General features: G+C 40.8%; 8 protein-coding genes, 2 long non-coding RNA genes and 2 pseudogenes across 15 annotated transcripts in view; 5 read left to right on the top strand and 7 right to left on the bottom strand.

Annotated features, from left to right (window-relative positions):
• Positions 1–3,841: 3,841 nt before the first annotated feature.
• Positions 3,842–5,106, top strand: CDSP32 (chloroplastic drought-induced stress protein of 32 kD). The gene has a single exon (XM_077390613.1). The coding sequence runs from the start codon at positions 3,976–3,978 to the stop codon at positions 4,867–4,869; it is 894 nt and encodes a 297-aa protein (XP_077246728.1). The 5' UTR covers positions 3,842–3,975; the 3' UTR covers positions 4,870–5,106.
• Positions 5,107–12,084: 6,978 nt separating this feature from the next.
• Positions 12,085–25,598, bottom strand: LOC143885976 (rop guanine nucleotide exchange factor 1-like). Its single transcript, XM_077389997.1, has 3 exons — positions 25,416–25,598; positions 13,001–13,307; positions 12,085–12,536 (listed from the first exon to the last, which is right to left on the bottom strand). Exons 1-3 carry the CDS (start codon positions 25,596–25,598, stop codon positions 12,085–12,087), a joined length of 942 nt encoding a protein of 313 aa, XP_077246112.1.
• Positions 25,599–34,463: 8,865 nt separating this feature from the next.
• Positions 34,464–42,530, top strand: LOC143885974 (uncharacterized; annotated as a pseudogene). The gene is made up of 7 exons (XR_013253667.1): positions 34,464–34,655; positions 37,126–37,196; positions 37,306–37,468; positions 38,666–39,262; positions 41,239–41,615; positions 41,799–41,874; positions 41,973–42,530. The product of XR_013253667.1 is annotated as an uncharacterized LOC143885974 (transcript).
• Positions 42,531–42,583: 53 nt separating this feature from the next.
• Positions 42,584–43,354, top strand: LOC143886212 (uncharacterized). Its single transcript, XR_013253705.1, has 3 exons — positions 42,584–42,713; positions 42,800–42,916; positions 43,010–43,354. It is a non-coding gene; the product is annotated as an uncharacterized LOC143886212 (long non-coding RNA).
• A 7,046-nt stretch (positions 43,355–50,400) lies between these two features.
• Positions 50,401–51,259, bottom strand: LOC143886211 (uncharacterized protein At1g76070-like). Its single transcript, XM_077390160.1, has one exon. The coding sequence runs from the start codon at positions 51,217–51,219 to the stop codon at positions 50,533–50,535; it is 687 nt and encodes a 228-aa protein (XP_077246275.1). The 5' UTR covers positions 51,220–51,259; the 3' UTR covers positions 50,401–50,532.
• A 4,853-nt stretch (positions 51,260–56,112) lies between these two features.
• LOC143886210 (methionine-S-oxide reductase) lies at positions 56,113–56,918 on the top strand. Its single transcript, XM_077390159.1, has one exon. The coding sequence runs from the start codon at positions 56,159–56,161 to the stop codon at positions 56,582–56,584; it is 426 nt and encodes a 141-aa protein (XP_077246274.1). The 5' UTR covers positions 56,113–56,158; the 3' UTR covers positions 56,585–56,918.
• An 8,329-nt stretch (positions 56,919–65,247) lies between these two features.
• On the top strand, positions 65,248–67,828 carry LOC143886567 (Big1). Its single transcript, XM_077390611.1, has 3 exons — positions 65,248–65,510; positions 66,552–66,676; positions 67,548–67,828. The coding sequence occupies exons 1-3, from the start codon at positions 65,289–65,291 to the stop codon at positions 67,687–67,689; spliced, it is 489 nt and encodes a 162-aa protein (XP_077246726.1). The 5' UTR covers positions 65,248–65,288; the 3' UTR covers positions 67,690–67,828.
• Positions 67,829–69,487: 1,659 nt separating this feature from the next.
• LOC143886565 (uncharacterized) lies at positions 69,488–83,676 on the bottom strand. Of its 3 annotated transcripts, none has more exons than XR_013253870.1 (4): positions 82,904–83,675; positions 74,594–74,785; positions 70,058–70,190; positions 69,488–69,944 (listed from the first exon to the last, which is right to left on the bottom strand). XR_013253870.1 is itself a non-coding variant. In XM_077390610.1 (4 exons), exons 1-4 carry the CDS (start codon positions 83,558–83,560, stop codon positions 70,170–70,172), a joined length of 822 nt encoding a protein of 273 aa, XP_077246725.1. In that variant the 5' UTR covers positions 83,561–83,676; the 3' UTR covers positions 69,488–70,169. The 3 variants fall into 3 exon arrangements, 2 of the variants coding, with proteins under 2 accessions (XP_077246725.1, XP_077246724.1); XM_077390610.1 differs by having other exon boundaries at positions 69,488–70,190; positions 82,904–83,014; positions 83,063–83,676; XM_077390609.1 differs by having other exon boundaries at positions 69,488–70,190.
• LOC143886566 (uncharacterized) lies at positions 76,107–82,890 on the bottom strand. The gene is made up of 3 exons (XR_013253871.1): positions 78,709–82,890; positions 78,261–78,623; positions 76,107–78,170 (listed from the first exon to the last, which is right to left on the bottom strand). It is a non-coding gene; the product is annotated as an uncharacterized LOC143886566 (long non-coding RNA).
• A 2,685-nt stretch (positions 83,677–86,361) lies between the features above and the next one.
• On the bottom strand, positions 86,362–87,967 carry LOC143885973 (endochitinase-like; annotated as a pseudogene).
• A 1,887-nt stretch (positions 87,968–89,854) lies between these two features.
• Positions 89,855–108,734, bottom strand: LOC143886563 (PKS-NRPS hybrid synthetase cheA-like). 2 transcript variants are annotated; one of them, XM_077390607.1, is made up of 5 exons: positions 107,992–108,732; positions 97,286–97,477; positions 91,224–93,251; positions 90,305–90,391; positions 89,855–90,182 (listed from the first exon to the last, which is right to left on the bottom strand). In XM_077390607.1, the coding sequence occupies exons 1-3, from the start codon at positions 108,640–108,642 to the stop codon at positions 91,299–91,301; spliced, it is 2,796 nt and encodes a 931-aa protein (XP_077246722.1). In that variant the 5' UTR covers positions 108,643–108,732; the 3' UTR covers positions 89,855–90,182; positions 90,305–90,391; positions 91,224–91,298. The 2 variants fall into 2 exon arrangements, with proteins under 2 accessions (XP_077246722.1, XP_077246723.1); XM_077390608.1 differs by lacking the exon at positions 97,286–97,477 and having other exon boundaries at positions 107,992–108,734.
• Positions 108,735–111,258: 2,524 nt separating this feature from the next.
• LOC143886562 (uncharacterized) overlaps positions 111,259–117,154 on the bottom strand; it is a 13,142-nt gene continuing 7,246 nt past the window's right edge. For both annotated transcript variants that reach the window (XM_077390605.1, XM_077390606.1), the window contains exons 3-4: positions 113,756–115,860; positions 111,259–111,638 (exon numbers count right to left, since the gene is read on the bottom strand). In XM_077390605.1, the coding sequence (XP_077246720.1) occupies positions 113,800–115,860 (2,061 nt within the window). In that variant the 3' untranslated portion in view covers positions 111,259–111,638; positions 113,756–113,799. The remainder of the gene's footprint in view (positions 111,639–113,755; positions 115,861–117,154) is intronic.

The raw sequence follows: 117,154 nt of genomic DNA, 5'->3' as shown, positions 1-117,154 counted from the left end.
TTATTAAGAAAAATTCTTCCTAATCTTGGGGGGCAAACGATAACAAATGACCATGCATTGCTAGTGTCAGGCCCAAAGAGTTGTACCAGATCATATCTTAATAATGATAATTTGGGTGGTGAAGATTTGATTCGTATCAGGATCAAATCTTCACAACCCAAATTGTGATTATGGACAGTTCCTTTCTTGGCTTCCATTTATCATAGTTGGCATGAAAGAAATGCAATACGTTTTGATGGCAATTCAAGGCATTGAAGGACCGTTATGCACTTGTTCTTTCTAACTTATAGGAAAGGATTCGCCATCTAAATCCAAACGTGGCCAGGCAAAAGGGATGTTAGATTGCTATCACTCTTGGTTGCCCACTCATCCCTCCACGCAAGGGAGAAAGATACTGCACAGGGGAGAAACCGGATGTAGGCTGCTTCAAACTTAACATAGACACATCTCAAATGGAGGTGCAGCTATAGGGTGGCATAATTATAGACTCAGATGGTCAGATCAAATGTATGTTCTTTCGAATGTGCCTATTGAGGAGATTTATGCATTAGAAGTTCGCTCCATCCACTGGGGAGTATCATTGGCAATGGCTCAATAGATTGAGAAACTATGGATAGTCATATTCACAAGTCGCCACTTAATGTCACCGATGAAGTCTGCAACTATCCGTGGGGACTAAGACCCATGGTAGCAATGATTATAAAGTACGGTGTCCTCTCTTTTAAATCTTGGAAGTTGTCACCCATATGGAGAGAAGCAAATGCAGTGGCGAATTAGCTCTCCAAGTTAGATTGTCCTTGTAAAAGAGCAGACATTTCCCTTCCCCTAATCCCCCCTCCTCTCTTTAGATTGTATCTTTGGATAGTCATGAGATTCTATATAACCGTTTGTAATTCTATTCTTTCATTAATGAATTGGTAGGGGTCCCCAGCTTGCCTACGAAAAAAAAGAGAGAGAACATTTGATCCAATGTTAGTAAGATGTAATGATTTTATAATTTATTGAAATTGTACTACATAGGTCTCCAACGTGAAAATTGCCCATAAAACTCCTCCTACATAGGTCTCCAATGGGTGGAAAGGTGAAAATTGCATAGATTGGATGATCCTAACCGTTTGATCATGGTATCACGGAAAGATAAAACATCAAATGTTCTTAGTTCTTTCTTACCAAAGAGATGCGCATTCTTTGGAAAGAATGAAATGCAAGAGTATTCAAGGGATTTGCTAAAGGAGCCCAATACTTTTTCAATAAGGTCATTGCTTTAACAATATCATGGGTAAAAACTTTAGAAAGCTTCATATTTGTATCGGCTTTCGACTTATGGCATGGTTGGAAGGTGATATGTGGCACCTCTAGTATTGAACCCAAAATTACCCAAGTTCGGTCTACACTGACCCACGGGTTATTAAAACTAAATTTTGATGGCTCTAATCTTGGCAATCTAGGGCCTTTCAGAATTGGTGCTTTGTTGAGGGATGAAGTAGGAGGAGTTTTATGGGCATTTAGTGGCCTAATTGGGGTAGAAGATGCTGACAAGGCAGAAATCCGTGCCATTCATTAAGGAATTAAATTGCTTCTCAATGTAGACTTGAATAAGGTTGTAATTGAATGGGAATTCACTTAACGTCATAAGGTGGTAAAGACGTTCACATGTGCCTCCTTGGAGATTCTCCGTCTTATTTGATGAGATTTTTGATAGCTTGGGTTCGACCTCGATCTCTTTCTATCATGTTAAACGGCCGGCTAATGAGGAGGTGGATAGATTGGCAAGACAAGGAGTTTCAAGGAGACTTTAGAGCGTTTTGATTTCCTTCCTCCCTAACTTTCGATTTTCTTTGTTCTATGTTTTTCTTTTTTCGTTAGCCTTCCTTTGTTGTATTTTTGGGTCCTCCTCGGTCAAGTTCTCGGTAATGAAATCTTTTCACCATTTAAAAAAAACAAAAACAAAGATGCACACATGATATTAATTGCTCATCTAGTGAGTTGTCATAGATCGGCCAAGACAACAAAAAAAATCACATCAATCGGGTGATCCTAACCATCCACGAGGAAATTTAGAGGAATATCATCATAAATTGGATATTTTTCCGTGTGTAATCAAACAATGGAATGACAAGAAACTCTGGAAAAGTTTTTCCTTTCAGAAAACTGATATTTGCACCCTCAATTGTGTGAAGAAGTTTGGAAAGAAAATCATGTGGAGCAACATAATATCCAGAAGCAATCCTCCAGCTTTTTCTCAGTCCTTTTTCTCCCCATTTCTTTTAGAAAACTGATATTTGGATCCTTAATTTTGTATTGCAGCCCCTCCTTATTTCAAACAATTCTGAAAGATCCCTATTTGGCCTCATCTTCTTTCTTGAGTGGAAAAGAAGGAAGATATTTTCCCAAGTCTTTTTCAACAAAAAAGGCTCACTTTCTTTTACTTAGAATTCTATATCTAAATAAGAGAATATAAAATCTGTTTTATACGTAGGAGAGAGATCTTTTTCTCTAGGATTTAGATTTTCTTGAGCTATCAAATAGTAGGAAGTAGTATGCACACACCACCGAATTATATTGGTCCTAATTTTACCTGAATTAATTAACACGAATAAAGCATACGTGTACAACTTGTCTAATCAATTTTGGAGATAACATTGATCTACTTCCAAGTTCCAACACAAGAATCAACTCACTATTGGTAAACACTAGTGTGACCTTTCAATCAATTTTATATCGATATACTAAGGTTGCTCCATTGTGACTTGGTGGTCACAGAATCAGCCTCTCTCCAAAGCAGAGGTAAGGCTGCGTACATCTAGCCCTTCCCAGACCCTGCAATGGTTGGAGCCTCGTGCACTGGGCCGCCCTTATATTGAATACGAATTATTTATGCTCCTTACGCCCTGGGCCACAGAAGTGCTACAATGACGGGGACAAATGGTCAAGAGAAGAAGCAACTGAGATTTTAGGCTGCAACCAAGTGAAAAATGTGAGACCCGTAGAAACGCCTTTCAGAAAGAATACAGTCCTGGTCAAATGGGCAGGGAAAAGCATTTCTGCGTACATCTAGCCCTCCCAAGGCCTTGTTTGGATTGCAAGAAAAGCATTTCTGACTGAAAATTGGGAATTTTTTTTTCTTTCGATAATTTAGAGGGAAATGATATGATTTTGGTTAATTTAGAGGATTCCCTTTCTTCATGGGACCAATACCATTTGTGGGTCACCTCAAGATGTTCTACAAGATCAACGGTCTCAAAGCACATCCATACGAGGCGTGTAGGGACCCAAATTTGCATTAGCATTGATCTCACTGTTGAGTGTCCCCCTAGTCCTCGTCCTGTTCTAATTATCAGCTAAATAATGTTAGTTAGAAGAGAACTAGGCAGATAGTAGCCTCAAGATCAATGGAGATGATCAATTCCAGGGTCCCACTTCGGAAAATGTACGTCCAATCATGACCGTTGATCTTGTAAACAAAAAATCAACTTTAGGTTTAGTTTTTGGTGACGAAACCCTAAAAACACTGAAAAAAATCAATGGGTTATCATCCCATGAAGGTGTTCTCAGGGCCATTTGGTCAGACTTATGGTCTCCACTCAAACCAACGGTTTCAATCACATAGGCGTGGCATAAGCGACACCATCCTTTTAGCATTTTCCTTACCAAAAAATCTATCAAGAGCCAATCCAAAAGATTGTAAACAAAAATGAGGGTGCCTTTATCAAAACAAGAGACAACACAAATCATTTCTCCAAGGAATATCCACAAAAGCTCCCCACATGTGATATGTAAACCACACATCAAACGAGTGGATATGCTCATTTGAGACTGCTCTAGATTACTTCAATAATAGTCCATTCCTCCCCATTCCATCTATCATCTCCTCACCCTCATCTCCAAAACACAAAACCCTATACTTTTTTTCACTTGTTCTCTCAACTCTCCTTCACAATTCCTCAACTCACAACAGAACCCAACTCAATTCTCATGGCTACAATAGCAAACTTCTTGTCTAGACCCCCTTCTTCCCTTTCAAACTTTCCCAAATTTGACCCATCTCTCCCTCCTTACTCCTCCACTCTCACTCTCTTCACCAAGCCTAGAACTCCCCCAACAAAATTCAAAACAAGCCGGCGAAACCTCGCTCCGATTGCCGCTGCGGCCGCCAGTGGAACCCGAAAGATCGAAAGTGACGAACGGGTCCAACAAGTCCATAGCATAGAGGAATTCGAAGACGCATTAAAATCAGCCAAAAACAAGTTAGTTGTCGTGGAATATGCCGCGAGCCATAGCCAAGCAAGTAGAAAGATATACCCCTTCATGGTGGACCTCAGTCGAACGTGCAACGATGTCGAATTCCTCCTAGTCATGGGGGATGAATCGGAGAAGACTAAAGAACTTTGCAAGAGGGAGAATGTGGAGAAGGTCCCGCATTTTAGCTTCTATAAGAGCATGGAGAAGATCCATGAGGAGGAAGGGATCGGGCCCGATATGTTAATGGGGGACGTCTTGTACTACGGTGACAACCATTCATCGGTGATGCAATTACATTGCCGAGAGGACGTTGAGGGATTGATTCGAGATCATAAGGTTGATCACAAGTTGATCGTGCTCGATGTGGGGTTGATGCATTGTGGGCCATGTGTTAAGGTTTATCCGACGGTGATCAAGCTCTCTAGGCAGATGGATAATGTGGTCTTTGCTAGGATGAATGGGGATGAGAATGAGAGTTGCATGAAGTTCTTGAAGGACATGGATGTGATAGAAGTGCCAACATTTTTGTTTATTAGAGATGGGGTGATATGTGGAAGGTATGTAGGTTCTGGTAAAGGGGAGCTTATTGGGGAGATTCTTAGATACCAAGGAGTGAGAGTTACTTAAACGCTTGTACAACTTGGTTTTTTATGTGATGCAATAAAACACTAGGGTGTCGTTATAAGAAGGGGGAAGGGGTGATTTATTCAACATGTTTATGTGAGACATGTGACTTCAGTGAAAGTCATAATTTTACTTATGAAGCTAATGAAAGTGTTTACAGGTTGTTAAAATCTGTTTGAAGATTGTATTCATATGCTTTCTTTGATCTAAATCTGATTAGTTAAAATCCGTTTGGAAATAGTGTCCATATGGTGTCTTTGATCTAAGCCTGATGAGTGATTATAGAAACCCAAATGTTTTGGGAGGCATTTGGGTCAAGATATGTTGGACCCTGGCCAATACCTAGATTTTCTTATTGATTTTCTGGGAAGAAATCATGAGCTGATAATTCTGAATATCAGCCCATAAACATTCCCGCCGGTCATATTCGTCAACCCTGGTAATTAATCACTCGTAACGAGTTTTGTAAATTTGAAGTTTTATCGGCGGATTAACCAACAAATCCTAGATATATTTGTAAATGTAGATCAATTAATCTAACCGAATACAAACATGAATAAAAAAAAAATGAATGAAAAAACCCCCTGGACAAATGGTTACAACCCAGGTAGAGAGACCTGCACCTAGGAAACCGTTTCTAAAGACCAAAATGACTCTTTTGGGAACCCAGTACACAACCCAGCACAAGAACCTCTGTTATCTAGCCTAAATCCCATAGGAAATTGGGGATGAAAGCACCCTGGAATCTCAGTTATATTACATTGAGGAAGTCCCTTTGGAAACTGAAGAAGATTTGATAAAATTGAAAGAAGATGATCTTATGGAAGCAAAAGGGAAATGGTTAAACTGTCTAGTGGGATATCTAATGGGAAAAAGACCTTATTTCTTTCTTTATTGATAATTCCTTCAAAAAAGATGGAGATTGAAAGGGGAATTCCAGATGTTTGCTGTGGCAAATGGATTTTTCCCGATCAAATTTTCGAATGCTGAAGATTGTTCATATGCTCTTGAGTCAACCATCATCTCCTATGGTGGAAGAGCTCTCATGCTGCAGAATTGGGTTCCTGGTTGTCCCCTGGAAAGGCTTAAACTCAAAACGATCCCCATTTGGGTAAGATTCTCATGCCTCCATTTGCAATTCTGGACAAGAAGAGGGCTCAACAAGATCTCTAGCTCCATAGGTAAACCTCTATATATGGATATACAAACGACGGAAGCTTCCAGGCTTAGCTATGCTAGAGTCTGCATTGAGGTTAGTGTTGAGAAAGATCTCCCGAATGTCCTCAACATCCAAACTCCAAATGGTAGATGGACGCAGGTCGTGGAATATGATTGGAAACCTCTTGCATGTAAACAGTGTAAGGATTTCAGCCACTCATCTGACCGATGTCCTCTCCAACAAATGACCCAAGATAAAATCAGTATTAAGGTTAAAAAACAAGAGTGGGTTCCAAAAAATGAAGGAGACTAAGCAATCCAATTCCAGTGTGCAAGAATTTCCAACAAAGATCTCCACAAAAGATAGGATTATTGGAATTGAAAATGAAAATGAAAAACAAGGCAAAGAAAATGCAGAGACTACTACAACAAATGCATTCGGTATCCTTGTCAATGTTGACCAAGATGAAAATGAAGTTGGAGAAAATTCCAATCAAATTTGTCACAAATCTATTGACCAAGATAGACCAGAAATGCAGAAAACATGGGAAACTTTTGATAATCAGGACTCAGATGCAAAGGCAGATGATGAAGAGAGTGAAGAGGACACTGGATCAGAGGACTACTCCGACCCAGACGAGATTTCCTCATTTGAATCCTCCTCGGAAAAGGATGATGATCAAACAAACACAAAAGGTCCTAAAGAATCTCCAAAAAAGAATGTATCTTGGGCGGATGAACATTATCATATCCACCTCATTCAAGTCGAGAATGAGGATAGTTGTGAAGAAGAGACTCCAGAACTTGAGGAATCAAAGGAAGCATGGCTGGAAGTTCACAAGAATATTTGGCCAAAACGCTCACAAAGAGCCCAATATACCCCTTCCAAATTAGCTGATTATGTAATTCACAAGTATTGAGCATTTTGATCTCTTAGGCTTAGTGTTTGTCGCTGAAATACAGATGTGACAATTCAAGAGGGGGGGTGAATTGGTCAATTAGAAATTTTAGGCTTAATTAAGGGAGATTAATAATTAATCCATTTAATTAAGCACTAATTAGTCCAACCCTTGTTCAAATATGTATATCAATGGAAGCTAGGATTTAGACTTTCTAATCATGCACATTTAGCTAACCCTTGTTCAAATGGATATTATAATACTTAGGGTTTAAACAATTTAGTCAAGTGCATTTACTAACCCTTGTTCGATTAAAAGCACAAAAACAAGTTAAGTTAGAGATTACTAATCACCACACGTGCAAGAGAGAAGGAAAAGAGACATCCACAAGGAACACAAGATTTATAGTGGTTTGGTCACAACTTGACCTACTCCACTCTTCCAAGTTTACCTCCTTGAGATCTCCACTAAAATGATGAAGCCGTACACCCGAGTTCTTTATCGCCAAAGGGAACAAACCCTTGCTTTTCCATTCTCAAGGGCCAAAACGAAGCCCCTCGCACGAAGCCTTGACAAGGGAATCAAACCCTTACACATGATTCACCTTTCTTCACGGGCCGAATCGGAGACCATTTTCTTCACCTTTCTTTAAGGGCCGAAGATGCGACCCTCACATGAAGAAGAAATAAAAATAAAAACTCCCTTACCTCTTATTAGGCGGATTACAACATTGATAGCTCACATTCACTCCAAGAATATACAAATGTAAAGCCCTATGGAGTGCCTCTTGATAACATGTAGAAATGAAAGATCGAAGAGGTTTTTTTAGCTTTTGAAATAAAACTTGAAGCTTAAAAAGAAATGAGATTTGATCTTTCTCAAATGTTCAAAAGCTTATAGAGATATGTTTTAATCATGTATGTATAGAGTATTTGAAAATATGACCGTTTGGGGTAAAACTGTAAATATTTGGCTTGAAAAAGTCAAGCAGAAAACGCCCCAACGGCTAGTTTGCTCGACCGCGGCGGTCGACCAGGCTACAGCGGTCGCCCGCCCCTATCGGGCGCCCTATTCTATTTTCAAATTTCTTACCGTCGCGGTCGCCCGGCAAGGGCTTACTGTTTGCTCAAAAAATTTGGCTCAAAAACCTATCCCGGTCGACCAACCCTCGGCGGTCGTCGGCCCTAAACCAAATTGGATTGTTCTGTTTGAAACAGAAGTGCATCCGCGGTCGCCCGGCTTGACCCGGTCAACCGGCCCGATAAATTCAAGATGGCATGGATTTTCAGGTTCCATCCCACGGTCGTCCGGCCTACCCCGGTCGACCAGGCTTGAGTGAAATTCCATTTTAACTTTAAAATCCAGGGGCTTTTGGGCTATGGTCTTTGGACTTAAGTCCAAGGTTTTCAAACACATTTTTGGGTGTATTGATGGTTTTCAAAGATGTAAAATGTTAGATATAAAAACCATTTTGAAAACCTTTTGAAAGTGCATTTTACATAAAATCATGATGACTCCAAATACATTCTAAAAATAAAAACCTTGAGTCTTCTTGGATCCTTTGCACTTTCTTGAACTTCTTCAGCTTGGGTGAACATCTTGACCTTGCCTTGGCTCTTGTGACATCCTCCAATCTTTATTGCATGTAGTGAGGTGCATGAGGTGTCACCAATAGCATGTTCATTTCCAAGCTCCTTCTTGACACTTACTTAGGAACTTGTGGGATCTTCATGATGAGCTTCTTTACTTGAGCATTTTCAAATGAGGATGACTCCAATGTAGGTGCATGCTCTTGGTTCCTTTGATCCTTGATCCACAAGTTTTGTGTCGTGTAATGGCGATTATGATATGAAATTCCTGTATACAACACAACACCTCAACGCAACACATCAGTCCATAAATGCTAATCAATTTGGTTTGCTAGCTTCAAAACAAGAAGGTATGATGAATGATTAACCCATGGGAACCCTTGGGCTTACAGTCGCTCATTTGGGACTAAACTTTAGAGCAAAAGAAAAAACTATTTGAGATCTTCCAAGTGAGGTGGCATGTGGGCTAGACAACCTGCACAATATAGCCCAAAATTTTGATTCAAAATAAAGCAAGTCAAACTATATTTCAAACCTTATGAAATCAATAAAGCTTATGAAATAGTATTTCAAAGCTTATATAAGGCAATAAAGTTGATTCCAGAAGAAACATACTTATCCAACCAGACAATTTGGAGCTTTTTAAGGTATTAAAGCTAAGAGGGAAAAGGGCAAATCATCATTGTCTCAAACATAAAATGAAGCTGATCGAAATTGGAAAAAAACTTAAACTTACAAAAATAAAAAATTACAGAGGCAAGCAGCTCTAACCCCAACAGAAAATACATGGAAAAGACAATGACCCTGGAATCTCAGTTATATTACATTGAGGAAGTCCCTTTGGAGACCTAGTTATATCTATTTTTCCAAAATTTCTGCATAAACGTCGATTCTTCTAAAGAAGAGACCGATAAATTAGCAAAAGAAGGTGCAGAAAGAGGAGATGGTCATTTTCCAGGCTGATCTAGCAATGGTGATGGGGGAGAATTAAGGGGTAGTTGAAGAGTTACTTCCTTAGTTCTGGCTGTCCATCTGGGATAGGGTAAAACTATCACCTTAGGACTCTTGGGATGGGATGAATATGTATTCAAGAGATGATGTAGTTGCTCTTACACTAGTGAGACACCTTGTCCCCATGATGTAACACGATTATAGTTTCCATAAAATTGTTACCTTTCAAAATAAAAACAGTCGAGGGGATCTTGTGAGTAGTAAGAGCTGAGAGAGAGAGAGAGAGAGAGAGAGAGAGAGAGAGAGAGAGAGAGAGAGGGCCACAACAAGATCAATGGGAGGGGCAGAGGAAGGATTAACAAGTATCGTCGGAACCAGATTTGTAGCGGGAGGTGTTGCATGCACCCGATTAACAATTAGAGGTGAGGGGGACCTAGGTAGCAGAGCGACGTCTTGAGGAGTGTAGCCTTTTGATGGATCTGGATAGAGATTGAGAAGGGCCTACAAAAAAGATTAGTGTTCATCAAAAATAACATTTTGAAAATTGTATAGGAGGCCTATAAGGAAATGGAGACATTTATATCCTTTGTGATTACTGCTGTGGCCTAGGAAGATACTCCACTGAGAGCGAAATTGCAGTTTGTTCGAGTAGTAAGGTCGGAGATGAGTAAAGCATAGACACCTATAGTTTGTATTGGATAGTTGTTGTTTGCTCCCCTTGAAGATTGTAGGCCTAGACCGTAGTGAGTTTTCTTGATGTATGTATGATGATGTATCCAAAAAATTTGAATAATTTTAATGTGTAAAAATTATAAATTTTTGAGTTGAGTCTTTCTGCAAATTGTAATTTGAATGTGTGTGTTTCAGTTAGTAATAACGGTCCCTTTTTTTTTTAAATGAAACGATTTATATTGAGAAGCAGGGCAAATCCCCAAGACCAACAAGGTCAAGAATACGAAGGGCAAGAGAGAAGTACAAAGAAGAAAACAAAATGTGTCATGGCAGAAGAAAATAAAAAAAACTCCAAAGGCGTCCGGCTCAACTCGTCTCTAGCTAACTGGTCCGCCTCACTATTAGCCAAGCAATGGATGTGCTGAAACCAGAATAAAATTCCTTGTTTCCCTCTTAATTTTTTTTCTTTTGTTAATACAATAGTAGAGATCATCACGGGCTGAAGGAGTGCAAATTTCAACCCCTTCTCTAGGTTAAACTAGGAGCTCTGATTATTAACAATTCACACAAGAGACACTGGGGGCACCTCCCTTTTTAGACAATTTTACAATGTCCTCTGTGCCATTAAGGTTGTGTTCTTCAACTACACTAGGGGCGCCTCCCTTTTTATTCAATTTTACAATGTCCTTTGGGCCATTAAGGTTGTGTTCTTCAACGCTTCTCATTCTGATCTGTTTCTTTCGACAGAAAAGCAGACGTAAAATTTGTTTTAGGTTCATTTTTTACAACATAAAACAAATTTTACATCGAAAGAAATTCCAGAGCCGGTAAAACCCGTGAAACAGAATCGTATGGAGCAACTCCACTTTGTTATGAGAAACCAATGGTTTTAACCATTGAGATTTAGCCCCTGTTCGTTTAAGATTATGACAACCGATTGTAAGTGCCAAACCAATTATTGGACTCAAAATTATGTTTAAATTTGAGTCCAGTAATCAGTTTGGCACACACAATCGGTTTTCATAATCTTAAGTGAACAGTGTCTTAGAGATTTGGAGAAATGGGCAGAACAGGCCAGGTTTGGCTAATGACATTCTCTGGTATGTTTTAATTATTTTGTTCTCCTCAATAAAAAACAAAGGCGCAGAAGAACAAATCTAAACTTCCAAGGTGATCAGTATTGGGTGGACGGTCAAGATTGATCACTGGTGGCAGTGACAAGAATGGCAATGTGCCTCGAAATAAGAACACTGGGGCGGGCCTACACTTGCATTGCATGCACAAGCCCCACCACTGATTGATATTCACCAACTTGGGCCCACCCTGGATCTCCAAAAGCCCAATAACACACTGATCAAATGGAACTAACCATGAGATCAAGATCCTATAAATGGGTCATCAAAGAAAGAACATAATACAATCTACAATGGATTAAAAATAAATTTAGTTACTCAAGATTGTTTGAACAAATGTGATATTGGGGCCATGAGAGATCAGAGGGTGCATTTTGATGCAATACAAGAGAGATGAGATGGAGGTTTATTCCAAGAATGATCTAAACATAACTCAAAGCATTGATTTGAAGATTTTGGGGCTTTGGTCTATCTATGCTGGATGATCCTATAAACGACAGCTTAGATCATTCGACAAGGTTCTCCCGTCACTTTCTATGGACTTGTTTCAAAAATGGAGTGCACACAATCATCTGAAAGAAAAAGAGAGTACATATAATTTATCTAAAGGTAACTAAGATCCAGGAATATGGAGTAATAAAGTTAGTATAAAAAATTTAGAGATCAAAGCTTGATCCCCTCCCAGAAACTGAAGTGAAACCAAGACCAAAACTTGAACTGCATTGATTCACTTTCTATACAAGAATGAAAAAGAACAACCAAACCTTAACAACTGCTAGGGCCACCACGATTATAGATCCTTGAAAAAACCAGCTCTTAAAAGTGCATTTGGTTGCATAACTTCAAACAGTCGCGTTCAGGGGCAACACCTGAATCTTTTCTAGCACTCAGGTTCCCAGCATATGACCACGGCCTGTCAGAAATTAGCTTTTCCAATTTGTCATCTCTGTGCCCCCAAAGCCTACCCTTGTTAAGTTGAGATTGCAACCTTGCAGGGCTTCCACCCACTGGTGTAGAAGAACAAAAGGTTGGTGTCCCAAATGGTGACGCATAAGGGGAGTTTTGGATTGAAAAGGGGATGGGTGACATCCTCTTCTGCACAGGAAGACCCCCAAATCCTCCTCTCCCAAAGAGAGAAACCAGCTCTGCGGATTCACATCGCTTGGTTGCATCATCCACATAAATCAGATCATCAATCCTTGCATTATGTTGAATGTCAAACTCTACATAACCCTTGAGTAGCTCTCTAGGATTGACTGGCCTACATCCTGCAATGAAACTGGTTTTACTTTTTCTTTTGTAAAACAGAGAATTTTTTTGCTCGAAGACAAAAAAAAATAGAGGGAAAAGTGTTTCCGGTCGATCGACCAGATAACTTATCTGGTCGGTCGACCAGAAACAGAGTGGGGCCCACGTTGTTTGGGTGATCCAAACCATTCATTTAATGGTTTGGAATTTGGATCATAGATAGGGTGTGCCCAAAAAATCATCTCCCTAGGATCATCCTAATCCTTATATTTGTGGAGGTTTATTTTTTGGGCACACCCTATCTCTGTCAGGGCCCATCAAATGAATGCCCCACTCTGTTTCTGGTCGATCGACCAGAAACAATTTTCCATAAAATAAATATGGATTGAAGAAAGAACAGCACATTTTCTTGGATAGAAATAGGGTGTGAGTGGCACCTTATTGTATTGAATTTTGTTCATGTCCAAAACAGTCTGTGAGAGACCAGGGTACCGAAGCCTTAAGCTCTGCAAGAGGCTCTCAGCCCGATGTGCTAGAAGTTGGCTTTTGTCAGTGTCCATAACAAGACCTTTGACTTTTTCACTCCATGATGGCCTTCGCATCTTTGTCTGGGGTGAACGTTTTTTCTGTTGTTTCTGGTTCCAAACATGTATGGCAGTCTCAATCCTGTTTGCTATTTCCAGTGTTTGGTGCTCAGATGACAGGTCCAAGCAATCGAGGAGACAGTCAGGTGAAAACTGGTGAGCCTTTATATAACGGTAGATGATATCTCCCAAACAAGATTTTCCAGTCTGCAAAAATCGCAAAACCATACCAATAGAATCAAGAATAATGAACACTTAAAAGATTAATTTAAGAACCTTTAAGAAACTAAAAGTTAATTAATCTGAGCTGCATCATTTCCTTTTTAAAAAAGTGAGTTGCAAGTTGTTCACAGAGTTTACATCCATTTGAGAGAGGTTTTGTAGTGGAACTAAGTAAAAGTGGAAATATACAATGCAACTTAATTATATGGAAAGGTTTTTATGCCAAGTAGGTATGTTTTATGCATCCAATATTCTGACACACAAAATTACTCCGACTATTTTAGTGTGTCAGTAGGCATGCAGTACAACTGAAATTGAACAAGACGAAACAAGAACTTAATCTGGAACATATAGAATAAATTTTTTTTTTTGGGAAAGATAACGGAATTCATTGCATAGATCAGAGAAACCATACAATGAGGGACAAGTAGTCCCACAACAGAAACTATACAAGCCCATAACATAGGCCAAGAGAGAGGAAATGGAGAAATAAACTCCATAGATGACAAATGCACAAATAAATTGTGAATGGACTATCTTCCAAATAATTGTCTGGAATCTGGATTACTAGTAAGATTTCTTATAATCTGAAAGGTGATACAACTGCAAGACTATTGTATAACCAAATATGCAAAGAGGAGCAATCCAAATGAGAAAAAACAATTGAACTAACTTGTAATTATCATATGTCTTTTGGGTAATTAGATAAACTATTGTTTAAAAACTCCCTGAGTCTATCATCGACTCGCCCGAGTCGACTCTGTTTTAGCTTGGCTACGTTCTTGTCCAAGTCTGAGTTTTGCCCTACCAAGTCAATCAAGAACTCCTTTTTTTTTTTGAAAGTTATTCAAACACTCATTTTAATCACCCTAGTTAATAAAAAAAATGACCGCATCCATCATTGACTCCCCCAAGTAGAGTTCTATTTACCTTAACTGACTTCTCCTCTAAGTCCAAGTTTAAAAACAGTGAGGTAAACTATATTAATAAATAAGTACACCAAACACTAGATGATTGAATATAACATACTGAAAACTGGACTTGACCAAACAAATGCATACAAGATTGAGAGCAAGAACAAATAGGAGCCTTGGGAGCCTTGGGAGCCTTGTGAAGGAAAGACAAACCACAGTCACTAGAGATGCACCTAATGGACTTTCCAAATGAAAAAAAATGAACAAAAAAGTAAACCAACTCCTCATAGATGATGTGTGTCATATAATTACTCTATCGATGAAGGAATCTGACAGGTTCCCTCAGTAAAAAATCTGGAACATCTACACGTTTTCCTTCTGAAAACACCATGGGTCCATAGTTTTAAATTTCCACCGAAACTGAAATGTTTCGTTTCCAACCCCACCGAAACCGAAACTGAAATGAAATGACCAAATGTTTCGTTTCCAACCCCACCGAAACCGAAACGGAAATGACCAAAATGCATAATCCAAAATCATAAGTGTAACAGCCGTATACTAAACTAGTATGTATTATATACTTATATTTATACGAAGTGAATGCAAAATGTGGTGCATGAATTATTTATAAATATTTATATGAATTACATGTGAAATTTGGCAGGTACTAATCTGTTTGACATGCGCGACAATGCATGTCATTAGGTGTTTGACATTTTTAAACTACAATGGATGGTTTTCTTCCTCATATGATGATGTCAAAGTGTGTATTTGTGCTTATTCTAGCCTTTCTTGAAGTTTCATCTTTAAATTCTATCATTTGCATATGTTTTCATACGTTTCCTTGATTTTACAGGATTTACACCGAAATTTCCAACCGAAACTGAAATGTTTCCGTTTTGTGGCATCCGAAATTGAAACCAAAACCGAAATATAAAACCTAGCATGAGTCCTGATAGGCTTTAGAAGAAAGAAAAAAAAGATGGATCGGAAGTAAAGAGGAAGAAAGATAAAACAAAATGAGCCAGGATATATGTCCGGTAGCATACACTAAACTCTTTGAAATCCTTCCCGATGCCAAGTGTAAAAAAGGGACTGAAATGCCAACAGACCAGACCTTAATTTTCTCAAAAAAACAAAGCAAAAGGGAATACAGTATTGTAAGGTTCATTTGATTCAAAAAAAAAAAAAAGGGACCATTTGAATGGCCATTGGCATTTGTCCTAGCCTGGTAGGGATGGAGGGGCTCAGCTTAGATTCGCTTGACTATTTTTGGGAAACGATTGGTTCACTTCTTGAATTTTCACTATAATGGGATTTTTGTAAAGAGAAAAAACTTTGGGCGACCCAGTGCACGAGGCTCCCGTTATTGCGGGGTATGGGGAGGGCTGTACGCGTCCTTACCACTGCTTTACAGAGAGGCTGTTTCCGTGACTCGAACCCATAATCACCATGTCACAATGGAGCAACCTTACTGTTCCGCCAAGGCTCACCCCTCTAAAGAGAAAAAAAATTATAAAAAAAAAACACAAAAGAAAAGAAAAAGAAAAACAAACTACACCCCGATTGAGATCATCTCTTACAACCAAAGAGCCTCCAGAAACACCATTACCAACAAATCCGCGTCTGAATTGGCCCGACTGGAAGGTGTGAGGGAAAAAACACATTCCCCTCTATAATCCAACACATCCTCCAAGGCGTCTATAAACGTCCATGTAGGTCTTTCCATCTTTTACCCGCCAAGGCATCTATAAACCGCATCCCCCTCTATAATCCAACACATCCTTCAAGACATCTATAAACCTCCAAGTAGTCCTTTCCCTCTTTCATCCAATGAATAACAATCGGGTCAACCTGACCCAACCCAACCCGAATTGGAAATCGGGTTGGGTCAGGTTGAGGCCAACCCGACCCAACCCGACCCGAACTACACCCGTAGCCAACGATGTTTAAAAACTCGAACTCGGATGAGAACTTGGACAATGTAAAACCTAGTCGACTTGGAAAAATCATCGACTAAGTTAAAGGAGTTTAGGGTTGACACGGCAGCGCAAAGCTTAAACTCGAATGAGAACTCAGCCAAGGAAAAACCTAGTCAACTCGGGCAAGTTGACGATCGACTCAGGCATTTTTTTTATAATGAAGCCAACATTTCTGCTTCATTTGAATCCTGCACCTCGATCAACCCAACAACACCCGTATGATTTCCCTATCATATACTCCTTTAACATTCCCCAAATGCCAATAGGGCCAGGATTTCCTAAACTAGAGCCATCAAAGCTTAGCTTAAAAGAACCAAGACGGATCACATCCCACAACAATCGCAAATAAGACAAAGAGCATCCATCAACTCTTTTGTAACAAGTAGAGGGTATTTAGAGGAATATTATCCCTACGGATACCCCACTATTCCCTCCCAGGATATGACATATGTAGAGCGGGACTATACTATTCCCTACGGATGCACCCCAAACCCACAGGGTTTTGTTTGGGAGTTCTAATAAAAAATCTCCCAAACCGACTTAACTTACTCTACCCAAACCAACCACTCTTGCATCTTAAAAAGTGGGCTGCTGTTGGATCAAATATCAAGAGCGGTGCCTTTTTGACGCTACTTGACGGAAGGGCATCATATAAAAACTCAAGCAGCGGGAAAGAACTCCCAAACCAATTCAAACCAAACCAAACCAAACCCTCTCTAATAGAACTCCTCTCTCTCCAATACCTAGAACGCCTCTCTCGTTCTTTTTGCAAAAAAATGGCCTCTCTTTCAACCCTAGAACACCTCTCTCCCCAATACCCATTTACTCGTAGGGACGATTCTGTGGTTGATGATTCTGTAACTGATCCCTATCGCCGATACAAATCTCTGGATCTTAGTTTGTGATGGGGTGTAAAAACTGCAGCCTCTCACAGGCCGCCACCTATCCCAGAGTAGGTGAGCTGCAGCCTCTCAAAGGCTGCCACCTGTCCCAGAGTAGGTGAGCTGTAGCCTCTCACAGGCCGCCACCTGTCCCAGAGTAGGTGAGCTGCAGCCTCTCACAGGCCGCCACCTGTCCCAGAGTAGGTGAGCTGCAGCCTCTCACAGGCCGCCACCTGTCCTGGACACCTGTCCAGGACACCTCACCAGATTTTCCCTATAAATAGGGGATCAAAGCTCAGACCAATGGGTAATGCGAAAAATCCCTTCTCTCCCTAAAAACTCTTAGACATCTCCCCTTCACTCCTGCTCATACTGACTTGAGTGTCGAAGGGCCTGTCCGGAGTAAAACCCGGTCTGGTCTTCTGACCTCGCTTGCCTTGTGCAGGACTCAGCCCTCATAGCAGGACTCTTTCTCGACCACCTCACTCCTCGTTCACTCCGGTCCCTCAGGACTCAGCTCCCCTAGTCATCCAGCTCAGCTCTTACATCACTGCTGTACCTGTTACCGATTTTAGGTCTAACAGATTGGCGCCATCCGTGGGACCCCAGAACTAAAAGCTGTCCTTACACATCCCACTCACAAAAATGGCAAGACGCAAGAGTACGCGGATGCCTACTGCGCGGGCGCGGACTACCCAAACCGCACTACCCCGCAGGACCCGGAGCGAGCGAATTGCATCACTAGTAGTAGTAGCTTCTGCTACAGCAGAGCAGAGCCCGGCTCGCTCAGAACATCTGAATCCCTTGCCCACCCCGGAGCAAGTTCAAGCTCTATTTCAGCAGATGACAGCCCTCGTTGGGCAGTACCAGCAACTACTTTAAGTGCCCCCTCAACCTCCCCCAGAGGCTCCGCGATCTGTCCAAGGAAGGCCAGACGTCCACAGGAGAGAGTCATCACACCATGGTGAGGGCCGAACTCATCATTCCACCAGACAAGTCCCTCACCCCACGACGAGGCATGCCCAAACAGAGCCTCATCACCGTGACAGGTCGCGTTCTCCCTCCGCACAGAGGCGCCGAGCTCATGAAGATCGTGCGCCGCCAGCGAAACGCCGACCTCGTCGTATGAGTCGGGAGAGCCAATCCGGCTCCGCGGCGAGCCAGTCTGTGGAAAGGATCAGGTCCTTGGACCACAGGACGGATCCGCTGCTACAGAGAATGGAGGAGATGGATCATCGGATAGAGGAACTGGCGAAGGACCAGAGCCGGCCCGTCTCCAGGGCGTTCTCAAGCAGGACGCCATTCGCTGATGATGTTCTGGGTGCCCCAGCACCCAGAGGGTTCAAAATGCCCGCCGTCCCTCAGTATGACGGCACTACAGACCCCGTGGACCACTTGGAGACGTTCAGAACAATTATGCTCCTCCACGGAGCTTCCGACGGCTTTCTTTGCAGAGCGTTTCCAACGACGCTAACTGGCGCGGCAAGAGACTGGTATTCCAGGATCAAACCGAACTCCATCAACAATTTTGATGATTTTGGAGAGGATCTTGTCCGCCACTTCATGAGCAGCCGCAGGCCAAGGAAAACAACAGCTTCCCTGATGGCCTTGCGACAGGACGACAGCGAGCCTCTGAAGGTGTTCGTCCGCCGATTCAACAGGGAGGCACTTCAAGTGCCAAATCTAGATATCCCTCAGCAGCAATGAATGCGCTCCTCGCAGGCGCCAGGTCTAATGAATTCCGTCGAGCGGTGGCTCGACAAAATCCGCACTCACTAGCGGATCTTATGGCCGGGGCAGAAGAGTACATAACGGTGGAAGAAACACTGGCAGCTCTTAATTCAAATCGGAGGATAACCTCTGAAGAGAAGAATCTCCCTAAGCAGCGCAGGGAGGATAAACCTCCCAGGAGAGAGAAGTCTCCGCCTCCTCAGAGAAGAGAAGAAAACTTCACGCCTCTCAACACCTCCAGAAAGCACATACTGGCGGCGATCAGCGAAGAAGAGTTCGTGAAGTGGCCTGCTAGAATGATGTCCAAGGGAAACAGGAGAGATCCTTCAAAGTACTGTCGGTTCCACAAGGACCACGGCCACGACACAGATGATTGTTGGCAACTCAAGCAGGAAATTGAGCAACTCATCAACCGGGGCTATTTGAAAAAGTATATCCGAACTGACAGCCGCAACCAAGAGCGCAGAGGAAAGAGCCCCCAGGGCCGCAGCCCCCGAAGATCACAGCAGCCCCCTGCTCGGGACAAAACCCCTCAGCTGGCCAATGCGCAGCCTGAGGCACCCCAATCTCAGCCAAGGGGGGTCATCGGTACAATTATGGGTGGGCCTGCGGCTGGGGGCACCTCCTCTACCGCTCGCAAAGCATATGCACGGCGAGTTAACGCCGTGCACACAACCAGCAAAAAGACGAGAACGGAGAATGAGATCTCCTTCTCAGATGCAGATCTGGATAATCTTATCCTGTCCCACGACGATGCACTGGTTTTAACCATGCTCGTTGCCAACTGGGAGGTGAAGAAAATCCTCGTAGACAATGGGAGTTCGGCGGACATTCTATACTACCACGCCTTTGAGGAAATGATGATAGGCGACGACCGTCTGAAGCCGGCGAACTCAGATTTATTTGGCTTCTCCGGAGAGGTCGTGAAAGTGGTGGGGCAGATCGAGCTCCCTGTTCTTGTCGGAGATCCACCTTGTCAAGCTTTCGCCATGGTCAACTTTCTAGTAGTAAGGGCCACTTCGGTCTATAATGCTATCTTGGGACGGCCTGGCCAGAACCTCATCCGTGCAGTAGCCTCGGCATACCACCAAAAAATGAAGTTCATAACCCCCAATGGTGTGGGGGAAGTTCGAGGAGATCAGCCTCAATCCAGAGAGTGCTACGCAATGGCACTCAAAGGCAAAAATGCAGTGGAATCACTGCCAATTGAACTGCTCGATGTAAGGGACGAGCTCAGAGGGACTCAACCTGCTGAAGACCTCCTCTCCATCCCACTGTGCCCAGAGGACAGTGAGAAAGTCGCTCTGATCGGTTCCTCCCTCAGCAGCAGCATTCAGCACCAGCTCACCAATTTTCTCCAGGACAATGCAGATGTCTTTGCATGGGTTCCTGCCGATATGCCCGGCATTGATCCAGAGATCAGCACACACAAGCTCGGTGTTGATTCAACCTGTAGACCGGTGAAGCAGAAGAGACGACATTTCGCCTTCGAAAGGCGGCAGGCAATAAAAGAAGAGGTGGAGAGGCTTCTGAAGGCTGACTTCATTCGCGAGATTCGATACCCGGACTGGTTGGCAAACGTAGTCCTAGTCAAGAAGACTAATGGGAAATGGAGGACCTGCGTCGACTTCACCGATCTGAATAAGGCTTGTCCTAAGGACAGCTATCCACTCCCGAAGATCGACCAACTCATCGACGCCACAGCGGGTCATGAACTGTTGAGCTTCATGGACGCCTTCTCCGGATATAATCAGATCAGGATGTACGAGTCGGATATACCAAAGACCTCCTTCGTCACAGATCAAGGGACTTACTGCTACCGAGTTATGCCCTTCGGCCTCAAAAATGCCGGAGCTACTTACCAAAGGCTTGTGAACAGACTTTTTCAGAACCAGATCGGCCGTAACATGGAAGTCTATGTAGACAATATGCTGGTCAAAAGTCGAAGTGCGCAGGATCATGCGTCTGATCTCAGAGAAACATTCCAGGTCCTGAAGAAGCACAACATGAAACTTAACCCCACCAAGTGCACATTCGGTGTCAGCTCGGGGAAGTTCTTAGGATTCATGGTGAGCCAGCGAGGGATAGAAGCAAACCCAGAAAAGATCAGAGCCGTGATGGAGCTTACTGCTCCAAAAACCATCAGGGAAGTCCAGCGGCTCACGGGAATGATAGCGGCGTTGGGTCGCTTTATCTCCAAATCAGCGGAAAGGTGCCTCCCCTTTTTCAGCGCGGTCAAGGGACTCAAGACTGCGCCCTGGACGGAAGAATGCCAGATCGCATTCGAAGAGCTGAAAAGATATTTGTCCTCTCCGCCATTATTAACAAAGCCGGAGCCGGGCGAGGAGCTATTTTTGTATCTCTCCATCAGCTCCACGGCTCTGGCAGCTGTCCTCGTCCGTGAAGAGCACCGCCAGCAAAAACCTATTTATTATGTCAGCAAGGTTCTTCACGACGCAGAAACAAGGTACCAGCGGGTCGAGAAATTGGCTTACGCGCTGGTAATGGCCGCCAGGAAGTTAAGGCCGTACTTCCAAGCTCACACTGTAAAGGTCTTGACTGATCAGCCACTTCGACAAGTTCTCCATCGACCAGATATCTCCGGGTGACTTGTGAAATGGGCTGTAGAGCTAAGCGAGTTCGATATTCAGTACGCACCCAGGCCAGCTATCAAGGCTCAAGTACTGGCAGATTTTGTAGCCGAGTGCACTATCCCCCAGCAGGTCGCCGACCCTGAAGCATTGCAGCTCCCAGTTATAGAGAAAGTAGTCCCTGAAGAGCGTATGACAGAGGAGATTCGGACGGAAATCAGGCCACCGTCAGCCGGACAGGACTCCGTAACCAGCACACCGACTTGGGTTATCTGCGCGATGCTAGACTCCCGGAGGATAAGAAGGAAGCTCGTAAGGTGATACAGAGAGCTGCCCGATTCTCCCTCAGTGGTGACAATCTATACAAAAGGTCATATACTCTCCCATATCTGAAGTGTCTGAGGCCGAGCGACGCCGCGTATGCACTACAAGAGACTCATGAAGGAATTTGCGGAGAACATCTGGGGGGCAAAGCTCTGGCGATAAAGGTGCTGCTCAGAGGACTGTATTGGCCTACTATCAGGCAGGATGCCCTGGATCTGGTTAAAAGGTGTGAGAGGTGTCAGAAGTTCTCTCCTACCATCCACCAGCCCGCCGTAGCAATGGATCCAATTATTAGTCCGCTTCCCTTCGCAGTATGGGGGATGGACATCCTGGGCCCTTTCCCACCGGCCTCTGGAAAGCGCATGTTCGTGGTAGTGGCGATCGACTATTTCACTAAGTGGGTGGAGGTAGAACCTCTGGCCCAGATCACTGAGCAGAATGTGCAGAACTTCTTCTGGAAGGCAGTAGTCTGTAGATTTGGGATTCCCCGTATCTTGATCACAGACAACGGCAAACAGTTCGACTGCCGGAACTTTCGAAAGTTCTGCGCGGACCTAAAGATTGAACAGAGATTCACTTCGGTTGCTCACCCCCAGACCAATGGGCAAACGGAAGTAACTAATAGAATCCTGCTTCAGGGGATAAAGAAGAGGCTGGATGAAAAAGCTGGCCGATGGGCAGATGAGCTCTATCACGTTCTGTGGGCTTACCGCACTACTCCTCGCACGACGACTGGTGAATCGCCATTCAACCTCTCCTTTGGTACTGAGGCTGTGATACCAGTCGATATAGGCGCTCCGTCTCCCAGAATCACCAGCTTCAACGAGCAGCTTAACGGCGACGGGCTCCGTGCCGACCTCGACTTACTAGAAGAAATCCGGGAAGAATCATAAGCAGAGGGTATCAAATTATCACAACTCCAAGATCCGCCCCAGAGAATTCAGGACAGGAGATTTGGTCCTGAGAAAGGCAGCCGTCTCCCAACCGACGAAAGTCGGGAAACTCTCCGCGACTTGGGAAGGGCCATATCGAGTGAAAGAAGTTATCCGGCCAGGAAGCTATAAGCTGGAGACACTGGAGGAGCACTTATTACCTCACGCATGGAACTCCAAAAATCTCAGGAGATATTATCAATAGACAAAATGTACGGCGTAAAAAGGTGACTTTGTAAATTTGTAAATTTGTTGTTATAAATAAATAATCTTTTTTGCAGACTTTGTTTCACTCTTACTCTCTGGAAACCCAGTTCGCAAAACTGGGGTACTCATTGGAAACCCAGTTCACAAAACTTGGGTACTCATTGGAAACCCAATTCACAAAACTTGGGTACTCATTGGAAACCCAGTTCACAAAACTCGGGTACTCATTGGAAACCCAGTTCACAAAACTTGGGTACTCATTGGAAACCCAGTTCACAAAACTCGGGTACTCATTGGAAACCCAGTTTACAAAACTCGGGTACTCCTTGGAAACCCAGTTCTTAAACTTGGGTACTCACTGGAAACCCAGTTCGCAAAACTTGGGTACTCATTGGAAACCCAGTTCACAAAACTTGGGTACTCACTGGAAACCCAGTTCTTAAACTTGGGTACTTGTTGTTCCTAAACTTGGGTACTTGTTTGAAGACCAGCTCGTCACAATTCGACTATCAACAGCCTCAGTCACAGGTTATTAAAATCAAAAAGACAAGTCGAGCAAATCACTTAGTTGAGAAATATCAGAGACAGAAAGACAAATGTGATTTCATTGATCAGAATATGTGGGGCCTCGAGGGCCATTACAAACAAAATTCATTTTAAAGAGGCTGCTAAGAGCTGTAGGATCTCAAGGACCATTACAAAATGAGGTCAAAATAAACAATATATATATATATATATATATATATATATATATATATATACTAAGCATCTGGAAGAGAGGTGATGTCAGCAGGAGCATCAGTAGGAGCATCTGGCTCCTCATCAGTAATCTTCGGCCTGGCAGGGAGTCATATTCTGCATCACTAAGTTTGGATTGTAGGCCTGGAGCTCCTGGAGGCAGTCGTAGTATCCAAGACTATAAGCCTCGCTCGACAGGCTGAAAAGTTCAGCCTCCTTCGCCTCTGTGGCCTCCTTCACTGCCGTCTCCTGCCTCTCTTTGGCTCTTTCTCTTTGAGCCTCCATGGCTTCAGCAGCCTTGACCAGTTTCTTCTTCTCTGAGGCCAGATCCTCCATCAACAACCTCTTCTCCTCCTGTACTCGCCCGATGCTCGTTTGAAGCTCCTGCACCTCAGTGGCCAACTTTCCGTTCACCTCTTCAGATGCAGTAATGGCTTGGGAGAACTTCTTACTCTTATCCTTGAGATCTTGTAGTAGAGCAAGATCTGCAGAAAGAAACAGGCATCAGTACGGTCAAAGGAAGAAATGGGCAGAAAGTTAGCAAACGGATCACCTCTTCCTTACCTGGTAAGCTGAGGATAACACAGCCTCCTTTCCTGTAGCTGGCGGCTCGTGAAGGACCTGTTGCTTGTCCTTCCGCAGCAGACACTTGCTCATAATCTCTGCTGCTACTCGGCTCTCGCCTAGGGCAGTGTCATCCTTCAGAACGGCCCAATTGGGTCGAAAGACGTGCTAACTAAGCCCTGTAGGAGGACGAGCTCCAGAACCGGTTCCAGTAGAAGCACCACCGGACTTAGAAGAGCCACCGCCCTGGGCAAAGGGGCCTATTAGCTTCACCGTAGTCTTGGCCCTCTGAGATGGGGGTGGAGGAGTGCCCTGTGATGGGGCCGGACTCGCCAGTACAGTCGCCTTTCTCTTCTGGCGCTCCTGTTGTGCCTGTGCAGCACCCTCCTGTGCCCGTGGCTGGGCTCCCTGTCTTATCTTCTCGACAGTCGATTGTTTCTTCATTTCTGCCAGACAAGCGAGCAGTCAGAAGCAAGCATATAAAAGTAAACATATTCTAAAGACAAGTCTAGCTACATACGTTCTGGAGTCGCGGCACTCACGCCCAGTCCAACTAGCACCTCCTCTCCTGAGAACTCTGCACAGCGGATAAGGCCTGATTGCTCAATCTCCTTCCGCATCAAGGCGAAAGTCTCTCTGTTCTCACTCTCGAGGAGCGGCTTTCGACTTAATTTGGAAGTGTCCGGAGTGTCCCACACTAGAGGGACAGGCCAGGGCTCACTGACCTCCTTATCCTCGACGTAGAAGAACCTATTCTTCCATGAATGTATTGACGAGGGGATGCCGGTAATAATTTTTAGTTCAGGGCGCTGGCTGATGTAGATCCAGCCCCCTTCCTTATGCCTCTTCAGATGTGCACAAGCACGGAATAGCGACAAGCTCACGCTCCTCTCTAACCGGCCGTGGACAAGATACAAGAACCCAGTCAGTAGTCTCCATGAGTTCGGAGCTACTTGAGCAGGGGCCAGTCCGTAGTATCGAAGCACCGCTGTGAAGAATGGGTGCAAAAGAAATCGGAGTCCCGCCCTCATCGACTCCTCATAGATACAGAGATCTCGACTCTAGTTACAGGCTCTGTCTCCCTCTATAGCTGCCTTCAGTTCAAATTTTGGAGGCACACAGTACTTATCCCTAATGTCGCCTAGCATGGACCTGGTGAGGTAGTTCTCTTCGACTAGAGCTCGCAGGTTGTATTTTGGGTTGGCATCCATCCGCGCTCTAGCGACTACCTCCACCGCCTGACCAGGAAGGAATGTTGTAGACGCTTCAGCAACGTCACTTTCAACACTCCCTTCTGCTCGGGAGAGACTACCAGTGGGGAGTGGAGAGGCGTTCAAGTCTAAAAACACCTCGTCCCTGTCCCCACCGTCGTCGCTATCTACAAGATCTATCCTAGCGGACGTCCTAGCCATTACAGGCTCCTGCGGCGGCCTAAATTCTGAACTACTGCTAGTGGAGGACTCCGTACCGGACTCGGAACTCGAATTACTATCAGACATGTAGTAAAGAGAAGGGCTGAGAGGAATACCGGTGGGTGGAGCTCGTCAAGTCCTTGCGTAACTCGAACTGCGAACTGCGAACTGAGAACTGAGAAGTCGGAGTTCTCAGAGCGAGAAAAAGAAGAAAAGATGAAAAGTAAAAAGTAAAAAATGAAAAGGGGTAAACCTCCTTTTATAGCTTTTCAGAGGCGGTGGGGCATTAAATGCGACGCACGCATCTCGAGGACACTCGAATGGCGCCACGTGTCCCATATTTATGACGGACACATTCTCCCACTCAAAAATACGATCAAGCACGCGCGTGTTCCCACATGCATGAAAATTCACTACTCCATGCTCCGTACTCCATGCTTCGTACTCCATGCTCCGCACTCCGTACTGGATCTTTAAAGCCGAACTGGATATAACGCGTTTCAACAGAACGACAAAAATTAGTCCGGTCCGAACCGGACTGGCCGCAAGACGACAAAAATCAGTCCGGTAAAATCCGAACTGGATATAACGCGTTTCAACAAAACGACAAAAATCAGTCCGGTCCGAACCGGACTGGCCGCGAGACGACAAAAATCAGTCCGGTAAAAGCTGAACTGGATATAACGCGTTTCAACAAAACGACAAAAATCAGTCCGGTCCGAACCGGACTGGCCGTAAGACGACAAAAATCAGTCCGGTAAAATCCGAACTGGATATAACGCGTTTCAACAAAACGACAAAAATCAGTCCGGTCCGAACCGGACTCAACTTCCAGCCGGACTCCGGACTGGATCTCCGGACTCAACATCCAGCCGGACTCCGGACTGGACCTCCGGACTCAACTTCCAGCCGGACTCCGGACTGGAGCTCCGGACTCAACTTCCAGCCGGACTCCGGACTCAACTTCCAGCCGGACTCCGGACTGGATCTCCGGACTCAACATCCAGCCGGACTCCGGACTGGATCTCCGGACTCAACTTCCAGCCGGACTCCGGACTGGATCTCCGGACTCAACATCCAGCCTGACTCCGGACTGGACCTCCGGACTCAACTTCCAGCCGGACTCCGGACTGGATTCCGAACGCAACTTCCAGCCGGACTCCGGACTGGATTTCCGAACTTAATTCTCCGACTCACTCCCAGACAATGCCTACCCATTCAGAGAAACGATTGAGTACACTTTCCCAAGTCCCTCAATGACTTGGAAAACTGGGGGGCAACTGATGGGGTGTAAAAACTGCAGCCTCTCACAGGCCGCCACCTGTCCCAGAGTAGGTGAGCTGCAGCCTCTCACAGGCCGCCACCTGTCTCAGAGTAGGTGAGCTGCAGCCTCTCACAGGCCGCCACCTGTCCTGGACACCTGTCCAGGACACCTCACCAGATTTTCCCTATAAATAGGGGATCAAAGCTCAGACCAATGGGTAATGCAAAAAATCCCTTCTCTCCCTAAAAATTCTTAGACATCTCCCCTTCACTCCTGCTCATACTGACTTGAGTGTCGAAGGGCCTGTCCGGAGTAAAACCCGGTCTGGTCTTCTGACCTCGCTTGCCTTGTGCAGGACTCAGCCCTCATAGCAGGACTCTTTCTCGACCACCTCACTCCTCGTTCACTCCGGTCCCTCAGGACTCAGCTCCCCTAGTCATCCAGCTCAGCTCTTACATCACTGCTGTACCTGTTACCGATTTTAGGTCTAACAGATTGGCGCCATCCGTGGGACCCCAGAACTAAAAGCTGTCCTTACACATCCCACTCACAAAAATGGCAAGACGCAAGAGTACGCGGATGCCTACTGCGCGGGCGCGGACTACCCAAACCGCACTACCCCGCAGGACCCGGAGCGAGCGAATTGCATCACTAGTAGTAGCAGCTTCTGCTACAGCAGAGCAGAGCCCGGCTCGCTCAGAACATCTGAATCCCTTGCCCACCCCGGAGCAAGTTCAAGCTCTATTTCAGCAGATGACAGCCCTCGTTGGGCAGTACCAGCAACTACTTTAAGTGCCCCCTCAACCTCCCCCAGAGGCTCCGCGATCTGTCCAAGGAAGGCCAGACGTCCACAGGAGAGAGTCATCACACCATGGTGAGGGCCGAACTCATCATTCCACCAGACAAGTCCCTCACCCCACGACGAGGCATGCCCAAACAGAGCCTCATCACCGTGACAGGTCGCGTTCTCCCTCCGCACAGAGGCGCCGAGCTCATGAAGATCGTGCGCCGCCAGCGAAACGCCGACCTCGTCGTATGAGTCGGGAGAGCCAATCCGGCTCCGCGGCGAGCCAGTCTGTGGAAAGGATCAGGTCCTTGGACCACAGGACGGATCCGCTGCTACAGAGAATGGAGGAGATGGATCATCGGATAGAGGAACTGGCGAAGGACCAGAGCCGGCCCGTCTCCAGGGCGTTCTCAAGCAGGACGCCATTCGCTGATGATGTTCTGGGTGCCCCAGCACCCAGAGGGTTCAAAATGCCCGCCGTCCCTCAGTATGACGGCACTACAGACCCCGTGGACCACTTGGAGACGTTCAGAACAATTATGCTCCTCCACGGAGCTTCCGACGGCTTTCTTTGCAGAGCGTTTCCAACGACGCTAACTGGCGCGGCAAGAGACTGGTATTCCAGGATCAAACCGAACTCCATCAACAATTTTGATGATTTTGGAGAGGATCTTGTCCGCCACTTCATGAGCAGCCGCAGGCCAAGGAAAACAACAGCTTCCCTGATGGCCTTGCGTCAGGACGACAGCGAGCCTCTGAAGGTGTTCGTCCGCCGATTCAACAGGGAGGCACTTCAAGTGCCAAATCTAGATATCCCTCAGCAGCAATGAATGCGCTCCTCGCAGGCGCCAGGTCTAATGAATTCCGTCGAGCGGTGGCTCGACAAAATCCGCACTCACTAGCGGATCTTATGGCCGGGGCAGAAGAGTACATAACGGTGGAAGAAACACTGGCAGCTCTTAATTCAAATCGGAGGATAACTTCTGAAGAGAAGAATCTCCCTAAGCAGCGCAGGGAGGATAAACCTCCCAGGAGAGAGAAGTCTCCGCCTCCTCAGAGAAGAGAAGAAAACTTCACGCCTCTCAACACCTCCAGAAAGCACATACTGGCGGCGATCAGCGAAGAAGAGTTCGTGAAGTGGCCTGCTAGAATGATGTCCAAGGGAAACAGGAGAGATCCTTCAAAGTACTGTCGGTTCCACAAGGACCACGGCCACGACACAGATGATTGTTGGCAACTCAAGCAGGAAATTGAGCAACTCATCAGCCGGGGCTATTTGAAAAAGTATATCCGAACTGACAGCCGCAACCAAGAGCGCAGAGGAAAGAGCCCCCAGGGCCGCAGCCCCCGAAGATCACAGCAGCCCCCTGCTCGGGACAAAACCCCTCAGCTGGCCAATGCGCAGCCTGAGGCACCCCAATCTCAGCCAAGGGGGGTCATCGGTACAATTATGGGTGGGCCTGCGGCTGGGGGCACCTCCTCTACCGCTCGCAAAGCATATGCACGGCGAGTTAACGCCGTGCACACAACCAGCAAAAAGACGAGAACGGAGAATGAGATCTCCTTCTCAGATGCAGATCTGGATAATCTTATCCTGTCCCACGACGATGCACTGGTTTTAACCATGCTCGTTGCCAACTGGGAGGTGAAGAAAATCCTCGTAGACAATGGGAGTTCGGCGGACATTCTATACTACCACGCCTTTGAGGAAATGATGATAGGCGACGACCGTCTGAAGCCGGCGAACTCAGATTTATTTGGCTTCTCCGGAGAGGTCGTGAAAGTGGTGGGGCAGATCGAGCTCCCTGTTCTTGTCGGAGATCCACCTTGTCAAGCTTTCGCCATGGTCAACTTTCTAGTAGTAAGGGCCACTTCGGTCTATAATGCTATCTTGGGACGGCCTGGCCAGAACCTCATCCGTGCAGTAGCCTCGGCATACCACCAAAAAATGAAGTTCATAACCCCCAATGGTGTGGGGGAAGTTCGAGGAGATCAGCCTCAATCCAGAGAGTGCTACGCAATGGCACTCAAAGGCAAAAATGCAGTGGAATCACTGCCAATTGAACTGCTCGATGTAAGGGACGAGCTCAGAGGGACTCAACCTGCTGAAGACCTCCTCTCCATCCCACTGTGCCCAGAGGACAGTGAGAAAGTCGCTCTGATCGGTTCCTCCCTCAGCAGCAGCATTCAGCACCAGCTCACCAATTTTCTCCAGGACAATGCAGATGTCTTTGCATGGGTTCCTGCCGATATGCCCGGCATTGATCCAGAGATCAGCACACACAAGCTCGGTGTTGATTCAACCTGTAGACCGGTGAAGCAGAAGAGACGACATTTCGCCTTCGAAAGGCGGCAGGCAATAAAAGAAGAGGTGGAGAGGCTTCTGAAGGCTGACTTCATTCGCGAGATTCGATACCCGGACTGGTTGGCAAACGTAGTCCTAGTCAAGAAGACTAATGGGAAATGGAGGACCTGCGTCGACTTCACCGATCTGAATAAGGCTTGTCCTAAGGACAGCTATCCACTCCCGAAGATCGACCAACTCATCGACGCCACAGCGGGTCATGAACTGTTGAGCTTCATGGACGCCTTCTCCGGATATAATCAGATCAGGATGTACGAGTCGGATATACCAAAGACCTCCTTCGTCACAGATCAAGGGACTTACTGCTACCGAGTTATGCCCTTCGGCCTCAAAAATGCCGGAGCTACTTACCAAAGGCTTGTGAACAGACTTTTTCAGAACCAGATCGGCCGTAACATGGAAGTCTATGTAGACAATATGCTGGTCAAAAGTCGGAGTGCGCAGGATCATGCGTCTGATCTCAGAGAAACATTCCAGGTCCTGAAGAAGCACAACATGAAACTTAACCCCACCAAGTGCACATTCGGTGTCAGCTCGGGGAAGTTCTTAGGATTCATGGTGAGCCAGCGAGGGATAGAAGCAAACCCAGAAAAGATCAGAGCCGTGATGGAGCTTACTGCTCCAAAAACCATCAGGGAAGTCCAGCGGCTCACGGGAATGATAGCGGCGTTGGGTCGCTTTATCTCCAAATCAGCGGAAAGGTGCCTCCCCTTTTTCAGCGCGGTCAAGGGACTCAAGACTGCGCCCTGGACGGAAGAATGCCAGATCGCATTCGAAGAGCTGAAAAGATATTTGTCCTCTCCGCCATTATTAACAAAGCCGGAGCCGGGCGAGGAGCTATTTTTGTATCTCTCCATCAGCTCCACGGCTCTGGCAGCTGTCCTCGTCCGTGAAGAGCACCGCCAGCAAAAACCTATTTATTATGTCAGCAAGGTTCTTCACGACGCAGAAACAAGGTACCAGCGGGTCGAGAAATTGGCTTACGCGCTGGTAATGGCCGCCAGGAAGTTAAGGCCGTACTTCCAAGCTCACACTGTAAAGGTCTTGACTGATCAGCCACTTCGACAAGTTCTCCATCGACCAGATATCTCCGGGCGACTTGTGAAATGGGCTGTAGAGCTAAGCGAGTTCGATATTCAGTACGCACCCAGGCCAGCTATCAAGGCCCAAGTACTGGCAGATTTTGTAGCCGAGTGCACTATCCCCCAGCAGGTCGCCGACCCTGAAGCATTGCAGCTCCCAGTTATAGAGAAAGTAGTCCCTGAAGAGCGTATGACAGAGGAGATTCGGACGGAAATCAGGCCACCGTCAGCCGGACAGGACTCCGTAACCAGCACACCGACTTGGGAAGTATATGTCGACGGATCTTCAAATAAAAACGGTTGTGGAGCTGGCCTCATCCTCACTGGGCCTGATGAGTTCACTGCGGATTACGCCCTGAGATTCGGGTTCCGCGCATCAAATAATGAGGCGGAATATGAGGCCCTCCTTGCCGGAATGAGCCTAGCAATTCAGACCGGCGCCCAAAAATTGAAAGCATACTGCGACTCGCAGCTGGTAGCAAACCAGATCCAAGGGGTCTACGAAGCCCGGGACGAGCGTATGATTAAATACCTCACCAAGGTTCGCCAACTTTCCAGCCGGTTTGCAAGTTTCGAGGTCATCAGAGTACCAAGAACAGAAAATGCCAAAGCTGACGTGCTGTCAAAACTGGCTGCCTCTGGATATACCACTCTCGGAAGCATACACATGGAGTTTCTACAGAGGTCCAGCATCGACAGTAAAGCCATGGAAGTCATGCAGGTGGAAGATGAGCCGTGCTGGATGGATGAGATCATGGGTTATCTGCGCGATGCTAGACTCCCGGAGGATAAGAAGGAAGCTCGTAAGGTGATACAGAGAGCTGCCCGATTCTCCCTCAGTGGTGACAATCTATACAAAAGGTCATATACTCTCCCATATCTGAAGTGTCTGAGGCCGAGCGACGCCGCGTATGCACTACAAGAGACTCATGAAGGAATTTGCGGAGAACATCTGGGGGGCAAAGCTCTGGCGATAAAGGTGCTGCTCAGAGGACTGTATTGGCCTACTATCAGGCAGGATGCCCTGGATCTGGTTAAAAGGTGTGAGAGGTGTCAGAAGTTCTCTCCTACCATCCACCAGCCCGCCGTAGCAATGGCTCCAATTATTAGTCCGCTTCCCTTCGCAGTATGGGGGATGGACATCCTGGGCCCTTTCCCACCGGCCTCTGGAAAGCGCATGTTCGTGGTAGTGGCGATCGACTATTTCACTAAGTGGGTGGAGGTAGAACCTCTGGCCCAGATCACTGAGCAGAATGTGCAGAACTTCTTCTGGAAGGCAGTAGTCTGTAGATTTGGGATTCCCCGTATCTTGATCACAGACAACGGCAAACAGTTCGATTGCCGGAACTTTCGAAAGTTCTGCGCGGACCTAAAGATTGAACAGAGATTCACTTCGGTTGCTCACCCCCAGACCAATGGGCAAACGGAAGTAACTAATAGAATCCTGCTTCAGGGGATAAAGAAGAGGCTGGATGAAAAAGCTGGCCGATGGGCAGATGAGCTCTATCACGTTCTGTGGGCTTACCGCACTACTCCTCGCACGACGACTGGTGAATCGCCATTCAACCTCTCCTTTGGTACTGAGGCTGTGATACCAGTCGATATAGGCGCTCCGTCTCCCAGAATCACCAGCTTCAACGAGCAGCTTAACGGCGACGGGCTCCGTGCCGATCTCGACTTACTAGAAGAAATTCGGGAAGAATCTCGAATCCGGGTCGCCGCTTATAAGCAGAGGGTATCAAATTATCACAACTCCAAGATTCGCCCCAGAGAATTCAGGACAGGAGATTTGGTCCTGAGAAATGCAGCCGTCTCCCAACCGACGAAAGTCGGGAAACTTCCCCGACTTGGGAAGGGCCATATCGAGTGAAAGAAGTTATCCGGCCAGGAAGCTATAAGCTGGAGACACTGGAGGAGCACTTATTACCTCACGCATGGAACTCCAAAAATCTCAGGAGATATTATCAATAGACAAAATGTACGGCGTAAAAAGGTGACTTTGTAAATTTGTAAATTTGTTGTTATAAATAAATAATCTTTTTTGCAGACTTTGTCTTACTCTTACTCTCTGGAAACCCAGTTCACAAAACTCGGGTACTCATTGGAAACCCAGTTCACAAAACTTGGGTACTCATTGGAAACCCAGTTCACAAAACTTGGGTACTCATTGGAAACTCAGTTCACAAAAGTTGGGTACTCATTGGAAACCCAGTTCTTAAACTTGGGTACTTGTTGTTCCTAAACTTGGGTACTTGTTAGAAGACTAGCTCGTCACAATTCGACTATCAACAGCCTCAGTCCCAGGTTATCAAAATTAAAAAGACAAGTCGAGCAAATCACTCAGTTGAGAAATATCAGAGACAGAAAGACAAATGTGATTTCATTGATCAGAATATGTGGGGCCTCGAGGGCCATTACAAACAAAATTCATTTTAAAGAGGCTGCTAAGAGCTGTAGGGTCTCAAGGACCATTACAAAATGAGGTCAAAATAAACAAAAAAAATAAATAAATATATATATATATATATATATATATATACTAAGCATCTGGAAGAGAGGTGATGTCAGCAGGAGCATCAGTAGGAGCATCTGGCTCCTCATCAGTAATCTTCGGCCTGGCAGGGAGAGTCATATTCTGCATCACTAAGTTTGGATTGCAGGCCTGGAGCTCCTGGAGGCAGTCGTAGTATCCAAGACTATAAGCCTCGCTCGACAGGCTGAAAAGTTCAGCCTCTGTGGCCTCCTTCACTGCCGTCTCCTGCCTCTCTTTGGCTCTTCCTCTTTGGGCCTCCATGGCTTCGGCAGCCTTGACCAGTTTCTTCTTCTCTGAGGCCAGATCCTCCATCAACAACCTCTTATCCTCCTGTACTCGCCCGATGCTCGTTTGAAGCTCCTGCACCTCAGTGGCCAACTTTCCGTTCACCTCTTCAGATGCAGTAATGGCTTTGGAGAACTTCTTACTCTTCTCCTTGAGGTCATTGTAGTAGAGCAAGATCTGCAGAAAGAAACAGGCATCAGTATGGTCAAAGGAAGAAATGGGCAGAAAGTTAGCAAACGGATCACCTCTTCCTTACCTGGTAAGCTGGGGATAACACAGCCTCCTCTCCTGTAGCTGGCGGCTCGTGAAGGACCTGTTGCTTGTCCTTCCGCAGCAGACACTTGCTCATGATCTCTGCTGCTACTCGGCTCTCGCCTAGGGCAGTGTCATCCTTCAGAACGGCCCAATTGGGTCGAAAGACGTGCTCACTAAGCCCCGTAGGAGGACGAGCTCCAGAACCGGTTCCAGTAGAAGCACCACCGGACTTAGAAGAGCCACCGCCCTGAGCAAAGGGGCCTATTAGCTTTACCGTAGTCTTGGCCCTCTGAGATGGGGGTGGAGGAGTGCCCTGTGATGGGGCCGGACTCGCCAGTACGGTCGCCTTTCCCTTCTGGCGCTTCTGTTGTGCCTGTGCAGCACCCTCCTGTGCCCGTGGCTGGGCTCCCTGTCTTATCTTCTCGACCGTCGATTGTTTCTTCATTTCTGCCAGACAAGCGAGCAGTCAGAAGTAAGCATATAAAAGTAAACATATTCTAAAGACAAGTCTAGCTACATACGTTCTGGAGTCGCGGCACTCACGCCCAGTCCAACTAGCACCTCCTCTCCTGAGAACTCTGCACAGCGGATAAGGCCTGATTGCTCAATCTCCTTCCGCATCAAGGCGAAAGTCTCTCTGTCCTCACTCTCGAGGAGCGGCTTTCGACTTAATTTGGAAGTATCCGGAGTGTCCCACACTAGAGGGATAGGCCAGGGCTCACTGACCTTATCCTCGACGTAGAAGAACCTATTCTTCCATGAATGTATTGACGAGGAGATGCCGGTAATGATTTTTAGTTCAGGGCGCTGGCTGATGTAGATCCAGCCCCCTTCCTTATGCCTCTTCAGATGTGCACAAGCACGGAATAGCGACAAGCTCACGCTCCTCTCTAACCGGCCGTGGATAAGATACAAGAACCCAGTCAGTAGTCTCCATGAGTTCGGAGCTACTTGAGCTGGGGCCAGTCCGTAGTATCGAAGCACCGCTGCGAAGAATGGGTGCAAAGGAAATCGGAGTCCCGCCCTCATCGACTCCTCATAGATACAGAGATCTCGACTCTCGTTACAGGCTCTGTCTCCCTCTATAGCTGCCTTCAGTTCAAATCTTGGAGGCACACAGTACTTATCCCTAATGTCGCCTAGCATGGATCTGGTGAGGTAGTTCTCTTCGACTAGAGCTCGCAGGTTGTATTTCGGGTTGGCATCCATCCGCGCTCTAGCGACTACCTCCACCGCCTGACCAGGAAGGAATGTTGTAGACGCTTCAGCAACGTCAGTTTCAACACTCCCTTCTGCTCGGGAGAGACTACCAGTGGGGAGTGGAGTGGCGTTCAAGTCTAAAAACACCTCGTCCCTGTCCCCTCCGTCGTCGCTATCTACAAGATCTATCCTAGCGGACGTCCTAGCCATTACAGGCTCCTGCGGCGGCCTAAATTCTGAACTACTGCTAGTGGAGGACTCCGTACCGGACTCGGAACTCGAATTACTATCAGACATGTAGTAAAGAGAAGGGCTGAGAGGAATACCGGTGAATGGAGCTCGTCAAGTCCTTGCGTAACTCGAACTGCGAACTGCGAACTGCGAACTGAGAACTGAGAAGTCGGAGCTCCCAGAGAAAGAAAAAGAAGAAAAGATGAAATGTAAAAAGTAAAAAATGAAATGGGGTAAACCTCCTTTTATAGCTTTTCAGAGGCGGTGGGGTATTAAATGCGACGCACGCATCTCGAGGACACTCGAATGGCGCCACGTGTCCCATATTTATGACGGACACATTCTCCCACTCAAAAAAAACGATCAAGCACGCGCGTGTTCCTACGTGCATGAAAATTCACATCTCCGCTCCGCACTCCATGCACCGCACTCCATGCTCCGCACTCCGTACTGGATCTTTAAAGCCGAACTGGATATAACGTGTTTCAACAAAACGACAAAAATCAGTCCGGTCCGAACCGGACTGGCCGCAAGACGACAAAAATCAGTCCGGCAAAAGCCGAACTGGATATAACGCGTTTCAACAAAACGACAAAAATCAGTCCGGTCCGAACCGGACTGGCCGCAAGACGACAAAAATCAGTCCGGCAAAAGCCGAACTGGATATAACGCGTTTCAACAAAACGACAAAAATCAGTCCGGTCCGAACCGGACTCAACTTCCAGCCGGACTGGATCTCCGAACTCCACTTCCAGCCGGACTCCGGACTGGATCTCCAGACTCCACTTCCAGCCGGACTCCGGACTGGATCTCCGAACTCAACTTCCAGCCGGACTCCGGACTGGATCTCCGGACTCAACTTCCAGCCGGACTCCGGACTGGATCTCCGAACTCCACTTCCAGCCGGACTCCGGACTGGATCTCCGGACTCAACTTCCAGCCGGACTCCGGGCTGGATCTCTGAACTTAGTTTTCTTACTCACTCCCAGACAATGCCTACCCGTTAAGAGAATCGATTGATCACACTTTCCCAAGTCTCTCAATGACTTGGGAAACTGGGGGGCCACTGATGGGGTGTGAAAACACCAGCCTCTCACAGGCCGCCACCTGTCCCAGAGTAGGTGAGCTGCAGCCTCTCACAGGCCGCCACCTGTCCTGGACACCTGTCCAGGACACCTCACCAGATTTTCCTATAAATAGAGGATCAAAGCTCAGACCAATGGGTAATGAAAAATCCCTTCTCTCCCTAAAAACTCTTAGACATCTCCCCTTCACTCCTGCTCATACTGACTTGAGTGTCGAAGGGCCTGTCCGGAGTAAAACCCGGTCTGGTCTTCTGACCTCGCTTGCCTTGTGCAGGACTCAGCCCTCATAGCAGGACTCGTTCTCGACCACCTCTCTCCTCGTTCACTCCCGGTCCCTCAGGACTCAGCTCCCCTAGTCATCCAGCTTAGCTCTCACACCACTGCTGTACCTGTTACTGATTTTAGGTCTAACATACGTCTATTTATTTACTTTGTTATAGGTTAAGTTTTCATCTATTAACTGGACTCATGACAGCAGAGGATTTTTCTATTGTCGCTATCTGGCACCCAAGTAAGTTAAACTTTTGCAAGAACTCCTGCTAAATGACTCATGTCGATATCTTTTAATTTTAGTTTGTTATTACATTTATGATAGTTGGTATTGCTGCAACTTTCCACAGGGAAGGCGGAGAATTGGATGCTGGGACCGAAACAAATGCTAACCTTAATCATGAGCTTTATTACCATTTCTTGGGTACGGATCAATCACAAGATATTTTGTGCTGGAGAGATCCTGAGCATCCAAAATGGATGTTTGGAGCTGAAGTCACTGAAGACGGGAAGGTAAGCTCTTATATTCTTTTTTGAAAATGACTCCTTATATTCTATTTCTAGTAAAAACATTAAATGTATTATATTTAGACTTTAAACATCACATGATAACTCTAAGTCTCTAACATTGTACTTTGCCATCTGGTCTTTCTTAGGTGCCTCCCATTTTCTTCTTCTTCCAACCATTGATTACTTGTCCTGTTTCCTCTTTTGGATATGTGTTGATATTTTCAAGGGGTGCAACTCGGGTCGGGTTCAACCCGGAAAAAAGTCGGGTCGGGTTGAGTTCGGGCTGGGTTCGGGTTGAGGGTTTGGGAGTTCAACCCGACATTTTTGAGCTGCACCCCCAATATTTTTCTAATGCTTGCTAGAATTCATCCGCTTTATTCCCTTTCCATTCCCCTCTCTTACCCAGATATCTCTTTTATTTTAATCGAATATTCTCTAATTTTTCTTAAGCTTCTCTTCCTCTGTCTGCATTTCATCTCACACCAAAGTTCTTTATTAATATTGGGCATATTCTTGTTTTTTTGGATGATGATATTGGGAATATGCAATTTTCTTTTTGTTGGAAACCACGTTTACACAAGTAATGCTGCGACATTATATTCTCAACATATTCTTGCCCTAGTTACAAAGTAAAACAAAGCAATAAGGCAAACAAATTCATTATAAGCATCACGAAAGAAAAGGGGGACTGTGTTTAACTTGAGAACATAAAAAATCCCATCAACCTTCCTGAACTGAACTCCTTGCACCAATCAATAATGAATTCATGCTCCTATTAAACAACGAATGCAGAGCTATGTCACAAATCTCGTTCTCGGGAATTTCTCGGCAAGGGAAAATCTCGGGATATATTAAATTTTTTAATTTTTATCGGCTTTATATCGGGAAAAACCGGTAAAACTAAAATTATTTTTAAATTTTATTCTCTCTCTCTCTCTCTCTCTCTCTCTCTCTCTCTCTCTCTCTCTCTCTCTCTCTCTCCTTACATTTAAGTTACTTAAGTGATTTAAATCCATTACAAATAAAAATCTCTCTCCTTCACAATATACATGCATAATGGCCCCATTACCATTCTACATGCATTTCATTAAAGCTACCTGTTCAAAATTCTCTAATAAGTCTTAATGAATTTATTGGAGTAGATGTTGCAAAAGCTGTATTATGTTTTTTTTCTGACCCATTTGTTGGGGGAATATGCAGTTTGTTCTTCTATATATTGTCGAGGGTTGTGATCCAGTCAACAAACTTTATTACTGCGACTTGTCTGCTCTTCCTCACGGGCTTGAAGGTTTTAGGGAGGGAAATAACATGCTCCCCTTTATTAAGCTTGTTGACAATTTTGAAGCATGTTATCAACTTGTTTCAAATGATGAAAGCCAGTTTACCTTTCTGACAAATAAAGATGCTCCGAGGAATAAGTTAGTCAGGGTAGACCTCAAAGAACCAAGTATATGGACCGATGTGCTCCAAGAAGATGAAAAATACGTGCTTGAGTCAGCTGATTGTGTTAATGGTAACCAAATTTTAGTGAGTTACTTGAGTGATTTCAAGTATATTCTTCAGATAAGGAGCTTGAAAACAGGCCGTCTGCTGCGACATAGTTTGCCTATAGACATTGGTTCCGTTTATGGGATTTCGGGACGGCGCAAAGATAGTGAGGTTTTTATTGGCTTCAATAGCTTCCTTACTCCTGGTATTATTTATCGGTGCAATTTAGAAACTGAGGCTCCTACAATGAAGATATACCGAAAGAATGTTTTCTCTCCATTTGATCGCTCGTTATTCCATGTTGATGAGGTAATCTTATTTATTGCATGTAATCTCTTTCTATGACTTGTTGAATGTAAAAATTGTATCAATGAGCTATATGAAACCATTTAAAAGTTCTTGCTTATATCTCGTAAAAACTAGATCTATTTGAGAACTAAATCTTCTTATTCTACTGACAAGTTCTGTCCATGGGGGTTTATGTCAATGAGAGAATTGTTATTTGATTTATTTAGGCAATTGATATCAGCACAACCAAGTTTTGATCATAGGCACGAAATCAAGTTGTCCCATGGTTTTAAATTTCCCCGAAATGACCAAAATATTTCCACTTCCATCCCCACCGAAATAAAATCTTTACGATTTCCTTTCATGTCATTATTTCCCCGAAATTCGACTGCAATTTCCAAAATTCAACCAAAATGGTCGGAACAAAAAAAATGGAGAAATTTTATTTTTTGCATTTCATTTCATTAATTTACATAATGATATTTGGTAGAATTTTAGTGAGTTACTTGAGTGATGTCAAGTATATTCTTCAGATGACGGGCTTGGAAAGAGTGCCACTTAATTTGCCTAGAGGCTTTAGTTCTCTTCAGATTTCAGGACGGCGCGAAGATAGCTACAATTTTCTTGGCGTCTGTAACATCTTTACTCCTGGTAATATTTATCAGTTGAATTTTGAAAATGTGGATCCTACAATGAAGATATTGCGAGAGATTGTTGTCTTTGGATTTGATCGCTCAGAATTCCAGGTTAATAAGGTAATCTTATTTATTGCATGTAATCTCTTTCTGGTTGAACTTAAAAGGGTTACTTACTAATGTTGCTAATGCCATTGTTTTGTTCTGACTTGCTGAATGTAAAAATTGTATCAATGAGTTATATGAACCCATTGAAAAGTTCTTGTTTATATCTTGTAAAAACTAGATCTATTTGAGAACTAAATCTTCTTATTCTATTGACAACTTCTGTCCATGGGGGTCTATGTCAATGAGAGAATTGTTATTTGATTTATTTAGGCCATTGATATCAGCACAACCAAGTTTTCATAATAGGCATGAAATCAAGTTGTCTCATGGTTTTAAATTTCCCCGAAATGACCAAAATATTTTCACTTCCATCCCCATCGAAATAAAATCTTTACGATTTCCTTTCATGTCATTATTTCCCGAAATTCGACTTCAATTTCCAAAATTCAACCAAAATGGTCGGAACAATAAAAAAAAAAAATAATGGAAAGATTTTATTTTTTGCATTTCATTTAATTAATTTAGATAATGATATTTCGTAGACAACATCACAGAACTGCACAACAAAGTAACCGTATCGTATCCCTAGGATGTTAGATTGGGATGGGACCAATAGAACCCTCGCAATTCTATATGGAATTGACACAGAGTTGGGTTCCTTGGAGAGAGGGGTGAGTGGTCATTGTAGTCTCTTATACTTCATTACATTGTACTTTTTTATTGATTATACTGTTTTAGCCATATGTTGTCACTAGGTGTTCGATGCGATTAAGCCATTATGGATGTCTTTCTTGCTTATATGATGGTTTTTAAGTATGTATTTGCGCTTATTCTAGTATTTACCAAAGTTTCATCTTAAAATTTCATCATTTGAATGTGTTTTTAAAAAGATTTAAAAGTTTCATCATTTGCATGTTTCCATACGTTCTGTGATTTTACAAGATTTCCGCCAAAGTTTCCACCGATACCGAAATGTTTCCGTTTCCGTGCTAGTCGAAACCATTGTCCTATATGCTTCAACTAACTGTCAAAGGCTACCGACAGCTCTTTGGGAATTGTAAGTTACTTAAAGCATATATAGGACAAGTTGAGTTAGTGCATGTTATCAAAACATGGCTGTGCTGAAATCATTTCCCTTTATTTTATTTTATTTTTCAACTTTTTCATTTCTTTGTGCTACTTTGTAAACGCTATTTTGTGCCACATCTTGATGATCAGTACCTTATCTTTCTGTCACTTGGATCTAGTTCTCAGGTTTTTGTATCTAGGAAGGATGGTACGAAGATACCAATGAACATTGTTTCAAAGAACAATATAATTTTGGATGGATCCCATCCCACTTTATTATATGGATATGGGGAATTCAACAATAGCCTTACACATTCAGTGTAAGCCATATTGTTCTTACAAGGCATTTAGGTGTTGTCTATTGCGTTGCAAATATTCGTGGCGGAGGGGAGTATGGAGAGGAATGGCATAAAGAAGGATCGCTTTCAAAAAAACAGAATTGTTTTGATGATTTCATTTCTGCCGCCGAATTTCTTGTATCTGCTGGCTATACCCAGCCCAAAAAGCTTTGTATTGAAGGTGGAAGCAATTGTGGGCTACTAGTTGCTGCTTGCTTAAATCAGGTAGAGACATTGGGGCTATTGTCAAATTATTGGGTCTGGTTCCCTATGTTTTTCTTAAATAATTTGAACAAATTCTACTGTAAGAACTTCAAGTCTAACAATGGGTAGTGTCATCTCTGTGTTGTCCCATTATCAATAGTATAATTTTTCAAGTAATAAAAACCGAATATTTTGTGGTGGCAGCGACCTGATCTTTTTGGTTGTGCTCTGGCTCATGTCAGTGTTATGGGCATGTTACGGTTCCACAAGCTCACCATAGGTTTGCTTCATTCATTTGGCACAACCAGCTATCTTATTTCTTAACCTTAAGTGTCTCTTAGCTTTCTTTTCTGATGCATTGATTTGATCTATTTCTAGGTCATGCACGGACTTCTGATTTTGGTTGTTCAGAAAAGGAAGAATTCCAGTGTCTTATCAAGTAAGGAAAGTTGTAGCATCTATGTTTTTATTTTTATGTATATATTTATATATGTTACACTTGTATATTTTTCTGGTTTTAGTAGTTTTTAAAATCGTACTCTACAAGAGCTAGCCCAAGTCAACTGAATTGAGCTCTACAGGAGCTTGCCGATGTTAAAACTGAATCGACTTGTGCAAGTCATTGATTGACACCACAAGATTTTTCTTGACTTTGGAGTCAAAAGATTGGCTCTGGAATTTTTTAAACAGTGATTTGAGGTCTAATTCCCTAGAATTCCTTTAATAATGCCATTTCTGCCTTTGTAGCTTGGCATTCTAGAGCTCATTTAATAATATAGTATAGAGCTCATTCAGTACTATTTTTACATTCCCATTAGGTTTCTTGTCTGTCGTTCTTATCATGATTTGCAGTATCAACAACTTGCATGCATTTTGTTACTTATGTCTCAGGGAATAGGTTACTATTTATCTTCATCTTTCATTCCGTGCAACAAATAGATGTGCTTAGTTTGTTTTTGAAATTGTATGTTTGTTTCTTTACAAATTGAAATTTTCAACTGTAATAGTACATTTATCTAAGTTTAACTTGGTTTGTCTCAGATACCCACCGCTTCATAATGTGTGAGAAGGCCATGGGAAGAGGTTGGCAATCTAAAAGGGTTTTTTTTAATGGCAAAGGTTGTAAACCAGTTAAAATGAATCCTCAGCTTTTTCTGTTTAATCTTCCTCTATTTATGTTGAACTTAATACTTCTTCAATTTCAGACCATGCAACATTTCCTCTCCACAAGCATAGAGAACAGCCCGCAAACCAACCCAATTATTGCCCGCATTGACCGCAAGGCCGCTGGACATGGAGCCGGACGTCCTACCCAGAAATTGGTATTTTCTTGCCTCTTTTTCATTCCAAATAGTTTTGGTACTCTGTAGCTAGTGATTATCTAACAAGTGGTCCTCATTCTGTTTTTATTCTAGATTGATGAAGCTGCTGATCGTTACGCATTCATGGCTAAAATGTTGGGGGTCTCCTGGAAGAATTAAGCTCTCTCCTCTATAGGATTTATACAAAGCAATATTTAGACTCGGAACAAAAGTAAGACTAGGATAAAAAGCATTTGGTATACTTTGTTCTGATATGGTATAGTTTGAGAGCCCATGCCTCCAGCTGAGATTCATGGAATTACATTCCGTGTAGATTATGTTGTTGAAAATGAGTTTGTTTCAGACCATTCTAAATTCGTTTGTTTTTACTATAAAGCCTGTTCTGGTCTCTCTTTCTGCAGGTGCATCAATTTCAAACCCATTTTTCTTCTTTTTCTTCTGTGCCTTTTATTTTTCTGTAAACTCCTTAAAGCTTTGAAAGGATGCATAAATGTCTTTGTTCAAGGCTTGTTATTTTGTTCAAGGCTTCTTATTTTTGGAACGAATGAGATGAGAGAAAGTTTTCTTTCGAAAAAATGGTCTTAAGCCATCTCTCTTTCTCTCTGAAAGAAAAAAGGAATTGGAAAAGTCTAATGGGGGTTGGATTAGAAGATTAGAAGATTTCATAACATCATCCCTATATGACAAGGCTACGACGAGGCACAATCTTGAGCGTAGAAACGAAGAGACTATCACAGTAGTGGGCACACCACTGTATTACAGCATGGTCAAGTTTCAGCACATATTCTTCTTAAAAATGAAACCCTGAGTCTTAAATAAATCATAAACACTTCTACCTATCACTTCTCCATCCTAAATAAGTATATTATTTTCAAGAAAAAAAATCTTTAAACATACCTAAACCAAGTGGTTATTAGTATCATTAATCTTGTGAAAACCCAATACCAACTTCATTAATCTACGCTCCAGTGTTTTGATAAACATGCGCTCCACTTGTTTGTCGTGTACTATTTGAAGGGATGTCGGAGGATATTACGGTTCTCAAAAAGCTCTTAAAACACTTTAATACTACACAACAAACAAGCGAGCGCATGTTTATCAAAACATTGGAGCGCAGGAATCATTTCCCGATAAATAATGGTGTATGAATTAAATAAGACAAGGGATTTGCTAGGCAACTTCATGGAAAGCCATTTCACAGCTCACTTTTGCAGGAGAGAACAACAACCACCTCAGATGAATTAATGAATTAGACAAAAGCTGCTGAACAGGAAGCATATATGGCTGTTTGCCTAGCAAATCCCATTAGACAAATGCTACTGTGACGTGGCTCTTCTCCGGTGAAAAATAGGGGCCTCAAAATGGCTTACATCCAAATAAGAAGAAAACAATAGCAAAGCCCACTTTTCCATTTATCCTAACCTTGTAATCAATCTACCTAAACATCACAAAAATCCTCCCATATCCCTATGAAAGAAACATCAACCCAAAAGAAGATAGAGAAAAAGAATCCTTGGGAAATGATATTTACCCTACTTTTGATCAGCAGGGACACCCATTGACAGTGTACGTTGTAGGCCCCTTTTTGTCATTGATACACCGACACTGGGTGTCCCTGGTGATCAAAAGGGACGTAAATATCACTTCCCTTTTTAAGAACACACAAAAGAAAAAAGAGGGCAATCAAAATCATCACCATGACACCACTCCCAACATAAAACAGCAATCCTAGGCCCACTCCTTTTATCGAATAATCAAATTTAGTGCAGTTTGCATGTTGGAGGTCGAGTTTCTTCGAATCAACTCATTGGAGGCCCGAGTTTCCTCGAATTAACTCATTATTTCCCTTTTCCTATCATCTTCTTCCCTATTTTCTTTTCTGATAGAACGGTGTTCTATCAGTAACCGACCGACTTATAGTCCACAACTAAGGCACCATTTGTGAATTGATGGTATTACTGGAGTAGGCTTGGACATGTAGTGCTTGTAGTGTTAATGCAAATATTTGTTGGGAGAGTTTTAAACCATTCATCATGGGAATAGAATAACATATTTCAGATCAATGGCTCTGATCAACACATGCATGTAACATATATTATATTCATTTTTTTGGTGGTTATCCATCAGCCCAACGGCTGTGATCAATACATGCATGTAACATATACGGTAAAGCTTTTTTGGATAAAAAATCTTTGTTCTTGATTTGTTCATCAGACTTTTTTGACTTCTATTTTTTGCAGAAAATGTTAAGGCCTAAACATGATCATATGATATTCAGCATAAGGATGTTACGCCACACACAAAGTAGATGTAGTTGAGCGTAAAAGCCTACCACAGGGTCGGAACTGATTTTCATTACAAGAGAAAATAGATTATAATTTTCCTTATAAGAGGAGAATCCCTTTTCCACAGGAAAATAAGGATTACCAAGAGATCCATATCAACCCAATTTATTTGTCATTCCAAGGGTATCTCAAGGTTTTGTAAGATAGGGTTCTCTAGCTAAGTTTCCCCTAAAACCCTAAACCTAAGAAATCTAAATTAGTCTAGTTAGTAACACATCAAACATATTTCTGATGGGCCAGTCTAGTTTGTAAGATAGTAACACATCAAACATGTCTCTTCCAAAGGAGATCTTAGTTTGTAGAATTGTTCTACAGGCTTCATTGTATCTTGGAGGCATTTCACGGATCCCCTTTGCACTCAACTGGTGGAGGCGAATATTGTCTTAAGGAAAGCGATTACGCGCCTTGAAGTTTCTCTTTTTCTTTCTTATATTCTTGACTGAAGGAAATTCCACCAACATTCTTAAGACAATATTCTAAAGATCTTCATGGCGCAATCAATGAAGCAAATGACACAGGATTTTGTGAAGTTGGAATGTTTAAACAAAGGCAACTTCAAAAGATGGCAAAAGAATGTTCATTTTATGCTCACTACTCTAAAAGTGATGTATGTGCTTACTACACCAAAACCGGAGGTTGTTGAAGATGAGACGACAGCTCAAGCCTGTAAAAGAAGGAAGTGGGATCAAGATGACTACTTGTGCAAGGGTCACATCCTTAATGCCATGACCGATGAACTATTTGACATCTACAATAACATGGAATCAGCCGGAGCACTTTGGACGGCTTTAGAAACGAAGTATCTATCAGAAAATGCAGGAGCCAAAAAGTTTGTAGTAAGTTATTTTTTAAATTTTAAGATGACTGATGATAAGTTGGTAGTGGATCAAATCCATGAGATCCAACATATCATTAGTCAAGTTCATCAACAAGGGGTGAATCTTGATGATACCGTCATCATACCCTCTATTATTGACAAATCACCACAGTCTTGGAAAGAGTTTAGAAAAAGTCTTAAACATAAAAAGGAGATGTTTCTTGAAGATTTGATTCAAACCCTCCAAGTTGAGGAAGAATCAAGGCTTCGAGATAAAAGAGAAGATATTGAACCATTATCTTTTAAAGTTCATGTGGTGGAAAATGTCAATATGATTGATACAAAACCACCTAATCAACCTTGGAAATGTAATCAGAAGAGGAAGCATCAAAATGGCAAGGGTTCTAATAAGAACAAGAAGCGCAAAGACGTTTGTTTCCAATGTGGCAAAATGAGCCACCACAAGAGGGAGTATTGATCTAAAAAGTCAAACACTCAAGGAAACAATAAAAAATTTGTTGCCATGATATCCGAGGTAAATTACCTTGAAGGAGAAGATGCTTGGTGGATTGATTCGGGCGCTACAAAACATGTTTGCAAAGATAGGAGCGCATTTTTTACTTATGCACCAGTAGAAGATGGAAATGTTCTCTATATGGGAAACTCTTCAACAGCACAAGTCAAAGAAAAAGGCAAAGTGGAACTTGAATTCACTTCTAAAAAGATCCTTACTCTTACTGAGGTATACTATGTACCGGAAGTTAGAAGAAATCTTATTTCTGGTAGCCTTCTTAATAAGAATGGCTTTAAACTTGTATTTGAATCTAACAAGTTTGTACTGTCCAAGAGTGGGACATTTGTAGGGAAACATTTTATATTTCAGTGCTTCTGTCTTTCTCTAGATTTGTGTTTTCTTTTGTACAAGTGACAATCAATTCTAATCATGTGAGATCAGACTTTTACTTGTTATTTCTTTTCTGTGTTTGCATCTTTTCATTGCTTTGCCTGCATTCAGATCAGATTTAGCCTGTGGTTTTTCTCCAATATGACAATACAAAACTAGGCAATATGGCCACTAGCACTACAAAATGGTGAAAAGTCCATCAAAAGATGGAGCAATAAAACTATGATGGTGATTCCTCTCTGTATTTACATCAGCATCATTTTTTTTTTCTACATTTATTACTTCCACCCTATATATGTTAGAGTAATTAGGTCAAGCAAGAGGTTGCTTGAAGCATTACACCCAAGGTATCTAATTTGGAATACCAAGTTTGTTGCCTCCAGCCCCTATATATATTAGATACACTAGGGTTTTAATAGGTTAGTGGGCTCTAGCCCAAATAGGCCCACTACACCGGTCCATTATCTTATTGAGCTTATATTAGAACATACATGGGTTATATTATATACCCAACAATATATTTATCCACTGATCGAGGATGTCGCACAATCTTCTATTGGATCCTAATTCGAATTTTTTGCTATAAGCAAAGACACCCACAAGGGCCAGTTCGTCCTATTCAGATATTCACGACCAAGAATTACCGGATTCTCTTTTGGATAGGCCCTGAAAGGAGAAGGGGGTTGTTTTTATTTTATTGAGGGATTCTAATTGACTCCCCCACCCCCACATCGTATTTCTCGAGAGATGAAAGAAAATATCTCAATTTCCGTTGAAGTGCTGATGCCCAATTTTAAGCATAAATACTATATATTTCCCTTTCTTTTCAGCCACAGTCAACAACAATTAAGTATCCCCGGATTGTGAGGAAGAGCCTAAAAAAGAGTTGTATACTTGTGGGTAGAAGAATCATTTACCTTTTGTTCTCCATTTAGATTCCTTGGAAACACACTAGACCCATTGATGGACGAATTCTTAGACCCCAACTTTTGTGAAACAAGTCAAGTCGGCAGAGTTGTTTTATAATAAGCAGACCCTTCTTAAATCCTAACTTTTGTGAACTAAGTCAAATAAGTAGAGCTGTTATATAAAAAATGGACACTTAAGCAATACATTAACAAGAGAAAGAACAAGTAGGAGGCTACTTGTTCAATGATCCATACAATTCACCAGTTGGGTCATGAGAAAACACGCACATTAAAAAAACAAAAAATTGTACTCTCTAACTTGGATTACAGAATAAAATAGCAACTATCCATATTCATCAAGAAACTCTAAGGCCCTGTTCGTTTGAGGTTGTGACAAAAGATTGTGAGCCCAAAACCTATTATTGGACACAAATTTACATTTAAATTTTAGTCCGATAATAGGTATGGGGCTCACAATCGGTTGTCATAATCTCAAACAAAGAAGGCCTAACTGATCCATACTCTGATGAGAGGGTTCTTGGGAGCAACTTGGGTCGGGTCAGGAGCGGCTATGAAGACACCCGCGTGTTAGGGAGCCTCCTAACAGCCCTCCTAACAACCCACACAACTGACACTGACTATCTTTTGGATATACAAAAAATAGGGAAGTGATATATTCGCCCCCTTTTCTTCCCCAGGCCGCCCTGCTTAATTTAGTGTTATTTATGACTACTCCTTTTACAATTTACACTACAAGCAGGCGGCCTGGGCAAAAAAAGGGAGCCAATATGTGATTTCCCATAAAATATTCTCATCAAAAGGGGCGGATATATCACTTCCCTTTTATAAAATGACCATTATATCTCTACTTTAGTAGACTTGGCTATTTTAGGAGAGATATGAGGAACAGCCCTCACACGGCCTGTCTTCATATCGTTCCCATATGAAAGATGGTGACATTAAACCAGGGTGCAACTTGGGTCTGGTCGGGTTGAGTTTTTGCTAGGAGATTAATTGGATTCGACCCGAACCCGATCTTGTTTCAGGCTCAAAGCTCAACCCGAATTTCAAAAAATTAATCCTAACTGCACCCCTAATCAAACCTATGTGGATGCTATATATGACATGCTTTGTCATTAAGGCAATGTATGGCCGCTAGGAATTTTTTTTTATGATAAATCGGTGTCTCCAAGCAGTGAGAGAGGTATAGGGCAGTGAGAGAAGAAGATTTGAGAGGGCACAATTGAGAAAAAAACTTGGCTGCGCAATCCCTTGTTTGATATTTCCACACCCCTGTTTCCTCTTGATTTTAGGGCGTTGCGCAGGAGGTTCCTGCGCAATGTTGCGCAGCCAAGTTTTGTTCATTGAGATGAGCATGAGATGCCGCTAAAATTCAGGAAAAAGTTGATTATATATTTTGCGTAGAGTTTTTTGTTTGGTGATTTTTAGCCACTTCTATGACTTGGAGACACTAGTTTCATGATTTTTGTTTCATCGTTTTTAGCCATTTCACCCTCATCTCCACTTGGAGAGACACTAGTTTCATGATTTTTGTTTCGTCGTTTTTCGCCATTTCACCCTCATCTCCACTTGGAGACACCGATTTATCATAAATAAAAAAATCATGGTAGCCAAACGCGCCCTAAATGTCGCTCTTTTCTAATATAAACTAAAAACTGACATTTCTAAGTCAACTAACTCTGATCTAATCAAATTTCCAACCGAAACACAGACCTCAGAAAATGTCAGGTTCAGGGGAAAATAAACAAAAGTGGGTAGAAATATTTCCATCATTAAAAAATGTGTATTAATCTAATCTTAAAGATTCATCTCAAAGCAAACTCCCAAAACGTGTAGAAACGAAAGAAATATTTGGCTTCGAAACCAATGTAATTTGATCTTGCACTCATCGTTTTCTCCAAAGCTTTTGAAAGCATTCACCCCCCCTTGCCGTCATTACCCTTTATACAGAAACACTCTTTGAGATTGTCTCACAATTCTCCCCTTTCGTAAAAGAAAAACATACCCATCTCCATTTTTCTTATAGGTACTAACAATGACCAAAACAACATAAGTTTCAACAATAAAGAACCCCAAATTGGGCATGAGGGTGTCACAGAACTTTATCAGATCTTTGGATTTTTGGTGCCTCCATGACTACAAAAATCAAGTGAATCTATTTCAATTTCTAGGTTACCCATGTAAGAATATGTGAGATCTCATCGTTGGATTAGGTTGATGTCTCATCGTTGGATCATCTTGGTGGTAGATTAGGCAAGTTGGTTAAATAAGGAAACCTAGCTAGATTAGGCAACTGGATTAGATTAGGATATTCTTCTTTGATTGTTATCTTTATCTTTCCTTGTTTATGTAAGTGCAATGTATAAGCACCATCAGAGTTCATTGCAAATTATCAAGATTAGTGAAATTTCTATAATTTATCAATCCCCAAAGCAAAGACATACAGAAAAGAAAACCCATGAACATATGAACAGAAGTATTAGCATATGTACTATCACCCATGTTGAAAAAATTAACATATGAATTACAAAATTTCAACACAGGCCTTTCAAGTTTCACAACCATTCCAATATCCAAGAATCTAAATAACAAAAGAAAACCCACCTATTGGTATTTGTTTTTTATTCCAACTTCCCCAATTGAAGAGGCCTAGGTGGAGCCATGGTTCTTCTCTTCCATATGTTGATCTCTTTCCTTGGCTCCAAAGCCACTCCACCACCCACTCCCAATGGGGCCGAGTGAGGTATAACAAACTCCTCTTCTTCTTCATCCTCCTCTTCTCTGTCCTTGTCCGAATAATAATTCCGGCCACCCCCACCCTTCCATTCGAAATCCGCGAGCGCATTTCGTGCGCTCGAAAACTGCTTCATCTGACTAAGAGTCGGCGCTCGGTCTGGAAGATCAACCTTCTCGGGCGTAGCGTCCGATTTCCGGCCAATGCGGAAGATTTTGATCAACGACGACGGCGACTTAGGACTTGACTTTGAATTCTTCTTCTTATCCTTGTCTTCTTTCTGAGTCGATGGAAGCTTAGCTTTGTTAATTCTCTTCTTGTGCTTGATTTGCCCAATGCAAGAGACTTTGGGGGAGGTGGGTTCGCGTGTATCGAAGCTCCCGTTCTTTGTTTTTCGTCGTGCCTCCGCCGGAATTATCGAAATGGGACCGGAGAATCCTTTTCCGGTATTGGGCTTGAACTTTGTGGAATTATCCTGCCGGACAGGACTGGGAGGAGGGTTAGCAAATGAGATGGTTGCTGTTTTGGGTAGAAATGATAAGATCTTACTCTTTGTTCTCTTTGTTTTTTCCATTTGAATGATGGAAGGAGTAGCTCTCTTGTTTCTCTACCCTTTAAACTTGTTTATATATGTACAGCTACACAATGACGAGGAGATACATTTATGAGAGAGAGAGAGAGAGAGAGAGAGAGAGAGAGAGAGAGGGTTTGGTCAAAGAATATGACTGAGCAAAGCCCCACTAAATTAAAATATTTGGCCGTTTGCTTCTTCGCCGATGCTCAAATAAAAATTCAAACAATTGATGTGACAAAGGGAATATTTATCTTTAATAAAAGGACATCCTTGGATACTTGCCTTTTATAATTCAGGATTGTATAGTCTTCGATTGAGATTTTATATGTGTAAGCCCTTATAGTCCCTTAGTTTTCAAAAAGTACTGTACAGACCACACCATAGGATGATCCAAACCGTCCATATGATGGGCCATAACATAAATAGGTTGTGGCCAAAAAATCATTTCTATAGGATGATCCCAACCCTCTTTTAACGTGATTTGACGTCAAAAAGCGTTAAAGTCTGCCCGCAATTCACGTTAATAGAGGGGCGCACAATCCTACAAAGGGGAAGGGATAGATCCGCCCCTTTTGTTTATGTGGGACACTGAGTAGTAGTGTATCAATGAGTGCAGAGGGGCTGATGTACTTCACGTCAGAAGGATCAATGGGTCTGATTGCCACATACACTGGCCCTGGGTGTCCCAAGTAATTAAAGTCTACCCGCAATTCACGTTAAGTATTTTGTTAGTTATTTGGTGGATGTTTAAGAAAGACGCCAACTGGGCCGACCGAGTATGTCTACTAATAGTTTTGTTGCCTAGTAAAGATGAGCTTTCTAGAGCTGTTTGGATGGAAGGAAACAATTTAGAATTTTTTTTTCATGGAAACTGAATTTTCATGTATTTGGTAAACTCATTTTTCTTGAAAGAAATTCGAATATCGAAAATTGTCCTTTTTTTTAAAGGAAAACTACAAATCTACTAGACTTTGAAATTTTATTTTCTATTGAATATTTTTCTAGGAGAAATATTATTTTCATAATTTTCTTTTTCCCTAGATTCAAATACCCCTTTTGGTAGGGCTGCAACTCGGGTCGGGCGGGTCGGGTTTTGGAGAACCCAACCCTACCCGAGAAATATCTCGGGTCGGGTCGGGTTTTTTTTCGGAAAACCCACGATTCCCAAACCCGGCCCTACCCATGATAAATCTCGGATCGGGTCGGGTTTTTTCACGTTGACACAATTTTTTAAGGAAAATTCTTGTTTGGCAAGGCAACTCAACTCATAGAAGTAGAAATTACACTCACATTACACTTGAATCAAACAATGATGTAATTACACTCACATTACACTTGAATCAAACAATGCCGTAATCAAACAATGTTGTAATTACAATCAAATAATGCTGAATCAAACGCTTGAATAAACTCAACTCATAGAAGCAGAAATTACACTCACATACAATGACAGTGGGTGCGTGGGTTTTCACTTTTAACTTGTAACTAACAATAGAAAAAAATGTACATACTATAACTTATGTAACTAGGGTCGGGTCGGGTCGGGCCCCTTCAAACCCGGCTCGACCCAAGATTCATGCGGGCTTTTGAATGCTCAACCCGGCTCGACCCGAAACCCATGAAACCTGAACCCGACCCAGGTTATTTTCGGGTCGGGTCGATGCGGGTCGGGTAAAACCCGGCTCGAGTTGCAGCCCTACCTTTTGGAGCCAAACGAAGGTTGAACACATGCAAAAATATTAAGGGCCAATGCGGACTTCTGTGAAATGGATGTCTTCTTAAGCCCTGTTTTTTTGGATTTTGAGAACCGATTGTGAGTCCAAAACTGATTATTGGACTCAAATTTACATTGACTTTGAGCACAATAATCAGTTTTGGACTCGAAAATCAGTTCTCATGATCGAAAACTAACATAGCTTTAGAATATATATTATAAACCATGTGAACGGGAGACTTTTTGCTTGATGAATGAGGGCGATTAGTGGTATATTAATGTCAATTAGTAAGCCATGATTAGGAGCTGGTTAGAGTAGCCTAATTAATACAGTTTTTGAACCATGGTTCATCCTTGTTGGACCCCCACTAATATTGATCACTAAAAATTTGCATAAATATATGAACGGCTTCGATCGCAACACATATCATCTACCATCTCAAACGAATTTATCATGGAATTTCATTTTTCCCTTTTGTTAGCTTTATAGGAAAGGAAGGTACAACTGCCTATGTAACCTTTATCTAACTATTATGGCTTTATTTTCTTGATATGATGAAGTGGGTGTCCCACCGACCACCATTGTAACATTGTCACAACCACTCTGATTGTGTCCAGAGTAAGACCTAAGATGTCCCATGGTCTAATTCAAAATGGATTGTGTTTAGACTCAGAAATAGGATTGAACATGTTTAGATCCATAACGGATCCCAACCGTGACCAGGATAGGTGAATTCCATCCGAAATGGATCCATTGCAATCTCCACCTCTATGCGACTCTTGGGTCATAAGAGATCCTAAGGAAGGCATATAAAATGGATGGCTCGGATGAATCAAACATGGTACCCCCAATGCCATAAGAGGTCACAATCTTCTTCTTTTTTCGGTTATAGGGTATCCCGACCCCAATTTTTAGGACAGGACTATTCCCTACTGATGCGTGCAATCACCTATAAACCACAAGCATCGGGTAAGCCCGTGGTATTCAAACTCGCTTCTATGGTGAGCATACCCATGACTTTAAGCCAAATAGCCAAACCCACAGTGCAATGGTTTTGTTTTAAGTCAATCTTGATAGATATTAACAATTAGCAAGTATAAATTGATTGATAAGAAAGTTCAGTCAGACCAAACCTTGTTACAACTTACAACATGATATGAAATGACTAAAAAGAACTCCAGTTGGATGATCTTGGGCTGTGACCTGCATCTGAACGGTCAAAAGCTTAATAAAAAAAATCAATAGTCAGGATTCGACGGCTGATATTCAATTGATTTGGCGATTAAGCATTTGTTTTGGTAGGCAAGTGAGGGGTTAGGGGGACCCTACACGATTAAGCATGTCCAGATCAATTGTGGAGCCCACCTAGACTGATAGTAGGACCCATGTAGTGATCCATACGTTAGAGATTGTGTGAGCATCATGGGAAGGAAAAGGACACGAGAGAAAAACGTGTATCTTCATGTATCTGGAAGGAGCTCATTTTTAGCGAGGCAAGCTGGATTGAGATGGATCTAGTTCACATGACATCAGATTGATCATCTAGACCGTTGATTTTGTGGGTCCATTTACGATCGAGTCACAATCTGAAAATCACACTGATCAAATGATCTGGGTGTCCAATTAGGAAGTCTTTATTTAGGATAATTTATATGATGGGTGGCCGTGAAAACACGTGAAGTCTAAAAAAGTAGGTACGGCCCACTTTTTTTTATGATCTAAACCGTTCATCTGTTTGGGCACAACGTAAATAGGGTATGTCCCAATTATCATTTCCATAGGATGATCCTAACCCTCCGATCTGAACTGATCTGAAAATGGAGATTTCCAAAAATCATTTATGGAATCTTCTACAGATCGGAGGGTTAGGATCATCCTATGGAAATGATTTTTGGGGCACAACCGATTTACGTTGTGCCCAAACAGATTAACAGTTTGGATCATCGAAAAAAGTGGGCCGTACCTACTTTTTTCAGACTTCACGTGTTTTCACGGCCACCCATCATATAAATTCTCCTTTATTTAGAGTGTATAAGAGGAGAATTCGACTGTCCACATTCAACAATAAAAAAAATCCAGCAGTTGAATGGTTATATCTAATCTGAGTATATGGACCCCACATTGATCTAATGATCTTCATGTCCAATTAAAAGCCTTTATATAAGAGATGATTTCAACGTTACACAGTCATGCCGTATAGTCCATTATTTTTCAAAAAAGTACTGTATGGCCCACTCCATAGGGCAATCCAAACCATTCATTTGTTGGGCCACAACGTAAATAGGTTGTGCCCAAAAATCATTTTCATAGGGTGATCCTAACCCTCAGATCTCAAGAGGTTTCCATAATGTGCAGTCCCTCTATAGATCGGAGGGTTAGGATCATCCTATGGAAATGATCTTTGGGACATGGCCCAACGACTAACTAGTTTGGATCATCATATGAACTGGGCTTTAGTACTTTTTTGAAAAAATACTGGACTATACGGCCACACGCCATATAAAAAATTAGGTCGTATGGCCGTACAAACCTGTATTTTTAAAAAAGTATGGTACGGCCCACACCACAGGATGATCCAAACATTCCATTTGATGGGCCACTGTGTAAATAGATTGTGCCCCAAAGATCATTTCTATATAAGTTTCCATGCATTCTCTCTCTATAGATGGGAGGGTTAGAATCATCCTATGGAATTGTTCTTTGGGGCATAGACTATTTTCATTGTGGCCCATCAAAATGGACGGTTTGGATCATCCAGTGGTGTAGGGCCTACTGTACTTTTTGAAATGGATCATTAGATCGGAGGGTTAGGATAATCCTATGGAAGTGTTTTTTGGGCCACCATCTATTTTCAATGTGGCCCATCAAATGGACAGTTTGGATCATCCTATGTGCTGGGCCGTACCGTACATTTTGAAAATATGGGTTCCTAGTGCCACACATCTTATAATTTCAATGGTTGAGATAATCTGATCTGGGTCATCTAATATGGGCCCCACAAGATGCCTACACCGTATTTCCGTGTATGCCCACGTGAATTGGCATGGAATTGTAATCGTAAAATAGAAGTTTCCACATCAACGCAACGTTGCCGGCAAGACATGATCAAACTTCAAAACCCTGACTTAGAAATTCTCGCCTCCTTTGTCTTTTCTTTGTTGGGCTACCTCGAAACTTCCTTATTCAAACGCGTATACACTGTATCTGTGTATATATATATCTCCATGCCTCTACACCTTCATTCCTCATCATACCTCTCTCTCTCTCTCATGGCTTCCATATACTGTTGTTTGGAATGTGGGGTGGACTTGAATCTGAACACTGTTCATCTCTTCCCATGGGATTTTTATTTCGAGGCAGGAAACAAAGGGACCCTCTCTTTTTCACACATAGATGAATCAAAATTCACATTTGAAAAGGAAAACAAGATGAGGCCATTTTTTGAAACTGTGAATTATTGGGGAATTGAAAGGAAGAGGACCAAAATCAAGTGCAAAAGTTGTGGTCATCTTGTTGGGTATATTTATGATGATGGTCCTCCAACGACAGATAGTACTGGACAATTTCATATGGGTCCTAGTCAGGTTATTCCAAGGTGTCCCAGGTATAGATTCAAGAACAAGGCACTCAGGATTACATCAGAGACTTAGATTTTCCTTGCTGGGTTTTAATTATTTTACATGTTTTTTTTGAAGATGTGGTGTAGTTTCTTGACTTGGGTTTTTGTTTCTTGACTTGGGTTTGTATATATTTTTTGTTTATGAAGTGTTTGGTAGATTGTGAGAATGGAACCCATGAATGGTTTGTGGTGCAGATTCAGTTTTAGTGGTTTATGTGGGTGAATGGGTTCATGACTTGTGTTTTATGTTGTATATTGAATGTGGGTTATTGTAATTGACATTTATATTAAGATCTTTATGTTGATTTTGTATTGAATAAAAATTTTGTATTGATTTCTTTCTTATATAGATTCTTTTCCCATGAGCTTGCTGTGGAAGTTGGGTTTGGTAGGTGATAGAGTGGTTTTTTCTTTGTGCATATGCTTTTTTTGGGCGTTTTGGGCTGTATGATATGCAGTTTGTTAGCTTATTCATTTTGTTATATATGAGCTTTGGGTTTTTGTTAGGTATTGTTTCAAACATATTTTTGATTTTCCATTCTGCAGCTGATCAGATAATAAAATGTTTGTGCTGTATTTTATGGTTATAAGGGGTGTGAAATTTGTGAGGGGTTCTTTTGTTTTTTTTAGTGATAATTATTATTAGTTTCCCTTGTCGAAAATTGCAAGCATTGGAGTTTTTAATTTGTTAGGGATTCTTTTGTTCTTTTAGTGATAATTATTATTAACTTCCCTTGTCTAAAATTGCAAGCATTGGAATTAATAAGAATTGGTGAGGGGATCCAAAACAAACACAGAATCGATAACATTAAAATCTCTACGGAAATATGAATATATAGAATTGCAGTGATGGAGAATTCCTACATAAAGATCCGCGAAGACAATGGATCTGCCATCTTAGAAGAGCTATTATTAGGAGAAAGAACAGAGAATAATTCATGTCCGTTATATATGCTGAAATCTCCGTAGAGAAAAGAAAGGCATCTAACCTAGGATTTAATGATTAAATTGATTAATAAGTGGTGCTTGGATTGCAGAGAGAAGATTGGATGCTTGAACTTGAGCTCAACTCAACGGCATGGAATAGCTTAAGCACCGCAAACTAGACAGGATGAATAAAGGCAGTTCATCTGGGAAAAAAAAAAGAACAATTCAGTCAATGGTTGACGTAAATGTTTCTTCTATTGGATGCTAAGGTAGACTTCAGAAGGCTTTAGCAATTCAACAAAACCAGATTATGATAAAAATCATACTAATGTGGGATCAGGAGTTGGGACTGTGATTATGACATGGGTGACAAGGTTAATCAGTAAAGCAAGCTGCTAAACAGTATTGCAACTGAGAAGAGAGTTAGATCATTTGAATTGAAAGATCTATTGGGGGAAATTAATAGAAGAGATAAACATGCAATTGGCATGGATTACATTTTGGGCTTGTCCCTAGTTGCCGAATTACAAATGGACATACAAACTTAACAGCAAGGTAGTGGGGGATTCAATGAAAAAAAATTGCATTCTCGTTGACATTTGCTTTGTTATTACTTTATACATTTGAGATAGCATTATGAATAGACATAATGTCCCTGCCTCATTTGAGATAGCATTGGAAGTGACATTTGTTTTGACATTTGTTATGTTCTTGGGCACAGGGATGGTGATTGATAATGATTATCAAGGTTTTTTTGTATTTGAAAGAGCATATGAAATCCCATTGTTGCCTTGATTTCCTTTTCCTAATATATCTGAATATCATTACATGATAGTGATTGTCACCTCCTAATTAGGGGCATGGCTAGGTAGTTAGAATGAAGTCCCTTCTGTATTTGAAAGGGCATAAGCAGTCACTTTGGTGCCTTGGTTTTCTTTTCCAAACATATCGCAATATGTTAGAGGATAAGTAATTGAGAGTGTATTCATTAAAAGCGATAAATTGTGGAGTAATGTTTGGTTTTGCCTTAACTGTGAATAGCACGATTCTAGTTGAGGGCTATGTGCCTGTATTAGCTTGGATATGTAAGTATAAGGCCTAGTTCTGTCCTTTGTGAAGAGGAAAAGCATCCCAAGTAACATTTTCTCTTATCACGCTGGGTCTTAAAGAGTTCAGAATCCAAACAAGAGGACGCTTTACATCACTAATGTTGCTTATGACCAAAGCACGCAATTTGGAGATTCTCAAGAAGATATTTTTATATTGTCTTCCACGCCAGACGGGTTGATGATGTCTGTCAATCTTTTCCTCTTTAGGTTGATTCTGTTGGTTACCAGTATCCTAAGTATAGTTTCAAATTGCAGAAGAGGACTTTGACATGGTACCTGATTATTAGCCTCTTTATATCAATAGAGGTCTAGAAATCCATAGAAAATGCTTTTGTAAATCCTATAGTATTGTGTCTAGGAAACCATCAGACGAAATGCTCCTAAGATAACCAATTACATAGTTTCTGAAATTTAGACTAGAAGATTATCATTCAAAACTCCCAGAAGCAGAATTGGAACCCAGTTGATGTAACTTTCAACATTGTGAGCTTAATGGTAACCAAAGCTTGAGGGCATTAGGCATTTTAGTTTGGCAACTGGCATTGAATCAATTATCTATCGGGTCCTTGCTAACGACTGCAGAAAATGATTAGAAAACTCATTTCTTATCCTTAGGGGTGGCTTCAGGAAGCGAAGGCATGTTCTAAATAGATTTGTAGTAGCTCATGGATGACCAACACACAAAAACCAAATTAGGTTTTAGAGAGATCTTTCTTAAACTTGATCTAGAGAAGGCATATGACTGAGGTCAAACAACATTGCCCTCAATGGGTGTTGGGAAGGATGAGCATTGGTAATCGGACTTGGTCTACTGTTGGCTTGTGTTTCAGTTCTGTTCCACTGCACTGCATTACCTGATGCAAGCTATCAATATTTTCTGGGGCTTCATTTATGGGGTGATTGTGTGATTAAGCTCTTCTGATATTTCACAAATCCGCCACATTTACCAAGGTTCTGGTGGAGAAGGAACATCAGTTGAGGTTTGTGATCAAATCCATTGAACTTTCATGGGGGCAACGAGTTAACTGTCATAAAAGTATTCTTCCTAGGATGAAAATTTGGGAAAACATGGAACGATAGGTTGTTGTTTGAACTCTGAGGTGGACTCATGATCTTGGATGCTAAAAAGCAAGATCCCACCAATAACATTCATCCCCCATACGACTCGCAATCATGAACCCATTGAAAACTTAACTTGTACTCTGCTCTAATCTTGCTCCCTGCCCCGTTCCCGCCTCTGTTCCTGGCTGTAAGTTCTAAAGCACTTGGTATTCTTCTTAAATATGATGTATAGAGGCACTTTAAGTGACATACCATTGTAATCTCTGTTTAATACCTTCCTATATATTGTATCCTGATTTAGTAGAGGTTGAAGAATTCGGATTTTTTTTTAATGCGGAAATTGGGTTGGTAGGGGTCCATTTGGTTGCTTGAAGAATTTTTGTGAGACTAAGAGAGTTTGATGCACGAGGTTAGTGTGATTCGATCCCTTAGCATTGCTCTATTAAGGAAATGGTGGTAGACCGGTGGTAGATCATATGCATGTCATGGGTATCTGTCCTTAAGGCCAACTATTAGAAGGTTGGATACAATTTTACGTAATATGGATCAAGGTTCAAAATATCCATGTTGGTAGGTGCACCAAGAGTTTCTGTTTAATTTATTTTTACTGATATTAGGCAATTTTTTTGAACAATACACTGACGTGCGCGGTAAGATGAGACTCAGGTACACATACAAAATAGAAAGTATAGAAACAACAAAAAAATATTAAGAAAAAAATGTGAAGGGATAGAAAATAATAAAAATAAAAATTAAACAAGCATGAATATACAAACATATATTTAAGTCAAAAAAATGTCATTAAAAATAGAAGAAGATATAAATGAAAAAAAAAAATCATGAATAAATGTAAAAGAAAGTACGACGGATATTATTATAGAGGGTGATGTTTCTGGTCACTATCTAGGTTACTTGGAAGGTTGAAGGAGAGGAATGCCCACATTTTCAGAAATTCTTCCAAAGGAAAGTACTACATCTACACAAAGGTCATATTGCTCACTATCATGTGGGTAAAGACTTTGCCTTGTTTTAAGTTTATCTCTAGTAATTATCTGTGGCAGTGCTGGAGGGAGATTTATTATAGCGAGGGAGGGTTGAGATGCTTTACCCAGTTGGTCCCCTCTGGACCCGGGCATGGTGATGCTAAATTTCAACTGTTAGAGCATTGGCCACGCTGGACCTGCTGGAGTGGGGGGAGTCCTCAGATATGAGACTTATTTTTACTAGGTGTACCTTCTCTAGCCCCATTGGAGTCAAGAATTCCAATGAGGCGGAGGTGAGGACGGTTTTGCGAGACATCAGATCACTGAGAGCAGAGACTTGGGACAGCTCATCATGGAAGGAGACTTCCTCAATTCTATTAGGTGGATAGATAAGAGAAATCCTCATCCTTGGACGTTAGTTGACGTTATAGAAGAGATCCAGGCACAAGCTAAGGGGTTCTTGGTTCAATTTCTGCATATAAAGATATCAACCAATGGTGATGAAAATAGGTTGGCTCGATTAGGAGTTGGCAGGACTCATTTGGAGATCTTCGATTGTGTCCCTCCGTGATGTTTATTCTTTGTACTACGTAGAATGCATCTTTTTACTTTTCGCTTGTCCTGACCACCTCAGTCATGGGGTGTCCCCCATGTTTTCTACTAATAAAAATCTTTCTCATTCAAAAAAAATATTGAGACATAACAGACAGTGGAAACATTGATTCATAGACATGTAGATCTAGCTAAAAGATATCTAACCTAGTTCAGCGATAGTTAAACATCAACGTATTATAAAAATGCAAAATCAGCTAAATTTTATGAATAAATAAAAAGAAGAAGAAAATAAGTGAACATGTGCATGGATTATGGGTCTAGCCCTCGAGAACATGTAAAAGCATGAAGTAATTAAGAACAAAAAACATGCATTATTAAATGGGGCAAAATAGAACAAAAATAAAAACACGAAAATTGTTCAAAATACCTGTAAATAATCACCAAGACTTATCAAGTGTTACAGAAACATGCATATTCAATGAATTGTGCTTGTTCTTGATGAATTACGAGTAATACTAAAGAAAAAAGGGAATCTTTTTTTATCGTTTATCTCAAATGGAGAAAATTCCCCTATCCATCAAAGCTAATTTTGATCTGTATATTCGTGATTGGATTTGTGTCTAGAGAAAACTGTAAACAAAAAAAAAGTGAAAATGAAAAGAAAAGGGTATAGGTTGCATTTTTAGGTGCCCAGGAAATTCATGTGGCTTGACAGTGATATGGTATTGTATCAGGCCAATACGCCTGATGTAAGACTGATATACCTGCAATTTCTCACAGGTGCTGATAAATGAGGTTTTAATCCTGTTGGACCCTTCAAAATTTGATACATATCATTCATATGATACGTATAAAGTGGTATTTTAACCTTGATGGGCATGGAAGAGAGTGGGTTCGAGCTTATTAGGTGTAAGTTGTTTGTTGGTTTGATCTTTCTGATAAATTGATCATATTCTTGGTTGATGATGAAAGGTACATTCTGTTCTTGCTTGTTCGGTGTAGGCAATAGGGACTATCTTTTGCCTTTAGATTTCTGTATCAACGGCTGATTAGTTGCAAAGATCATCCATATTCCCTTTCAATTTTGAGTGTTCCTTCTTATGTTTGTTACCCATGTTACTTTGATTTTGTTCAAAGTCGGGTGGTGGTTTTCCTAAGTAATTGGCCTTTGAGGTTGATGGGGACTTCTGGCAACAGTAAGATATAGACTGGCTGGGTAATGAAACCAAACTTTGTATTTGTCCTCAACTTTGCTAGCAAATCCTTTGTCTATTAGAGGAGTTGAGGCTCTCCTTTGTATTTGTCCCACCTTTGGAATTGAATCCAAGCTTCTGTACTTGATCCTTTTTCCCATTACACTTAAATTTCTTAATCATAAAACAAATGCTACACCATCGAAACTCCACACATTGCTCCATCTGCCAATTAAATCAGACAATGTAAACTGTCTGTAATGCCACTGGGAGCAGCTTGAGTTTTTTGCATATGTAGCGTCAAGAGATGTCTATGAGAAATTGCCCACTAATAATCTATAACCAGAGAAGCTTATGCTAGTTTTTGAAGGCTTATTTATTCCATGTGTGACAAATGCATATGTTGCCTTGAAGGCTTTTAGGACTGAGGACAAGGAAAGAAGGTTATGGCTCTAACAATGAGGAACTCATTCATGTAATTTTATTGTATGATTTCCCCAGTGTTAGTTTAGGTGATTTCTCATGTACCTTCTTCTATTTATTGTTTGGAAAAATTCATATTGTATAATGTGTACCAAAGCATATGCGAGAAACACAGATTGATTTGTGGTCAAGCAGACAGTTTTGGTTTTCATTTGAATTTAACTTATTACCAGTTAGTTTTCATGTTAGCTTAGTGGATGGAGCTCTCAACCCATAAAAACCCAGGTCCAAGGCCATGTTACACCTATTCTTCTTAATGGGCAGAGTACTTGTCGTGGACACGTGTCGGATTCTTATACTTTAGGATTCTTTGTGGCACTTTTGGATCTCTTTTATCTTCTTCTTTTTTCCCGTAATACTACTACCACAACTTTATAATTACTGCATGTTTTTGAGTTTTATCCATCTCAATAGTAAGTTTTTATATGGAAATAAAACATTATATTTACATAACCTATTATATTACTTCTTTTAATATTTTAGCGAATCTGGAAATCTTTCTTTTTGAGGTTTGCCAAATCAAACACTCGTGAATCCAACACTCGATATCTGTATCGGATTCCAACACTCGCACCCATATTGATGAAACATAGGATTTATTAGAGAAGGTATGAGAGGAAGACCTTTGAATTGTCATCACTCTCCCACCCAACAGTCAACATTTACTCCCAACTAAGATTTTTGTGTTGCAAATATGGTCAATTGTCACTCCATCTCAACTATCAGTCTATCACACTTTGTATGGGTAGTTGTCTGTCATTTTTTCAATGCATTCAACCAGTCATCCACTAAGTTACTGCGATGATGTTGGATTCTGAAAATTGATGTTGAGTGTAATACCCACCTTTAAAACTGACTGGTTTTGTCGTGATTTTTGGTGGCCCTCAAAATCCTCAACAATCCTTTAATGGAAAGTCAGCTCAAATCCCATAATTTAGAATGCCATCATCACCCAGGAGCATCCAAGAGCTTGAACACCCTTACATTTCCTTCTGATAGAAGACTTAGAACTAGTACTATGAGCTATATAGAATGAGAAATGAACATTTTGTATATGTAAAATCCATCAAAAGGCTGAGGATTTGATGCAGCTATTTCCATCTGGGTTTGTAGGGTGGTGTGCTTTAAACTCTCACAGGCCAAAAGGGGCTCAATCAGCTTGGCTGTCAGCTGAATTGTAACACTTTTTTATACTTCCTTGGAATTATTTCTACCCTTTCTTAATTGTTCTTGTTTCTTCATTCAATGAGATTTATAATGAAGGGTAATATGATGAGGTACTCTGATATAAGATGCTCTTCTATAAGTGTTCTTATGTGATGCAATGATGGGCCCACGCACCCCACCCACATGACATCAGCTTGATCTTGACAACTCATCCTGTAGGGGACCCATCATGTACGGCATCGACCCACTTACAAGTCAGGCTTATCACCTTTGATCCCACTCTCATCGGGTGATTCGAGGCCATTGATCATGGACGAACAAAAATAGACGTCCTAAAGATGCCTTTCAGCCGTTGATTTTTTACACGCCTCAATCTTGTGACCCAGATCTCTGTTCCATGTCAGGCATGGACGCACAGGGCCGTCCTGTGAAGGCTCGTAAGATCAACAGCCCCGATCACCAAGCACCATTGCCATGTGTGCACTAGATCATGGTCGTTTTTCCTTTCGCTAAGGCCCTGTTTGGACCATAAGAAATACATTTCTAACGGAAAAAAAATATATGATTATGGTTAATTTAGAGGGATATAGGGTTTAGGGTTTAGGGTTTACTGGTTCAAGTTATCATTTTTGTGTGTAAAAAAAGTAGATAATTTTAGAAATATTTTTCCTTTCCAAACTTTTCCCGAAAATTCTTGCAATCCAAACAGGGCCTAAACGAACACATAATCAAGACGATTTTCTCACAAATAAATAAAATTTTCATTTGCAAGCTACTAATCAGACACATGAGTATGGCTTATCAAATGGATGGTTTGTTCCAGTAATATGACCTGATAGATCTCCCAAATTTGTGGGGACCACCCCATTCATACAGTGATTGATCTGATTGGGTCCCACCATAGACAGGCCATGGGCCAAAAATAAGCTAATCCATAGCCAACAACCATACAAGTGTTCAATAAAGTGGGGTTCCCCACTATCAAAACAAGGGAGTGCAGATATCAATACGGTTTGGAATTTTGTGATTGTGATATATGAATCTATATCTATATATGGTAGGAGGAACATGGATGAAACGATCTAGCAGTCAAGTTGAACGTTAGGTTGGATTGGAGGGTGGTCGGATTATTAGTGTATAGTTTGAATGTATTAGACTAATTCTAACAAAATAAAGTAGAAGTAGAAGTAGAAGAAGAAGAAGAAGAAGAAGAAGAAGAAGAAGAAGAAGAGAGAGAACTACTGAAGAAGAAGAAAATGGAATTAGAAATGAAGGGTAGTAAAGAGAAAAAACAGACTCCGCCTCCACCACCGCCACCGCCATTGCCGAGAATATGGACTACAAGGCCGGCGAAGGTCTGTAGAAGTGTGACGAGAGATGAGATCGCGAGGTTTTGGAGACAAAAGAAGATGGAAGAGGAAGATCATCTTCTCGCAGCTCTCAAGGCCGCTGCTAGGATCAGAGCTCGGAATCTCACAGTAAGAAACCTTTAATTCAAGTGTCTTTAAGCATTTTACCGCTTAATTTTCCTTCATTTTAACTCAATTTAATGTAAATTTTCGTGGATATGAATCAGTTTACCAAGAAAGAAGTCCATTGATTGGATGGTTAGGATCATTCCAACGGACACCCATTTGAAAATTGATCCGTCCATCGGATGCTGAGGATTGTTTTGGTGCACCAACTTGCAATGTCAGAATGATTAACACATAGTGTCAATCTATATAGTTTATACATGTGCTTTGCTTAACTCGGCCTAGGTAAAACCAAGTCGACTCGAGCAAGTCAATGGCTGACATGGTTAATTTTTCATTAACTCAGTGAATCAAAGGAGTTTTTTAGTGACATCTAGGGCAAAACTCGGGCTCAAAGGAGAACTCAGCCGAGGTAAAATTGAGTTGACTCTAGCGAGTTGAAGATCCAGTGTTTAAAAATTCGGATTCAGACAACTTGGCCAAAACATCAGACCTAAGTGAGTCAATAATTGATGTGGTCAATTTTCTATTAACTCGGGTGAATCAAAGGAGTTTTCGAATAGGTTAAAACTCAGAACCAAATGAGAACTCGGCCAAGGTAAAATCGAGTTGACTCAAACGAGCTGATGGTCGACTAGAGGAGTTTTTGTACTCACTGGAGTCAAAAGCCAAAAAATGGCAGCTGGGAGAATTCATTTTTCAATCTTTTGGCAGTAGATAACCTATGTTTTTCGGGATTTGCTAGGCAATTGCGCGGAAAACCATTTCGCGGTTCAATTTTGCAGGAGGGAAGAGCCACCTCAGATGAATAGGTGATTAAGACAAAATCTGCTAAAATGTGAGCATGTGTGGTTGTTCTCTCCTGTAAAATTGAGCCGCAACATGGCGTTCCTCAAAATTGCCTAGCAAAGCAAATCCCATGTTTTTCAATCCTAGGGACTCAATCTAAGATTGGACTTTTTTCATTAAAGCCAGTGAGCTATGATTGAGCCACATGTTCTCTAGGGTCCTAACTTGGTTTAATGCTTGTGTGGTGATCTGTAGGAAGAAGATTACAGTCGATTTAAAGAGTCCTTGAACGACAACATCGACGAGAAGAACAATGTCAAGGAAGAAAAGAGGGAGGATGACTACAACAAGAAAGAAATACGCGTGGGAATAAAGGACTGGTAGGTTTCAACTACTATTCAATTTAATTAGCGGCGCAACTTGGGTTGGTCATACCACTATTAAATATAATTAGGGGTGCAACTTGGGTAGGTCATAACCCGAACCCGACAGATTCAACCCTATGTCAACCCGACCGGAAGCCATAGTTAGCAAAACTCCGTTTTAAACAGCTTTTTTTTTTTTTTTGAACAAAAACATGTTTAGTTGGTGTGCCGTTTAAAACTTCTACAACGAATCAAACTCCGTTTTTTTGAGGCAAACATTTTAAACACATTTTAAACACGTATTTTTGGCCAACTTTCCAATTCTACACCCACAATATATTGTAAATTACAAAATGTTTCCATTTTTACTACCTCTTTTTTAACCAATGCCGTATTGAACTCGAATTTTTGCCGTCCCGTTGTTTTGCCGAATCACGGCCCTTTAACTGTACTAGAGGGGTGGTCCAGAGAAGAAAAGGGGGTGAAATTATCACTTCCCTTTTTTGTTATTATTTTATTTTGCCCTCACCGAACTCGACGCAGTTTGGAAAATCAAGTTAGACGGGTTATTTTAGGGTTGAGAGACTTAAAGGCAGGTTGGCTTCGGGGTTTGACCCCCCTCAACCCGAGGCTAGGTTTGGATCGGGTTCGAGTTGAGGTTTTTGGTCCTCCGGTTGGGCTAAGATAGGCCTCAACCCGACCCGAGTTGCACCTCTAATTCAAATGGCCTTTTCTCTTTCTTTTTTACCAATAAATCTCTGACCAACTCCCTTTTATTGATAATGGCACTCCCTCCTCACTTTATTAAACACTCCTGCATACAACACACACCATAAATTGAACAATAGTAGAAGAAAGTTAACTGAAATGTGTACTATTTATGCAGGTGGACTAAAAGCAAGTATGCATATCTGAATCAGCCTGCCATTCAATCCATGGATAAGCCCAAAAGGACCTCCAATTACACTCCCTACATTTGTTATTACAAGCCCTCTCCACCACAAGCTTATTCCCTTGGGGTTTTCTAGATGATTTTAGTTGCTTTGTATGAAATTATCATAAGGCTTTGATTAAATTACTTGGTTGCTAAGTGAACTAAAAGTAATTTCCAGGACTGCTTTTGTTATAGAGTGGAATTTGTTCTGTAATAAAGATCTATTCTGTCAATGTTTATATGAGCAACCTGCACTTCTTTGCTGCATAAACATATGTATGCTACAATTGAAGTTCTGCTGTTTTTCTCAGCCTTTTTTTTTTTGTTAATAAAGGGATCTCTGTTACAACCATAGTTAGAAGCATGGTTTTAGATTTCGGTGGAGACCGACACCGAAATCAATCAAACCCGAAATGGTCATTTATTTCGGCCGAAATTTTGGAATTTCGGTTTTTCCGAAATTTGACCCAAAAAATCTTTTTTTTTTTATATTAATTTAATATTTCACCGAAATTTAATATTGAATAAAATATTAAATTTGGGTTTTGTACTAGATTTCGACCGAAATTTCGAAATTTGAGGGTCCGAAACCGGTACCGAAACTGAAATTTTAAACCCTGGTTAGAAGTTTGGGTTGAGAAAAAATTCAGCAAGGAAAATGTTTGAAATTTTCATGAAATGTTTGGGAAGAGTTCCAGAAAATTTGAGAAAATTATGGATTTTTTTAATCTATTTATACCACCCTTACTTGCATTACTCTACAACTCATTAATTATCAACCTTCTGACCCCTTCGATTTGCTCTTGGTGTCCGACTGTACAGAAAATCCTCCTTGATTAACCCTCTTGAAGCACTCTACCGTTGAGTTTGACATTGATTTTAGATTTTATGTTCTTGTTATTACGCTTTTGGTATATTCTTTATACCTTACCTCATGGCTCGTGTATACAAATATCAGTATTCCTATTGTAATGTGATTCATTGAGATTTCTCCCACGTGTACAAATTGATGTTTTCATAAGGAAGCCATCGAAGGCCTTCCAAATAAGTCACAACAAAAAAAATGAAAGGATGGTTAAGTGCACGTGTTTGCTACATTGGGATACTGAGTATAGGTTTCACTACCATTTATTTTTCAATAATTTTGAATCTCTCACAAGATTTAAAATTTATATATGAGAAATTGATGAATTATTTGTCAAACTAGTGTTAAATTCAGATCATTTTCAAATAATATATGAGAAATGGACGAACTTACAAATAATACACTAGTAGGGGTGCAAGTTTGGCCCTGTCAACCCTGACCCGCCCTGAGCCCGAACAGGGTCAGGGCTGGATTTTCCAACCCTGAGGGCAGGTTAGGTCAGGTTCTGGGTTAATGCCTCGGATCACCCTGACCCGGCCCGATCCGACCTCGGCCCGATCCGACCTTGAGTTTTCTATTATAGAATTGAACCATCCGTGCATGTTTCTTTTGCTAATGTTTTCTATTATCTTGGATTAATGTTTCTTTAGATTATTATTATTAATTGTCTCTGTTGCCGGTCATGTTGTTGAATTCATATTGTCTTATTTTGTTCCCTTTCTCTGTTTATTGATCATTTTGTTCTATATGATATGTGGCTGCTTTATTTTTGGCACTCTTAACAGGTATTTGCACTAAGGTCAATCAGGGCCGGCCCGGCCCTGCCCAGCCGCACTGAGCCCTGTAGGGCGGGCAATGGGTTGAGGATTTTCGGCCTTGACTCAGGGTCAGAGCGGGTCAAGGCCGAGATAATGGGATCCAAGGTTGGGCTAGGGTTTTGAAAAACCGACCCTGTTGCAGCCCTGTAATACAGAGCTCACCATGGAATGCAAGCACGAGCATTCCTCTTTCAACATAGCTACATATAGAACACAACAAGATTGTGATGGATTGTAATCTCATATGTAAGTTCTTAGAAACTTCATTGCAAAGAACACATTCACAATGGGTATATAATAAATATACAGTATTAAAACTCACAATCAACAAAGAGTACCATTCAACCATCTGTCTGTTAGACTCTTCCTTAACAGGATGAAGAAATCTGCCCTGTTTTTTTGGTTTAATAAATAGTTGCCATTAAAAAAAAGGACTTTCTTGTTCCTCCATTCCAAACTCTTGGCATTGATTCCTTCTGCCGAGAAGCCCCAAGTTTCCCTACCCTTCAACCATCTGTGTTAAGAATCTTCATTAACAGGATGAAAAATCTGCCCTGTTTTTTGCTTTAATAAATCATTGCCATTACAAAAAAGACTTTCTTGTTCCCCATTCCACATTCTTGGGGTTGATTCCATCTGCCAAGACGGCCCGGATATTCCAATAACCTTATCTCACAGAAGCAAAAACAAGAAAAGAGAAGCTGCCAATAAGCTCTGCTATAATTATGACGTGAAGGGCCAGTGGAAACAGATGATGAATGCCATTACGCTATACCTACCTTTACATACGAATTAGGATACAAATTGCTATGAACCATGTCTAGCATTCCAGAGCCAGCATCACCACCATGTACACCGTCTCAGAGCCACCTTCCTTGACACTTTCGAATGCTATTTTTGCTTTGCTGCAGCCTGTTGAAAAATATGATTTTCTCATTAGTTCCAATGTCCAAAAAAGGCATGATATTTATAAAGCAACATGTCAATACTAAAAGGTAGGAACAATTAATGGATCTAACGATCAACGATATTAACCTCAAAGAATTTTGCTTACCCATTAATCAGATAATCATATCTTTAGTTTATGGCCTTCATTATAGAAAAGAGGCAATATTTTCCAGGAAATGTAACCCATTAATCAGATATAATCATATTGTTAAGATGTATGGCGTTCATTGGAGAAAAGAGGCAATATTTTCCAGGAAATGTATTCTGATATGTTTTTCTTTTCATCAATAACCCGCTTTATAGAATAAGGAAACACACATTACATTATAGACAACCTTCAGGAAATGTATCCTGCTCATTGAGGGAATTTAAGTTCGGCATCATGAAGTGTACAAAACTTATCCCACAACCTCCAGGAAACATATACTGCACGTTGAGGGATTTGTGGCTCGACATCATGAAGTATACTAGGTCCAAATGCAGTGACCAATCTTTTACGTTACACCCCATCATCTGTGATAGCAGGGATCATCTGGTTATATCGAATGAATGGGTGTTTCCCTCTGCAAACAGTGTGTCTAGATTCCTTAATTTATGACTGTCTTTGTCAACGTTGACAAATAAGGACCCTTAACTCTGATCACATTAACAAACCTTGCTTCTAATTTTACATCAGTGCTCAGATTCTTCCATTCGTCTCGTTTATCACATGTTGTAGCATCTGAACAGGAATTTTCCTACTTGGATTGATAATATAGAAGTTAGGCTCAGTCATGTCCCTAGAAAGAGAGCGATAGTTCTTCATTTCCCCTAGAAGTTGAGCGATAGTTCCTCATTTTCCCTAAGAGAGCGATAGTTCCTCTTTTTTCATTGTTTCCACTATGAATAATGCAATCATAACTTTTCTGATTACCATCTTAACTGAAGTGTTCTTTCAACAACTCAAACTAGCAGATCCATGACCATTACCCGCTAATTAAGCTGGACATTACAATTTCCTTTTCATGATTAAAATCTTTATCTTTATGTTAAAGTATTAAAGACCGTATGGAGGATATAATTGGAAAGACAGAAGTTTCCACAGGAGTCTGTATCCTCGATTCAAAGAATGATGATGCAAGTAGATGTCATGAACAAACCCATTATCTACAAAGTCGAATCCAGAGGGGAAGAGGGCCAACTGGGATTCAAAAGTAAGCCTGAAGGCAACCAGAATATAAAGGTAATTTCAATAGTGGGCCCTAAAGAGATCCACTCATCAAAAAAACTAGCAGACCGAGTCATTATGTTTTATGGAGATTTTTGGTTCCTTTTATTGAATTTTTACACAAAGTTTAAGTAGGTTTTCGACTTTTAGTGGGTCAATGTAAAAACGTAAATAGTGTTTCTAGGATAGAAACATCTAAGACACCTATTTTATTTTGGGCTGCTCCAAAATAGAAACTAGGATGTATTTAAGTGTTTTTTAAGAGATAACAAGGACACCTATTTTATTTTGGGCCCTAAATAGCGTTTCAGCATATTACAGTCATGCAAGTGGTTTACTGTCTCGATTCTATCTAGAAAGGCGGTCCAACCAAATCCACATACTCTAGGCGGCACACCTGGAATGTCCACACTCTGGCTACTTGTGAAGGCACAAGGCTAGGCATAGGTGATGATAGAATGATTTAACAGTGAACTCCGAGGAAGAATTCCAGATCCAACCCTTTTTTATCTTCGCCCGACCTCTTGATGTAGCACCCTTCTAACTCAATAACACCGGCAGCCCTAGGAAGCTCTCTATCAAAGAAATTTCTTCTGAAATTCATCTTGATATCGCCTGACCAAATGTGCATATCCTATGCTACTGTTTTTCTTTTTAATATCTATTTCACAATTTTTTAGGGTGTTTTTGGCAAAACAAATTTCGCAAGTTTCGCACATGTTTTACATAAATTTTCCACACATTTCTCGTACGTCTCATGTGATTCACTCATGTTTCACATAAGTTTCCCACATGTTTCCCATACATTTTCCATGCATTTCGGGAACGTTTCCCCAATTTTTTTTATCACGTTTCGGAAATATGTCTAAAACACATATCAGGGTCATCTGCCCAAGGAGTTTCCGGATAGTATGGTTAAAATCATAGTTCTAAAACTCCCCCACGTCATCTTGGACTCTATGAGTATACGCCCTCTTACCCTGGTTGCGTCCTTGTTCGAGTCTGCGTTTTGCCCTACAAAGTCAATCAAAACTCCTTTGACTCTCCCAAGCTATGTCCGCATCAACTGGGTACTCTCGTCCGCATCAACTGGGTACTCTCAGCCGCATCAACCGAGTACGTGACTGCATCATGCCAAGTCGACTACGATTTTCTTTGGCCACGTTTTGACCCACATTTGCATTTTGAAACAATGGTTAAATGTATCGACAAGCATGGTATGTTTGGGACACCCCAATATTCAACAAGAAACTGTACTGTGTCAATCAATACATGCTGTCACAAGTGAGACCAACTATTTTCTTTTGGGTGATAGTGTACATATCAGCAATATAGACAATTTTCAATACATATTGCCCAACTAAAAATCAGAGGCGTGCCGAAGAAAAACATTTTTCACCTGACAATACGATAAACATGGAAAAAAAAGCTCAACTTTTCTTCTTCTTTTCTGTTATAGTAGTCATTAGTTGTTGCATAGGAACCACAAATGATCAATGTAAAGAAAAATAACATCCCCCCGCCCCCCAAAACCAAAAAAAAAACCCCACCCACACAAAAAAAAAAGAAAAAGAAAAGACAAAAAAAAAAGGAAACTTACCTAGACTTCCACCATACAAAGGCCCACTGAAAAAGTGCATTTGGCAAGCCCAAATGTAAATGTAAAACAACAAAACACAACATCTATAGGACAATTCCGTAGTCCCCGTACAGATCATAACATAAGTAGCCATTAATCGTAAAACCAATGAAAATGATTCATATGGATTTTTGGTCAGGTAAACATTTATTGAGAACCATGTTGGCAGCTTGCAGGGCCTCCCAATACTGTGTTCACCCCAATCTAGTGATAAAAACTGGTTAGGACATTTCCCCATTGTGGATAAGCCAAAAAATTTGTACGAATAAGGTGCTCATAATTGCCTTGCCGGAATATGAAGAAATAAACTGATCAAGTGCTTAAGATCATCCAACTGTTGTAATTTTTGGCTTCTAGAACATCCACAGTTAATTCCACATCTTGAGCAATTTCGGACACTATGCACAGTTTATAATGGAGATCAAGGTGAACCATTATTTGAGGAGGTCCTGTGAGTCACCTGCCCCTTTCCCCATTTACGTTTTTGCAGGAAGAACTCCAAAGCTTCTTTATTGTTCTTGAGGAAGTTTTACTGAAATTAGTATAAATGATTTTGAAACAGAGGAATTGAATTTCTATAATCCATTCTTCAATGATAAGGTTGGATGATGACTCCTCTTATTCTGCTGATTTCTACAAAAGGGTTCTCAAGGAAATCGAACTTTTTAAGTGGAAATTTTACTGAAATTAGTATCAACGATTTTCAAAAAGAAGAATTGAATTTTCATAACCCATTCTTCCATGCTTAGGTTAGATGATCACTCCGCTTATTCTGCTGATTTCAAAGTTCAACACGTTGAGACCTGAGACTATTGAAGAAAACAAAGAAGAATTTGTGGAACTTGGTCTTGAGAAAATAAGCAACTAAATACAAGGCAAGTTTTGGTTATATTTCTTGAACAAGGATGGGATGTTTACCTGAAAAAAGGGGAAGAGAGAGACACACACAGAGAGAGAGAGAGAGAGAGAGAGAGGGAAGGAGGGAGAGCACTTTACCCTACTCACCTTAAAAAAGAGAAAAAACAAATCATACCTATATACTTAAACACCCTATTTAATTCATTATAAAAACTTCCTCCAATTTATTATTTCAAAAAAAAAAAAAAAAACCTCCATAGAAATGGTAACGGTTGTGGCAACAACTACTGGCCCAATATGTAATGGCTATTAGATGGCAACCAGAGGAAGTGTGGCTACGAGGATTGCACATATCACTTCCGAATGAAAATGTCATCCAACATAGTACTTTGGCTTTTGTCACTATAAATTATGAGCTTAAAATATGAAGCTCACCAATTACTTCCCAGTCCGCTGAAAAGAAATTCCACACATAAAAACAGAGGAATTCAATATTTTTTTGAACGATAAAGAAATTCAATATCTATAAAGAAGTCCATTTTCTTAGTGTGGTATATAGCAATGAATCCAAATACTAATACGAGATATGGCAAAAAGAACATTGGATTACGGCAAAAGCGGATGAAAAAGATCAATCATGGTGAAAAAAAACAAAGTTCAAACCTTTTGGAGCTTCTTCAAAACAGAATCTTCATAAGCCTGATAGCCGGCGCCAACAAGATTGCTTAGATTTGGAGGATTGGGTTCCTCATGTTTCCCGGCAGAGGCGCTTGATAAATCAGCAGCAGTAGAATGAAAAGGAACAACAAGCAGAGGATTTGATAGATCCCCGAACAGAATTTGTGTAGCAGCGACCTGAAAAAGAATTGATAAAAATTAATGTCAAATTAAATGTTTACTAACAGACCGTTCATGTTGAATACGATAGCTGATAAGTGATAAAACTATCCAAAATATATAATAAAAAAAAACACAAAATACAAGATCTGATGACAATAATGTTGCATAGTGCATCTATACATTGTGCTGGGATAACTGCATAACAAGGACACTCAATTTTTAAGAACTTCTAATCGCCAATAGGTGTCAAAATGGCACTCACAACAATTGCCTTTTACTAGCTTCCGGGTACTATATATAAAGTTTGCATGCATTGTCAAAACAATATTTAAAATTTAAAGGTGATCTTTATATATTTATACATGCAAACCTAATGTTTTAAAATAAAAATTAAACTATACAATTGTATGGGCATGCCGACCCCAACTAGTTTGGGACAAAGGCTTAGTTGAGTTGAGTTGAGTAAAATTGTATGGGCATGTTCTTAGCATGGTTTAAATTTCCATCAAAACCCGCACAAAACAACCAAAATGTTTCCATTTCCATCCCCACTAAAACACATTGAAACCGAAACACATACTGAAACCAAAACTGTAAGTGTATTAGTGCTATAACATGTGTTGCATAATTATAGTTATATGAATTCATGTGAAATGTGGTGTTCGGTATTATTAAATCATTATGCATTTTTTTTACTTATGTGATGGTTTTTGTGTGCCTTTGTGCTTATTCTAGCACTTCCTAAAGTTTCATCTTAAAAGTCCATCACTTGCATGTATTTCCATATGTTTTCGTGATTTTACAAGGTTTCCACCAAAATTTCCATCCAAAACCAACATGTTTCCATTACAGACATGACTGAAACACATGCCGAAACCGAAATATGAAACATTGGTTCTTAGCAATGTACACATGCATTACTAGTACAATCATAGTTTTAAAACTCCCCCGCGTCTGCGTCGACTCCGAGGGTCGACTCCCTTTTACCTTGGCTGCATTCCGCGTTGTGCCGCAACTGCATTCTGCATTTTTCCCTACAGAGTCAATAAAAACTCCTTTGACGGTTTCGAATTTTGACCGCGTTAACCGAGTACTCACCCACGTCAACCGAGTACTCGACTGCGTCGTGCCAAGTTGACCAAGATTTTCTTCGGCTGCGTTCCATGCCACATCCGCGTTTTTAAACACCAACATAATCGTGGTGGCATGACACCAAGCCAGATTCTAAAGGATACCGCATGTATGACAGTTACACTGAAAAACATATGTGTACTATTATAAAATACAATTTTAAACGGAGTAATGCTAGTGAAACAGAGAGTGTAACCATGGAACCGGACAAATACTTGGTTGCCACGTGGAAAACAGACACCGGTTATATGGTCACCCGGTTCTTAGGTTTTAGTTATCTTTTTGTTAAAACAAAAAAAAATGACAAAAAATAGGAAATAAATTCAGTAGGAGAAAATCATGCCTCCCTCCCTCCCTATATGTGATTAAAAAGAAGGATTTTTGAGATTTGTAAAGTCAATTTTGTGAATCCAATGAACGGTAAAAATTGAACATGTTGTATGGGGGTTTTATAGGATTTGGTGTCTATTAGGATTTTAGAGTTGTTATATCGGAGGCTGAGATTAATATGAGTTTAAAATAAGATTTTAATAACATATTAACACTTCTTTGATGGAGTTCTATGCAGTTTTGAATTTTGTAAGATGGAATTACAGTTTCCTCAGTTGAGTGTGATGCCAAGGTTTATGGAGTACGATGCCTAACTAATCTAAGTGGAATTATGCTACTTTTTTCATGTGTTCTACACTTTGAATTTTGCAAAGTTGACCCACTACTAGTTGAGTAATGTACAATTTTTTTGGGACTAGTTTGTGATGCAAATTGTAGGCCAAATAAGAAGCATATTTTCCCATTAGGATTTATTTCAATGTTATTTAGTTTCTAGGATTTTATTTCCTTGTTTTTAGTTTTAGGGCTTTTATTTTCCATGGATTTTTATTTCAATCACCTATATATAGGCCACATGTATTAGGGATTTTAAGTTTCGATGATTATTGATTGATTGAGATTCTCCCCTCTAGATTTCTCTTCTCCTCTAATTTCTTCTCTTTTTCTCCCCCAGATTTCTTCTTCTTCCCCTATTCTTCTTCTATTCTTCTTCTCTTCTTCTCTTCTTCTTCCCTTCCTCACCTTCTTCTATTTTCTCCTCTTTCTTCTATTTCTCTTCCCGGTCCTACACCAAATTTGGCATCATAGTGAGAGATCCAAGCGTCCTTCTCGATTGAAGACACCGTCAAGTGGTCAGATTCAAAATTATAGACCTCCAAGGTCTGTTCGCGGAATTGTTACCTCGCAAGCAACAGCCACACACATGGAATGTGCTTCAAGAGCCCTATCGTGGGATTTTCACCTAAACATTGCTGCTTATTGCAACCTGCTCACCACACGCATTTGTTAAGCTTCCTTGTCACCCCTGTATGTTTGAACCAACCCATTCCACATCAAAAATTTGAGCTAACACTGGTCAAAAAATCAAGAACACCTAGTTTACCCATACAAAAAAAAGGAGAGAAGACGAGGGGAGAAAAAATACACAAAAAACAATCTACGACTTGCGAATTTTTTTATTAATAATCCAAAAGGTAACACATAAAGCGACTCCCTGGCCAAAATAACAAAAAGGAAAAAAGGCAACCCAAAGGACCATCGGCTCCTAAGCATTACCCGGCATCCCGGCCTCACCAACCTGCTCGACCACCTGAACAATGGACGCCTCAATCAGAAGCTTCGGAGGCATCTCCAATGAACTGACGTCGACCCCGAACTGCCTTTTAACATCGTCCTTACAGCCTCAAGGGAGGCCAACCCGGCAAAAGCGTCTTCATACTCCTCGGATGCCTTGAATTTTCCACAGCTGCTTCCTCGGCCTTCTTCAATTTCTCTTTCAAATCAGCGACTTCCTTCTCCTGAGCACATAGAGTTCTTTGTAGTCCCGAGGTTAATGCCATGGTTTTAAATTTCGGCCGAAATATTTCGGTTTCGTTGGAAAACGAAACGAAATCCACATTGAGTCGGAAAAGTACAAAACTTCGCTGAAATGTTTCGGAAATTTTGGCCGAAACGAAACGTTTCGGTGAAATTTAAGTGAAACGTTTCCGAAATTTCGGTGAAATTTTTACAAGATTTCGTCCGAAATTTCATACCGAAACCAAAACCGAGATTTAAAACCTTGGTTAACGCATGCAGAACGGCCAGCCGCCTCAACCTACTCCTCCTTCTATAAACTCTCGACCTTATGCCCAGCCCGGCTAAGATGCTTCTACATGTAGTTGATTCGGGCGAGGCACTCAGAGAGGCAATCCTTCAAGCCATAAGTAAAATTTGAGACCTGAAAAGCAACACAGGCACGCCATTAAGAAACTCTGCGAGAAGAGAAGAGAACTAAAAAAATGAGATGATGAGCCAATGTGGAGCTTACATAAGCAATAGCTTTAATAACTGACTACATCATCACTTCGTCCGTCAGTTGTTAGACGTGATCTAGATCGGCAGGGAGCCGACCTTTCTTCACCAGCTCTGCCGCCACCATCGAGTCTCCCAAAGCAATATCAAGGGTCCAGATTGCCCAATCAGGGCAAAAAGGGGCATCTAGCTGCTTCCCCTTACCGTGTTGCATCAGGGTGATCACAACGCCATTTGCCTTCTTTAGTGGATCCTTACGCACTGCACTAGGCTGTGTCTCCTCCCCCCTCCAGAGGGACCACTTGGACTTGAGAAGCCTCGTGCCGAAGTCTCTTCTCCGGGTCAGCCTGGGTGCCCTTGGCGACATTGACCTGTATGTCTATAAAAGAATAATCCAAATCAGTACAAATAGCAAAGCTTTAAAAGATATCTAAGTTATAGGTCTAAAGACAAGCAAAACCAACCCTCTAGCCGGACCAAGATGACCCCACACTCGATCAGAACCTCCTCCAACTTAGCTCCTTCAACATGATAGCTGGGATGGTTTCCATCAAGTCAAAAGTGAATTGATTGACATCGGTAAGGGCTGGCGTGATGTTCGCACCGTCAAGAGCCAGCTCATTCCAGTTCGTGTTAAATCCCCATCCATCCTTGTTTTTGACAAAACCAAATTTATTCTACCGACCATGAACCGACGTGGGCTTGCCGGCCAAATCCTCGATCCCAGGCCGACGGCTAATATAGACCTAGCCGTCCTCAATTGGATGCTTCTTTACAAAGAATCACTTGACAAAGAGGACCAGAGAAAGCAGCTGCTCTAACCTGTGAAGGAGAACTACGAAAGCGATCACACACCACCATGAATTCGGAAGAATCTGAGTTGGGAGAAGCTTATAGTATCGCAGCACTAGAATAATAAACTCATGAATTGGGAACCTCAACCCGGCCTTCACCGTGCGCTCACACATACACACCTCAGATGTCCTGGAGCAAGCCCTCACACCGGGCTTAGGCAATCTGATCTCCATGCTGGATGGGATGAGGTATGTGAACCTAATACGCTCCAAATCACTCTCAACAAATGAACGAGACTCCCCCAAACCTCCTACACGTAGGGCCAGATCGGCATTCATCCTCATGCCTGCAATCTGCTCTACAAGGTCGCTTCTCCCAGGCCGAAGTACATCTTGCAAGTTGGCCCCACTTACCTCATCTACCCTCTCCACCGCATCACCTTGGACGACTTGTAGATCGGCCTCATCCATGGCAAAGGGTGTGACCTCCAAAGGAGAAGCCAACCCGGACTCGGTGAGATTAGTCGACCTAGAGTCCGGAGGGACCCCATCACCTAAGCACGGCTCCAACTTATCATCTAACCCAGACTCAAATCTACTACTTATGCTAGGCATAATGGCATAATGGAATGTAACAGAGAGAGCTTAAGGGACTTACTCAAAGATGAGGTGAAAATGCTAATAATCGAGCTCACTTTGACGAGGTGAGAAGGCCAAAAACCAAACTCCTTGGAGGTGGAAGCACTTGGGTAGGAAAGAATGAAGAACACAAGCCCCTTTTATGGATGTGGCCACCCAATCAACGGACGAGATGAGGAAAAATGTCGCTCATCACTTCAAAACTAAAAATGATTTCCCTCCTAAGACACAGGGCGAACACGTCATCTCGGCCACCACGATCTTCACCGCGGCTCCACCTCATCTTAACAAGCAAAGTCTTCACCTACGGTCCTTGGTTGAGGTCCCCTAACCCCAATCGGATAGCCAAGAAGCTGAAAAGACCCCTATTTCGGCCTCAGATCCTAGTTATGATGGACGAAACCATGTCGCATGATGCCAACTATCCTCGACAGTCAGGATGAAACGTGCATGTTTGAAATGGATTGTAAAGGCTGCTCAACATGGTCTATTCCATTTGCAGATCCGTCCATGATAGTCTCCAAAAAGAACAGGACTCTAAGAAGGCACTTGGACTGACATTTCAAATTTAAGTTGATCAAAATGAAATACTGTTTTAATTTTCAAAAGAAAAAACGAAATTCTGTTTTGCATCCGGGCCCAGCTACCGCTCCGCACATTTCCAAGGGAACATGTGAAGACCGTTGGATAAGATCTAACAGCCCATTAACACATCCAGTCTTATACCTCCTCTCCACAACGGCCGCAACTCGGCTAACTCCCACCTCGGCCGGCATCACCTTCACCTCGACCCATCTTCCACCTCGGCTTCCCCTCTCACCTCGGCCGACCACCTCAACCCGGCTTCCCATCTCCTACCTAACCAGAATCACACCTCAATTCCACCCGTTCCGCCCAGCAAGAATCCTCAGCCGAGGTGGATCAACTGAGGCGACCCACCCGGACTATCTTCCACCTCGCCTTCCCCTCTCACCTCGGCCGACCACACCTTTTCACTTTGCGCAACCCTCTAGGACCACCTGCCCTTCTCAAATATCAGTTACAGAAACGAGGGCAGCAAAGGCCGAAAAAGTCCAATGTGCAAGATTTGGTGGTCAGAGGCATCCCCAAATGGTGATGAATAACAGTCCCAGCAACACAAAGAAACAGAGCATGAGCTGCAATTGAGTTTATCCATGGAAACCACTGGATGACTGGATGACTAAAGAATCGATACCCAAGACGCAAGCAACCATCAGAGCAAAGCTCGAGCAACCATATACCACGGCGACAAAAGTGCCCACCTGACCTCCTAATGCATTTATTGCATGACCTGTGACTCACCTCATCAATTAAATCTAATTCCATTGTTGCAAAACTGAGTTCTGCAACAAGAAGAATGGAACCACATAGAGTCAGGAAAGGATGATGGTAATGGTAAATGGAAGGGGGCCTGATCTGATGATTGCAGAGGGCAGACCCAACATTCCAGGCCCAACAGCAATGCCAAATTGAAGGCATCCAGTTTTGGAGAAGTGGTATCAATCGCCTCTGCAAGCACCCATTCTCGCTTAATCTCCGTGCACTCCTCATCACAAAAGAGCTTTCTTTGTCCAAGGGCTGTCGTTTTGCCACTTGCTCCCTCCACAGGCTGAAGTGGAGCTAGCAACTTCTGAATAACAGAGACTTCAAATAGTGCATCAACACGAAACCCACAAGCGCAGCCTCCACCATCACAAGGGACACTAGCAATTATCCGACCACAGGAAAAAGTTCTCACACAGGCATGCAGACCGCATTGTCGAGTCTTCACACAGAGCTGATTACATTTGATATATATATCCTCTGACCCATAAGTCTCTCAAATGGCAGCAGTGTGTAGATGAATGGCCACAAGCTTGAGGAGCTAAGCATTGGTGCTGACAAGAAAGAGGTGGTGTCCTGCAAGGTAGTGGAGGAGGAGTCACTGTCTTCCCGCTAGTGCAGCTCAAAACAGAGAAAATGGTTTCAAGGCAGGGGGCAGGCAACTGTGACAAAGGAGACCTGGATAGTTCGTGCGAGGTAAAACCTGGGACCGCTCCCGCATATCATCCAGGAGCACTGGTTTATTCCTAGTCGACCAAGAGTAGACCACACTAGGACTCTACTTCCTCGACCCGATCAAGACCGAGAAAGTGGGGGGCATGTGTTGGGGGAAAATTCGCCACCAATCGAGAGTGGACACGTGGCACCAATCGGAGACGGACACATGGCGGACACCCAACCAATAGCAAGTAAGGACTCTAATCTTTCCTACAAATAGAGGTACAATCTCCAAGGTATGGGACTTGTCACCATTTTTTGCATTCAGTCAATTCTAGAGTTATCATCAGAGAGCTCATATTATAGTTGCCAGTTCTGACTTATGCATCGAAGAGCCTCCCCGGAGCCCAACGGGTGGCTTTCTGACCATTTATTCGTGAGTGCAGGTGATCTCCTCAAGTGCGCTACCAGCTGGGACCCATTCAACCTTAGGTCAGATTTCAGCGCCAACAGATTTTGAGTCCAAAACTGATTACTGAACTGAAAAGCATTTCGTCCAATCATTCCTTTTTAGTCAGGGCGGCAATTTCAAGAATTTTTTAACGCATTCTAACTGCTTCAGCTATATGGTGTATTTAGAAAGAAATGGAAGTTTTTTTTTTCAAATAAGTTAACCAATCTTGTTGACAATATTAAATGAACTGTCGTTAATGTCCTGAAAAGATCTTAATGGAAGATGTTTTGAGCCTTTTGACAAAGTTGCATCACCTTCCAAAACGCATTCATGTATGACGTTTTCATCGATCACAGCAAAGCTTAGGAGTATCACAATTACATTACATATTCTTCAAAGACCTAGTTCCTTTTGTTATCCGTAATAAATTGCATCAAATATGAACCAAAAGAAGCTAAATATTATAAGATCTACAATAAACCCTAATCACATCATCATCATCATCCAGAATTAAATCATAACTAAAGAACTTAGGAACCAATTCATGTATGAGGTTTTCGTTGATCACACCAAAGCTTAGGAGCATCATAATTTCATATTCTTCACAGACCTAGATCCTTTCATTATTCCTAACAAATTGCATCAAATAAATCATTCCAAAAGAAAATTTTGCATCAAATATGAACCAAAAAAGAAAACAATTATAATTGTAACCAGAATCATCAATAACCAGAATTCAATCATAAAAAAATATAATAATAAAGAACTCACAGCCGCTGCTGCAGCATCCTTAGAAACCATAACAACAAGAGCATTCTGCCGATTCTTCAACCTCTTCCGAATCACAACATCTTCAACCCCACCAAATCTCCCAAACAACTCCTTCAACCTCTCTGCACTATACCCCTCCCCATCCTTCTCCCAAGAAACCTTCAAAATCTTCTCCTTATCCAAATCCAACCCATTCCTCACACTCTCACTAACAACTCTCCCCCTCACAGTCTCCTCCATTTTCTTCGCCCTCATTGCTCGAATTCTCTCCACTTCTTCTCTAAACTTCTTCGCGGCCAATTCCTCTTCTTCTCTATCTTTATCTTCTTTATCAGCTTCGAATTCTCTTCTTTCAAGATCAGACATCATTTTACGCCGTTTGGTATCGAATAGGGTTTCGCGGCGGATCCGATCAAGCTTTGCGCGGATGAGATCATCGAAGGCTTTTCGTGCGGTCTCGTTTTTGAGGATTTCGTAGGAGGATTGGAGCTTTTGGAAGGTGGATTTAGCGTGAGGATCGTTAGGGTTTTTGTCTGGATGGCATATTCTGGCTTTGGTTCTATAGGCTTTTTCGATTTCTTTTAGGGTTAGTTTTGTTCCTTCTTCTCCTGCTGGTAATCCGAGGATTTTGTAATGGTCATCGTCTTCAAGATCCATCTCTCCCACTGTAAACCCTAGCTCGAGAGCTAGGTTTCTGTAAACTAGGGCTTGGAAAATGGAGCAAGAGAGCGAGGTGGGCAGAGATTGATTTTTGAATAGAAATTGATATTAAATAACACCAAACTGTTCGGTAGATACCCTTGTTTTTGCGGGACGCCCCTTTGGACTTGCAATTTGATATTTCCAGTGGTGTTCATTATTCGGTTTTAACTGAATAATTCGGTTCTGTTTTTTGCTAATTCGGTTCGGTTTCGGTTTTTATTTTTGGTTAATTAGGTATTTCGGTTTCGGTTTTGGTTATCTTAGAAAAAAATTCAATTAACCGAATAACCAAAAATAAACATTATTTTTTTTAAAAATGGTGTATGGGCACTCCGTAGGATGATCCAAACCGTCCATTTAATTGATCACAAATTCAATAGGTTGGGCCTAAAAAACAGTTTCGATAGATTGATCATAGCCCTCCGATCAACTGTCCAAATAGATTTTTTTGTCTTTTTCTATCACTATTCGGTTATAACCGAATAAATGAATTTTTAATCGGTTCGGTTTCAGTTTCCGAAATTTAATAACCGAAATTATTTCGGTTATCAAATTTCGGTTATTTCGGTTCCGTTATAACTGATTGAACACCCCTAATTTCCACCGTTCCACCGACTCAACTATGCCCATTTGCAAATCAAGTCTTTAACTACCATTTTAAAAAGGGACTTATAGCTTGCAAATTTGCAAATCAAGTAATGCCATTTGTGTTAACTTTTAAAAAGGGACTTCTAGTTTGCAAATTTGCAAATCAAGTCATGCCATTTGTGTTAACTTACTCACTTAAGTTGTTGGAGAAATGCATTATTTATCTTTTATACTTTAACACTCGCCCACACATGTGATCCTACTTTGGGCCAACCATCACATGTGGATTTTTTCTATCGGGGAAGTTTGAGCTCGAGACCTTTGGCTCTGATACCATATTAACTTACTAACTTCTCCAAAAGCTTAAGCTGTTGGAGAAAGACGTTATTTATCTTTCATACTTTAACAATTTGGCCATGGTCATCTAGAGGGATTGAGCCTTTAGCTCGATGGTCCAGGCTTTGTCCCTGCGAAATACATACATGAGACGCTTTTTCATTATATAAAGACAAGAATATCCTTTATCTATCAAAAGACAAAATTGCTCTTGTTTTAGTTTTGGGAAGTGATATGTCCGCCCCTTTTGATTACTCGGGACACTCAGCAGCAGTGGATCAATGACCGCAAAAGGGCTAATGTACTTCACATCAGAAGGATTCACTGGGGCTGATTGCCACACACACTAGGCCTATGTGTCCCAAGTAATCAAAAGGGGCGGATATAACACTTCCCTTAGTTTTTTTGTATATTGACAATAATAAAGATTATTAATGTGCCATAGAATGCTGTTAGAGTTGCCATCTACAATACACATGTAGCAACCATTGTGACCATTGTGATGATGGGCCTTGTTTGGAAACCCAAATCTCTAGAGATGAAATAATTTGAGCCTTTCAATCAAATAATGACCTACCACATAACAACGTGTGTCTGGTGCTAAACATTGTATTAAAAAATGGGCGGCACAGATCGTACTTCCAAGGGTTGAATTCTAGAGATCACGGGTTCCACATGGGACATGAGTGTTTAATCTGGACTGTTGATCTGATGAGCCATTACAAGACACCTCACATGGTCATGTTTAGTTGTTTACATGCCAAATGAACAAAGCATTAGACTGCTAAAATCAAGAGTATAACCATGGTTTTAAATTTCGACCGAAATCCGAAATTTCGGTCGGGACCGAAAATTTTTCGCCATTTACCAGATTTCGGACCGAATTTTCATTTAAATGCCATTATTTATTTATTTTTATTTCGAACCAAATTACCAAATCTCGGTTTTCCTCGGATTTCTCCAAAATTGTGGACTGTACAGTCTTGTACTGTCCTACTATTGGATGAATGAGGAATCCATGCGCAGTGGAAGAGGTCATGGAAACATAGAAAATAAAAAATTTCCTTGCTCCGAAACCCAGAAATCCTAGTTTACTAGATTGGTGGTGGTGGAAGAATTGAAATTCACAAAGGAAATAGATCAATACTGAAGTTCTTTGACTACCCCACTAGTAACCTCTGCTTGATTCACCAACACCCCTTTGTGAATCAAGCACGACTTCGAAGTACCGAGAACTCGAATGCCGAAGAAGGCATTTGAATGTACACCTCCTTCCAATTTAATTGTTTCCAAATTTGTTTCAAAAGCACAATCACCTTCTTCTTAGAGAAAAACGTTTTGCACTTGTTGCTTTTATTTCCTGTCTTCCAAAATCTCCGAGGACCCAAAAAATTTCTAGGGCCACTTGAAATTTCCAATTTCGAAATATTCTCCTTTTTTTTCTCCAAGATTCTTCACCAATGTAGGAAATTCCAAATTCCTTAATTAATTAATCCTAACCCAATCTTTTGTGAATGTAGGATATGGTCACAGGGAAATAGTAGGGTCCTGGGCCCTTATCATAGGTGATGACTCTACCCAATTCCCCACCGGACCTTGGTTCGTGTGGGGATGTGCAATGCAATCCGATTTCAAGATTTCGGATTGCATTACAAACATTTATTAAAAAAAAGAAAAGCATAATAACACTTAAAAGCAAAATTAGGGCAAAAACATCAATCCATGCACGTGGCGCCGGCCTCCAAAAATACTAATGCCAAATGACTATCGTCTTTGACATACTTATCTAGATGACTAGTAGTCATTTATTTAAATACATAGCAAGAGCCTAATTAAGCAAAAGGCCTTTGGTTGTCGCAGTCAAGGTTGGCGCCATAGCTCACACCAAGTATGTCGCAATATCTCTTGTAGAATCCGATGCGGTTAGCAACCGCATCATTGTTCCCTTTATCGCATTCGATTCCTCCGTTGATGATGTCGGTGGCAACACCGAATCCAGGAAGGCGACCCACGGTCATATCGTCATTGGACGGTGTCCATCGGCCAGTGATGGCATCATGGCAGGAAGGTTTTTGTGATTGAGGGGTCATCCAATACCATATAGCTGTCTTAAATGAAACAGTTGCATCAATGGAAACTAGATCAGGGTTGGTGACAAGGTCCGCGCCAATGGTTTTTCTAGCTGAGCCATAGTTGTAATTGCTACAAGCATCAAAATCCAAGTCGATCTAGATAGTCCTCTAGAAAGCAAAATCAAGAAATAACATATTCAAGTTTGAGGAAATCTAAACTGAAGGGAGCCCTTGCAAAAAAGAGGTGAAAGGGCTCCCCCATTGGCTGCACATCACCATCATGTTTGACTTTTCAGCCGTTATTAATGCATGATGGTGATGTGCAGCTAATAGGAGAGCCCTTTCATGATGGTGATGTGCAGCCAATGGGAGAGCCCTTTCACCTCTTTTTTGTATGGGCTCCCTTCAGTCTAGAATTCCTCTTCAAGTTAATCCTCTAGAAAACTAAATGTAGAAATAACATAAAAAATGCATTGGAAAAGATCAACTTACTGCGAGATTTGAATGGGACCTCGGCTGTGGTATTATTTACCAGAAGCGCATGGAAATTCGCACTTGCTATGCAGTAATCTGCTAGATTATTGCTTTGTTATTGGAGGAAGCAATATCCCCATGAATATTGGTCGTCTGATGCAATTGCCCACTTACCTAAATACATCAATTAATGAATCCATTAATCACAAATAAAAGATCCATGTTAAGTTGAAAAACTAACATGCATAATATATATTTCAATTAGCTTCTTAGTTAGAAGATTATGAGCAAAATAAGCGGATTTTTCCTAATGCGAAAGCATTTAGTTGCCCAAATTTCACCCTTAATTCTGATAATATGGTGTTATAAGGATTGCCTTATTCTAATAGGGTCAGTGGGAGAAACCCTATAATCCAAGATATCAAAATTAAGTTCATGGATGAACATCTTAACTAGTAAAACACACCAGCAGTTTCATGGGATGTGTGAGCCAAGAAAGCTGCAATCTCCCTTTTACATGTATCAGTGTCGCCGACTGTGCCAAAGCCATCAAAGGCATTTGCAGCAGCGATGAAAGCATTGTAAGTGTAGAAGCCTTTGCCTTGGCAAGTGGGGTCATTTCAAAGCTTTGGCATTTAGTCGAAGAGGGCTGGAGTGATCATGGAGCCCACACCTCCACCACCGCTCGTAGTGGAGAGGTGTCAAATGGCCATGGTGGCAATAGCTTTGGTAGCCTACACCACAGTATGGGGTGGTGGTGCCACAGTAACCATACTGGCTTCAGCAGAGCCTTCCCGGACACAGAGCCCCCCTTAGCTTGTCTTCCACACTGTTCTGCAAATGAACCTAAAAAACAGGCTAAGGAGAGCAAAACAAAGGTCCAGGTCATCATTTTAGCTAGTAGATGTGCGCTTCACCCTATATATATATATATATATATATATATATATATATATATATATATATATATATATATATATATATATATAGAGAGAGAGAGAGAGAGAGAGAGATTTTTTCCTTATGAGTACTCAGCCGTGGACGATTCAATGTAAGGTAAATGGAATTCAATGTAGGGCAAAATGAAAGAATCGCCAAATGACAAAGGTGACAGGAAAAATGCCCATACATAGACTCTGTTTCTTTCGACGTAAAAAGGGTGGCCCAGTGCACGAAGCTCCCGCCATTGCTGGGTCTGTTTCTTTCGATGTAAAATTTGTTTTATGTTGTAAAATTAAGTATAAAACAAATTTTACATCCATTTTTAGTACGTCGAAAGAAACAGAGCCTATAATGACCTAAATTAGTTACTGGATATGCATCCTGCTAAAATTATAAAGAATATACCATGCTCTATGCAAAGTGGCTTAAGAAAAGCTCAAAATGGGGCCACTCACATGATGTCTGCATGGGTCATCAATCATAAGGCTTCTTGTCCAGGTCCATCACTCAGCACTACTGTATTTTGATGAGGGCACTCCTCAGTTTATTAAAAGTACGGTATGACCCGCACCATAGGATGATCCAAACCATCCATTAGGTGGGCCACAGCCTAAATAGGTTGTGCCTCAAAAAATCATTTCCATAGGTTGATCCTAACCCTCCGATCTATAGAGGGTTAGGATCAACCTACGGAAATAATTTTTGGGGCACAATCTATTTAGGCTGTGGCCCATCTAATGGACGGTTTGGATCATCCTATGGCGTGGGCCATACCGTACTTTTAAGTTCTAATAAAGTGAGGAGAGGAGTGTGCCTTATCAAAAATACAGTAGTGCTAATAACATTTCCCAAAAGCAATCATGTTTTAGGTGGAGCCCCCCATATTTTTTTAAGGCTTTCCTTATTTTTAAGGCATATATCATCTTCATTATTCACTTTCTCTTAATAGATTCCTGCGAATTCTATCAGCCAATGAGATATAAGAATGCAAATCTAAAACCAGAGACTTCACAAATCATTTCCCATGGCCACCACATTTTAGAATATTATTAAAAATCAATGGTCATTATTCATAGACTGAAGTTCAAAATTTAAATTAGAGCGTTACTAGCGGATTGAACGTAAGGATTGTGGAGGAAACAAACAACCTGTAATAACCCTAGAATCAGAGAGAGAGAGAGAGAGAGAGAGAGAGATAGAGAGAGAGATCTTGCTACCTCATTGATGAAATAAAAACTCTTACACGATTAATAATCTAATGTGAAGGCAAGAACCCTATTAAACATAATAAACTTCCTACCCAAAAAAGAGTCCCAACTAGGAGACTAGAATCCTACCTACTCAAACTTCCTACTAAAAAGAAAAATAACCATGCTAGGAAACTAGAATCCCCTGGCATCCTCTAGGCTAAATTAAAACTAAAATCCCAAATTCTCAGCTTTGCCCATGCCAAGTGTTTGGATTGTCTGAATCGGAAATCCTAATCAGAATACTATTTCAATTCCTATTTTGGAAACAACATGGAAATAATTTAAAATGAACAATGGGTACTGTATTGGCACTACCATGTTTTGATAATTGTATCGGAAATCAAAAACTTTTTAGGGACTGTAATAAACTTTGACAGCTGTTTAAATAACAAAAGATAAGCTGAGTTTGTGCAATTATCAAAACATAGTAGTGCCAATATCAGTAGCCAAAAAATCTATTTAAAAAATCAATAAAAATTTCACTCTGACAGGGGTGGAATCAGAATACCACCCCTCTTGGGGTGGAATCAGAATCCGCCTATATTGAACAATCTGAGCCTGGGTGAAACAAAGTAACATTTCATGACTTCCAAAACTTGCTGAATTTCAACATTTCATGGAACAATATATTACAACGAGTATGTACATGTCGATGATTCTTCTTTCAACATTTCCACCTATACAACAGAGGTTAAGATTGCATGTCTTCCTAGTTTACAGACACTACATTACGAAAAACTCCGTTCAAAAAGGTTATCATGTAACTATGTTACTATAACTTACATCTAATAAGAAACTACCTCCAAAAACCCTCAGTTAAAATTGCCTGATCCCCCATTCAAAGTTGTTCAGTTTCATTCTTTCTCACTAGATGCCCCAAGGTTTTTGGCATTCCATAATCTGATAATCCCCAGCCTAAAAAAGCAAAAACAAACAGATAAGAAAGAGCAAGAGAGATAAAGAAAGCAGCACATAAGCTGGATAGAGAGACATGACATGAAAGACAGTTGAAAAAAAATATCAAAAATCTATTATACCTTTTTACACATGAACGGCTAGAAATACCACGGACATGTCCCGCATTCTGGAGCCACCTTGATGCTTTTCAATGCTATTTCTTAATTCTGCATCCAGTTGATAGTTTTCTCGTAAATCCAACAGTCCGACAATCCAAAACATTTATGAAGCAACATGACAATGATATAAAAGTAAAAAAGATTGATAGAAATAGAACCACACGCAGTCATATGTCTATCATCTATGTAAAACTAAAAAGATTCTCGCAAATCCATTCACGTGGAAAAATCGTATGGGTTTTTGTTAAAGCGGATGTGATTTATTGTAGGAAATGTATATCATCTGTTAAGAGGAATACAGTGTGCAACATCTGAAGGTATTGCAAATTAAGAAGTAACATACTATTTTATGGGTACGTCTTAAGTAGAATATTCTTTTCAACAACTCAAACTAGCAGGCATGTATGACCAGTATCAACTAAACAAGCTTCGCATAGCAATCTCGTATCCATAATTTAATTTTTCTTTTCTGGATATTGATTTAAGATAATAAATAGGATATAATTGAGAAGTAAACATCTTGATACAAGTCTTGATGCAAGTATAGCCACTAAACAAGATTTGAGTATATCCTCAACTGATAGAAGATAATAGCATCATAACATTGACCATTCAAAAAACAATAGCATCACAACATCAGCCATGCTTCCTTTTTATACTACATGTTCATTTACATGAGGGTCCAAAAAATGTCTCATTTTCCTATATCTAAATGGAAAGCTATATATGGATAACAAGCCTACACATATCATCCAATCATAAGAGGTAATATAATGTGGGTTGAAAATAAATAGCAAGGATCAGAAACTAAGAAGGGACAAATTGTATCAACAGAAAGGTATGATTTCCAAAAGCGAGAAAAAGGAATAAGGAATAATACCTGATTTTGATAGTTTGGTCGTGCAAGCAACACAAGTAGTTTATGTGGCTAGCCTCAGGTGAAGCTACTGTTCAATCAGAAAGAGTCGTTTAAGTTTTGCATGTCCATTGCACTTCCATCATCAATGGAGATGAAAGATGAAAAATGAGACATTGACACGGTGGCAACAGTTTTTTGTAGACATGTCCGACTGTTATGGCCAATGCCTTTGCATAAGCCACATTTTCTTATCTTCTCCGCATTCTCGAAGGCAGAAGGGTCTTGTGGCGTGCTTGTTGTCTTCAAATTCTTTGATCTTGGTGAACGTCCGCTAGGGTATTGAACATCAAGGTTATGAAATACAGGCATCTCCATCTCCCTCATTTGATCTTCTTGAACACTATTTGCCCCGGCATCAATATTGTTGAACATACGAATATCTATTCGCCATTGTGAATGGATATCAGTTAGATGTAACACATCATTTTCACCCATCCGACATCTCATTTTGTGTGCACAAGGAAGACCCATTGTTCTCGTAAATTGGTTCATGCAAATAGACAAAGTTGGATTACATGTAGCCAACCGATATTGCTTGAACAGCTGTCTTAATGCAAAAAAAGATACATGACCCACTAATTCATCAAAAAAAGGGATACAAAACTTATGTGGAACCTGAGTTTTTTCTGCCGAAAGTTGGGTTTGGATTTTTTGGAGTTGATTTTCGATGGCGAGGCATATTTTGTTTTTAACCAAATTGAGGTCGCTAGTTGAAAGCCGTACATATTTTTTGAGCTTCGAATGTGCACCTTGCACATTTGAAGTGACACGATTCCCAAAGTGGAGATGATTCTCTGTCCATGCCTTTACAAACAGTTCTTTAAAAGGAAGCAAAGCTGTTGCAATGTAATTGAGGGCACCAACCTTCTCTCTGAACTCGGCTTGAAATCCTTGCCAAGCTTCATAATATGCGACTTCAGTTGAAGAGTTTATCAAAGCACTCCAAGATGATAAGAATCCATCCCAATTGCCCCCCACTTTAAAATGAGGCTTACAATTAGACCAGATACTCTTCTCAATATGCCATATGCACAAAAGATTCACAGATCCTGAAAAGACTACATGGATGGCTCTCATTAAGGATAATTCCCTATTAGACATAATTACTGCAGGTCGAGAATCACTCCCTAACATAGCATCCAACATTTCCAAAGCCCACATGTAATCTTCTTCCTCTTCTTTTCCTAACAAAGCAAAGCATGAGTAGAAAGAAGTGTTAAAGCTTGTTACCCCAACAACATCAAGTAGTGTCATCTTGTACTTATTGGTCTTACAAGTGCAATCCATCACAAAGACATTCGAGTAACTCTTGCTCATTGCAATCGAATTAGGGTGAGCAAAGAATAAATGAGTCAAACGGCCTTCCCCATCATATTTGAGATTGTACTGGAAGCCACCACGAGCAAGTTCATCTAATAAAGCTTGGATTGGGGTACGACCTGATAGATTCTCTAGTCGAATCTTTTTTTTGATGTTATAAACATCACTTGATACTACAGCCAAATTTGGATTAGTGTTTCTAAGAGTAGTAACCATTTGGCGTGGTTGTATGCCAGCAGCAATCATTTCTTTAATTTGCAAGACTTCTTCTTTCGAAAAGCGACGACTAAAGGGATGACCAGATATACCTTCTAGAGCTTCATGATTGTGCTCCCCATTTTTTACCTTGAGTATCCATGAACCGTCAATCTTCCTTGTACCTTCTACTTTAAACGGGCAGTTTATCAGGCGTGAGCATATTTTCCTTTGACGATGATTACTTGAGCTACGACTCCGATAAGTACCTCCTCTATCACAACCAAGGATGACTCTCTTCTCCTTCTCTGACCTCTTTATAGTTATCATATATCCCTGAGCCTTTGCAAAGTTGCGAACATGCTCAAGAAGCTCTTCCCGACTTTGAAAGCGCCTCATTGGCGGTGGAAGCATTCTGTTTATCTCGAAAACTTCTGGACTTTGAGAGACCATTGCAGCTGGCGGGCTATATAACTGCTCAGAAAATAACAGAGGGTCAGTGTGTAATGGATCTTGCATATTAAAATAGAAAAAAAATACCTGAAATTCCCAAACATCAATCATGCAAGTAAAATATCAGTTTGAATCAACAAATCCATATCTCAGATATCCAGGAACTACTTCTCAATTTTATAAATGAAATTGGTTAGTTATATAACTTCACCATAAGTACAACCAAAACAAGCTAGAGTAAAGATAGAAATAGTTGAATCATTGTTCCAATATTTCTTCACATACCTCTCTTACTTAAAATAAATGATTATAGGCATTGCTTAGTTAGAATGAGAAGAGGAACAGAAAATGTTCAGCAACAAAAGTTTACGTAAATTGTCTAAATGGATAGACAACCAATGGGTCCACTCCTTCCTCAATCTAGTCTTCAATTGCTCCATATGAGTAATAGAGAATTGATGAAAGAAGTTCAGCACTACACCCAAAATAAGTATATGAAAAATTATGGGGAAAAGGTAGGTAGCTCATCCAACCAGTCCAAGCTGAGATTTGCCTAGACCTCTATCGCAAAGGGGCCTATGCTTTTGGAGATAATACCCAACTCAACTCCACTCAACTAAGCCTTTGTCCCAAACTAGTTGGGGTCGGCTAATGAATCCTTTAGAAAATTTTCATGAAGAAGGTAAATGGATCTACCCGGCTCAAATTAACTAAGTCTAATCCTTACACTAGTTGGGTTCGTCTGCATGGATCATTTTCTTCCATTCTCTCCTATCCAAGGTCATGTTCTCTGTTATGTTCCTAGCCCTCAAGTCTTTCCTTACTGTTTCTACCTAAGTTGTTTTCGGTCTACCCCTACCTCTTTTTACTCCATCAACTTGGCACGAGTCACTTCTTCTCATTGAAGCACCCAAAGGCCTAAGTTGGATATGCCCAAACCATCTTAAGAGGTGCTCTCTCATCTTCTCCTCAATTGGTGCCACCCCCACTTTTTTACCGATGTCTTCCTTTTTAATTCGATCTAACCTTGTGTGGCCGCACATCCATCTAAGCATTCGCATCTCCGCTACACTCATCTTATGCACATGCTGCTTCTTGGTGGCCCAACATTCTGAGCCGTACAACATGGCTGGCCTCACAGCTGTCTTATAAAATGGGCAACGATACGAAAATAGAACCAACCAAACAACTAAGTGATTCCCACCAAGGCCTGCAAATGCATGGTTGACAAGAAAAATGGCCATTAATCGACTAAGAAGTGGAAATCATGTATATGGCTTAGATAAAATTGACATGTTTGAGGACCAATTTTGTGGCGCACAAGACTTCCCAAGATAGTGACTATCTACTGTGCACATGCAAGTGTGTGGTGATCATAATCAACTAGGAGTTTGCCCTGCTCTGTGGCAAAAATCAATCAAATAAGACGATCCTAATAGAGTCCACTTGGTGGCTGAAATATGGATGATAAAAACAAAAATGACCAACAACTAACATTTAATAAAGAAAAATCCATTGATCACGTGAATAAGATTGCTAGATTAGTGCGATTTTTTTACCATGGAAAATTCACCGTTGAGCCTAAATCTTGAGTAATTTCGGTCACAGTACATGGGGATCAGCGTAAGACACATTTTGAAGAGATCGTGCCAGTCAACCTCCATTCTTGGTACTTTCTCTAAATGAGTATTCACTCAAACCAGCATTTATGTTCTTCAAAGAGAAATTGAATTTCCACATCCCTCAAGAACCTTGGATGAGATCACCACTTATTTTGCTAATTTCTACAAAATGTATTCTCGAGAAAAAAGATTTGCAAGTTTAATGTTTGGAGCTTGTTCTCAAAAGAAAAAAAAAGGAAGAAAAACAAGGTTTTCGTTATGTATTCTTGCAAAAGGAATAGATAGTACCTAAGAGTCAGAGAAGAATGGCCATGCAGAGAAAGGATGCAAAAAGGACGCTTTTTGCATCTTTTACGAAAATGAAGCTCTTGCTTTTTATATGCATATCGACTGCCTAATACAATGCATAAACATTATTTGCTTACATTTTTAGGAGTAAAGCTCAGGGAAAACACCACAGCCCAAATAGGGAACAAGTTAGACGAACATAGGAGAGCAGAGGTGGGGTGGGTGGTGTCCTAGGAAGCACGGGTACTCTCCCGAGGCTCCCGTACCCGTACCCGACCCGTATTGGGTGCGGGTACGTCCTGGGTACGTACCCCAAATTTTTGTTTGAAAAACCCCCAATTTTTAGTTGCTGGGTGCGTGTCGGGTGCATACCCAACACCTCCTGCTTCTCTTGTCTGGTGTAAATCCTTCCTGTGCTTCTTCTCTCTCATCTCCTGTACTCAGTATTTACATGTAAACCATTTAAGTAAATGTCTATTTACTTAAGATTTACATGTAAATAACGGAATACCCCCCATTTGGATTTATTAAAAATAGTTTCAAGACCTAAATCTAAAATGAAAAAAAGTCAACTCTCCTGTTCTAGTACAAAATCCGAAGAAAAAGAGTCGAGTAAAATTTTTAACTTTCTTAACTTCCAAACGGTTGGGTATTTTTCAAATTTTAAAAATTTATAAAATCTATCATGTCCAAACATTATTAAATCCCAAAAGTCCGGTATAAAAAATGTCATAATTTGGTCTCTAAAAATTATTCATCTTGTCAGGCACTGGTCAACACACTGGCAACAGACCTTTTTTCTAATGAATGATGTATTGATGCCTCATGTTATGAAATATGGAACTTAATCACTTATGAAATTAAGAGTAATATTAGAATTTTCCATTTTGGTGATGTTACTGTTATTTGATTGCTCTCCAATTATTATTTTTTAATTTTTATAAATATATAATAAAATATTAAAATATATTATTATATTCAGCGTACCCGAACGTACCCGCACCCGGGTTTTTTGGAAAATCACGTACCCACGTACCCGTGTCGTGTCGTACCCGTACCCGTGCTTCATAGGTGGTGTCAATACAAAGTTGGGCGTTGCAAATATTAGTTTACCGTAAAAAATGTATCCAATAAAATACATTGGTCTTTGATACTTGATTCTACAGTTATTTCAGTTATGTGCTTAAAGAAAAAAGTAAATTGATTCAATGTGGCAAATGATATCCGCAATCCCTTGTCTTAAAGATAGTATTCAACACGGAAAAAAGCATATTCATTCAATGTGGCAAATGATATCTGCAATCCCTAGTCTTAAAAATAGTACTCCTCTCTGTGTTTTTTTTTTTTTTTGAATGATGATATTCCTCTCTGTTGTCAAAAAAAAAGGTACTCTCTTTATTTATACCTTTCCAATGAGCAGTTAAAAGCTTACATATCCCAAAAAGTTAGCAACAGCCAATCAGAAAAGTTTTTAATAAAGTGAGGCGTGCCATTATCAAAACAAAGGAGTAAATCCATCTTAAAACCTAAAGAGAAGTGTCACCACCAGTGTTGCATGGATTTGGATTCGCGTGTCGGGATCCGACACGGATTCGAGGTGTCGGATTCAGCAAACCTACACACATATATCTTCATGAAAATTTTGAGGATAGAGGGTTGAGGTGAGTTTTGTATTACGAGGGTTGAAGGAGGAAGGGGGTCGATGTTCGAGGGTCGAAGTGCTAGGGTTTTTATTAAAAGGGTACAAATTGTGCTTCATATAAAAAAATTAAGAAGAAAATATACAGGATTCACATTTCAAAAGAGAAAACGATGAATTGGATTCGCCCGAAAAAAATAGGATTCGTGTGAGACGCGGCTACGACAAGAATCCGGGTGTGTCCCATGTGAATCCATGTCCGATTCGGATGCGGAGACGTGTCGACACGGATTCGGCATAGGAAAGAATCCATGCAACATAGGTCACCACTTCTCTTACAACAGCTAGAATATACATAGAGTTCGTTTTCTAGTAATTTGATGTATCACAAATTCACATGGAAACAGGAGTCCAATAAAATATCTGATACAATAAAAAAGAACCTTAGATGACATTAACAAATTGATAGAAAAGATCAGCCATAGATCAATGAACAAAGTCCAAACCTTTTGGAGCTTCTTGAAAACAGAATCTTCATAATCCCGATATCCAGCACCTACAAAATTGGTTGGATTTGGAGTGTCAGATACTGCATATTTCCCAAGAGAGGCACTTGATGAATGGGTGGAAATCGGTTGAAGAGGAAGAACCAGAATAGGGTTTGATAGTTCCCCACACATGCTTTGGGTAGAAGCAACCTAGCAAAAAATGCTACAAGTAAGTATTGATTTAAATGTTGACTAAAGGAGCTTGCACACTGACTGCATTGGCAGATAAAACTACCAAGACGATAAACAAACACAAAACAAGTTTTGAGTTGACAAAGACGATGCATTCTGTGTTGACAAATTACGGTGCAATACCAAATAACAAGGAAAAACCACTTTTAAGAAATTTAAAATGTCTAATAGGTTCCAAAGTGGAAACATACAACTGCAACAAAAACAAAAAAAAACCTTGATTTTTCGCTATATTGGAACTGCAGGTATAGGCATCCTTAAGATTTTTTTTTCCAACCCGGAATTTATCAAGGAACCCAGGCCAGCACCTTAAATTTTATTAGCATTAAAAGGAACTACAAGAGGATGACGTGCCGATCTAGGGAGATTCCTCCACTGCCAAAACAATTTCTTTCTTTCTTGTTACAAGAGAAAACAATTCCTAAAGCATCACATCTCGATACCCCCTAGCCAATCTAGAGATATCCTTCTACTGCCAAAACAATTTATTACTTTTCCAGTCACAAGTGAAGTTAGCAAGAGAGTCTGTCAACTTGTTCGCTTCTCTAAATTCAGGAGAGAGCCTAGGCTGAATATGTGAAATAAGATCCATTAGATCCTTCTAATAATAGCAAATCGACCAAGGAGGATCCTTCTAGGACATGATCATCTCTGTCAACACTTTGTTGTCCACATTGAGCCATGCCTCTAAGAAGCCAAAGGCCTTACAATATCTAAGGCCATCTAATATACCTCTTACTGCCGCCTCCAGGTTAGTGCCAAACTCATAATAATGACAAAAAACAAAGACAAGCTTACCCGCACTCTTCTCGGTTTTAGCCGACAAACTTTAATCACTCGGGAAATTATAGATTTCATAGGTCGAATATTAATGGCACCAAGCGACCAACACTCCCAACAAGTTCTAATAGAATTAGAACTCTGTAATAGAAATAGAACTTTATTGGGGCAGCGGTTGTGGAGGTTATTATATGTATGTGTATATGTGTGTGCGTACAGCGACTGGTTTAAAACAGGTTTTTGAAGTATTGAATAGAGAGTAAATGGGAGCAATATTAGTGGATGGACCTCAGATGATACGTATAAAAATAAAGCAACCACGATGTTGAGAGAGATTCCAAAATTGAAGCCCAGTTTCATGAAAGATATTAAATATGTAAAGAAGACAAATTCAAGTTTTGGAAAGATTGATGGTGCCTGGATGCGCCACCTATGGAGTTGCTGATGCAGACGAAAAATCACCAAGATTGATGGCTTCATAGAAGGATGTGTTCCCAGCATTGTTGGCAGTGGCCTCTAATATTCATCAAGGACTTCTTTGAATTGGAGGAGAATAGAATATCATAGAGGTTTACCATTCAAAAAAAAAAAAGAATATCATAGAGGTTCAATTTCAGGAGAAACTTCTTTTATAGGGAAATGGATCAAGTAGCCAGATTGCTGGAGATCATTGAGGCATGCTTCATCAAGAGGACTGGGGAAGATAAAAGGGTTTGGGTATAGTGCTTTTCCGGGGTCTTTAGATCCAAATCAATCTATCATCAGATGGATCCTAACCAAAGGCCAGCGTCACTTGCCAAGATATGGGGCATTCCAGCCCCACTCAGGGTCTGTGTTTTTGGATGGACAGCCTTCCTGGACAAAATTCTCACAGTTGATCACTTCTGTAGCCGCCACATGCTGATTGTCGATCGCTGCACCTTATGCATGGAGTCAAGTCAGTAGATCATATGTTACTGCATTGTCAGCTGGCTAGAGATGTGTGAAGTAGAATTATCAGTAGATTCAGTATGACATGGGTATTCTTGTCGAGGGCCTTAAGCGTGGAGTCAGATGAGTCAGTCAACCACATGTTCCTACATTGTCGGGTGGCTAGAAGTGTGTAGAGCAGAGTTATCGGTAGATTCAGCATGGAGTCAAGTCAGTAGATCATATGTTACTGCATTGTCAGCTGGCTAGAGATGTGTGAAGTAGAATTATCAGTAGATTTAGTATGACATGGGTATTCTTGTCAAGGGCCTTATGCGTGGAGTCAGATGAGTCAGTCGACCACATGTTCCTACATTGTCGGGTGGCTAGAAGTGTGTAGAGCAGAGTTATCGGTAGATTCAGCATGACATGGGTATTCCCGTCAAGGCAATCTGGTTCTTTGTGTCATCATGGAGAAAGAGAAGATTCTTTGGAAAGTGGTCCATCTAGCTACTATTTGGGTATTATGGAAGGAAAGAACACTCGGTTTTTTAAGGACGTAGTGAAAAAGGTACAATTCATTTTCACTAAGGCGATAGCCTTAACAATCGTTCCAGTAAAGACCCTCCCATGCATCATATTTGTCTCAACCCACGACCTTTGGTACTATTGGAGAGAAGTTTGCAACAGTAGCGAGCATATTGAAATCCCATCTATCTCATGGGAGCCGACAGCCGGGGAAGCTGAAACTGAACTTTGATAGGTCAATCATGGCCAACCATAGCCCGGCTAGAGTAGGCGGCATCCTTAAAGATGAGCATGGGGAGACAACATGGGCTTTCTTGGGACCTATAGGGATGGCGGACTCAAATGAGACCGTGTTTAGAGCAGTTCTTCAGGGGCTGAGGATTATAGATAGTAGCACCCTACACCGCATGACTGTAGAGGGGGACTCCCTAAATGTCATTAGATGGTTGAAGGGTAGTCATTCCCACTCTTGGAGATTCACGCACTGGTTTGACGAAATTCGGGAATGCATGGCGGGTTCGTCCATCTCCTATCAGCATATCAAAAGTGCGGCAAATATTAAGATGATAGGTTAGCTAGAAGCGGTGTAGCCAAGGAGAGGCTAGAGATATCTTCCCCATTGAGGGCTTTTGGTTCTTGTACCTTCTTTCTTCCCTTTTCTTCCTCTTGTACTGATCCTATCAGTCGCCAGGGGGCGTTTTCCCCTTTGCTTAGTAAAAATTTTTCATCAATTCAAAAAAAAAATAGTAACATGGGATATGTACAGATTTTGTTTAGTTTTGAGCTTGGTGTTGGGTGTATCATCGCATGAAGGATTCAATTCAGAGAAACGCTTGATGTGGATCTAAAGGGTGGAGATCAAAGTTTTCGACTATCCGAATAACAATATGATGCAGGATCTCACAAAGAAAAGCTTTGATACCAAATTGATGTAGGACCGTGAAGAGAAATTGAGGAAAGGGGAGAAAAATAGACGAAAGGGGAGAAAAATAGACGAAAGGGGATAGGATTAGAAGAATAGGGGAAGAAGAGACGAAAATAACCTGAAGAAGAGACGAATTTAGGGAGAAGTAGAAGAAGAAAAGAAGAATAGACGAATTTAGGGAGAGAAGAGAAGATATCAGAAGAGGGAAGAAGAAAGAAGACTCTTTATTCAATTTCAATAATCATAAAAAGTTAACAATAAAGCTGTAAAGAGGCCTATAAATAGGCAAATAACAACCTAAAAGATAGAAACCTACTAAAATAAGAATTCCTAAAAGACTAAACTTCCTAATTCTAAATAACATGGAAAATAAAATCCTGGAAACTAAAATAACATGAAAATAAAAGTCCTATTGGGCAAATATGCCTCTTATTGGGTCTACAATCTGCATCACAATGACCATCCAGTAAAGGAGGAAGCCGAATGAAAATTTTATAGAGGGAAAATATGTGTAGGAGGAATGTTTTTATGTGGTGCTAACGATTCAATAACCATCTTTGATTCCTTTTATGCAAAAATATCCCTTTGGTTTTGGATACCTTACATTATCTCCATGACGAATCCTTTGTGTCCCATGGTGATCCTAACCGTCCACTCATTTTTTACTGATTCCAGGTATGGTAATGCATATAATAGCAATTGTAGAAACTCCATCCTCTTTATGATAAATAATCCGCTTGCCCCGAAATGACCTGGCCCAAAAGGGAAATCTCAATTCATTGGGCCTTTCGATACAATCAAATAGATTGCAGAATATTAAAACTAGGAAGATCTTTCAGAAAATTTCTGATGCAAATGTGCCAAACCAAAAACCCGTAAAATCATCAGGACATGCACGAAGAAAGAAGGAAGAGGTGACAGGGAGTTTGGAGCCAACGGAAAGCATGATTATTGATGTTAGCATGATGTCCAAATGACACTTCTTGGCATCAGTGTAACCCTATCATGTTAGAACTGCATGGCTCTGGACATCCTTCCGGCTTTATCATCCACTTATTGATAAAGAATTTTCCTTCTTTTCTTGAATGAGTTCACAATTGTTCCTAAGAACTTGATGTGACCTGCAGCTTTGAAAATTATTTGAGTTATGCCTGAATTTGGAACGGAAAACCAATGGATTAAAGGGTTTTTAGGAGAGAACACGTCAACAAAAGGAGAAGCCAAGATAGGGTAGGATTTAAGGAGTTAAATTGGAAGTGTTGAGAGTTCTTCTGAGCTTTCTGTTCGACACGGGATGATTTCTGTTAAAAGTTCTTCTGAGTTCTCTATTAGACAGGGGATGATTTCCACATTACTGCCCAAAAACTTGATCTTTGTTACTTTCTTTCTTAGGGAATTCCAAAATTAGTAGAAATTTAGGATAATTAAGTTTGAATGAGTGTGGGAGAGGGGTTATAGAAACAAGAAAGTCTGTAAATTGTGAACATCATTCCATTGCAAATAGAGATAATTCATATGTCTTCTGCTAACTATGCTTGTAATTGTAAGAAAAAAAATGTTTTTTTGGCTAGAGGCACTGTGAGATGTAATTTCTTGGGAATCTCTAGCATCCGTAGCAAGTAAGATTTTTGTATATGCGTTGGTTTTTTGTATCCCAAGGTAAGGTGGTATGTCTCCCTCATGTTCCTTTGTGACTTCTTGGGCATTCCAAGCATTTGTAGCAGCTAGCAGGTAGGTTTCTCGTATTAGTTTTGTGGATCTGGAGGTAAAGTGGTATGTCCCCCTCTTTGTACTCTTTTATCGTATTAATAAAATTAACGTGCTGGCACGGGTTCCTAGATAAATTCCAGGTTAAATAAAAGTTATTTTGTCTGCTGCTAGAACTTTCTAGGTTGTTCACCTTTTCAAGCTTAAGATGTTTATTCCTCTTCAGCTTTCATCTGGTGTGGTTTTGGAGATTTTAAGTTTGATTACCTGCTTGACAAAGCAAAAATTTTAATATGAAGGTTGAAACTTGAAACTCAAGACTTTCTGGATGTGTTGTTGAAGGTTTTGCAGATCAATTCCTATCCAACTATTTAAGTATCCGAGTTGCCCTGATTGTGATGAATGAATTTATGATGATCATCTTGATGGTTGCAAATGCGAACAAAGAGTTTACGACAATCAAGTTCTGAAAGAGGAAATGAACTGATGAAGGAGAATGATTGCTGCTAATTTAACGAGTTACCTTCACTCTACATGGCAATATCAAGAAGTTTTTTAATGTCTTCTCAAAGATAATAATCCTACGAACTGCCATAAAAAAGGACGACATCTTATTCTCAAGATTTCATTAACACCAATTTTTTAAGATAATGGATCCTCAGGAGGCTTTCCCCTACATAAAGTAGCCCTCTTTCACCATTTACTAATTGAACCTACAGCTCTAAAGGGTCACTAAAAATGAGGTCCTTTTCAACAATGCATCTTTTCTAGACTGCAAATAAAATGGAGATACTCTAGTCCCTCTTCCAAACAGATTCTGCATATGCAATTGCAATCCAGTAGAAGACGGATTAAATAAATGGCATGCGGAACTTACAAGAAAACTTGTCATTTTTTCTCACATCAAGGAAATCACATAACAGAGAACATGGCCTTGGAAAGGATAGAATGGAAGAAAATGATCCATGTAGACGAACCCAACTAATGTCAGGATTAGACTTAGTCAATTTGAGTCCGGTAGATCCTTTCACCTTCTTCATGAAAATTTTCTAAAAGGATTCATTAGCCGACCCCAACTAGTTTGGGACAAGACTTGAGTTGTATCAAGGAAATCACATCCTAATTATAGACTGCCAAATCTCAATTTCAAATTCTTCATAAACTAATATCATTTACATGAAAATAGCATTTTTTTGCTCATATCAAGGAAATCACAATTTCAAATTCTTCATAAACCCTAAGGCCATGTTTGGTTACCCACGAGATTTAGATTTGGATTTAGTTGATATTTTGAACTGGATCAGATCCTTAGATTTCCAAATCAGCTACAACAGTGCAAAAAATTCCGATTTTCAAATCTGTTCTGCGAGACGTTATTTTGGAAATCAATATTTGTGGCAACTTCCTTCACCGTCGCGGCTCTTCGAAGTTGCTCCGGCAGCAGCCAGACACCCCTCCCTCCCTCCCTCCCTCTCTCTTTCTCTCTCTCTTAAAACATGATCATTAAGATGATTGATGCATTAAGTATCCAAAACTCAAATCCAAATCAAAATACAAATGCATGAGGTGTTAGATTTTTTTAGTAATTTAAAATTAATAAATCTTTTCCATTTCATCTTTTTCTATTAATTAGGGAAGTTAAGAGATAATTGGGGAGTGGGAGAGATTTTAGGAGATAGTGGAGACGTTTGTAAACCCTCACGGTCTCACCCATATTTTCCTATAGTATCTCTCTTTTCTTTTGGCCTAAAAGAGGAGACTCTTCAACGTTCTCTTCTTCCCTATCTCTATTTTTTTTTTCTACCAGAAGATACATATTCTCTTGGTAAAAAACCCCCACATGGATTTTCCTCTGAACATTTACATCTTTTGTACTTTATTGTTTTTTGCGATACGGGCGATTGACGAATTCGTGGGGAGCGTTTCTCTACACAGAAACAACCTTGAAGGATGGTTGAATCTTGGGAATCAAACGCCGGTTAACTTAGTGCAGACGGGGGCGTTTTGACTCTAAAGAGAGCGTCATTTCCGACGTGCCTCGATCCATTACACAGGCTATTTCTAACCTTTCTTGATTAATTTATTTTTACTATTTTGATAGATTAGATCTATATTAATTAATATTAACAGAAATTCCTAAAGATAGATTTCTTAACAAAATTCTCCAACAATTTTAGAGTCAAAACGTAAGGAATTTTTCTGTTAATATTAAATATAAAAAGAAAGGTATTTTATAGCACAATTCCAATAAGTTCGGGAATTTTCTATTAATATTTATTTATGAAAGTTCTGATTTCATGACATAGTTGGTTTTTTATTTTTCAAAGGTAATTTTTTTTTTCTCTGGTTTGTTTTGAATCGGTCAATTGCAGAAATTCTTCTTCCTCTGCTATCGCCGGATCAAAACCCATTTGCAAGTGCAAAAATCATGAATTGGGTTTTCCGCTGTGGATTTCGGGTTTCTATTTCTTAATCACCGGTAGGGAAGAAACTCCGTTTCCGTTAATACATATAAATGGAAGGATGTGGGGGAATTACGAGTTACAAAAATTAGGGACTCTAGGGCTTTGAAAATGACAGTAGATGAAGATGGAATAGGTAGCAAGAGAAGGAGAAAATCAGAAATGGATCAAATTTGCTTCAGGGGCAATTTTTTCTCATATTCCGATTAAGAAACCCATTTTGGAAGGATGTGTTTTAAATAACACACTACTGTTTTGATAACATCAGCCACTCTTGTGGTTCGTGGGCATCTATTTTAATTTTAATTTTAGTACCCAATCTATTTTTAAACAGTTTATTAACTTTAATTGATGTCACGGTACTTTGGTTTTTGCAAGAACAAATTTTCATTGTGAAGATTTGAAGATAAGTGTACTGAACAGATATCTAATCTGCTAGTATATAAGTGCATTTTTTTTATTGTTGATAAAGTGCTTTTTCTAATTCTCTAGCTTTCATGGAATTAATTAGATACTGAAATGTTTGGAACCTGCTTCTTTTTCAAGAGAAAGAGAATAAATTCTTGTGTAACATCTGTAGAAAATCATAATTCCATACTAGGATCCTTTGTAATATCTTATTGAGATCCTCTTTTGGGACCTAACTTTATGCTTGTGAAGTGTTCACTAGAATGCCTTTGAGAGAAATAAGTGTGTCTTGTTGATGAGGCAATCACTTGTTTGGAGCCTTCCAAGCTGTGAACGAGTGTCTTATATTGTGGCCTTCAAACCATAACAGATAGAACCTGTCCACCTAGCTAGATCATTGATAGATGGAGTCACTCATTTAAGCATGATGATGACTCGCGAGGATGGTTTCCAAACAGCATCATCATGTTAGGACTTCCGGCAGCTACAAATTCAATGTCCCACTTTGAATTCAGCCAAGAAAAATTGAAACCATTAATTCATGTAGTCTTTTATCATATGCATGGGATGTCTAATAGGATGCGACCAAGACAATGTATCAACAAGTCTTTTAAAATCAAGATAGCATACACATTCCTCAATGACCATCAAGTATCTTATACTTTTTTATAGTAGTTTAAGAATGCCTAATCTAAAGTTAGATTACACATGTTGATGATCATTGAAGTTAAATATTACACTGATGAGTTGTTGTTGATGATCCTTACATCTCATTTAAATTTTGGTCAATATACATGTAATCTAGACTGTTTATTTGTCTATCACAACAACGCATATTATGCCATTGACTAATGACATTGACCAAATGCCTGATATAGTTCTCCCACTCATATATTAGGTATTTCATCTCGTGGAATAAATACCTATTATCTGTTTATAGATGAATTGTGTATGCTTCTTCTATTATGATCAAAGCATGTGAACTTATCTAGTGGGCAAATAAATCATAGTTTGTAGATAATTTTGTGTCATGAGATCGCTTACTATTTTGTAAGTTGTGAGGAGGTGCACATTAGTACAAATTGAATAAATTATTATGTCCACTGACTGCTCAAATGTGGGGGTAACTACTCAAAAATGAGGGGGCACCTGAGATTATTAAAATTGTGAGCATTTGATGAAACACAATATAGAGATATGTTGAAAGCATCTAAACAATGCATTTCACTTGATACTTCATGCCCATATGAATATGGATGTGATTTCATATTTTGCTTTATGCATAATGGTTTACTCATTTGACAGGAAAATATTCATAATGAATACATGATTGACACAAAATCATGATGCGAAGAGGTGTTTTAGATACTATCGATTACTCTCTCAATGAGTGATGGCTTTGGACTTTATAAAGTCCGAAAGCAATATAATTAGAAAGGCTAGTGACAGATCATCGAGGGGAATGAGACTGAAGCCCATAAGTTAGTCACCGCAGTGCACACCCAACCTCTGTGATTGGAGATCCCAGGAAGGAGGTTCAATGGGTAAAAACGAAGTTGTAGGGTGACTGGGAGGAGCACTGAATATTTTGAGGGGTATCCCTAGTCTCATTCCTATGGTGACAGTGCTCGCTACTGTGACGGTTTTTAGGTTGAGTTTTATCTCTTAATCAGTCCAAGGCAGAATTCTGCAAGGTATAGGTCACAGAGCACCCTTGGAGGACTCACCTACGTAAGTGTGGTAGTATGGTCGCTACTGTGGGAAGCTGGGCTACTCCCTAAAGACACTCATGAAACAAGATAGGGCTCATGACCGTAAAGGTCCAGACCGCTAGAACTCAAAAATTGCCTGTACTGTGTGTGTGGTAAGATGACGTCTGAACTAAAGGACCTAGTTCAAGACTTAGTTCACTACGGCTCCTTCAGACAGAAACTTTCTAACACTAAGTGTAGGTTCAAGTCCGGAAGACACCTGCACCCATTGCACAGTAAAGTCGCTTGCCTGTTTATTTTAAATTTTAAATCATGTTGGGGATTGTTAGATTTTTTAGTAATTTAAAATTAATAAATCTTTTCCGTTTCATCTTTTTCTATTAATTAGGGAAGTTAAGAGATAATTGGAGAGTGGGAGAGATTTTAGAAGATAGAAGAGACGTTTGTAACGTCTCACCCATATTTTCCTTATATTATCTCTCTCTTCTTTTGGCCTAAAAGAGGAGACTCTTCAAACGTTCTCTTCTTCCATATTCTCTAGGTAAAAAACCCCACATGGATTTTCCTCTGAACATTTACATCTTTTGTACTTTATTGTTTTTTGCGATACGGGCGATTGATGAGTTCGTGGGGAGCGTTTCTCTGCACAGAAACAACCTTGAAGGATGGTTGAATCTTGGGAGCCAAACGCCGGTTAACCTAGTGCAGACGGGGGCGTTTTGACTATAAAGAGAGCGTCATTTCCGACGTGCCTCGATCCATTACACAGGCTATTTCTAACATTTCTTGATTAATTTATTTTTACTATTTTGATAGATTAGATCTATATTAATTAATATTAACAGAAATTCCTAAAGATAGATTTCTTAACAAAATTCTCCAACATGAGGTATCCAAACGGGTCTTATCATTTTTTTTTTAAATTGTCCTTCATATATGAACCAACCAAAAAAGAAATGCATAAAAGTTCATTTATAAACCCTAATCCAACCATACTCATTAAGAATTCAAATTGTAATGAAGGAAAAAAAAAAAACTTACAGCGGCCGCAGCAGCAGATTTAGAAGCCATAATCAAAAGCGAATTCTTCCTCTTCTTCGATCCCCTCCTATTAACAACATCTTCAACATGTCCAAATCTCCCAAACAAATCCTTCAACCTCTCAGGACTATAATCCTCTCCATCCCTCTCCCAAGATACCTTCAAAACCCTCTCCTTATCCAAACCCCCACAATTTCCAACATTCTCCTCCATCAAATCCTGCCCTAATTCTCCCATTTTCTCTCCATCCAAATCTCGAATTCTCTCAATTTCTTCTCTAAACTTTTTCACCGCCATCTCCTCTTCCTCTCTCGCTCTATAAGCAGCTCGCTCTCGCTTTTCGAGATCAGACATCATTTTTCTACGTTTGGATTCGAAGAGATTTTCACGGCGGTGGCGATCGAGCTTGGCGCGGATGAGATCGTCGAAGGCCTTGCGTGAGGATATGTTTTTGAGGATGTTGTAGGCGGATTGAAGCTTTTGTAGAGTAGATTTGGTGAGAGGATCGTTAGGGTTAGGGTTATTTTCGAGATGGAATGTTCGGAGCTTGAATTTGTATGCTTTTTCGATTTCTTTGATTCCTAGATTTGCACCTTCATCACCTGAAGGTAGGCCGAGGATTGTGTAATGGTCTTCTTCTTCTACCTCCATCTATCTCTCTCTCTCTCTCTCTCTCTGAAATTCTCTCTGCAAATTGCAAAACCTCTGTCTGAGACAGAGATAGACTTCCCGTGAACGGAAATTGATATTTACACCCTCCCCTTTTTGGTAATTCTCTAACGAGCGATGATAAATTCGCACCTCTTGTAGGATAATTCGCAGCCCTCTAACGTTAAAGAATACGGCTACTAGATTAGTAGATTTACGCTTTTTTAACGGTACAGTGGTGCGAATTATCTTATTGGGGCGCGAATTTCGCATTGCCCTTCTGTAAACAATATCCCTTAAGTACGAACCTTTTCTACGGTGGGGCCCACATGATTGGATGATCCAAACCATTCATTAGTTGGGACCCAGTCCAAAAGGCATCCCCATGAATGATCCTGAAGAGGTTTATGTAATGTATCATTCCCTCAAGAGGTGGAAGGGCTAGGATGATGGGCACGGCATAATTAAAGTTGGGGCCCAACGAATGAATGCCTTGGATCATCCAACATGTGGGCCCCACTGCATTTTGTAATAGAATTAGAATGTTGTTGCAATAATTTCGCTTCTGAAAAACTTTAGGGAGATGATTAATTCGCTCCCCACTAGGATAATTCGCACCACTCAACGTGAATTGACGGCAAAAGAGCATTAAAGTCTGCCATACACTCATTTAATTGGGTGCGAATTATCCTACAAGGGGGTTATTACCTTATAAATATAAATTTTCGAATAACTATCAAATACCTTGTAAGGTTCCATTTCGTTATTACCCATTTTTACGACTTTAAAGTCGAAAGAAACGGAGCCTAAATGAAATGTAAATTTTTCAATGGGATTTGCTAGGGACCATCGTAGAAGGCATTTTGCTGGCCGGCTGTTGCATTAGAGAGCAGCCACCAGAAATGAATAAAATGAATAAGACAAAATCTATTGCATGAAAGAGCAGCCACTTCATTTTATGATGATACCCCTCTAAGAAAAGCCAATCATATCACTAGATGATATTTTCAACCCCTCAGCATGAATTGTGGGCAGACTTTAAAGCTTTTTGATAGGGCTGCAACTTGGGTTGGGTTTTACCTGACCCGAAAATAACATGGGTCGGGTCTAGAAATGGGTCATGGGTAAGGTCGGGTCTTCCGATCTTGGGTGGGGTTCCGATCTTGGGTGGGGCTGGGTTTAAAGAAGAAAAACTCTAAACCCGAAATTGGAAAACCCGACCCAATCTTGGGTAGGGCTGGGTTTAAGGAAGAAAAACTCTAAACCTGAAACCCGACCCGACTCATATGGGTGTACTGTGACTTTCTGAAATATCTCTTAGCAAATTATTTTCTAATATATCGATACAATTGTTTTCATTGAAGTGATCATGTCTGTTATGTGAAAATATAGTGTCCTTAAATTTATACACTCGATGACACAAATTTACAGATTTTTGTTGTGAAGATTTGTTTTTTTTTTTCCACAACCTTTAAAATTAATCACTATCCTACGCTAAAAAAATGAATACCTGACCCGAAAAACTATCTTGGGTAGGGTCAGGTATACAAATCTCAGGATTTCCTGTAAAAAATTAGACCCGACCAGACCCCAGAGGGTATGGAAAACCTGAACCTCCCTCCCTCCCCGGCCCCCCAACCGACCGCGAGCAACAGGACAGTTGGCAAGCTCTTACTGTGAGGTGTGGGGGCCCTTTGTTTTGGTATTCTCCACCCCTCGCCTCTTTTTCTACCCCAACAACTAGACCTTTGTTATGCTATATCATCACCTATACAAGTAAGATCTCCAACTGATGTGTTAGAAAGCATCTTGATAATGGAGTCTTGGGCTTGAATTTTTCGAATACCAAAGGAATCAATGATACAGCCACACCTTGTGCCATGTCATCTGGTCTTAAAATTCCTTTCCTTTCAAAATAAGGAAACACAAAACTCCACTCAAAATATGATTGATTTTTCCTTGGTTTTTTAGGCACTTCTCAATATCTTAACATGAAAAAAATTCACCGTTGCCAAACATGGCCCAAGGCACCGTTTCTTTCTATGTAAAATGGGCATCAAACAAATTTAACGCCTATTTTTATGTGGAAAAATGGGTGTAAATTTTGTTTTATGCCCATTTTGCGTCAAAAGAAAATGAGCCCAAAGGAAAATTCAACTAGGAGATGAGTCTTCTTTTGTTTCTGACAGTGAAGTAAGAACAAGAAGAGGAGCTTATTTTGCGCCCCCATACCCCTCTACAGTGGTAACATGGGCCAAAAATTTTGGAAAAAAAGAGGTGATGGCAAGAAAGATTCACCACCTTTTGGGTGCTGAATTTTGATCTGGAAATGAAAATTTCAAGCAAAAAAATAGCGGAATTCTGGAAACAAAACATGGTGGATTAAAAATCACCACATACCGTCAACGAAGAAAATCAATCTTCATGAAGTCCACAACCTGTCAAACAGTGGACTGAATTGGCAAAGAGCAGTCCTTCAACTCCAAACCTATCCCTGGATCATTGAAATGCAAAGAGAAAAGCCCCACTGAACCATTTCTCTTTCAAGACACCTACCTATATACAGTAGAGTCAAACATTTGGGTTTACAAACCCACCTGCAAGTTTACAGAGACTATATCACACAGATCTTGTTCACAATGGTTATAATAAAGACCGCGCTAAAACATGCACCCGATTAAATATCTAAACCCAACCACTACAATGAAATCTCCCTGATAAAACCATCCATAACACCATTCCTCTGTCTTGGGTAAGTTCTATCTGCCATGAAGCAGTGAGGTTTTTTATATTCAATAAGCCTCGCTTACAAATGAAGGACTAAAAAGGAAAGAAGCAAAGGACTTACTAAGCTAGATGATGATGAAAATAAGGTGGGGACGCGGAAACAGATGGTAGATGCCGTTATACCTCTTCACGTATGAACTAGGATAAACATGCCACGACCCTCGTCCAGCATTCCAGAGCCACCTTGATGGCTTTGTATAATTTCCTTATTTCTGCATCAGGTTCAATAAGATGATAAGATATAAGAAAATGGTAACGCGATGTAGCAATGATATTTGAGGAAAAATCTTAAGCCTGACAATCATGAATAACAAGCTCGGCAAATTAAAAACAAAATGAATAAAAACCTCAAAATATTGAAGCCCATATATCCAATAAAATTAATAGCAAAAGCAGGTTTTCCAGCAAGTGTAAAAGCAGTTTTTCCAGAAAGTGTCACTGATCAGAAGGTATTGCAAATAAATCTTTCCTATCCCATGCAGTTTGATCTGAGAAAAGGCACCCTTTGTGTATTTAGTCGAAAGATGCCTTATCCTCCATACAATTCCTTCATGTTCCTTAAAATTCTATTCCCTTTTCTATATCAAATATGACAAAAAGAATAAAGAGGGTCACTGATCAGAAGGTATTGCAAATAAATCTTTCCTATCCCATGCAGTTTGATGTGAGAAAAGGCACCCTTTGTGTATTTAGTCGAAAGATGCCTTATCCTCCGTACAATGGGAACCTACAACCTCAAGGTTGAGATATGAATTCAGATCCTTTTACTACCTCTTATTTACCACCTCAAGCTTGAGATTGGAATTTCCTATTTGAATTGTCAACAAAAGTTCAGCCATCTTTCTATAAGCGTAAGCAGGGTTGCACTCTATTTTTTCCATTATGTTTGGTTGAGCGGGGGTGGCTCGGAGAGTAGTGGAATAAGAAGTCAAAAGGGACGAGACAAGCATTTTGATTTGTCTTGAATTACCTCGGAGAATAGTGTCAGTAGTGTTTGGTTGCGCGGCATATACTCATAGAGTAGGAGAATAAGTAGGGATCTCATTACCAATATAAGGAGAGAGAGAGAGAGAGAGCGTTATTCCCTACAAAATTCAACCAAAATTCCTTGCTTTTGGAAGAATTTGGTTTTAAGTCATAAGGAGGGGACAAGGAATCCACATTAGCGGACAAGCAATTATTACATGCGAGACATCCAAGGGAGTCAAAGGAGAGTCCAACGCTATTTTGTCAACCAAACGTGGAATGCAATGCCAAATCCAAGCCAAATTCAGACAGCTGCTGAGCTTTTGTGCAACCAAACACACCCTTAGGGAGACCTACTTTTCCTAATAACTGTCATACATTAAATTTTCTTTTCAACTATTCGAACTAGCAGGCTTATGACCAGGAACCACTAAAAAAGCTTGCCGTAACAATTTCCTTTCATGCTGTAATTTCGATTACCTGCATATTATGAATTAAGATGGTATATACGATGAAATCCAGAGTTCACAGAGGTGGTTGCAACTTGCCAGTACATCCTCAATCTGTGGAAGAGAAATCACACCAGCTATGCTTCCCCTTTTTAATGTATATTCGTTCACACCAACATTCTTTTTATCGAAAGGTAGAATTTTACTGCAGATTCTCTCTTTCAGTTCATTAATTGATGCACGCATCAATTTTCCGTTTTCGAAGAATAGCATAAATTTTATTCAAGGAGCATGCATCAAATTCTAGAGGTATGATGCAGGCAATAAAATATTACAACAAAAATGTATCAATGTCCTTAGAAAAGGATAAAAATAGAAGTAAATGCAAGGTCCTGAGTCCTGACCGCGGGTGCTTACCTTAAACGGTGGGATCAACTGTCCTACTAGTAACATGACCAAGACACCATAAAAGAAAGGTGGGGGTACAATAACCCCATTTTTCATCCTCTTTCCACACACGCAGGAAAAGAAGAAGAAGAAGAAGAAACTATATAGGCACAAGCATTGTTTTAAATTTCGGCCAATTTTGGACTTCGGTTGGGTCCGAAATCTGACAGTTATGGATTTCGGCCAAAATTTCGTCATTTTAACCGAAATTGTAAAAAATCTCGGCCGAAATGGCCGAAATTTAAAAAAAAAAACGGTTTCAGTCCGTAACCAAAATTTAAATCCATGGGCACAAGAAGCTCACACACACAACATCCAATCTTGAATAGCAGTATTATGCTCAGTACAAAGTATGATCATTTTGGTGTGGAAAATAAACATAAGGAAGTAAAAGAACCTAAAAAAGACAATAGAGTACCATATCAACAGAGCATATGATCTCTCAAAGTGAGAAAAAGGAAAAGTACCTGACTTTAATAGTTTGATCATGCCATCAATACAAAACCCGTTGCTAATCAAAAATGAAGCTACTGTTTCCATCAAATAGTGTGTTCAAGTTTTGCATGCCTATGGTGGTTCCGCCTCCAAACTGGATGAGAGAAGGAAAATCAGACCTTGGCCTAGTAGCTTCAGCTTTCTCTTTACACGTCCGACTGTTGTGCCCAGTGCCTTTGCATAAACCACACATTCTTATCTTTTGCCTAGTTTCAGATTTCTGTTGACATGTCCGACTGTTGTGGCCCATGCCTTTGCATAAACCACACTTTCTTATCTTTTGCCCGATTTCAAGTGCCAAAGGACCTCTTGGTGTTATTATGTTCATTGGCTTAGGATTATTTGATCTTGGTGTAACCATCTCTATCATTTGATCTTCTTGAAAATTTGCCCCCAAATCAATTTGGTCAAATATCCGACCATCAATTCGCCATTGTGAGTGGATATCATTTAGACGCAACACCTCACTTTCACCCATCCAATATCTCATCTTGTGTGCACAAGGAAGGCCCATGGTCAACGTAAATTGATTCATACATATAGATGAAGTCGGGCTACATGTAGCCAAACGATATTGCTTGAAAAGCTGTCTTAATGCAAAAACCGATACATGACCAACAAGTTCACCAAAAAAGGGAATGCAGAACTTAGGAGGAACCTGATTTTTTTCTGTTGAAAGGTGGGTTAGGATATTATGAAGTTGGTTTTCAATAGCGGTGCATATTTTGTTTCTAACCATTTGAAGGTCGCTAGTTGAAACTTTTACATACCTTTTAATCTTGCAATGTGCACCTTGTGCATTAGAAGTAATACGATTCCCAAAGTGAGGATACCTATCGGTCCATGCCTTTATAAAGTGTTCTTTGAAAGGAAGCAAAGCATTTGCAATGAAATCAAGGGCACCCACCTTCTCCTTAAACTCAACTTGGAGTGCTTGCCAAGCTTCATAACAAGCTGTTTCAGTCGGAGAATTTATCAAAGTATTCCAAGCAGATAAGAATCTATCCCAATTGTCTCCGGCGTTAAAATGAGGTCTACAAATTGTCCAGATACTTCTCTCAATGTGCCACACACACAAAAGATTCACGGTTCCTGGAAAAACTACATGTATAGCTCTCATTAAGGCTATATCCCTGTCAGATATAATTACAGTAGGTCGAGAATCTGTACCCAACATAGCATCGAACATTTCCAAAGCCCATATGTAATCTTCTTCTTCCTCTTTCCCCAGCAGAGCAAAGCATGAATAGAATGAAGTGTTGAAGCTTGTTATCCCTACAACATCAAGTAATGTCCTCTTGTATCGATTGGTCTTACAACCACAATCCATTAGAAAGACATTTGAGTAGCTCTTGCTCATTGCTATCGAATTAGGGTGTGCAAAGAATAGATGTGTCAAACAGCCTTCTCCATCATATTTGAGGTTGCATTGGAAACCACCATTAGAAAGTTCATCTAATAAAGCTTGTATTGGGGTACGACCCGACAGGTTCTCCAAACGGATCTTGTCTTTGATCTTGTAAACATCCCTTAATGAAACTTTTGGATTACTTTGGCTAAGAGTAGAAAACATTTGACGTGGTTGCAAACCAGAAGCAATCATGTCTTTAATTTGCGAAACCTCTTCCTCAGAAAAGCGATGATTGAAGGGATTTTCAGATATCTCTTTTGAAGCTTCATGATTGTGCTCCCTGTTTCTTAACTTGAGTATCCATGAACCGTTCTTCATCTTTCTACCCTGCATTTTAAAAGGGCAGTTTATTGCACGAGAGGAATGTTTTCTCCGTTGAAGATTATCAGGCTTGTTTTTCTTCTTCCGATAATAACCTCCTCTATAACAACCAAGGGTGACTTTCCTATCCTTCTCTGACTTCTTAATAGTTATTATATAACCTTGTGTCTTTGCGAAGGTGCGGACATGATCAAGAAGCTCTTCTCGGCTTTGAAAGCGCCTTAATGGTGGTGGGAGCATTTTGTTGTGCTCAAAACTTTGAGTGTCCATAACAACTGGTGAATAAAGAAGATAAACATCCAGTGGGTTTGGTAGACTCCCCCATGCACCTTGTGAAGCAGCAATCTAGCAACAGAAATGTTACAAATGAGCATTTAATTAAATGTTTACTGAGGAAGTATGCATTTTGTAAAATTACAAGAAAGAAAATAAACAGATAAAGTATTTATGTAAAGTAATAACACATTATTAATACATTCTTCAAATGTAAAGATGTATCAATGTACATGCGTACTAATATTTTATAGACTAAAACTTTAAAAAATATTGTTATGTATACATGTTGCCAAATCAGATCTAAAGGTTATCATGCATGTCATTGCCACCAGAAAAATATATCTACCAAAAAGGCATTAGCGAAAAGATACCGTGATAAAAACTCCATTATAATAAAAACATGCAGAATCCCCAGGATTGTAACTGAAATTTTTTTAATAATGCACAAAACCCAAACGAATGAAAGTAAAACTGGAGAATGCTAACTTGGATAACTCAGAAAACCATTGGGGTCCCTTCAAGTTTTTTATATAGCAGTTTCAAGTAATATTTCAGAGTTCGAGGAAATATCTATGGTTCCTCTTGCATGAAATGGAGCACAAGAATAATGCTTGCCAAATACTTACAAGCTAGATTGGCTCACGGATGCAACAAAGCATTTTCATAAAGCACAGTGAAATTGAAACAGGAGCTGGAGCACATTCAGGTGCCAAATCAGGGAAGAGAGTGACACACAAAAGTTTGGAAGCTGGTAGTGACTAAGGGAAGTGCACATAAAAATGATATTAAGTTATATATTTAGAATATTTTTTTTATTGGTATTCATGCATATATAGTTAAATATAAAATTTGACTTTAAGTGATGGTTCAAAGCATAATGGGGATCATCCTAGGGACCATATTTTAATTTTTAAGAAAAGGAAAGGCAAGGGAGGGGAAGGAAGGGGAAAATAGAGAAATAAAGCTAATGAGAGGTAAAGATAACACTTGGACAGTCGTGGGACAGCATTTGGGAAAACCAAGTGGGGGAGGAGAGGGGTAAAGAGGAAAAGAGAGAAAGAGAAGGAAAAAGGATGGGAGGAGAAAAAGATATGAGAGATTCTTGAGAAGAGGAAGAAGAAAAGAAGGTAGAAAAAGAGGGATAGAATAAGAAAACCATATCTTGCATCAAACGTCAAGGGGAGGGGCTTCACACGACCATCCTAGGGTCCATATTCTAATTTTTAATTATCTTTTAAGTGCGAAATTTTACGTCTTTTAAGTCATGGGGGCAAATTGTGTTTTTTCCATCAAAATCATTTCAGTTTTTTGAGTTATGAGAGTTTTAAATAGGCCCCCCAATTGTCCTACAAAAATTTGAAGT

Source organism: Tasmannia lanceolata, unplaced genomic scaffold (assembly GCF_043159265.1).
Source record: "Tasmannia lanceolata isolate RefF3 unplaced genomic scaffold, GAP_Taslan_0.1 ptg000011l, whole genome shotgun sequence".
Taxonomy (NCBI): Eukaryota; Viridiplantae; Streptophyta; class Magnoliopsida; order Canellales; family Winteraceae; genus Tasmannia; species Tasmannia lanceolata.
The sequence above is the reverse complement of the archived record's forward strand: the minus strand, read 5'-3'. Positions and strand labels throughout refer to the sequence as shown.

Coding starts and splice junctions, on each gene's coding strand:
- LOC143886563 (XM_077390607.1), bottom strand. CDS start 108,642: ATGGAGGTAGAAGAAGAAGACCATTACACAATCCTCGGCCTACCTTCA. Junction 97,478..107,991: donor AATCTGCTGCTGCGGCCGCT/GTAAGTTTTTTT, acceptor ATTTTTTGCTAG/GTTGCTTCTACCCAAAGCAT. Junction 93,252..97,285: donor TTTTCAAGAAGCTCCAAAAG/GTTTGGACTTTG, acceptor TTTTCTGAGCAG/TTATATAGCCCGCCAGCTGC.
- LOC143886567 (XM_077390611.1), top strand. CDS start 65,289: ATGGAATTAGAAATGAAGGGTAGTAAAGAGAAAAAACAGACTCCGCCT. Junction 65,511..66,551: donor TCAGAGCTCGGAATCTCACA/GTAAGAAACCTT, acceptor GGTGATCTGTAG/GAAGAAGATTACAGTCGATT. Junction 66,677..67,547: donor CGCGTGGGAATAAAGGACTG/GTAGGTTTCAAC, acceptor CTATTTATGCAG/GTGGACTAAAAGCAAGTATG.
- LOC143885976 (XM_077389997.1), bottom strand. CDS start 25,598: ATGGCTAGGACGTCCGCTAGGATAGATCTTGTAGATAGCGACGACGGT. Junction 13,308..25,415: donor TTCCTGGTCAGGCGGTGGAG/GTAGTCGCTAGA, acceptor CGATTTTTGCAG/ACTGGAAAATCTTGTTTGGG. Junction 12,537..13,000: donor CTTAAGGCTTCGGTACCCTG/GTCTCTCACAGA, acceptor GTTTCATTGCAG/GATGTAGGCCAGTCAATCCT.
- LOC143886210 (XM_077390159.1), top strand. CDS start 56,159: ATGCCTCTACACCTTCATTCCTCATCATACCTCTCTCTCTCTCTCATG.
- CDSP32 (XM_077390613.1), top strand. CDS start 3,976: ATGGCTACAATAGCAAACTTCTTGTCTAGACCCCCTTCTTCCCTTTCA.
- LOC143886565 (XM_077390609.1), bottom strand. CDS start 83,560: ATGGATCTTGAAGACGATGACCATTACAAAATCCTCGGATTACCAGCA. Junction 74,786..82,903: donor AGGATGCTGCAGCAGCGGCT/GTGAGTTCTTTA, acceptor ATTCTTTTTCAG/GTCGCTGCTACACAAATTCT. Junction 70,191..74,593: donor TTTTGAAGAAGCTCCAAAAG/GTTTGAACTTTG, acceptor ATTTTTCAACAG/GCTGCAGCAAAGCAAAAATA.
- LOC143886211 (XM_077390160.1), bottom strand. CDS start 51,219: ATGGAAAAAACAAAGAGAACAAAGAGTAAGATCTTATCATTTCTACCC.